This window comes from Drosophila sulfurigaster, chromosome 3, assembly GCF_023558435.1.
Source record: "Drosophila sulfurigaster albostrigata strain 15112-1811.04 chromosome 3, ASM2355843v2, whole genome shotgun sequence".
Classification (NCBI taxonomy): Eukaryota; Metazoa; Arthropoda; class Insecta; order Diptera; family Drosophilidae; genus Drosophila; species Drosophila sulfurigaster.
Window position 1 is genome coordinate 44,859,938 of NC_084883.1, and position 128,815 is coordinate 44,988,752.

General features: G+C 38.3%; 14 protein-coding genes, 3 long non-coding RNA genes and 3 other non-coding genes across 26 annotated transcripts; 9 read left to right on the forward strand and 11 right to left on the reverse strand.

Annotated features, from left to right (window-relative positions):
• Positions 1–7,921: 7,921 nt before the first annotated feature.
• LOC133846395 (transmembrane protein 184B) lies at positions 7,922–23,381 on the reverse strand. 3 transcript variants are annotated; one of them, XM_062281361.1, is made up of 9 exons: positions 23,226–23,381; positions 22,988–23,150; positions 20,315–20,585; positions 20,065–20,230; positions 19,743–20,001; positions 19,321–19,657; positions 18,800–18,874; positions 18,654–18,738; positions 7,922–9,195 (listed from the first exon to the last, which is right to left on the reverse strand). In XM_062281361.1, the coding sequence occupies exons 3-9, from the start codon at positions 20,582–20,584 to the stop codon at positions 8,918–8,920; spliced, it is 1,470 nt and encodes a 489-aa protein (XP_062137345.1). In that variant the 5' UTR covers position 20,585; positions 22,988–23,150; positions 23,226–23,381; the 3' UTR covers positions 7,922–8,917. The 3 variants fall into 3 exon arrangements, with proteins under 3 accessions (XP_062137345.1, XP_062137344.1, XP_062137346.1); XM_062281360.1 differs by having other exon boundaries at positions 22,988–23,336; XM_062281362.1 differs by lacking the exon at positions 7,922–9,195 and adding an exon at positions 18,053–18,443 and having other exon boundaries at positions 22,988–23,333.
• Positions 9,520–18,358, forward strand: LOC133846399 (uncharacterized). The gene is made up of 2 exons (XR_009894870.1): positions 9,520–9,895; positions 17,902–18,358. It is a non-coding gene; the product is annotated as an uncharacterized LOC133846399 (long non-coding RNA).
• A 561-nt stretch (positions 23,382–23,942) lies between the features above and the next one.
• On the forward strand, positions 23,943–25,187 carry LOC133846398 (peroxisome biogenesis factor 10). Its single transcript, XM_062281366.1, has 2 exons — positions 23,943–24,342; positions 24,399–25,187. The coding sequence occupies exons 1-2, from the start codon at positions 24,070–24,072 to the stop codon at positions 25,023–25,025; spliced, it is 900 nt and encodes a 299-aa protein (XP_062137350.1). The 5' UTR covers positions 23,943–24,069; the 3' UTR covers positions 25,026–25,187.
• Positions 25,188–25,607: 420 nt separating this feature from the next.
• LOC133846394 (putative uncharacterized protein DDB_G0277255) lies at positions 25,608–36,096 on the reverse strand. Of its 2 annotated transcripts, XM_062281359.1 has the most exons (4): positions 35,885–36,096; positions 32,659–32,825; positions 29,707–30,039; positions 25,608–28,887 (listed from the first exon to the last, which is right to left on the reverse strand). In XM_062281359.1, the coding sequence occupies exons 3-4, from the start codon at positions 29,847–29,849 to the stop codon at positions 25,785–25,787; spliced, it is 3,246 nt and encodes a 1,081-aa protein (XP_062137343.1). In that variant the 5' UTR covers positions 29,850–30,039; positions 32,659–32,825; positions 35,885–36,096; the 3' UTR covers positions 25,608–25,784. The 2 variants fall into 2 exon arrangements, with proteins under 2 accessions (XP_062137343.1, XP_062137342.1); XM_062281358.1 differs by lacking the exon at positions 32,659–32,825.
• LOC133846397 (atrophin-1) lies at positions 32,406–35,542 on the forward strand. Its single transcript, XM_062281363.1, has 2 exons — positions 32,406–32,537; positions 34,024–35,542. The coding sequence occupies exons 1-2, from the start codon at positions 32,523–32,525 to the stop codon at positions 35,407–35,409; spliced, it is 1,401 nt and encodes a 466-aa protein (XP_062137347.1). The 5' UTR covers positions 32,406–32,522; the 3' UTR covers positions 35,410–35,542.
• Positions 36,097–36,567: 471 nt separating the features above from the next.
• Positions 36,568–43,010, forward strand: LOC133844833 (transportin-1-like). Its single transcript, XM_062279101.1, has 10 exons — positions 36,568–36,728; positions 37,085–37,198; positions 37,260–37,931; positions 38,000–39,109; positions 39,174–39,344; positions 39,900–40,071; positions 40,156–40,251; positions 40,594–40,669; positions 40,958–41,132; positions 41,195–43,010. Exons 2-10 carry the CDS (start codon positions 37,100–37,102, stop codon positions 41,300–41,302), a joined length of 2,679 nt encoding a protein of 892 aa, XP_062135085.1. The 5' UTR covers positions 36,568–36,728; positions 37,085–37,099; the 3' UTR covers positions 41,303–43,010.
• A 1,205-nt stretch (positions 43,011–44,215) lies between these two features.
• Positions 44,216–60,690, reverse strand: LOC133844832 (laminin subunit alpha). The gene is made up of 17 exons (XM_062279100.1): positions 60,243–60,690; positions 59,897–60,043; positions 56,841–57,465; positions 56,562–56,771; positions 56,389–56,497; positions 55,942–56,243; positions 55,596–55,868; positions 55,354–55,414; positions 54,504–55,292; positions 53,667–54,324; positions 53,056–53,562; positions 52,663–52,996; positions 52,490–52,595; positions 50,386–52,142; positions 46,625–49,991; positions 46,076–46,293; positions 44,216–46,003 (listed from the first exon to the last, which is right to left on the reverse strand). The coding sequence occupies exons 1-17, from the start codon at positions 60,474–60,476 to the stop codon at positions 44,550–44,552; spliced, it is 11,151 nt and encodes a 3,716-aa protein (XP_062135084.1). The 5' UTR covers positions 60,477–60,690; the 3' UTR covers positions 44,216–44,549.
• A 3,303-nt stretch (positions 60,691–63,993) lies between these two features.
• On the forward strand, positions 63,994–64,414 carry LOC133845765 (uncharacterized). Its single transcript, XM_062280326.1, has 2 exons — positions 63,994–64,094; positions 64,180–64,414. Exons 1-2 carry the CDS (start codon positions 64,061–64,063, stop codon positions 64,266–64,268), a joined length of 123 nt encoding a protein of 40 aa, XP_062136310.1. The 5' UTR covers positions 63,994–64,060; the 3' UTR covers positions 64,269–64,414.
• A 1,169-nt stretch (positions 64,415–65,583) lies between these two features.
• Positions 65,584–66,122, reverse strand: LOC133845763 (uncharacterized). Its single transcript, XM_062280325.1, has 2 exons — positions 66,009–66,122; positions 65,584–65,939 (listed from the first exon to the last, which is right to left on the reverse strand). Exons 1-2 carry the CDS (start codon positions 66,091–66,093, stop codon positions 65,653–65,655), a joined length of 372 nt encoding a protein of 123 aa, XP_062136309.1. The 5' UTR covers positions 66,094–66,122; the 3' UTR covers positions 65,584–65,652.
• A 96-nt stretch (positions 66,123–66,218) lies between these two features.
• On the reverse strand, positions 66,219–67,259 carry LOC133845762 (uncharacterized). The gene is made up of 2 exons (XM_062280324.1): positions 66,583–67,259; positions 66,219–66,521 (listed from the first exon to the last, which is right to left on the reverse strand). Exons 1-2 carry the CDS (start codon positions 66,710–66,712, stop codon positions 66,277–66,279), a joined length of 375 nt encoding a protein of 124 aa, XP_062136308.1. The 5' UTR covers positions 66,713–67,259; the 3' UTR covers positions 66,219–66,276.
• Positions 67,260–67,806: 547 nt separating this feature from the next.
• Positions 67,807–83,250, reverse strand: LOC133845760 (multidrug resistance protein homolog 65). 2 transcript variants are annotated; one of them, XM_062280320.1, is made up of 11 exons: positions 82,627–83,244; positions 82,326–82,571; positions 81,649–81,820; positions 80,294–81,077; positions 80,140–80,240; positions 79,971–80,082; positions 77,675–78,395; positions 69,065–69,625; positions 68,632–69,010; positions 68,215–68,571; positions 67,807–68,158 (listed from the first exon to the last, which is right to left on the reverse strand). In XM_062280320.1, the coding sequence occupies exons 1-11, from the start codon at positions 82,947–82,949 to the stop codon at positions 67,958–67,960; spliced, it is 3,957 nt and encodes a 1,318-aa protein (XP_062136304.1). In that variant the 5' UTR covers positions 82,950–83,244; the 3' UTR covers positions 67,807–67,957. The 2 variants fall into 2 exon arrangements, 1 of the variants encoding a protein (XP_062136304.1); XR_009894812.1 differs by lacking the exons at positions 67,807–68,158; positions 68,215–68,571; positions 68,632–69,010; positions 69,065–69,625 and adding an exon at positions 75,871–75,995 and having other exon boundaries at positions 77,473–78,395; positions 82,627–83,250.
• On the reverse strand, positions 71,242–72,832 carry LOC133845768 (uncharacterized). The gene is made up of 2 exons (XR_009894814.1): positions 72,650–72,832; positions 71,242–71,331 (listed from the first exon to the last, which is right to left on the reverse strand). It is a non-coding gene; the product is annotated as an uncharacterized LOC133845768 (long non-coding RNA).
• LOC133845767 (uncharacterized) lies at positions 73,335–76,026 on the forward strand. The gene is made up of 2 exons (XR_009894813.1): positions 73,335–73,773; positions 75,613–76,026. It is a non-coding gene; the product is annotated as an uncharacterized LOC133845767 (long non-coding RNA).
• A 713-nt stretch (positions 83,251–83,963) lies between the features above and the next one.
• On the reverse strand, positions 83,964–90,437 carry LOC133845766 (multidrug resistance protein homolog 65). Its single transcript, XM_062280327.1, is given in 15 exon segments — positions 83,964–84,271; positions 84,356–84,712; positions 85,225–85,591; positions 85,648–85,944; positions 86,004–86,709; positions 86,769–87,044; positions 87,386–87,497; positions 87,557–87,657; positions 87,721–88,081; positions 88,083–88,178; positions 88,245–88,565; positions 88,623–88,794; positions 88,854–89,099; positions 89,701–90,012; positions 90,343–90,437. Coding segments are annotated over 14 exon segments (3,915 nt in total). The 5' UTR covers positions 90,006–90,012; positions 90,343–90,437; the 3' UTR covers positions 83,964–84,073.
• A 197-nt stretch (positions 90,438–90,634) lies between these two features.
• Positions 90,635–107,618, reverse strand: LOC133845761 (bestrophin homolog 1). Of its 3 annotated transcripts, none has more exons than XM_062280321.1 (12): positions 107,458–107,618; positions 103,122–103,510; positions 101,519–101,629; positions 101,276–101,462; positions 100,847–101,215; positions 99,991–100,119; positions 98,377–98,484; positions 95,383–95,622; positions 94,970–95,321; positions 92,255–92,347; positions 91,902–92,189; positions 90,635–91,837 (listed from the first exon to the last, which is right to left on the reverse strand). In XM_062280321.1, exons 2-12 carry the CDS (start codon positions 103,190–103,192, stop codon positions 91,206–91,208), a joined length of 2,580 nt encoding a protein of 859 aa, XP_062136305.1. In that variant the 5' UTR covers positions 103,193–103,510; positions 107,458–107,618; the 3' UTR covers positions 90,635–91,205. The 3 variants fall into 3 exon arrangements, with proteins under 3 accessions (XP_062136305.1, XP_062136306.1, XP_062136307.1); XM_062280322.1 differs by having other exon boundaries at positions 103,122–103,507; positions 107,458–107,610; XM_062280323.1 differs by lacking the exon at positions 107,458–107,618 and adding an exon at positions 107,101–107,398.
• Trnac-gca (transfer RNA cysteine (anticodon GCA)) lies at positions 98,080–98,151 on the forward strand. Its single transcript has one exon. It is a non-coding gene; the product is annotated as a tRNA-Cys (tRNA).
• On the forward strand, positions 100,387–100,457 carry Trnac-gca (transfer RNA cysteine (anticodon GCA)). Its single transcript has one exon. It is a non-coding gene; the product is annotated as a tRNA-Cys (tRNA).
• On the forward strand, positions 100,744–100,815 carry Trnac-gca (transfer RNA cysteine (anticodon GCA)). The gene has a single exon. It is a non-coding gene; the product is annotated as a tRNA-Cys (tRNA).
• Positions 107,619–108,879: 1,261 nt separating the features above from the next.
• Positions 108,880–110,559, reverse strand: LOC133842346 (phospholipase A1 member A). The gene is made up of 2 exons (XM_062275399.1): positions 110,040–110,559; positions 108,880–109,977 (listed from the first exon to the last, which is right to left on the reverse strand). The coding sequence occupies exons 1-2, from the start codon at positions 110,203–110,205 to the stop codon at positions 109,037–109,039; spliced, it is 1,107 nt and encodes a 368-aa protein (XP_062131383.1). The 5' UTR covers positions 110,206–110,559; the 3' UTR covers positions 108,880–109,036.
• Positions 110,560–111,715: 1,156 nt separating this feature from the next.
• On the reverse strand, positions 111,716–113,014 carry LOC133842347 (L-lactate dehydrogenase). Its single transcript, XM_062275400.1, has 3 exons — positions 112,635–113,014; positions 112,116–112,571; positions 111,716–112,041 (listed from the first exon to the last, which is right to left on the reverse strand). The coding sequence occupies exons 1-3, from the start codon at positions 113,010–113,012 to the stop codon at positions 111,877–111,879; spliced, it is 999 nt and encodes a 332-aa protein (XP_062131384.1). The 5' UTR covers positions 113,013–113,014; the 3' UTR covers positions 111,716–111,876.
• Between the last annotated feature and the right edge of the window lie 15,801 nt (positions 113,015–128,815).

Genomic DNA, 128,815 nt, shown 5'->3' on the forward strand with positions numbered 1-128,815 from the left:
AGCAAAAGCAAATTACTGTGTTGAGTTGAGTAGAACAGGCAACTTTGATTACACATTTAGCGAGTGTGTTATTTTAATTTATAGTACGTAATTTACAATAAACCAACAAGAACAACAACAACAACAGCAACAGACTGGCAGATGTCACAACTTTGGTTGGACGGAGAGGAAGGCAAAAACGAGGCATAAAACATTTACAATTTTGCAATATTTGAAACCGCAGCCAGTCGACTCTTGACCAAGCGATGAAATAGAGAAAGGGAAAGGGAAGTAGAACCTGGTCTGGCCCGGCTGCACATGTCATTACACTGCCCATTACCATGCACCACGGCCAAAGCGCAGAGTTCCAATCAACGCAGACCCAACAGCGACATTTTGGGAGGGTGTTGAGGCAGGCGTATGATATCCTTGTCATGCTTGCTCTCGTTGTTGTTGTTGTTGTTGTTGCGCATCAACTCCGATAACAATAAGAGCAACGGGGGCACAAACAGGAGCTCTAGCTGTAGCTATAGCCGTGGCATCATCATCGTCATCAGCAGCAGCAGCAGGAGAAGCGAGAGCCACACAGCATCCATCCACACAGCTGTATTCACAGATCTACCGACAGCGACACCGACACAGACTTATTATGTGAATTTATACGCTTGGGCAAACCATTTTCCACTCCACTAAGGGGGAAAGAGAGGGAGTCTCTATGCGTGCGTGTGTGTGTGTGTGTGGGTGCTGTGTCACATCCTACGTCGCTCATACGCCGTGTTGGCCCGGGCCAAATGTTATGCAAATTTGCATCGTGCGCGTGTGTAAATTGTTGTATGCATTGTTACCTTATAAAAACAGCGTAATTTTTAAATGGGTTTTTCGCAAAAAGTGATTTTCCATACAAATTAACAAAAAACAAAGAGTGCGAGCGGGCAAAAACAACCAGCGAAAGAGAGAGCGAGCAAATGCTCTCATGCATACACGTGTGTGTGTGTGTGCCATTTATTTATGCGACGCTTGTGAAAAGTGCAGCGTAAATGTTGCATTGTAATGCAAAATTTTAAATAGAGCACACTGCGAGTGATATGCTCTATTTAAAATATTTTACTGAACTAAAGTTGTATTTCATATCAACATGTTTAACAATTGTTTAAATCCATTAATGCATACTAAAAGCATTTTTATAATATTTTCTAAAAATATGTGACAAAATAAGAATATATCAAAGCACACAATTCTTTTTAGATTAATAAATTAAAACAGCGGTGGAGGCTAATCGATAAGCCCTATTGGTATCGGGATTAGCAAGTCGATAGGCACGAATACATCGGTATTATTAGTCAGTATTAATAGATCATCAGTCGCATGAAGTGAAACAGAAGCAGCAGCAGTCGTCAACCGTAACGAAATCAGTCGTTAAAAGGAAGTAGTATCTGCAAAAATTCTCAAACTTTCGGAACTTCTAAAATTCTGTCGATATCCCTTGTCCTTACAAAGCTTTGCATTGCATATTTATTTAAATATGACAAAATAAAAAAAAATTAATTTACACTAATTTATTTTTATATGTATGTGAAATTTAATATATACAAAAAATATAATAATAGCAAATTTCACAAAGTATATTTCGCCTTTTTCTTTTCATAAAGTATGAATTAATAATATACTATATCTAATGTATATTAAATTTATTGAAATTAGGCAGTTTATTTTGATGCGTTGTGATGAGTAATTTACTTAGCAAAATCTAAATTTTATACAACTCACATATAATGGAAGTTCCTTATTAGCTTAGGTTACACTATAAGAGTCATGTTTAAAACTAAATACCATGTTTTTATTTTCCTATATGTTTTCTTATTTAACCAGTTTTCCTCTTACGGTATGACAACTTAATCTAGTTACAAATTAATGGAATGTATATAACATAAATCATAGAATTGTTGTTACTATATATTCATAATATTCTTATTAATAACATATTAATTAATCTATCATCTATCATATTCTCTATTAAATTAACCTAATGCTTGTTTCAACTGACATTCAACTAGTAAAACATAAAATAAATATAAAAGTAATATGCCCACGAAACTATAATAGTTATGAAGTTGCACAACAAACTTAATAGAGTAGTTGTGTGGCCCTCAATTAGGTGCAAAAGAGTTATTCAAATTGTTGGCTTTTACCTTGCTGACCGCTAGAGTTGCAGCAGATTGCCCAGCATACATTTCAGCAAACACAGAAAAAAAAAGAGGATTTTCAACATACGTATGTATGTATATATGCATGGTATGTATACGAGAGTACATATTACATTACATATGTATACACGAGAGTTTTTTATATATTTAAATGCCATTATATTTTTTCCCCTTGTTTTTGTTTTTGTTCACGCGGCGCAAACGTTTATTTAAGCGAGTGTATTGTAATTATTTTGAAATTTATTATTAAATTAATTTTAATTGTAATAATGTGCATGTTAAAATGTCCACTAACACACACACACACACGCAGTCACACACACAGTTGTGCTTTTGTGGTCATCCCGCTTTTTTTTATTGATTTTAATTTATTTATTCAACAGTTACACACATACACTCAAACTCGAATTTAAGCCATATTTTACATGTGTAGCGCAGCGTTAATCATTTTTACTGGCCAAATGAAATGAAATTAAAAATGAATTTTATGCAAAAAGAGAATTTGCAATGTTTACGGTTAAGTCGCCGCACGGCAAACACATAATAAACACACACAAACACACACACACGCACAGAGCAGTTGACCACATTTTATGCCTCATCTAATTGCAACTTGTGCTGGAATCAGAATTCATTTTATGCGCGTGTGTATGTGTGTGTGTGTGTTTTAATTAACCCAAAAGCCAAACAAATGTCGCATAATGGGGCAGCTTGTGGGCGGTGTCAGTGTTGTGTGTGTGGGGGGCGTGTCTGTGTCAATTGTTATTACGTGTGATTTGTAAACTAATACAACTAAAGGCAACTCACTCTAACCTTTCTCTCTCGCTCTCTCGCCTGCAAAATTTTTCAACAGATTTCGTTGCCTACTTTCAGGCGAGACGAGATAGTAGAAGAAGACGCAGCAGCAGCAGCAGCGGCAGCCACACGAGAATGGAACGTGGCTCGTTAGACCAAAACGGACGTGCTTAAAATTTCACAAGCTCACACACAAACACACACACCGACACATACATGGGCATTTGTAATGAGTGTGTTTGTGTTTGTGCGTATCCTTTATGGATTAAATCCGCATGCCTGCGGTAGGCCACAAGATCAACTGTTGGCAGAAGTATGTCAACACGAGAGTACGACGTCGACGTCCTGGTCGACGATGAGCTCACAGCAAGTGGTCATAATGGTCGACTCGTTTGTGCGTGTATGTGTGTGTGCGAGTGTGTGTGTGTGTGTGTGTATGTTCACTGTTGTGCTAATAATGACGCTTTAAGTGAGCGTGTGTGAGTTTTGAGTGCTACAACAACAAGGATAAGCCACAGTGCGTCTGTCACACACACACACACACACACACAGCTCATTCCATTTAACATGCTCAACATTGTTTTCAGCTACAGTTTACAATTTACAGTTTACAGTTTACAGCTCACAGTCTCAGTCTCAGTCTCAGTTTCCCTCTCCAGTTACCCGGCTTCAGCTTCAGCTTCAGATTGTTGTGGCTCGTCACGCAGTGACGTGTTTTAGTTGCATGTGGTTGTTGTGTTGTAAACGTGTTTAAATGCACAATAACTCAATTAAAATGCAATGCCATTTAACAAATAACAATTTGTTGATTGTCTTGCAATGAGTTTGCAACAATAAATGCCAAAACATCAATGCCCAACATGACGTATGCGTAATTTCGTAATCGTGCTCATGTAAGCACATGTCACAAAGATTATACATTTAAGCTGATCCAATTAAACCGTTGGCTGCAAAGCTCCTTCGGAATTCACATCAAATATTTATGCAAAAGGAAACATAATCAAATGTGAAAATATATTTATTATTTAATTGAAAGATATGGGCAATATAAAGTAAATGTTATTGAAAATTACATTAAAAAAATATATATAAATGCACATTTTCAATAAAATTCATCTCATGCTTCCCTTTTATTTCAATTACAATAAAATATATGAGTATAATACAGAATATTATAATAAAACAATTCCTGACAAACAAAATAGCATTTAGTTCCTTTAGAGAATTAAGGCGTAATAAATTTTGATTAAGAAATCTTTTTGTATTTCAACAAACACATTTCACATGGGTGAAATTAAGTTAATAACAGAAATAATAAAGTAGAAGCTCAAAAATGTGAATACTTTGAAATTGGAATCTGATAGAAGTTAAGATTTAAGTTTTTGGAGTTTTGAGTTCATTAGGAAGTGGTTTACTTATTTATAGTAAGTAAATTACGAAATTATTTCTAAATGACTAACTGCAGGGCCCTCAACTTAAGAGACGAGGGCTTAAATTTTTAAATTTAAATAAATTATTTGAAAATATGAATTTTCAGAATAAATATAAAATTCTTAAAATATTAGAATGAATTAAATTTAGTATTATTGTCTTTCTTTTTAAAGTCGAAGTATAATTATTAGTTCTTCTAATTTGCTCGATACTATGTGTTTGTAAAAAAAATTTAATTAAATTACTTTAAAGCAATTATAAATGTTTCAATTCAAGTCTTTAAGAAATGAAAATAGTTTTTTTAATTTATATTCAAAATATAATCATCATATTGCCTGTAAAGGGAACTGTGAAAATGCCAGCGATGGTGGCAATAATAACCAATACAGCAGATAATTTGTGTACTTATTTCTATCATTACCTTTTCCGCCTTTCCGCATTGATTAATGTGTTCCATTTGAACAGTTGTATTTTGATTTATCGAAATCGATAAGTTTCAGTGACAAGTAAAACATGAAATTGTTTTTCTGCTGCGTGGAAATACAAAAGCCCATAAAGAAGGCCGCAGCACGTCGACAGAGTCGACAGAGACTCGACACAGCTCTTATTACCAATTACAGTGCGTATACGTATTATACATAAAGTATACTGTACAATATACAATATATGTATACGATGTATACACATATACATGTATTATCTCATTGAACCTTTAGTGTGTTAACGGACACATTGCTGAATGGTAGTCATAATTGAGGTTGTGGGAATGATGTGCATTTCATGAATTATACAAGGAAGTCCTGCGGCGAAAGAGGCTCACTCCAGTCCATGCTACACTCTATACTCTCTCTCTCTCTCTATATGATATGTGCGTTGTACGTGTATGCGTATATATTTATGTGGTTGTCGGAACGATAAACTCGCATTCAAAATGAATATGTGTGGCAGTCCTTGAGCAGGAAGCAAATACACCCACAGCCACCCCTCAACACACACTAACACACACACACTGAGTATCAATGCTGACTGAATTGATGGTCAATGCATTGAGGCAAGTAATAAACTTATTGGCCCAACGGCTTTCCGTTGATTGTCTGTATGTATGGCACAATATGGCGTCAGTCAGTCAGTCAGTCAGCCTGGCAGTCAGGCAGTCAATGCCTCCCCCTTTTTGAAATTGCCAGAGTGTATCCATGACCAGGCAGAAGTTGGAATCGTCGCGTCGCAGCGCGTCGTTAATGTGGAACTGTTAAACAGATAATGACCAAGCGTGGGCATTGAACATCGACATCGACATCGACATGGGCATGGATTGAGAGCGCTCTTTGTTGTGTCACAAACACACACACACACACCCCCACTCTATACCTGTCTCGCTTACGCATTCGCATAACTGGCAGGATGATGCTCGACGATGATGTGATTGTTGCTGCATGCGTATGCGGAAACCAGACAACTGTCATGCTGAAATTCTGATGCATTGAAATATAATTATTGGGAAATGTGCGATTGTCGTTCGGTTTCCGTTTACGTGCGCTGCCACACACATAAATAGGAAATGTATGTGTGTGTGAGTGTGTGTGTGCGTGTGTAATATCCTCAAACCAGTCAGCAGTCGCTATATCGATTATGTTTGGTGCTGCTGTTGCTGTGGCTGTGGCTGCCTCTGCTTCTGACTCTGCCCCACATCTGCACATCCGTTACCTTTGCCACACAACATCATAATTTATGCAAGCAAAATGACATAACAGTTGCAATATTATATGTGTACTTGTATATATACACCATATATCTGCTATGATGTGCTCTGCTGTTCTCTGCCATGCACCAAGCTCATCTACTGCTCTCTTTACATACATATGTGCCACATCTGCAGTTGGCTGCCAATTAAGATATTAAGTTAACAAAACAATTACGCAAAATTTCAAACAATTTGCCAAATATTCACACTAGTTGTCTCTGTAAATATCAAATATCAGCACGGATTTTTCTAATTTTTTTTAAATATACATTATGAAATAAAAAATATATTTAAAACAAGAAAGACACTGTGAGATACCCATTTCTAATGAAAGCAAAACAGTGCGGTATTCTAAAAATATACCAAATTATTATACCACAAAAATACAAAAATATACCGAAGGCTATAAAAAATCAAAGTTCACCAGATTGCCAGCTTAAGCAACTAAGATGCGTAGTAAGTATTTCGAATATAGCTTCTACAATTTTTGTCTCATTGGCCGGAACTGGAAGTGGTAAAAAATTGTAAGCAAACGTGATCTGCGTGTAAACATAATAAGTGCTGTTGATTATCATATATCTCTATATCTTATAGTCTCTGAGATCCAGGTGCTCAAACGAACAGACGGACATGGCTATATCGACTCGGCTGTTGATCAAGAATGTATAAACTTCGTAAGGTCGGAAGTATTTCCGTTTGCCTGAACCTATCCTGGAGGTACAAAGTTATACCCTATTTGTAGAGGGTATATATAAAGAGCTGTAGAATTCACTTGAATATTTTATATATAACACTTTTTATATTTATCTAAAATTAACTCCAATAAACTGAAGGAATTCCATAGTAAAAAGTAGTTGTACTTAGTGAACTCAGTTAGAAAAATTCTTTATAATATCTATAATGTCCATAATTATATTTAATGATTCTATATATCAATTGAGAAACTTTATTTATGAGCTTCACTGCCTTAACAAAAAGAGTATTAACAAATCATGTAGACATAAAAAAATAGAAAAATGTATAAGCACCACAATCAAAAAATAAATTTTGAAAATAAAACCAATATATCACTTAGTACAAATATGATACTACTACAAAAAGTCCTAAGCCCTAATAAATTATATTTATAAATATTACATTGAAAATAATATATTTGGTATGCAAATAAAGAATTACGCCATTTGCATTAACTGTACGGTTTTTTTTTACTTTAATTTAAAAAAAAATTGATTTAAAATAATATAACATATATAAGTTTAAATAATTCTAAATTAAACGTATATTTTGCTTTAAACAGCAGTTAACACCTTCAACAATTATTTTTATTACAATTACCAATTGTCTGATAGCTTCCATAGAACAGCTTGCCAATTCAAATAAAGCGCGCCACTTACATTTTCATCGACCTATCGTTATCGATAACACACCATCCGTTGACCTCGAGCAGTGTTGATAAACGAGCGAAAATTCAAAAAAATAAAATGCTTTGCTTTGTTGTATTTTATTTGACATTTATGTACTTTATTTTTGTTCTATAGAGTTTTAACAAATAAATGTACATAAAAACATTTGTTTGTCGTTGGTTCGCATTACACACAGTGAACCATAAAATTACATGTACATACATAATTTGACATTGCCAGTTGCCCATCATCATCGTTTCAGCGCACATTTCCAGTTTCAAACTTGTTCTCATTTTATTTGCTTAATTAATAATTAATCGTGTTTGAGAAGCCTTTCGAATACGCTAGACTGTAATGTGGAATTGGAATTTGTTTTGTGTGTGTTCTTTTTTTCATTCAATTTTGCTTAAATAAATATTGTGTATCAGTTTTATCGTACTATATCATACTCTGTACAGGTAAAAGATTTATACATTTCTGTTGCTTGGGAGTTTTTGTCTACAATTCCGTGTATCCATATCTGTTAATTTAATTATCATGTATTTCGGCTAGCATGTGAAAGTGCTTCTTCCACATATATTCCACAATATATTGTTCGTATTCACCTAGTTTATTTTCATCTTGTGTCTTGTTTGTTTATTCATTACCCGGTTCCGGCATATTTTTGCTTTCCTACTTGCAGTTATTTTTTAAAAATTTGCTTCTTACAGTTTTATAAATATATTCGGTTTGTATTTATGCGTTTCGTTTTGCTATTTGGTTTTCTTTTTTTAATTTGTAATTTTAGATACATATTTGTTCTTTGAAGTTTATTTAATTATTGTATAAGCAGCCTGTAGATTTGCTCAACGACGGTTTTTAGACGCTAGAGGTGAAGTATTTTTGTCTTCTTTTTGATTTATACAAAGTTTTTCAAACGATTTATAAAAAAGGTGAATTGAATTATTAAATTGATCGTATTGTATTACTCAACTAAACTGTCATCCGAGATAAACAACTTACAATACATTGTGTAAAAATACAAAGTAATCTCATATTGATTAGTCATACATTACATACACATTCCGACGCATATATAAAGTACTTTCCGTTTATTACATATATAGTAAGTACATATACATATAAATATATAATTAATTTCCTATCTTTTTTTCTTGTTTGTTATTTGCGGTTGCGCTACTTAAGATTATTGTACAAGCAAATCAAAACCTTTTGGAGGTTGTCAAACAAAACCAAATATCAAAAATCCAGAAAAAGACAACGAACAATTCGTTAAACAAAAACATGGAACTACACTCGTCTCTCAACTCTTGACCAGAATTTATCTGTTCCTTCCCCTTCATCCATCTACTTTCCATCCTCATCTACTGATACTCATCATCGCTGCTTAGCAGCATGGTCTTCTCATTGTAGTTTTGACTGATGGTCGCCACACGTTGTCCACCCGGCAGGAATTTCCGTTGATTGCCAAGTGTCTTGGGCGCCACACATCCATTGTTGCCACCGCCAGTTGCCACCGCATTGTATCCACCACCGTTTGCATTTGTGCCGCCCATGGATGCCGCTTGAGTTGCTCCGCCGCCGCTGCTTGGATCATCGGGATCGTAGCTCGACACGCGAATGCCACGCGAATTCTTGCCACCTGCACACGAATTTCGTTATTTACTAAATTATTGACACAAGTACTAAGTACAAATAGGGAGGAGATTGAAACTCATGCCTTTAAAAAAACATGCAGAATATTGGCAAGCAAAGGAAAGACGTCGCTGTTAAGCTTATTGTACATTTATTTAATACAGATAATTTATAAGATATATTTTATACAGTTTGTTTAAACATTTACAAAAGTTAATAAGAAAAAAAAACATAAGCACGAGCTTTCGATTTGAGTCTATCACAAAAGAAAATTAAAGAAGCAACCAGATTTTTATGTATTTCTTTTTCTTTTTTTTTTTTTGGTATCTTTGAGCTAAAGAATTTTGTAATCGAAATATATTTGTATACTCGTTAAATGCATAATAAGCTAAGTACATCAAGTGTGTGAAAAACTTCAAGAAGTTGAGCGCTCCTTGAAGATTCTGATATGGAAAATTCACCAAAATTGCCAAGTTAATTGTTATTGTTAATTGTTAGCCTATTGAGTCTGCGAAGTCTGCTAATCTGGGCTCATATTTTGGACATAAGCTAAGCTACGTTTTGAATCTGATCTGTTTGTATTGCCATTTTATACAAATAATTACATACAATACATATAGTAATAAAATCTTTGTTTACAAATACATAATATTTTACAATATTATCCATTAGGTATAATAGTTATATTAAACATATTAGAATGCGTTGTAATATGCACATATGTCATACATATCGGGTGTACACTGTGATTACCATTTGTATCGAGTGTACACTGTGTTTGGCACTTATGTGGCGGCAACACTTTGTGCAGCCACATACAAATCATAATAAACAATAACAAAATCAAGTGAGCGCGTAACATGATCCGCCGCTTGTGCGAATTCGGCTAAGTCAGCATATGCACGCTGACCGCCAGTGCCCTATGCATAAGTGCATAATACACTCTCTCACTCTAAAGAATTTATGTAAGACAAAAGCATGCTTGTCCATTGACATATAAGTATATACATATAAGTAATATATAATGCAGCCGCGCCGCTGCCGGCCGAACCGGCAGCGCAGTGCGCGCTGAACTTATGTACTTAGGGTAAGAGAATATTTTACTTAGAATAAATGAACATTATGAAAACCAAACCAAAACTGCACTGACGTGCATGTGTTAATTCAATTAAACTTAAAAAAGCTAAAGAATTCTTCCACCAACTATTGTCGAATATAACATGGCGACCGTGACGTGGGTCTAGGAAAGATCAGGACTCCAGGATCTCTATCTCAAATAACGAAGACAACATAAGCAAACAACGAAACGCAACCGGCGATGCGCTAACAACAACTGGAACAAAAATTAAAGAAAATCTGAGTGAGTAGAGTGTAGTGAGTGTTATGGGTCGCAGTGGCCGGGTTAAAAAATTGAATAAAGAAATTGCTCACATTAAATGGCAATTATATTCACCTGAGGCCGACACCGTGGAAGGCAACAGCAAGGCTACAGACCATGCTTGACCTTTATCAGCAATAGCTGAAACAGATAAAAGAAAACCCTACACCACATACTCACTCAGTGAATATCAAAAATATCAAAGTTGTTAACGACAAATCAATAACAAATCTCAACCACCGCCAGCAAAGAAGATACCAGCCCTGATGAAGACATGCCCAAACGACTGCGAGGGACCACTAAGCTCACCGCATTGTGAGTTCACCTGTGCAGCCAGCACCGGTGCCCCTACGAAGAAGTAGAAGAAATAGCAGCCTGTGCCAGCCCAGCACCGGCAACGCCACGCGCATCACGCTGGCCAACAACAATCAAAGAGAAGAAACAACAAGCGAATAGAGGAAGCAACAAGCCTGTGCCAACCCAGCACCGGCAACGCCACGCACGTCAAGCTGGCCGAGGAACCGACAGTGCCACAGAGGGCACAGAAGCTGGCAGCACTACAAAGAGTGCAGGAATCAACTAATGAATATAATATAACATAATATAATTAATTAAGATAAAACAAATTATATAATCGTGCGAAACACCTTTTTGCTCGATAGTAGTGCAGCCCGTATAGCTGTACGAAAAATTAGGTAGGAAATTGTTAAACATAACTAAATGAGAATTTTCAAATGTAACAATAGCATTCAGAAACAGAATTTTTATTAAAGACAAAATTCTTAAGAAAAATTAATGTCTATAGAGACAAATAGAATAAGTAAATATTCTGAAGAAGACCCATATAAAAACATAGTTGAATTAAAAGAAATTAATCCAACTAATATGGGGTTAGTAGACGTTAAGACAGTGGATTCCACTGCTAACGTAATAAATAAAGTCGAACCAAATAACATAGATTTGGAATTCGTCAATATAATGTTATTAATAATTGTCATAATAATGTGTGCCAATTGCTTTTACAAACTGTATAAACTTCATAATAAATGCTTAAAGAAAAGATACGCGAGCCAAGCAAACGACTTGGACAGAATTTAAAAAAAAGCAAGGCACATATTATAACTATAAATGAAGTTAAATATAATGAAATATAATTAAGCGAACGAACAAAAATGAAGAAAATCGTAGAATGATTAATGATTATTAATAAAGAAAAATGAATTGAAAAATTGAATTATATATATATATATCTGATCAAGAAAAATAATCTCACTAGAGCAAAACACACAATCTTAATAGGTAGTATTTTGAAATATGAGTCGGAGTTTTTAAGAGACTCTCGGCCATATGTACAGACACTCTCGTGTCAATTGATGAAGTAAAATAAAAATACTCCAAAAAAAAAGCTATGAGTAAATTAGCAAAGAGAAGTTTAAAGAAAGTCTTGTTAAGAGACCCAGACTTAATCAAAAGAGTTAATTTCATCGTGTCATATAGTCCCACGTATATATGTAATTTCGAAAGTATATATATAAGGACATATGACCTAGATTTCTCCCCATTTATTGGCCTATCTAATAAAGAAAAGGCTCAATTATTAAAGTTAATACCTGGCATCGAAATTATGACGGTATTTAACGAGAAATCTGAGGAAATTAACTACGAGGTATTCAAATACTAAACCTCGTATAGGAACCACTTACTAGCCCATATTATGGAATGGTCAGAACTTTCTGAACGAATCCATAATATAAAAATCAGATTTGAAAAAGCATACAAATGCTTAACTCAGAATAGACCAACTCACAGAGATACAGTAGATAGACACGCAATAACCCTAATCGACTGCTTTAATGAAGCACGAATATTAATCTATAATCATAAAGACGTATTAACCGATCAACATTGGTCAGAAACGTCAAGGTTATTGACAAGATTAAGAAATAATCTCCAAAGTATAAAGGAGAAACATAATCTTAATCTAACTGTGCCATCTATTCTGAATACCCCAGTAAAATTTGAGGCTAGTACAGAGGAGGATATACAAGTCCAAGAACAAGACTTGGCAAATCTTACCATCCCAGCCATTCTAATGTCAACTGTAGATTCTGATTCTGATACACATTCAAGTGTAATAGAAATCAAAACAGTCACAATGGCACAATCCAATATTGAATTCATTAATACAGCATCAAAGCTTATACCATTTTCGATGGTAAAGCGGAAAACTTAACAAGTTTTCTTGATGCGTTAAACATTGTCGATGCAATAAAAGGCGAACACGAACAATTAGCTGTGTCAATGATAAAGACCAAGCTAAAAGGTGTTGCCAGAAATTTAGTCGGAAATGAAACAACTATATCAGAAATCATTTCCGGACTACAGAGCAATGTCAAAGGCGAAACTGTAGAAGTATTATCAGCTAAACTGATGAATCTACAGCAACGCAACAAAACTGCTAACCAATACACAGCAGAGGTTGAGCAGATGACAAAAGCTTTAGAAAGTGCGTACATAACGGACGGCCTACCACTTGCGTTAGCCAGAAGTTATTCTACACAGTCTGCAGTTAAGGCAATGACAAAGAATTGCGCAATTGATAAGGTAAAACTTATCATGCAGGCTGGCACCTTCAACACCATGAATGAAGCTGTATCGAAATTTGTAAACAGTTGCACAGAAGCAACTGGACAGCAAAATACAGTCCTTTATTTTAGAAATTCTTCACAGCGTGGTGGAAACCGCGGACGTGGAGGTTTCAGAGGAAACTCGCGTAGTCGTAATTACAATTACAACAACTACAACGGTTCCAATTATAACAATAATGGACGAGGCCAAAATAGAGGAAACTCTAGAGGCCGTGGCAACTCGAATAGAGGCCACAATAACTATACAAACAATGTTAGAGTTGCCCAGAATAATTCGGGAAACTCTCAACCTTCAGATGTTCAGCAATAGGACATACGGTTCATACCATCAATCTTAATTTAAATATATTTGTAGATTTCTACAATGTAAAACTAATAAAAAGCTTGTGTTTTTAATAGATACTGGTGCAGACATATCACTGTTAAAAGAAAATTCTGATATCTTTCATGATATCCAAATGAACAAAAAAATCAATATCCAAGGCATAAGCCAAGATATAATACAGTCAAACGGACTGATTTCAATAGAGATACAGACAGGTAAATACATAATTCCACACGATTTTCACTTAGTAAATTTGCACTTCGCAATACCTTGTGATGGAATAATAGGCATTGACTTTATCAAAAAATTCAATTGCCAGTTAGACTTCAAACCAAATGAAGATTGGCTCATAATGAGACCAAATAATTTGAATTTCCCAATTTATGTTCCAATAACATACAGTTCTGGTAATAATTCCATTGTTCTACCAGCAAGATCCCAAGTTGTCCGAAAGATTCATCTGTCATCAGATGAAGAAGCTATATTAATACCCAATCAGGAAATTCAACATAGCATTTATGTTGCGAACACGGTCGCAACAACCAAAAATGCATTTGTCCGATTACTGAATACAACCAGTAATGATCAAATAGTAAATATTCATAGCCTAAAATATGAACCACTTTCGAACTATGACATAGTTCACGAAAATCAAGAAAATAGAGAAAAAACTGTCTTATCTCAATTAGCTAAAAATTTCCCACCACAATTCAAAAAGGAATTGACCAATTTATGCACCCAGTTTAGTGACGTATTCGGACTCGAAACCGAATCAATCACTACCAACAATTTCTACAAGCAAAAGTTAAGATTGAAAGATGATGAACCAGTATACATAAAGAATTATAGAAGTCCACATAGTCAGAAAGACGAAATCAATATACAGGTACAAAAATTAATAAATAATAAAATAGTAGAACCGTCTGTATCAGCATATAACAGCCCACTTTTATTAGTTCCGAAGAAATCACTTCCCGGATCTGATACGAAAAATGGCGATTAGTAATTGACTATCGTCAAATTAATAAAAAACTGTTGTCGGATAAATTCCCGCTACCTAGAATTGATGATATTTTGGATCAACTAGGAAGAGCGAAATATTTCTCATGTCTGGACTTAATGTCTGGCTTTCATCAAATTGAACTTGAAAAGGTTCAAGAGATATAACGTCATTTTCAACGAGCAATGGCTCGTATCGTTTCACACGATTACCTTTCGGTTTAAAAATAGCGCCTAATTCATTTCAGAGAATGATGACTATTGCATTCTCTGGATTAGAACCTTCACAAGCATTCCTTTATATGGATGACTTAATAGTTATAGGTTGTTCCGAAAACCATATGCTTAAAAACTTAACTGATGTTTTTGAGAAATGCAGGGAATACAACCTTAAGTTACATCCTGAAAAATGCTCATTTTTCATGCATGAAGTCACCTTTCTGGGACATAAATGCACAGATAAAGGAATCTTGCCAGACGACAAAAATACGACGTCATTAAAAATTACCCAGTCCCTCATGATGCGGACAGCGCTAGAAGATTTGTTGCATTTTGCAATTACTATAGACGCTTTATCAAAATTTTGCCGACTATGCTCGTCACATAACAAGATTATGTAAAAAAGATGTTAAATTCGAATGGTCAACTGATTGCCAGAATGCCTTCGAACATCTCAAATCGGCACTAGTAAATCCGAATTTATTACAATACCCAGACTTCAGCAAAGAATTTTGCATAATAACGGATGCAAGTAAGCAAGCGTGTGGAGCAGTTTTAACTCAAAACAAAAATGGCCTCCAACTTCCAGTAGCTTATGCATCAAAATCGTTTACTAAGGGTGAAAGTAATAAAAGTACAACAGAACAAGAATTGACAGCAATTCATTGGGCAATAACTTATTTCAGACCATATATTTATGGTAGACACTTCACTGTCAAGACTGATCATAGACCTCTAACTTACCTGTTTTCAATGACTAATCCAAGCTCCAAGCTAACGCGCATGCGACTTGAGCTGGAAGAATATAATTTCACTGTGGAATATCTGAAGGGAAAGGACAACTTTGTAGCCGATGCGTTATCAAGAATAACCATCCAAGAATTTAAAGACATACAAAATAAAATCCTGAAAGTCACTACCAGGTACCAAAGTAGACAGAATTTCTGCGCAGAAAATGAAAAAGTAGAATTGCCAAGGCAATCTACAGAAAAAGCTTCTCAGCCCAACGTATACAACGTCATAAACAATGACGAAATACGAAAAGTAGTGACCTTGCATATAAAAGATTCGCTATGTTTCTTTAAACATGGTAAGAAAATTATTGCAAGAATAGATATTGGTGACATATATACAAATGGAAATATTGATTTAGGTCAACTATTTCCAAGGCTCGAGAAAGAAGCCGGTATATTACAAATAAGCCAATTAAAAATAGCACCGTGGGAAAATATCTTTGAGAAAATTTCAATAGATAATTTCAAAATAATGGGCAATGAAAAATTGAATACATTAAGAGTAGCGCTACTCAACCCGGTGACTACAATAAATACAAATAAAGAGAAAGAAGCTATACTGTCTACACTACATGACGATCCAATACAAGGAGGTCACACAGGCATTACAAAAACCTTGGCCAAGGTCAAAAGACATTATTACTGGAAAGGTATGACTCGTGATATAACACAGCACATCCAGAAATGTCAAAAATGCCAAAAATCAAAAACAGTTAAACATAATAAGACCCCGCTAACAATTACTGAAACACCAGTACAAGCTTTTGACAGAGTTATAGTGGATACAATTGGTCCATTACCAAAGTCAGAGCATGGAAATGAATATGCAGTCACGCTTATATGTGACTTGACTAAATACTTAGTAGCTATACCAGTTGCAAACAAAAGTGCAACAACAATAGCAAAAGCAATATTTGAATCTTTTATTCTCAAGTACGGTCCAATGAAGACGTTCATTTCGGACATGGGAACGGAATATAAGAATTCAATTATAAATGACTTGTGCAAATACTTAAAGATTAATAACATAACATCTACTGCACACCACCACCAGACCGTTGGAACAGTCGAAAGAAGTCACAGAACTTTCAATGAATATATACGATCTTATATATCAGCTGATAAAACTGATTGGGACGTATGGATTCAATATTTCGTATACTGTTTCAACACGACCCTCTATGGCACATAACTATTGTCCATATGAGTTAGTTTTTGGAAAATTGCACAATTTACCAAATGATTTTAGTACTATAAATAGAATAGATCCTTTATATAACATAGATGATTACGCTAAAGAAGTTAAGTTTAGGTTAGAATCAGCCTATAAAAGAGCGAGAATAATGCTCGACAAATACAAAACTAAGAATAAAGAAATTTATGACAAAAAGGCTGTAGATTTCGAACTACAAATAGGAGATAAAGTTATATTAAAAAACGAAACTGGCCATAAATTGGACCCAGTATATTTAGGACCCTATACAGTAGTTAAAATAGAAGACAGAGATAACGTAGTAATTAAAGGCGAGAAAAATAAAACCCAAAAGGTCCATAAGGATAGGTTAAAAATTTTCAATTAAAAAAAATTTAAAAAAGAACTTGGCCTGATCAACCAAAACACAAAAAAAATATATATATAATTACTTTATTATTTACATTAAAAATATATAATCGCGTTTTAAACTAAAAAATCAAATTTTATATTTCAATTTCAATTAAAAAAAAAACGATAAAGTAAAATCCTTTTAAAATTTCAATTTTAAATTTGTAAACATTTTAAAACAATAAATTAAAATAACTTCATTATATTACGTTATTTTCAAAAGGAGGGAGATGTAATATGCACATATGTCATACATATCGGGTGTACACTGTGATTACCATTTGTATCGAGTGTACACTGTGTTTGGCACTTATGTGGCGGCAACACTTTGTGCAGCCACATACAAATCATAATAAACAATAACAAAATCAAGTGAGCGCGTAACATGATCCGCCGCTTGTGCGAATTCGGCTAAGTCAGCATATGCACGCTGACCGCCAGTGCCCTATGCATAAGTGCATAATACACTCTCTCACTCTAAAGAATTTATGTAAGACAAAAGCATGCTTGTCCATTGACATATAAGTATATACATATAAGTAATATATAATGCAGCCGCGCCGCTGCCGGCCGAACCGGCAGCGCAGTGCGCGCTGAACTTATGTACTTAGGGTAAGAGAATATTTTACTTAGAATAAATGAACATTATGAAAACCAAACCAAAACTGCACTGACGTGCATGTGTTAATTCAATTAAACTTAAAAAAGCTAAAGAATTCTTCCACCAACTATTGTCGAATATAACAGCGTCTTTTTTGTTTGTTACAACTAACATTTAAATAAGTTTGAATAAAATGCTTAAATCGTAAACGTAAATATAATGAAAAAGAATTACACACACACAATAATCAGCAAATCAGAGGGGACAAAAATATTGAGGAATATAAAAGAGTTGATAAAAGAATACACATATGTAGAAACATTCAATTTATGTCGAGTTCCATAATTGAACTCTAAAGTAACTAGGCAATTTTAGTTTTGGGTTTTGTTGAGTGCGCGCATTCTTTTGTTAAGTACGAGTAAACTAGGCCTAATACGTATTTTAGTTAATCTTCGTATTTTTTTTTTTGGTTTTAGTGTTCAAAGCGGCAACAAAAGGCAACTGTGGTGTCGTTTTGTAAGCTATAAGTACACTTGATTTGTCTTTCTTGTATTTTTTTTTCCTTTTTATGTTACTTTTTCATTGTTTCGTTCAATTTTTTTTTTAATAGTATTTTTATCGCGGCATCGCTAGTTTTATTTTATTATTTATGTTTACAGTTTTTCGTAACGCTGAGCTGAGGTTACTTCTGCAAAAGATAAGAAACAGAAATAGAAACAAAAATGTAAATCATAATGATAATGTAATTATGTGTGAATGAAAGCAAAGTAAGAAAAAAAAAGAAAGATAAGATTAACAATAGCTACAGAGCGCAGGCAACAAACATTCACGATAGAAAAGAGAGATCGAAAGAAGAAGAAAAACGCTCAAAGAAGAACGTGTGAAAGACGCAACTTACCTGAACTGTATTGTGTGTACTGTTGGTACTGTGGATGGAAATTGTGTATAGCATCTGTCATAATATCCTTGGGATTCATGGTTTCCTAAGAAAGTACAACAACATCTTAGTGAATGAAATTCGCAAAATATAGAAAAAGGACTTACCTTAAGACTGCTGGAAATCGATTGCATAGTCACAGAGCGTCCATGGCCATCACCAATGCAGCTGCGCGCATAAACCTAGAGAAAATACACAGAATAGATTATTTAAAAATAGTCTAGTTTAGTAATCTTATCAACAAGTACTTATTAAGCGTCATTACGATATCATAGTTAATCTGAACAGCAACCCTAACAATATTGTTATTAAATACACCGAACATGTAGTATTAAATAGCAATTTATCAATCTATTGAATGGCAATAATAAACTGGGAATCTACCACATGATTCATTTGGCAGGCATGACTGTATTTTCGCACGAGGCAGAAACAAAAAAAGATAGTTAAATTTCTTCACTCGCTGACACTGATTGTGAAACTTTACTTAAAAAAAAAACTTGCACTTGTTGATAAACAATAAAACGCGCGTATCTTATCTTACGACTCACATACTCTATATACTGGCTGACTGTAATATCGTTATGGCACATAAATACCTGTCAAATCTTGTCAGCAATTCACTCACCTGATAGGGGAAAGCATAACGCAACGCAATGGCAGCGAAAAGCATTTCAATGCATATGAAAAAGTTCTGATAGCCAGCGGAAACGGTACCAGCCGATGTGACAGTGCCAGCACTGTCAACGATGGGCGATATGACCTGAGCCTTCTCGAGAATGGCCAAGCCGACGCCCTGCCAGAAGGACAAGAAGATGACCGATTTGATGGTGCAGAATTTCAGTACGGGCTCAAAGGGTGTCAGCAGATCGCGTGTGGCAAAGTAAAACAGATAGAGACCGTACAGAGCCAGCGAGACGGAAATGTTATAAATGATGGTTATGTAAATATAACCGCCATCGGCGCTGTAAATACACAAAAAACAGTAGAAAGATGTATGAGTTGGGTGGAGGAGTTGATAGATTAGCATGCGATTGTGGGTGTACAGACCTCCAGTCGCCATCGTGATAGTGTCCGAATGCCTGCAGAAAGATGATGATGAAGGCGACCAGCGGCTTAACCAAACAGAACTGTAACGTTGCCTGCTTGCAGAAGCGCAGAAAGCCAATAGTGTAGGTCTTGCCCTTGAGACAGCAAGTGCCATACAAGCACGATGTCTTTATGGGCTTGCCACGTATCTCCGACATAATGTTGCCCTCGCCGCCCAAGTATTCGTAGCACAGCGACAGAAAGTTGTAAATGACAAAGGCTAAAAGCAAGAGGGGAAGATTAGTATTGAACTAAAATACATATATAATATGGGATAACGCACCTTCATAGCAATCGCGCACCGTAAAGAAGTAGATGTAAACATTGTCCGAGTTGAAGAACAGCAAACTAATCCACGAATAGGTGGCATAGATGGGCACAATGAACAATATGCGAACTATCCAACGTTGCTCCTGTGGATTGGTATACCAGCGCAAATGCTGATAGATCTGCAAATAGAAGCGAGAGAGAGACACACGATTAATATCAATTTCTATGAGGGAGGTACGAGAGAGAGAGAATGTCCAATTTACCTGTTGACATGTGACAAACAGCGCTGCCCAGACAAATACGCCGGCTAGCACCTGTGCGGTCTTCGTTTGCAGGAATATGCCATCGCCCACATGGAGGAGTGGATCCAATGGCTCCTGTGCAACAGCTGGAGTTTTCATTTGTACCACGTAATTCGTATTCGGTTTCACGGTTGTTGTTGTTGCAGCTGTTCCGTTGCCACTCACAACAGCAGCAGCGACGCTGCTCACAGTTATTGCCGCCTCAATGAGACTGGCCGGCGTTGTGCTCATGCTGTCCACACAAAAAGGAAAGCAAACGCAAATAACAAAGCGCACAAATTAGATGAAATTATATTAGATATTATTATTAGCTATGTATGTATACTAAGCATAAGTAAATTCTAGTTTGTAAACATGCCACACAACGAGGCACGCTAGATTCACAGAATTAAAAATTGTATCTTTTGTGTGTTGTGTGCGTAGCGAGTTGCAACTAAATTGGGTCAACAACGAAAATACAGCTAAATGGAGAGGCACGCATTAGATCATCATCATCATCGTCATCATTGCTATCGTCATGATGATAGTCAACATTGCGACAGAGAGACACGCAACGCAACATTACATTTATATATTATATATTAGGTAGACAGAAAACTCGGCAAAACTTTACTTTCAGGGGCATGGAAATTTACCAAACTCAGGGTCACTTCAAACTGCTCCATATCGATTATATATACTATAAGTATGTGTGCCAATAGAACAAATATATTGCATATTATACGACGCGACTAGGTAAACAACAACAACAACTAGGAAAGCGGGCAATCAATAAACAAGTGTGAAACAAGGTGCAGGCACGCGAACTCGCTGAACTGAGGGAAAAGCGTCGCTAAGAGCCAATTAAATATGCATTAAGACGTGCATTGATAATTATACGCACATTATTATTATATATTGCATATAAATTGCAGCGGACAATTGAATTAAGCAGCATCAGGTGCGTTCATTCAACCGAAATCAATTAGAGAATTGATAAGGAGAACGTGTTTACTATAATTTTATTATAAAAATTAAATGGTAATGACTTAATTTTGATTTGTAATACTCTTCTTCAAGGGTAATGTTTAATTGTGAGTAGAAACCCACTAATAATTCATTATTTTTAAGTTTTTAAGTGGATTTATAAATTTTAAGTGTTCGAACTAATTCTTATTTTTCAGTTTCTTTATAAATTATAATTTTAGATTATGGAGGAGCATCAAATGGTTTTATACACGAATTTTAAAAACATAATTAAAGGTGGTTATTTAAGCCCAGTGTTGTATAAGTATCACAAATTAGGAAATTGACCTCAATTGCTCTACAAATATGGTCACATCTCAAAATATTTGTAAACAGAACATAGCCTGGCGCCAGAAAGAGATGGAAGATGCATAACCCAATCAGCTGATATCGATAAAAATGAATGATGGAAGTGGAGAACAAACAATCCTTGAAACCAGCATTGGAGACTTTTTGTGACTTTTTTGGTATTGAATTATTTAGAAATTTTATTGCGGCAGTTCAGCGAATTTAGTTAGTGTTTAATGGACATGAGTATCAGGTTTGCTTAACAAGTAAGATGATGCCAGATAAATGCCAGAAATAACGCAAATGACTCAAAGCAATGCAAAACTGGAACTGAACTTGAAAGTTAAAGCGTACTGATTTCTCTCTTTCCCACTCTCTCTCATTGACGCTAACACAAATACAAATTGCACGTTAAACGAGCTGAAAACAATGCGTATATGAAGAGTATGAGAAATACTTAAAGTGTCTTGTGTGGCACTGAAACCCAAAAAGTGTGAAGGGTAAAGCGGCGAAACAAATCTGCAGAGCAATAAGTAGTTAAAATAGCTAAAATGGCCCGAAGACTGAATGAAGAAAGAGGAGAATAGAAACAAAAGAAGTCGAGTCAAAGAAGCAAGGCACAGACGCAAAGCAAAAGCAACAACAAGTTGCTGTTGGTGAAGATACACAAGAGTCTCATTTATATATTGGCACAAAGCACAAAAGTCTCCACATACACTTCAAGTCTCCAATGCGAGCCAATCGAAGTGGCGTACGAAGCGCGGAAGCGTTTTTGAGAGACAAGAAAAGCCATATACTGTATATGTATAAACATACATACGCATTAGTGTGTGTGTGTGTGTGGGAGTATGGGCTGAAATCAAAACCAACAACAGCAACAACAAAATTGGAGGGCAGTGCTAATTACATTTTTGGACACGACTCGTTTTGTGGGGTTTCAGTATTAGCAGTTGTTAAATTGATTTTCATGAAATTATTGGCCAAAAATTCACTGTAAATAAATACATGTACATGTATGCAGCTTAAATGCCAACAACATATGCGACCTTTATGAAGGGGGAAGCAGAGGGCGACTTCTCTTTGCTTATCACAGCACACACACTCATACCCTCATGCAATTTTATATGTGTTCATATTGCCCACTCACACCTGCTTATCAAATGCGAAAAATAACGACGTTGAAAATAAAAACACGCACACACACAAACACACTCAGCAAATTTCGTCATCGAAATGGGAATTTTTTTGTAGCTTGCAACTCGTCCATTTCAGGGAAAACAACTTTTACACACACAATCACAAACAGTTAGCTACGCAAACACGTTAATGCAAGTTAATTACCTTTTTATAAATGCAACTTTTCACGATTTTGCTATTGCGTTTCTTTATTTTTTCACAGCCCGAAATTCCGTTTAATTTGCCAGCTCCCAACAATTGCTACTCTAATTTTTCTTCTTCTTCTCTATGTCGCTGCGACGCGAACACACGACGTTCGTGTTGTCTGCTGCAAGACGGAGAAACGTAATCACTTTCGAATTTAATATAGCACGTACTTGCAGCACACGGTTTTTGTAATTACCAATTAATTATTTAAACGTATTGCTTAGCAAAATCGTTAGGAAGCGGACTTTATTTTTTTGTTTCTTCACTGTGACTTTTCTTCTTTCTGTTTTATTTAACACCTGTGTCGGAATGTGGCCACAAGCAAAATTTAAAAAATATACGTTTTAACACCAAAGGTAAATACCAAAATACCGAAACCCACATAATAAACTTTCGGCTACACTTCGTGTGGTGTATGGTTTTTCAAAACACAAGACAATTGAATATAACTTCAACTCGAGGTTTAAAAAAATAAAATATATGAACAGATTCCCGATTAAAAATATAGTTTCTCGAAAAAGTGTCATAACAATAAACTAGTAAAGGCATTTTATTCACAGAATGGCTAGGTAGACTTGGTGACAGCATTTGAAGTTCAAAAATACCGAAATACACTTCTGCTAAGTAGCCAAGTTGTAATTAATCATAATATACTAATTTTAAAGTTACCATAATAAAATAATATGTTTAACTGGGGGAAATTATGTAAAAATGTTAAATACTCCTTTCATTTAAAACTACAATATTTTAAGCAAATTACAAAACTAAAAATGAACCGAAATACAACGGCCACTTATTCTAAAATGCTGTATAAAGCTGGTTGCTATAACACCACGCAAGAACAGCTGTCCCAAGGCGAACAGCTGAAGTATTTGTCATATCGATAACATTATCGACACTCGCGCAAATGTTATTGCCATGAAATCAAAACAACCCATTTGTTTCTTTTCTTTTTCTTATCTAGTCGAACTTTGAACGCCCGTTGCGGGCGCTGCTCGAATAATGTAAATATAACTAAGGCGCTAAATTAAAAGTGTAGCATGGACTTTCGTAACGCCCGCGCCCGTCAACCGGAAATCGTGCGCTCCGTTCAAAAGGATGCACGTTACACCAACGAATTGGCCGAGGACTTGTCAGATATATTGCGAATAACCGGGCCACGCAACTGGATCAAGTATAATCAGTTATGCCAGCTGTTAGCTCAGTTAAGTTACCATGGCTTCGCCTCTGTCAATAACCTACAAACGTTGGGTGAGGAATACACAGGCATCATACAAGTGGATGGCAACTACAAGCAAATTCCCAGTCGACTGGTTAGCAAAGTCCTTGATACTAAATAAAATCGTAGCTAATCCATTGCCTTATCTAGCTTCAACTGATGGCCATTATACTAGAATTTGGTGGAGATGCGTTGTTCTTACGTCTGCTGCAAAAACTGGAACTCTACATAGCTGAGCACCAAGAGATTGTGCCGGATGCCAAGAAGAAGCTGCAACACCTCATTCAGCGCATGCGACAATCGCCCAGTTACATAAAGGCGTTGCACAAATCTCTATTCTATCTGGACGCCAGCAAATATCAGCTGTCCAAGCGCACCACAGGCATCAACTATGTGCTAATCCGGCACTGGTTGCAGCCTGAGTTTTCGCTGTATGGCTACAAAATATTGGGCATCATTACATTCCTGCAAGTGACCGTATCGCTGGCCATTGGTGGCTGGGAGGCGTGGAAAGAGCACAAGCGCCAGCAACTGGAGGCCATCAAGCAGGCCGGAAAACGTTTTCTACAGCGCGAGTCGAGTGTCAAGTCTTCAGCTGGAGATGCTCCTCAGTGTATTCTTTGCATGGAGCCGCGACAAAATAACAGTCTAACGCCGTGTGGTCATCTCTTCTGCTGGAGTTGCATACTCGAATGGCTGGAGGAACGTGACGAGTGTCCGTTGTGCCGTGAATCGCTGAAAAAGTCGCAGGTCATTCAACTGCAGAATTATGCCTAGGAAAATTACGATTTTAGGTATCTTTTGATGCCCACTTTCTGATTTAACATCATGGATTATCTACATCCCTTAGTATGCTTGAGAAGTGTGGGCATTTCGGGGGATCATCTTCATTCCTTAATAATCCTATAACAGGCAATTCTTGAATTCCTTTGAGCTCTTTTTAGTGTATTAAGGAACGCCAGAATTTCTGGGATTGAAACGGACCCTCTTTATGTTTAAGTATAAAGCGATTTTGGGTTATTTACTTTTTTTCTATGTCTAAGTATTAAAACCTTTTTGGGATTTTCTTGAACCCTTTTTATGTCTTAGAAATATTATCCTTTTTGGGCTTAAGATCAGTAACTCTTTTTATCCTTTCTTACCTTTAAATCGACAGCATTTGTTGAACCTTTTTTATGCCAAATAAAACAGGTATATTTAGGATTTGGTTTTATCATATGAAAGTAAGAATTTCAGAGATTGTGTTGAATATTTTTCTGGTATTCTGTTCCTGTATATGTCTAACTACTTCTGAGATAATCTTGAACCTGTTGGAATTTATGGAATGCTCTGAAATCTTTTAAGCACACAAAATTGTTATTCTTCCATTTTATATCGTGTTTATTGAATTTGTTCTGTACATACTAGACTTAACAGCTTTGGCTTAACATTGACGTCTGTGTTGTGTGGTGATGGTGTTTGGTGTCCCTAAAAAAAACCTTAAAACTACAAATTACAAGTTGTATTTACAATTAAAACTAAGTGTCGAACACCACTTTAAATAATATCCAAATAAATAGTGCGATTAAAAATTTGCTTTCGTCGTCGTGACTCGAAAGCGGAACGTGCCTCTGATTGCGATTCGAAGGCAACACGAGCATCGCCCGTGGGTTTGCCCTCGTCATTGAAACGCCGCAGAATATCGTCGGGACTCAGTTTGTAGTCGCTAAAAAAACGCAGAATGTCCTTCAGATCCGCCTTGAAGGGAACATTACGCATGGCGACGACGCAGCCAGGACGCGTAAATTTCTCGGGAATGCCATCATCATTGACATTGTTAGCAGGCGGACCATCGCCACCGTTCATAGGCGGCGCATTGACAGGAGGCGGCAGCAAATCATCGGGACCCGCACCACGTGCGGCAAAAGGATTAAAGTGCTGCTGCTTGGAGCTGTTGCTGTCGTCGCTGTCATGTGACGGCGGCAGCGATTGCTGAGGATTGTTGCCACTGTTGCTGTTGCTACGATTGTCGGCATCATCGAAGCGACTTGGACCACGACGACGCGACGATTGTTGCTGCTGCTGTTGTTGTTGCTGCTGCTGTTGCATGGGCGCCGGTGTCTTGTCCGTTTGTCGTGGCCCATTGCCGCCGGGCAGATAGTTCATAAACGGTTTATTCATGCGATCCGCAATCTCTTGCGGCGTGATGGGCGCCAAGCGCAGACCACGCCCACGAAAGCGACGATTGTGAAACTCACGTATGGCAATTTTGGCATTGTGCGGATCCCCGAACTCGACAATGAACTCGCCGGCGCTCTGATTGCGATCATTGAAGAGCATCTCAATGTGCTCGATGCGCAGATTTTCGGTCATAAAAAGCTCGCCGAGATCATTGATGCGTGTGGCATATTCACAGTTGTGAACACGCACAAAGACATCCTCTTGGCGAGGCGGTGGCTGGTTGTTGTTGTTCATGGCAAATGGACCTGGTCCCATATTGTTGTTGTTGTTGTTGTTCATGTGCATGCCATTGTTGTGCATGTTGTTGTTACCATTGTTATTTGGTAGCTGTTGTTGCTGCTGAAAGGCAAAAGGCATGTTGCCAAAGGGCGGCATATTGTTGTTGTTGTTATTGTTATGTTGCTGCTGTGGTTGCTGTTGCGGCTCGTTGTTGCGCCGCCTTGGATCGCTGCTGAATTTGGCCTGCAATGCCAACAACTGCTCCTGTTGCTGCTGTTGTTGCAGCAATTGTTGCTGCTGTTGTTGCTGTAGCTGTTGTTGTTGCAGCTGTTGTTGTTGTTGCAGCTGTTGTTGTTGCTGCGCCTGCTGTTGTTGCTCGCGCTCAGCATCCTCACGCTGCTGCTGCTCCTCCTTCTGCAGCTGCTCGTTGGCTCTCCGCATCTTCTCTTTGGCATTCTGCATCTCCAGCTGGTTGCTGCCACGCACACGCAACTTCCTAAAGCCAATATAATGCCGGGAAGTATCTTCCAAAGCAGAACGCGCTTCATTCTCGCGTGCAAACAACACAAAGGCGACAAACTCACGACGATTGTTCGGACTGGGTGCCAGCAATATGTCCACAATGGTGCATGTGGCTGAGAACATTTTCATGATGTCCTGTTCGGTGGTCAGCTGTGGCAAGTCTTCCACATAGAGCACCAAGAGCGTTGGCTGCGCTCCCGAAGCAGCTGCACCACCACGATTGCCAGCAACTGTTGCAGCTGCTCCGCCTTCCCTGTTGCTGCTGTTGTTGCCACCACGTTGAGCACGCTCATCCACCTGCTCGAACTCCTCATCACCGATGGGCACAATCTGCAGCAAACGATCCCGGAACATGGTGTTGTTGCGAGCCAACGCTTTCTGGGCACTCGAAACACGAGAAAACTCAATGTAGGCGACCCCGGTGCGTGCCCCATTGGCGCCGCTCACAATCTTGATGCCATTGTGGGGGATGTAGAGACCGGCAAAATACTTGCGCAGATCACTGTACGAGGTGCTCGTGCACATGCCGCTAATCTTAATGTAGCACGTCTCGGCGACAGGCGCACCCGAGTTGCTGTTGCCGCTGTTGTTACCTACCAGAGCATCCGTTGTGGTTGCTGCTGTGTTGCCGTTGTTGCTACTGTTTCCGCCTGGCGACAAGGCTGCGGCCACTTTGGTTGCCTGCTGTTGCAGCAACAGCTGCTGCTGCTGAAAGAGTTGCGGATACATTTGTGCATACGGATTGACATTGGCAAAGGCAATCGGTTGCTGCTGCTGTTGCTGCTGTTCAGCTGATAGTTCAGCCAACTGTTGCTGCTGCTGCGAAGGCGCAGCTACATTGAGATTGTAGTTGTTGGTGGTCGTGTTGCTGCTGTAGCTCTGCAGCCCTGGCGGCAGCACAGACATCAAACCCAACTGTGGCGCCACAGCAGCAACAGCTGCTGGTGCAATGGCCCACGGCGACAACACCGGCTTGGCTGGCGGCATTTTCAACTCGCGCTCGCTGCTGTCGCCACGCAGATCGCCGCGTCGCTTGCGTAGTCCACGTTGATCGCGATGATAATGCTGATCGCGAGCATCGCGATCGCGTATGTTGCGATTGTCACGACTGTCGCGACTGTCATCGCTGCTGCTCGAGCGGCTGCGGCTGCGACTGCGCGATCGACTTCTGCTGCGACTATGTCGGGCATTGCTGTTGCTGTGAATATGATTGCGAGAGCGTCGCGCATTGAAATGCGACGTGTCTGTGGGCGAGTGTCTGGAGACATCGGCCAGCGATACGCCCGCCTGCTGTTGGTAAGCCAAGAAAGAGGGAACTGTTGCTGTTGCTGCTGCAGCTGCTGCTGTGGCAACACTGGTTGCTGCTAAAACTGGCGCAGCGGCTGATTGCTGCTTGAGCTGCACTTGCTGCTGCAGCTGACTAATGAAACTGCCAATGATGGGCGGCTGTGGCACTGGGGGCATGGCTACGGCTGCCGCAGCCGCAGCCACTGTGGCAGCTACTGCGGTGGCTGGCACAGCGGCAACAGTTGCCGCCGCAGCAGTTGCCACGCTCACTTTGCGCGCCGTCTCGATCACCTTTTGCATTTCGGCGCGCGACGAGAGCAACAATCGCACCTGAATCTCCATTAGCTTCTCGCGATCCTTCAACATGGCACAGCGTGCGTCCTCATCGGTGCTGCAGATAATTGGAGAGAGAAGAGAAAAGCAACAAATAAGCGCAATGTTTAAAGAGCAACTCTATTAACTTTTGTAAAGAAGGCTAGTAGAAAATTAACATCAAATCGGAAATCGCTAAAATAATTATTATATAAATTCAGTGTCTTACTGTCTACCACAATTTCTAAAAAGCAAACGCCTGCGAAAAGACATTGCATTTACTGAAATTAATTAATTTGATATGAACTTCACTGATTTTTAAAGTGATCATTTAAATTGAGCAAAATAAAGTTCAATTGTTATTAAAAAAATGTTTCAAATTGTATATGAATGAGCGATACAATTGTGTTATATAAAAAAAATTCTGATTCTGACTACTGTTTTATTTCATTTGAGATAATTTTTATAATCAATGAAATTGTATAATAAAACTTTTTTAATAGTCTAATTCTAATTGTCAAATAAAGAAGACCCATTTATCAAATGCGCAAGTCTTGTTTCGGAAATTTCTCATATGTGGCAATATTATAGTATATTTAAATACTACTTGCCAAAGGTGTATTCCTGATAAACAAATAGTATAATTTGATTAAATACTGTTGAGAAATATTTAGTGTTTAACAAAAACATTGCTATATTTAATATAATATATATATTTATATATTTAAATACTATTTGTCTATTTCTAAACATATAACAATTAGATTAAATATTGATGAGTGCTTGGCAAAAAACATTACTAAAATAGAAAAATTATGGTGCTGGGCTACAATCAATATTAAGCAAGATTCGCGAAAATATATTTGTATAGAGAATATGAGAGAGAATTACTAGCTACCTGAAAGCAATGAAGGCATCGCCCATTTCGCCACCGATGATATGGACACCGCCCTCTGGTATCGAGAGGCCCGTGAAGAAATTGCGAATATCTCGCGCATTTGCCGTCCACGGCAAGTTTTGCAAACGAATAATGACACTCATCTTGATATTATAACACTCTGTTTTTTCAGTTATTTATTTCGATATATTATCTTTACTCTTTAATTCACTCCTCTCGATCACTGATCGAAAATCAGTCCACAATTAATACAATGCCTCCCAAGCAAACTGTTTCCTTCCTTTTGCTCATCGGATTATGTTATGCGTTTTTAGAACAGATCCAATCCAGCATCTGAAACGAGAATAACACAACTTATGGAGAATGCGCAACAAAAATCTTTAAAATTAAAATGTAAACTATAAAGATCACGCTTGTGAACGATATTTTATTGACAGAATTTACTTAATATGTAAATATTCAATATTTTTGCTCTTTTGAAATGATGGAAATAATTCTGACTAAATTTTTTTAATACTAAACTTACCAACCAAATCAAATTGAAAATCACTAAAACAAAATATGAATATTAAACAAGTGTGACCAAAGAAAAGACTGATCGACAGTTTTTTGAATTATTGCCAAATTTATTTTTATCGAAATCATCGTAAAAATATCGAGCTGAAGTTACGATCGCAACTCTTTTTTTTCGACTTTAAGGTTCGATAAAATGTGTTCTGAAATAATCATATATATATAATCATATATAATCATATACAATAGATTCGATGAATTAATGGCCGGGCAGACAAAGATAAGAATTGTATACTCGTATAATATTTGTATCTATTGTATTGTATGTCAAGTACGTCTTCTTTTTATGGCTTTCTCGGTTTACCTTGATCTTGAATTTTAAGAACATTATCAAGATGTAATAAAATAAGCCCTGCTTATTGCTAAGATATCATCAATTCATTATTAGTGTTATTTTTTATGCGCTATCCATAGGGTAAAAAATTTACATAACAGGCAGAAGGAAGCATCTGAAACCCTATAAAGTATATATATTCTTGATCAGCGTCAACAGACGAGACGATATAACCACGTCTTTCTGTCCGTCCGTCTGTATGAACACCTGGATCTCAGAGACCATAAATGATAGAGCTATAATTTTGATTCGACAAGTCTTGTTAGACTGCATATCCTTAGTGTATTATTATAATAGTGGCAGGACCTAAAAAACTATTTCGTAATTTAAAAATATCGTAATCAATAATTGAAGCGACGAATACACGACTTTATTTGAATAATTGGTAGAGTTGATGCACAACACTTTTAATTTGTATTACATTTATTATGTACAGATTATTTAATTTCTCCATTGCCATCTAATATCGTATGTTTAATGAAGTGAATCAAATTTAATTTGTATTACATTTATTATCTACAGCTTATTTAATTTCTCCATTGCCATTTAATTTATTATACATTTAATTTGTATTTAATTTATTATCTACACATATAATTTCTGCAATGCAATCTAAATCTCAAATCTTGTAATCTTGTTCAAAAGTTATTTATTACTGTCTCAATTAAAGCCGAAACATTACTTTAATAGCAATTAAATTAAATGTTTGCATTAAACATTTTCAATGCTTTATCAATTATTTCGCCTTAAGCTTTGTAGCTGGCACATTTGGCATACTAATAAACTAACATTTACTTATTTGTCATTATTTATTAGACGCACATATCCGAGCTTGCTTACCGATTTCCTGAGAAAATTGAAAAACCTGCCTGGACACCCAAAACTAAATAAGTGCACTCTGTCCAGGTTATCTGGTGAGGAAAATCTTAACAGAAAAAAATAAATAAATGTTTTTATTTTCATCCTGGGACATATGTATTCTCATAACAGTTTTAGGCTTTAAATGACGTTGAGCTATTGCATAATTGAAAACTAGTTTTTCCTTTGAGCAAAGTGAAAATTGTGCGATTGTGTGTAAGACTGGTTGAAATGGCTTTAGAAAGATTTCCACATGTTTCACTTACCCAAAAAAACAATGCGACCTTCCTGCTCCAAAATTGAAGGTCGCCTCCGAAGAGCGAGAGAGAAGAGAGAAAAGCTAGTTAAGTAAGCTACTGTGCTATATCCCTAGGCTAAAAGCTCAGTGAACATTTTGGCTGGACAGTGGCTGCCAACAGTTTGTCGCTATTGATTTAAACGTTTCAATTTCCTCATTAGTTGCACTCAATTACCTGTTAATGATGTCGCAGTGTGTGTGTGTGTGCAAAACGCTAACTGCTTTCCCAAAAAGAAATGCGCGTTATAACCAGTTGAGCTCAGATTGAACGTAATGGGAAAGCGATTATGTAGCTTTAATTCAATTGCTATTGCCGCCAGTCGGTCCCCAACATTTGCCACAACAAACACAACAACAATGACTATGATGACGACAACGAAGACAACAACAAACGACAGCCAAATGAAAATAAGCAGCGAACATTAAGTGACAGCCTGGAACTCATACAAGCCAAAGCTAAAGCGGAGCAACAACAGGAGGAGCTGGGAGTCTGTAGCAACGGCCTGTTTTCAGTTATCCACTTTGTTTGCTTTTGCTTTTTGGCAGTGCTGCTGCAGCTGATTAACGCCAAAACACACTACAGGAAACCCACAACAAAACTCTTCCAACTCCTTCCGCTTGGCTATATAAAAAGAGCCATTGTTGGCTCTTTGGGCAACAGTTATACAAAAGATTTGACCGCGTTACCGTCATCGCCATCATCGTCATCGTCAACGTCGGCGCGTGCGTTGAGTATTCATTCAATATATCGTTATGAAATTCGCAATTGTGAGTGTGATTATAAAACATTACAAATATGTAACACCCCAAGCTATGCGATCTATTGTGTGACTATATAGAACCATAATATATAAAGATCTCTTGAAAAAGCGCAAACATTATTACATACCCGATCTTAAGCCAGCTCACAATTTTTTCGGATTTCGGATATACACTTAGTTTCTATGGTTCTTCAGCTTATATCACAAGTTGTGCACTTCCGATCTTAAAAGTAATCTTATACGATAGACATTGGCAACCGCTCTGTAAGCTTCCGCAAGTACTGCAATCTTAAGGCTAAGTGAGCAAAGTTAGTGCATTAGACATAGCTTAGTGTTAAAAAAAAATATTATACATGCTGGTATAAACCACAAGCATTATTCATACGCTTCGAAATCGATCGTGTTGGATATTATCAGAATGTATTACTTAAAGGTTTCAGGAAGTAAATGCATAATTTATTTCTAAAAAATTCGGAAAAAAATAAGATAAGCGAAAACAAAGCAATTCTAATGAAATTGTGAGGTACAGAAAATATTTGAAAGATATAGTGAAAATAAAGATAGGAATCAGAAAAAAAAAACATTTTTGAATTCATTGAATTTAACAATAAATTAAAAAGACGAAGTACTTCACGGAGTTTGCTAAAAATTAGAGATGCTTTCTTCAAGACATTACCAATCAATAATATAGTAATTAAAAGTAAATAAAAATCATAGTTGAAAATGATTAAAATTCAGTATATTAAAAAATTCAAGAGCAAAATGTTGAGGCTATATATCAATGATAGGCAATGATAGAAATTAAGTATATTTAAAGAAACCACGTTTGATGCTATAGAGATTAGAGATCGATTTCCTTATGAACCTGTCATCTTTTCATGGCCTTACTAACCATGAGCACAATTTAAATTGAAGGTGAAAGTAAAGTAAGTAAAAAATAAGGCAATAGGATTCAAAAGTCTAGGGGGAAAAATTCTTCTCAGAGTCATTGTTCTCTACAAACAAATTAGTGATGCGCTTTCAATGATCCATCCTTAAATACTAATTTTAAGTTTGAGAAATAGTTAAATCATACTTGGAATTGATAGAAATCAAGTATATTTAAAGAAATAAATTTTGAGGCTAAAGAAATTAGAGATCGATTTTTGTTATGATCCTATCATTCCATGGCCTTACTAACCATGAGTACATTTGAAATTGAAGGTGAAAGTAAAGTAAGATAAAAAAAAGTGAGTCTAAGGGGAAGTATACTTCTCAGAGTCATTGTTCTATATAAGCAAATTAGTGATTCGCTTTCAATGATCCATCCTTAAATAGTAATTTAAAGTTTAAGAAATAGTTAAATCATACTCCAAGCATGATAGAAATCAAGTACATTAAAAGAAACCAATTTTGAGGCTATAGAAATTCGAGATCGATTTTTGTTATGATCCTATCTTTCCATGGCCTTACTAACCATGAGCACAAAACTAAACTGTCTCTTAAATTTAAAGGCAATGTCGGCACTCGGGCTGCTTCTGCTTGTCGGCGCCCAGGGCACCACTATAATCAGCATCAAGTATCCGCCGCAGGGCAACGATCGAACTGCGCTGGACCCACAGCCGGCACAGCAACCAGCGAAGCGGGATCTTAGTCTAAGCTATGCGGCCACCAATATTGATTCCAAGGAGGGCACACGTGTGAAGACGATCACAGTGATCAAGAATGTGGGTGGCGTGGGCGTGAGCGATGTGGGATCATCGAGTGCGGCAACAAGCAATAGGCAAGTGAAGCTGGCCATTAATCCCGAGCTGCATAAGAACGAGGAATGGGCGAATGCATTTCGCGATAACTTTGAATCCTATGGCGGGCTGCCCGATGTGCCCGATATAGACGATCTCTTTGACTTTGTCAATCGCAAGCCGAGCATAGAGCCCAAAAAGGAGACGGCCACTGCCAAGGACGCCAAGGAGAAGCCAACGGAAAGCACAACAAAGTCAGCGCCAGAACCAACAAAAAAGGCGACCAGCGAACATGCCGAGGATGCAGACGACAGTGACGAGGCCATCGTGGAGAAGATTAAGGGAGATGCCGAACTATTGCCGCACATCAAGCAGGCCAACATATTGCGACTGCAGGCGCAGGAGTTAAGGCAAAAGCAGCAGCAGTTGCAACAGTTGCAGCTACATCAACAACAGCAGCCAGAGCTGGAGCAGACAAAGCGTTCGCTGGTGAATGTCAACTATTCGACACCGATGCACACGGTGAGCCAATTCTTTGAGAACTATGTCCAAGTGCTGCCCAATGGTTATGACTACACAAAACCCGAACCGGAAGAGCCGCCGCAGCAGCAGCAGCAGCCGTGTGCTGTTCCCGTGCCGCCCAACAACAGCATACAGGTGACAACGCCATCGGGTCGCAGTTATGACATACCACAGAGCAACAGCAGCGGCAACAACGGCGGCATCAATCATCCCTATTTGGCTCCAGCGTTAGCGAAGCGCACACAGATTCAACAACCAGCTGCTCCACAGCAACCGCCGCCAAGCTATTCTACAGTCAACTCAATTGTGCCGCCCATTGTACAGGGTCAAATTCCGTCGCAGCCGCCGTTGCCGCCTCAGCCCTTGCCACCGCAACCATCACCTTCAATTTCTGCAGCAGGCGCTGGCGGCGTCTCCACCAGTCAGCGTCCGTATGTTGCGCCCAGCTTGCGCAACAATGGTCTGGGCATCAATCGTGGGCCGCTGTCGACGCCGCAGCCGTCGTCTCTGCCGCCGCAACCGTTGCCTGGCAATAATTTCAATAATAACAACGGTAATGCTTTGCCTAGTTATCGCTTAAATGGTTTCGGCGGCAATCGTCCGAATATATTTCGATCGCGCGGCTTAAAATATTGATTACGTTTTATATATGTATATTCTTACTTATGACTATTACCTAATTATTAAGAAAGTCGTTTATGTTATGTTTGTATTTAATGTGTGTGGCGCAAGCGTGTTTTTTTTCCTAAATATATAACAAACAATTCAAGTTCAAAGACTGCAGATAAATCGATAGCAGCGCAACCAACAGCAAAACAACAAACTATGCTATCGATTATTTCAGGGCAAAGCACTTTCTATGTATGAATGGCTTCGTAACCATTTGCGTTTTTTTTTTTTTTTTGTTTTATTTATTTAGCTCTTTAAAACTATACTAATTAGCACACAACGTTCGTTGATCGCTGTCATATGTGTGTTGCAGTGTTAATCCGCTGGGCGTTGATTTAATCGAATTTAACTCGTTCTTCGCACTATTGTTGTACTGTAGTACTGTACACACACATGTGTAATTTGCATGTACTTTGCATTTATTCAATGAACTTTTACTCACCAATGGCAAACCAATATCAAAACGCAACGCAAACGCAATTGAGGACCAATGCACAAAAGACAGAAGGGCTCGGTTATTTTTAGTTTGTGGTCAAACGCTATATTTATTTTGAGAATTTTTATTGTTTATTAATATGAAAATCGTAATTTTCTGGCAGCAACACAGCCTAGTCGTCGACTTCAACGTTGTAGTAACAAAAAATAAAATGGCGACTATGATTGCTATCGACATGGATGTTATCGATATAATTTTAGTATTTTTTAACAGCCCTGTTCTGTAACGGCCAGTGTCACCACATTTATAATATTATCATTTTGTTTATTATTTTTGGTTTTTAAGGTTTCTTACGTGAAGCTTTATTGCAAATAATTTTGTGCATAATTTTAATGTCGTTTTATGTTATCAGAAATACTTAATTATTAATTCAAGAAATTGTAATTTTTAGATTTGAAAATCTACTTTATTTAAGGAAGATTTTCTTAAAATTAAAAATCTTAAGTAGATTTTTGAGGATATTATGCGAATATCGAAAAAAATATTGTAGGTGGATTCTAAGTTTTTTTTATTTTATTTTTTTTTTATTATTATTATTATTATTTTTTAAACTAATTTTGAACAAAAAGGGTAGCCGTACAAGCATATTTGGCAGCTGGTATATTGTTTGTATGTTTTTTCGTTCAAACATCAGTTGAATTTACGACCACGCATCGGTCGGTCACACTTGAGCACCATATAAAAAATTTCGTCTGGCGAGCCAAAAGAAAGAGTGAAAAGAAGAAAATTAAGGGGTTTATCAAGTATACCCAGCATATTTAGCTTTAACGCACATTCGAAACTCTTGAAGGTAAATTGCTAATTATGTACACAATACTAGTGAATAAACCAGGTGGTAAATAGCTAATGAAAATTAATGCAAAGAACATGGCGGCAGTGCAGCAAGCCTCAAGTAGTTATTACACATTATGTGTGTGTTTTTTTCACGCTGTCTGTATAACTGAGTATGTGTGTGTGTGTGTGTGTTTGCGTGTGAGCGAGAGTGCCTGTGTATGAGTGAGATGGCCTCGGACAAAAGTGACTCGTTAGTTGTACTACCCTTTAAGAGGGCGTTCAACTCGCTTAGAATTTCGATTTCGATTTTTGTGGGTGGGGTTGGTTGGTTAATGTGGCTAATATACTTAATGAATTCACCATAAATCGCAGCATCTCAGCCTAACCATGACGTGGGAACCGCAGGCAGAAGGACTGCAGCAGATCATATCGATCTTGAAAGAATCTCAGTCACCCGACACAGCAACTCAAATGGCAGTGCAAATGGTAAGTTTCCAATTTCGATATCTCTACACGCAATTTTTTTTTAAACATAATTTTGCCATAGAAATTGGAGGAATTCAATCGCTATCCAGACTTCAACAATTATCTGATCTATGTGCTGACCAAATTGAAAACAGAAGACGAACCCACACGCTCCCTCAGCGGCCTGATCCTGAAGAACAACATACGTATGCACGGCAGTACCCTGCAGCCGGAGATTGTCGAGTACATTAAACACGAATGCCTGCAGGCTGTTGGCGATGCTTCACCCCTGATCCGTGCCACCGTTGGCATCCTGATCACAACCATAGCCAGCAATGGTGGGCTACAGAATTGGCCACAATTGCTGCCCTCGCTATGCGACATGCTCGACAATCAGGACTACAATGTGTGTGAGGGTGCGTTTAGTGCACTGCAAAAGATTTGCGAAGATTCCGCTGAGATTCTGGATTCGGCAGCCCTCAACAGGCCTCTGAATGTGATGATACCAAAGTTCTTGCAGTACTTTAAGCACAACAGCCCCAAGATTCGCTCGCATGCCATCGCGTGCATCAATCAATTCATTATCAATCGATCGCAGGCGTTGATGCTGCATATTGATGCATTCATTGAGAATCTGTTCAATCTGTCGTCTGACGAAGATCACGAGGTGCGCAAGAATGTCTGTCATGGTCTGGTCATGTTGCTTGAGGTGCGCATGGATCGTTTAATGCCGCACATGTCGCAGATTATCGAGGTGAGTCAGGACTTCATATTATATTCTTCTCAAATTTAAATTCATTCCTATTTCTTGTATGTTTTTAGTATATGCTACTGCGCACTCAGGATTCAGATGAGGGCGTCGCTCTCGAGGCTTCGGAGTTTTGGTTGTCACTTGCCGAGCAAAGTATTTGCAAGGATGTGCTTGCTCCTTACCTGCCACAATTGGCCCCAGTTTTGGTGCGTGGCATGCGCTACTCGGAAATTGATATTATACTGCTCAAGGGCAATGTGGAGGAGGATGACATGGTGCCGGATCGCGAGGAGGATATACGTCCGCGTTTCCACAAATCTCGCACACATACCATCAAAAGCGGCGAGGCAAATCAAGCGGCTGGCGGCGAAGATGATGACGATGAGTTCGACGATGGCCTCGACGACGATAGCTCGCTATCGGAATGGAATTTGCGCAAATGCAGCGCTGCTGCCCTTGATGTGTTGGCCAACGTTTTCCGCGAGGACTCGCTGCCCATTGTGCTGCCCATATTGAAGGACACACTGTTCCATCAGGAGTGGGTCATCAAGGAGAGTGGCGTTCTGGCATTGGGCGCCATTGCCGAGGGCTGCATGGAGGGCATGATTCCACATTTGCCCGAATTGATACCCTATCTGATTAGCTGTTTGTCGGACAAGAAAGCCCTGGTGCGCTCCATCACCTGTTGGACGCTGTCGCGTTATGCCAACTGGGTGGTCAATCAGCCACATGATCAATACCTCAAGCCACTGATGGAGGAACTGTTGAAGCGCATCTTGGACTCGAATAAGCGTGTCCAGGAGGCGGCGTGCTCAGCATTTGCCACACTCGAGGAGGAGGCATGCACCGAACTGGTGCCGTACTTGGAGTACATATTGAAAACACTGGTGTTTGCCTTCTCCAAGTATCAGCACAAAAATCTGTTGATTTTGTACGATGCCGTTGGCACATTGGCCGATTCGGTGGGTCATCATTTGAATAAGCCGCAATATATTGATATCTTGATGCCGCCGCTAATTGAAAAGTGGAATTTGCTGAAAGACGATGACAAGGATCTGTTTCCGCTGCTCGAATGCCTGTCCAGCATTGCCACAGCGCTGCAATCGGGTTTTCTGCCCTACTGCGATCCCGTCTACAGAAGATGCATATCGCTCATCGAGCAAACAATCAACCAGGAAATGGTAATGAATTGAAAAATTGAAACTTGTTGAATTTGTTAATAATATTTTGTAATTTGTACTTTAGCTCTGCAAGCAGAATCACACATTCGATCATCCCGATAAGGAGCGCATGATTGTTGCCCTGGATCTGTTGTCCGGCCTGGCTGAAGGTCTGGATCGACATATCGAGACCCTGGTGGCCAACAGCAACATTATGCATCTGCTTTATCAGTGCATGCAGGATGTGCTGCCCGAGGTGAGTGCTAGAGGAATATAGATATATTCAAATATTATGAATATGGATGCTAAGCTATACGATGCAGCTATAAAGTATTTACAGAATAGTTCGTTTAGGAGATAAGATAAGATAGACATTTTATTTTTGTTTGAGTAATAGTTGAACTTGAAGAGAGTTGCCTAATCATATAATCGAATTATACTGTCTAGTTTTGTCGGTCTGTTTGTCTCTATGTTCGTATAAACACGGAAATCTTAGAGACTATAAAGCAAGAGCTTCACACTTTGATGATTACACTTCTTGATGTTTCCATCCGATCAAGTTTATTGTGTATAATGACTGGGCCTTTTCCGCTATCACAATTCGTAAATAAAATAAACAATTTCCAAAGTAGAGGCTAGAATTTCTTTACACACAAAAGTAAACACATTTCAAATGGTTTCTGAGAGAATGTTTATACATGTTTTTATGGATTAAAAATAAACAACAGCTACATTCCACAAGTATATTTAAAGTTAGGTACACTTGAATGTTTCTCTTTCAATTGTTAATCATATTTTATTTACTCTATAGGTGCGTCAATCATCGTTTGCTTTGCTGGGCGATCTGACCAAGGCCTGTTTTCCGCATGTGCATCCGTTTATGGCTGAATTCTTTCCGATATTGGGCCAGAATTTGAATCCTGATTTCATTTCGGTGTGCAACAATGCAACTTGGGCCATTGGCGAGATTTGCATGAAATTGGGTAAGCAACGAGAGAAACTTGTAGTCTGCAAGAGTATCAATCTAATAATAGAACATTTGTTTTTGTTTATTGTTTATAAATTAGGTGAGGAAACCAAGCAGTACATACATCTTGTACTAACCGATCTCTTCATCATCATCAATCGCCCGAATACACCAAAAACGCTGCTGGAGAATACAGGTGAGTACTCTAATGCTTTTGATATCAGCCCCTCCCTCGCCTCAACTGCCCCGTCTAAAATGGTATATATACTAGATAGAGATAATTATGCTAATTATACTCACATCTGTATGTATGTATCTATGTACTAAAACATTTGTTTCGCATCTCATCTCAACGTTGCATGTAGAGCAACAACATCAACGACAACAACAATGACTTTGACAATTTCATTTACACTCACACATATGATTATTATATGCATTAAATGTAAATGTTGAGTGTGCAAATATCAAATACGATTACAAATAAATGTAATATAATTTATTCAGTTGATTTATTTATATTTTTCTGTTCTTTTAGCAATAACAATCGGTCGTCTAGGTTATGTGTGCCCAGTTGAAGTGGCTCCTTATTTGCCCGAATTTGTACGACAGTGGTGTGTAACACGATTTATTTATCATATCAATATATAGTTTATACGTTCTTTTACTTACTTACTCTTTGCCTCCTAACTCTTTAATTTGTGTGTTTAATTGCTTATCTTTCGAAAACTACTAGCAACTGTATACAATACTAAATTTGTGTTTCTTTACTTTGTACTATTTATCACGATTTTATTTATACTTTTACTTTTTGTTGAGTGTTTGCCTGAGGCATGCTCAATGTTCATTAATCATTGGTGTTTAATCCAATTTAAATATTTTCCTATTTATTTGCAAAACAGGTGCACATCGCTGCGTCACATACGAGATAATGACGAAAAGGATTCGGCCTTTAGGGGAATGTGTCACATGATCACTGTAAATCCGGCTGGCGTTGTGCCCGATTTCATATTCTTCTGCGATGCGATTGCCTCATGGGTTAGTCCGCCCCAGGATCTGCATCAGATGATACAAAAGGTGTGTTAAACTCTCTGAAAACAGTATGAATTGTTGTACAAATAGTTAAATATCTATGATAGATACTCCACGGCTTCAAGACACAAGTGGGAGAAGAGAATTGGCGTCGATTTGTGGAACAATTCCCGTCATCTCTGGCCGAGCGTCTGGTTACCATGTATCAAATCTAAGAGGTGGAAATATAAACCAACAACAACAACAAGAATAAGAGCAAGAACAACAACAACAACTACAACATCCACATCCACACATAAGCAAACTTATTAACTAGACAATTATGTTCAAGTATGCGAGTAAGCGTGTCGTCGTCTTTAAACTTTAGAGTAAGCACAGTAGCAGACCGATGTTAGACATATATATATATATATTAGCTGATTCGATGCACATTCGAATGTTTCTTAAACTTTACATTTACAAACAATTTGAAAATTCAACTTATAAAGTCAAACTATACACATATACACACACTAAAACACAAACACATATACACCACACACACATTTACATATATATATATATAGATACATTTAACCGATGCAAACTATAGATATATAACGCTGAACTATTAGGGTTCGTTCTGTTGAATCTGGATTTGAAGCATTGTCTGTCCGTTTCTATAGAATCGTAAAGTAGAATCCAAGTAAAAATAATAATAATTTACATGTGTGTTCCGGCCGTACTTAACCGGATCCAGTGCTATATATGAATAGATAACACAAGCCAAAACAAAACCATAATACTACAACATATATTACATACTATATCTACACACCAATATCCACACACACACACAAAACACACACACTGAATACCAATCCAACACACACCAGTTGAATATGCTGATATATACTGTGTTTACTTACGGCTAATTATTGGTAATTATAATTTCTAATTTATAACTGATATTGCGGTTCGTCTCGCGTTAACTTTAGTCTGATATAATATAATGAAAGTAATTCAAAACAAACAAATCGGTAATCAAAACAAACAAATAAAAGTCGTTGGGTTTCTCATTGTGAAATTTGAAAATAAAAATCGTATCAGAAGCAACTAAAACAAATATTTTATATCAAAAAAGACTGATAAATCAAATGAAAAACTCTCCGTTCAATTCCATGCAATGAATGAATCATTATTAAGCGAATCAAAGCAAATTTCACAAGAACAAAAATGCAAAAACCCAACACTTTCTATAATAAACGAATAAAAATCGCGTCTCGGGTTCTAACGGTTTCGCGTTCGCGTATTATCGTCGCTCGTTCGTTCGTATCGTATATCGTAATTCGTAAATCGTCGGGTAATAAAACAAACAAAAAACGTATAAACAATAATAATAGTGCAACTGTTACTGATACAAATTTACTTATAATGTATACGAGACATGATATTTATATGCTATACAGATTAGATTGTTTTTTTTTTAAATACTTTTGTTTTTATAGGTTTTGTTTACGATCAAACAAATTTAAATTGAGATTAGAATTCCGTTGAAATATGCTATTATGCTAAATAATGTAATCATATTTATTTTGTGTAAAATTATAAAAATGAAACACAACAATAACAACAACAAAGCAACCCATTGACTGATCACTTTTTAAAGTATTATATAATTTTGTATAGGAGCATGTTTAATTTTTTTTCCTGACTTTTTGTATACTTAGTTGTTACCTTTCATATTATTTATCTTGTTGTTTGTACAGAACAAATTTTTAACGATTAGGTGTAAAGGAAAACAAAAGTCTTTGAAATTGTCGCGGATCAAACAAAAGAAAAAAACAAACTAAACTAATATATAAAACGTATAACAAAAAGAAATGCTGAAAAGCAGAAAAAACTACTACTCAACAAGAAAAGAAAAAAAAAACCAAAACAAAAGAAAGCAAAAGTAAATCTAAGTAATAGTATTAATTATATTTCGGAGAAAACTACAAGAAAACCAACCAAGGGGGAACGTGTGATAATAATGTAAATTCGGGTCGTTCGTTCGCGTCGCGGTAAATACAAATAACATAAATATATATATAAATAATTGTATATATATTTACTACTAACAATACGGGACTTTCGCCCCCGAGTCCCCAATAAAAGAAGCAATCAAGCATAATTATATATATAACTGAAAGCAAAAGCAAAACTAAAAGAACTAAATGAAAAATAAATCGTGATTTCGTTGTACCTTAAACCGAATTCATCGCGGAATTTCGGTCGCGTTCGCGTGCGTTTGTATCTCTCTCGGGTGATCTTAGTGATTAGCGTTTAAGCAGAAAAAGATTATGAAATATATAAATTAAATAAAAAGCAACAACAACAATTATACACACACACACACACACATACATACACAAGAACACAGACAAAAACACATAGAAAAATATATAAATATATATTATTAAGATTAAACAAAACTAGGTTCTCATTCGATATGCTCGTTTAAACAAATTTAGTAAATTTTAATTTCCATTAATTTACAACTAACACACACTCACACTTGTATACTTACACCCACATACACAGTCATAAGCAGCAGACCGGCAAAGCACACACACACACACACTCACAGTCAGAAAATATGGAACTCTTCGTTAGGCACATTACACTATCCAAACTTTTCCTTTTAACAACAACAATAACAAGAACTTCTACACACTAACTCCAACTCTATCAGTACGACACACAAATTTACTACAAAATATCTATTTGAATATATGTATACATTAATATAACAACAAAGATCCTTTACACACAATTTGAATATGTTAAAGCAGCGATTTCGGGAGTAACACAATTTTTGCTCTCGCAAGTGCTGAAGCTTGTGCATTCAATTCTCCTATAGAGATTTTTGTGTAAACTAATCTGGAAAACTAAAATAAATATGTATGTAAAACATAATAATCATCCAAAATCGTAAAAAAAAGTGTTTTGAAATTATTTAAATTTAGACTTTAGTTTAGAAAAGTAAGGAATGAATATAACTAGCAACTTTTCCAGGGCATTCATTAAATTTTTGATGATAGAACAAAGCGTTGTAATCCGATTTCAACTTTACTTCAGATAGTAAAGATAATAGAGACATTTAAATATGTACTTTACTTTACTTTCACATTTATTCAAGACAAGTTTTCAAAAAATTATATTTGATATGATTACAAATCTGTAGATTTTATAAATTGGCACAAGTTTTGGACTTAGATATAGTATATAATTGTACGACGAGCAGCTTTACCGAAAGCTCAAACAATTGATAGAACTTTCAGTTTAGAGGACAGTTCGTCGAGTTAATTGTTCGTAGTGGGATTTGTTCGTTTCTCGTTGTCCTTCAATCGTAATCGAATGTTGTCATCGCTCCACGTTTTGTTAACTTTCCATATGGGGTAATCGTTGTCTCGTTTGTCCGTGGGAATCATCTTCGGTAACTTAGTTTATGGGGCAACTTCCGTGCCAGATGTCGCCAAAGATGAGATTGGGCGTAATGACAACAGGCTTCTTGTTGATTTGGACATTGGCAATGCAGCCCTTGAATGTCTTCTTAGTCTTAATGCCTGGCGCCTTCTGGAACGCATGATGACCGCCCATGAACAGTGGACGATTCGTCTTGGTCACCGCGGATCCCTCGTTGCCAACACCTGGCTGCGAGCTGACGTAGTCAACGGCAATCGTGATGACAAACTTGGACTTGATGGCCTGAACATTACGCCACTTGCCATCACAGAAGCTGGCGTTGTCATTCAGTGTGTAGTTGGCCACCACCACATTCTTGGTATCCGACTTGACTGTAAAGAACAACGTGTTGTCCACCAGCTCCAGAATCAAATACGAATTCTTGCCGTGCACCGAGAAGAGCAAACCGTCTGGTTCACGTGGTCGGAAGTCAAAGTTGATCAGTATCTCGGAGCCAACGGAGAAGCGCTCAAAGAGCTTCACAAAACCCGTGGGCTTGTGGAAGAACACACCGCTCTCCACTTGATCCGTGCAGGGCACAACATCATGCACCATGGGCTCCGTTTCCAAAGCCTTGCCATTGAACTTGATGTCTCGCAGGCAGCCATTGTAATAGGATGTGGATCCGGATAGCGTTGTAATCGATTTGATATCGCGCTCCACATATTTGGTATAACCGCCCACATAGATGGGGAAGACCACATTGAAGGTTGGCGGCTGACGATCGCCGTTCAGCTCAACAGCACCTGCCTGCTCCTTGCCATCGATGGACAAACTTATTCTGTGATTGGTGCGCATAAACTCAACCGTATGCCAGTTGCCATCAATGATGTCCTCCTCGCTGACGATCTTGGCGTCAATGGTGGCGCCCACATGCACATGATGATACACATAACCATCGAGCAGATAGACGACAATAAAGTCACCAGCCTCCTGGCCAGGAGCATAGAAGAGCACACCATTCGGATAGTTGGTGCGCACCGAGATGCTAATGTCGTAGTGCTTGCGCACCTTGACGGGCAGCGAATTGAATTCGAGACGCTGATCCTGCAGTGTATAGAAGCGATAGCCAGCCTCGACAAAGTCCACATCATAGTTGGGATTCACCGGCAGTTTGCAGCGCTGATCCGTTGGCAAATTGGGCTCTGGACGTGGCTTTGTCACCAGCGTACGCTGTGTTGTCGGTGGTCCCAGCGGTGGCAGTGGTTTCTCCTCGGGAATCACAACTGGCGGTGCGGCTGTTGTGGTTGTTGTGGTGGTGGTGGTAGTTGTGGTTGACGTTGTTGTGGTTGTTGTGGGTGCTGCAGTGGTTGTTGTTGTCGTTGTTGTGGGTGCCACAAAAACGTTGGTGGGAACCTTAGCTGGCGATGGCGGCTCCAATTCATTGGCACCCGAGGGATAGTAGGTGGGCAGCAAGCTAGTCTCGTAGGCTGCATATAAAAAGAGAGAGAGAGAGCATTAGTTAGTTTGTGCGAACACGGTAACTCGACGAGCTGACGCACCTAGAATGTCCTGTGGACAACCGTTGATGTTGCCGTTCTTGCGCTCCGCGCTGTCCGCAAAGTTAATGATCTCGCCGTTGACGGTAACATCGTTGATGCAACCCACATAGTAGGCCAGCGTTGAGATAGCGCTCTTAGGTGGTATATAGTTGTCGGGCAGACCGCCAAAGAAGATGTCACCTCCTCGGATCTCCAGGGGTGCTGGAATTTCAGGCAGCCTAGGAAAACGTTAGGGAATGGAAAAAGCATTAGACAAGATTGCGAAAGGGTAAAACAGGGAACCTTGGTAAACGACTTCCGTTAAAAGGAGAACCGAAGCGATATAATTATTTGGTGAGACTCTAACTTACGCTAATATATAAGTTTCAACCCATCCCTCAAATTTCCTCTTTACTTGGAGTAATTAATTCATACTCAATCGGCACATTATTAAAGTAAATCAAAATCTACGATTCAGGATTACTAAAAAGTATTTCACGAACCAAGTCTATCTTTTGCATTGAAGTCTAAATTCAACCTTAAACTAAAAAATCAAGGGAGCTAACTTACCGCGCGTCCTGTGCATCGTCAACAGACAATCGCAGCTGTTGGGCATCGTGATGCACAGTGACCACATGATCCTCGCCGTCATCGAACTGCCGCTCGGTCACAACCAACTCGCTGCCCATGCTGTTCAACGTGAGATAGCCATCATTCAGTGTTAAGCCAATTGTGGAGCTTTGATCATGATTGGCGGCATAGAAGAGCACACCATTTGGCTGTTTGGTCTTGAAGCGCAACACCACATCGAACTTGTTCTCCGATGACACATTTGCGATGCGCAGGAAGCCATAATCATGCGGGGCATAAGACAACGAGGTGGAGTACTTGTCGGGACAACCCTCAACGAAACCGGTGCCATTGACATACTGAGTAAGATCCACGCGATAACCAGTGATGGATACTTCATCGATGCAACCGTCAAAGTTTTGCTCAACAATATCCGAATGATTGCGACGTCCAGGATAACCACCGAAGTACATGCGCTGCAGCTTGGGCATCTCGGCATCAGCATCCGCTGGCGCCTTGTCGTGGAAGAGTAACACATTATCGACCTTGAGTAGACCTTGGCGACCATCACGCTCGGCGACAACATGATGCCATTTATTGTCATTATAACGATCCTGGCTGCCCGAAGAGACCATGCCATTGCCCAGCTTGAAGCGGAAGAAGATGGCACCATCGACCATCTCAATGGACATGAAATGTTTATTGCGACCATAGAAGAACAACAGACCATTGCTTGCATCCTTGGCCGCCTTGAACTTGAACTGAATGCTCGAACGTGACTTCAAATTATAGGGCGTTGCCTTCAATTGCACGAAACCATTGCCCTTGAAGCGCAAACCGGTGACGGGTGCTTTTTCCTCGACCAACACTGCACGTTCATCGGCGCCCTGTTTATTCTCCTCGCCATACACAAAGTTCCAAAGACCAATACTCTCGTCACCAATGCGCAAATCCTCAATATCACCCTGGAACGAACTGGCGCGTATGTCATCGGGTGCGGTAAAGTCCGAAGGTCCCGGATAACCGCCGACAAACAGGCGACTATTGCGATCAACATGCAGCACATTGTTGGCACCCTCCAAAACGTTGGCGTTCTTGTGATCGACAATCTCGCCATTGGGCAACTGTTCGCGTATGGTGAGCTTGGCATTAGAACCGACGCGATCGAAGATGGCCTGATACCATTGACCATTGGCGACATGTTTATCACTTGTGATGCGCTCGGGACCATTGCCCAAATCAATGGTAGCAATTGGATATCCATTGACAATCTCCAGAGCAACGAAATCATTGTTCTTCTGGCTGGTCTTGTTGTCATTGCCCAGATACAAGAGGAAACCGTTGGGCTCGTTCGTCCTGAAATATGTCGAGAGCTTTGTCTTTGTAGCCAGCAGCGGAGCCTTCTCGGGGGTCTTCAACTCAAGCACTGTGCTAGGCGTAAACCTGACACCCACATTGATGTTGTTGGCAATGCGTCGTGCGGTTTCAATCTGTCGCTTCAGATGCTCAATATCTTGACCAAGCCGTTGGCTCTGCTCGCTGACATGTTGCTGTTGCTCCTCAATATCGTTGGCCAGTTCGGTAAGCTTGGGCACAGCCACCTCAACGCTATCCAGCTGATTATTGGCCTGCGAAACGTCCTTGTTGGTAATGTCCACATCGCGACTAATGTTGCGTGCCTTGTCGAGTTCCTTGGGTGTTTGTCCGCTCACAGGTTTCAGCGTCTCGAGCACATTTTGCAGTATCTCCAGCGCATCGCCAGCATTCGTATCTGAAGTCTTCCACATGTCACGTTGTGTCTCGTTGGACAGCTTGCGTAGCAAAATGTTAATGTCCTTCACCTGCTCTTCGGTGGCGGCATTTAACTGCGAAATCTCCTGCACCTTGCCCGCTGAGCCATTAAGGCGTGGCTCCAGATAATCCTGTACCTTGCGCAGCGATTGACGTGCCTTCTGCAATAACTCGGCGGATTCCTTGTCCGATGTACCTGCTCGCTCCTCAATGCCATTCTGAATCTTTACAGCATTCTCAGCGGCGTTGGCCGCATTCAGGCTCAACTCCTTGGCAGCCTCGACGGCTTCCTCAATGTCTGAGTACGCGGTAGATGCCTGGATCGCTGGCTCCGCATGGGCGGTCATATCCGTGTATTGATTGGCCAAGTTGGCGGCACTTGCACTCAATTCGGCGGCGCGTAGTTCCGCCTGCATGGTGAGTTCGTCGGCCTCATTGTGCTGATTATCGACTGCGGGCAAATACTCGTCCACACCCTTGTTGACTTCCTTGAGTTCCTGGAGAGCGCCGCGTAAATCCTCCAGCTTGCTGGCAATCTGATTGAGCGTCAGTTCGCCATTGATCAAATAGTTTCCGGCTTCCAAAATGTTTTTGCCAGCCTCCTGTTGCTGCTCCGACACCGTATCGAACTTGGAGTTGTCGTAGGCCTTGCGATTGGCCACATTCAGACGTTCCACATCGCTCGACTGCTTTTGCGCTTCTTCGCTCCAGCTGAAGAGATCCTCCAGTTTATCACTGAACTCACCAATGTCGTCCTTCAGCGCATTCAGGCTGCGATTCTGTAGCTTAATGGGTTCGACCAGTTTGTCAACCTCATCGTACAATTCACGCGCTTTGTCGAGCACAAGCTCATTGGATTGCAGCTCAATTTGTGTGCCATTGATCTTGTCAAGTATGTGCTGTGCTTCCTCCAAGGCAGCTCCGCTCTTTGTGGTTGCCGTCGCCTCCAGATTTTGAGATAGTGCATCCACAGCAGCAATGGCTTCTCGTGCTTGATTCACGCTATCCAAGGCATCCAAATGCACGGTTGAAACATTGGTCAGGAGCACTCCTGATCGTTGTCGTATATCCAACGCATTGCTGAGCGTTTGATTCACCTGCTTGGCGTAAGCCTTGCTGGCTGCTTCCAGTTCGCTGTTCAATTCACGCGATGGCGCCAGATTCACACTGTTGGGATCCAGATTCGTCACCTTGGGTGCCAACTCATCGGCCAGCACATCGTAATAGTTGAGCTTCTGTGTGGTAAAGAATGCCATTGTCACGGTCTCGAAGTCCTGGAGTACGCCATCGATTTGATCGCGCAGACGATCGGTCACATCGAGCAGCGCATGATGGCAATTGTTGCACTCCATGCAACCGTCCTCGGTGAGCACCCAGCGATTGGGACACGCCTCACAGCGATCGCCAATGACACCGGGCAGACAGACACATTGTCCCGTCTGCGGATTACAGCCGGTGCCGGCGCGGGAGTAGCCCTGGTTGCAGTTACAAGGCGAGCAGCCTTCCTTCTCGTATTTCCAGTGATCGACGGCACAGCGATCGCATTGGCGACCCGTGACGCCAGGTTTGCACAGACCTGAAAAGCAAGGAGGGTGTAATTAAAGTTAAATTTGAATAAGCTAAATATATTCCAATGAAGTGGAAAAGCAAAAATGTAATATACATAAATTATATAACAGTGATCGCACTGAAAATATAACAAGTAACAGTATCTAAGCATATACCAAATTCGAGCATATTTGGTATAAGGATATGCCATTACTGGGCTTGATTGTAAATATATACTAAAAACATATTTAAATAAAGTATATATGGTATGAGAAAATACCATTATATTCGACACGTTCACAGTATAAACCATTGCATCTGATTTATGTGCTAAGTAAATATTTCTTGCATAAAATGTTTAAAATTTACATAAACGAACAGATGACGTCCTCACCCTTTGATATTAAAATTGCTTTACTTACAGTGTCCGGTGTGTTGGTCGCACTGCGTCGAATTGGAGGCAGCACCGCAGTCACAAGAGCGGCACCCAACGCCAGAATCAAAGCCATAATGATCGGGTTTGCACTGATCACAACGCTCTCCAATGACATTCTCGTGGCACCTGCATTTGCCCTCATAGGGATCGCACTCTAGGGTGCCCATCTCATCGCAATCACAAGATTGGCAATTCTTCAGCTTGATGGCATCGCCATAGAAGCCAGGAGCACACAGATTGCAAGCCATGCCAAAGGTGTTGTTCAAGCAGCGCAGACATTCGCCAGTGCGTGTATCGCAAGATCCTTGCTCCGCAGGATTAATGTTGCCCGAGCATTCGCACGGTTTACAGACATCGCCAGCAGTCTCGGGAGAACCGTAGAAACCATTCGCACACGACTCACAGCGCGGTCCCGTGTAACCCGGCAAGCACTCGCAATGGATTTCATTGCCCGACTCGGAGATCTCGCAACTGGTGGCAAAGTTATTCGAGTCGATGGGCAGCGGACAGGCGCAGATCATACAATCGTGTCGTGTACCGTGAGTGGCATTACCATAATACCCAACATTGCATTGTTCACAGTGATCGCCGCGTGTATTGTCCGTGCAATTGGTGCAGATTCCAGTGGCACAATCGCAGGTCTCGGCATGACCGTTACACTCGCAGGGCACACAGTAACCGCCATAGGGTCCGTTGTCCACGCGATGATAGCCGGGGGCACAGTCCTCGCACGAGTGTCCTCTGTACCCGGGCGGGCAGTGACAATGCTCTACGGGTAGCAAACTATACGCGCCCTCGCCATCGGTGTCCTCATCGGCCAGCGTCAGATAGACATCGGAGAGCCGTGTGTTCAGCGTTTGTTCCCAGTAATTGGCACGTATCAAAATCGCTTCTAGGTCGCGTAGAGCCATCATAAAATCGGCACGACTCACAGGCTTACCGGTCTGGGTCATGAAATTGCTCTCAATCATTTCCAGGCGATTCTTAAATACCAAATTGCTGCTGGGCTGCTCGTAACTCTGATGCACGAGCACTTGATTTTTGCTCAACAGAATAACATCGGGAGCCACAATTGCTTTGCCCACAAAGCCGGAGGTAAAGTATAGTGTGTAAGCAAGATCGCCGCCATAGGCAGAGATATGACTGTTCTGATTGAGCAGATAGTCTAGCATGCCAAAGTAGGCGACACGTTGATCGTTCACCTCGCGACTCGTGAAGTCCGCTTGCAGCGTCGTCTCATTCAACATCAAATCCTCGGGCTTTACATCCCACACTTCGAAATCAATCGTGTTTTCTTGGAAGTCTGCCGAATTGATGGAAACCCGTTTCATCAGGCTGACATTGTAGACACGCAAATAAGCATTGTCACAACGTGAGGTCTTGCCAAAGCAGAAGCAAGTGGTACAACCCTCGGGATTGCTGTCCTGCAAATTGTAAGTACCCTCGACGCACTGGTCACAGTCTCTGCCAACCACATTCTTCTTGCAGAAACATCTGCCGTCGATCTTGTCGCACACCTCCAGTTCGGTACCGGGTTGATGGCAGCTGCACATGCTACATCTGGGAAACTCGTAGAAACCATTGGCACAACCATCGCAAGCGCGGCCAACGATGTTGTCACGGCACGAACAGGATCCGTTGAACATGTCGCACTGCTGATTGCCGTTGGCAATACCCATGTAGTTGCAGTTACACTCCTCGCAACCAATCACCTGATGGAAGCCGTAAGTGTTGGGCGCACATCTGCAATTAAGGAATTATGATTAGCAGAGTAACTTTGCTTGGGATGAATTTGGAGAACACCGGTCGTGCTGGAATAACAAATGAGGTGGGAAAAAAGGGAGGATAGGCTGAGTTGGAAAACAAGAAATCGAAACAGTGGTAATGAGGATCTTCTGCTTGATGAAATAAATTACTTTTTAAGTTAATGAAAAGTTTGTGTATTGATAAAAAAAAGTGAGAAGCTGAAGAAAGCATGGAAATGTAGAAAGCAAATACAGAAGGAAAGTTACAGTGCTAAAAGGGAAAAAAGGGAAAGCTTGATTGGAGAGTAAAAGTGAGAAAGGGTTTATGTTACGTAAAATTCTTACTTGTCGCATAGAGCGCCTATGACATTGGTGGGACACTGACATTCTCCAGTGTTGGGCTCGCACATGGCAATGCTCGGGCAATCACACATTTTGCAATCAGGGAAGCCTATAAACAAATAAAGATAAAATATTAAATCATGTCATAGTCCACTCTCCGGCCAAAGATAACTTACCGAAAAAGCCAGGACGACAAGCCGTGCACTGGCGTCCAATGACATTCTTGCGGCACTGGCACTGACCACCAAATGGATGACACTCGAAACTGGTGGATCCCTCGTAGTCACAGTTGCAAGGCAAGGCACCGCTGTTGTAATCCGCTGTCAGCGAGAAGACAGCATTCTGACAGAATTGGCTGGCATTGTGCGTGATGTGGAAATGATCCTGCCCACAGTTCTTGATAAACTCCTTGGTCTGATCAAAGGTCTCCTCCACCAGCAGATCGTCGTTGTACTGCTCCAATGGCACCACCACCAAGTAGTCCAGCCAAACACCAAGAGGGCGTGGGTTCTGCAAAATAATTGGTATATGAGTCCAATATTTATTTCAACATTTATTCTCCCACTCACCGTCAGTGTAAACTTAAAGTCATCCTCAATATCGAACCACATGTCATCGCCAGTGGGACGAATGACACCACGACAACCAGAGCTGGAGGGGCAATGTTTGATATCGAACTTGCCATCGTATTGATTCTTGCCAGCAGTCAGAGTGTAGAGCACCTGATACTTGGGATGATAGGGCTGATAGTACTTCACCAGGATGACATAACGTCCCGGGTCAGCAACCTTGGATTCAACGACAATTGAACCATTCTGGCGGCTATCCAAAAATATGAGTTTCACACGCTCATCCATGACGGCATAGTGTGGTTTATTGGTGGCAATCAGATCCTCGTGATCGGTTTCGAATTCAATCTTTTTGGAATCGGGCACCGAACGGAATTTGGGTGCGGCGCATTGATTGTTGTGAATCACGCAGACAGGACTGGGATTTATAAAGTCAATCGACCACTCTTCTACTGGAATAGCAGTCACTGAAATGATGGGCGCACGGAATTCGTCGTCGTCCTCCGTCTATTAAAAAGAAAATGTGTAAAGATAATATTTGGTTTTCGATTTAGCAAGAAATACTCCTACTTCAACAATATACTAAATTCATACTAAATTTAATAACTTACGAAGAGCGTCACTGGCATCAAATCATCCTTGTTAATGTAGAATGATTTTTCGCGTCCATCGTCATTAATGGGCGTACGGCAGACGGTCGAATAGAGACAGGGATAAAGATACACTGAGGACAGCGAGTTCTCATCCTTGCCCACGCGCAACTCGATATCGTAGGGCACCGCGAAATTGCGATGACTAATGTAATCGATCACCAAGATGTAGCGACCACTACGTGGCACATCCACAATATAGTTGAGTTCCTTCTGCTTGTGGCTCAACACTGGAATGTCTCCCGTATGTGCAGTGATCTGCAGATGCTCGGAGTCGGTATAGAACTCTGTGGGCTTGCTCGGTTTACCATCGCTATCCACAACGAAAGGCACGGTGGCCGGTTCAAAGACATCAACGGAAGCGTACTTGTAGTGGCGACACAACTCCATGTTGCCCAGCTCACAGGGATTGGCAATCTGGCGTGTGAGGATCGATGCCTCGTAGTAGGCACCTGGCAACAGCACAAAATAGTCGAGCATCACATTCTGGTTGGCCCTGGTGATGAAGGTGTAGGGTGAAGGCGAAGGATCCAGCACAACAGCTGAGGGTTTGTTGCCCTGGGGTCCGGCGACGGTGACAAATTCGGGTTCCGTTGTGGGACGCAACAGCACCTTGACGCTAAGAGAGACGGACAAAGATGTGGAATGAATATTAGGTAAATTAATTAATGAACTCCAATAATTTGTAAACTAACAAGTTTAAAAATTCGAACCTCCTAGCTCTTTCCAAACGGCAAGAACTATGAGGCCGAAATGTCTACACATTCTTTATCATTTTGTCATTTTCTAGGTTCTTACTTCTGATCCACCTCGAGGGGATTCTCAGACTGAATCAGAATGCTGGCCGTGACGTTCACATCATTGGGATTCATGTAGCGAATGACAATTCGGTACAGCGAGGACTTGAAGACTGTCAACTCATTGCGTACTTCGTTCTGAATGTCATTGAACACGGCATAACCCTTGCTGCTAAAGTCCGGAAAGACCTTATCGTCATACTGATAACGCACTTGAGCGCCCGATGGCTGCAAACCATCCTCGTACTCGTATTGGAACTGATGCAATGTAGGGAAGTAATGAGTGGTCAAGGGTTGTGTGCAGGCACGTCCATTGATGCGTGGATGGCACTTGCACTGACCGGTGACCTTGTCGCATTCGCTATTCCACGAGCCGCCCACATCGCAAGCGCAATCCTTGCAGCCAAACAGCGAGGCGGCATCCAAATCGAAGGTGCCATCGCGACACTCATTGCAGCTGCGTCCGGTTGTGTGAGGTTTGCAGTGACATTTGCCAGATTTGGAGGCGCAGGTGTCCAAGCTGGAGATGGTGCCATCAATGAAGCAATCACATTCCTGGCAACCCTCGGCATTGCTAATGGTCAAATTCCAATAGAGCGGTTTGCATTCATTGCAAATTCTGCCCGTCACACGCTCCTTGCACTTGCAGAGTTCACCCACTGGCACAGAACCGCAACCGGCAAACTGATCGATGACGCCAGCGGGATCGCAGTTACAGTCCTCGCAGGCGGGGAAGTTGTAGAATGATTCCTTGCAGCGCTCGCACTGACGACCATCAAAGTTGGGTTTGCTGGAGGCGATAGGATAGATAAGTAAGATGAAGATTTGATCGAGGTATCAGAGGAATTTACCAGAAGCAACCGTTCTCATTGCAGGTAACGCCCTCGGAGCCATGTTCGTCGCAGTTGCAGGCTGTAAGGCATTAAACAAATGGATTATTTACTTATCATTCATAAGTTAGTAAATAAAATAAATAAGGAAGAAAACTGCAGTCAAGTCTAAACTGTAGTAGACCCTTTGCAAAAAAGCAATAGTTGAATTTATATTGTAGATAAAATACTAAAAAAAATAAATAACAATTTAAGACACTCACGTAAGCAATCGGGATAGTTGTAATATCCTGCGCTGCACATGTTACACAGCTTGCCAGAATAGTTAAGCAGACAGCTGCACTTGCCAGAGTTGTCACAGGTGTTGGCAGAGCTGCCTGTGGTGGAGCAATTGCAAGGCTTGCAATACGGATAATTGTAATATCCTGGTAAGCAGCGATCACAACGCGGTCCACCAAATCCTTCACGACAGATGCACTGACCCGACTGCTTGTCGCAAATCTCTGGCTCGGTACCTTCATGATCGCAGTCGCAATCTAAATGAGAAATGGAAAGGAAATGGAAACTGTTAGAGCTGTTAAAGATTGGTTTAGCAATCAGACGACTTACATGTGCAGGTTGGTTCGTTGTAGTAACCATCCTTGCAACGTTCGCAACGAGCGCCGCCCCAGTTGCTGAGACACGTGCAATTGCCAGAGACGATATCGCAATCGTTGTTGATCGATCCCTGCTGATTGCACTGACAAGCCTTGCACTCGGGGAAGCCATAGTACGATTCGGCGCACTTCTTGCACAGGGCACCAGCAAAGTTCTTCTTACATGGACAGATGCCATTGATGGCCTCGCAGTTGTAGCCGTTCGTGCCATTCAAATAGCACTCGCATTCGCGGCACTGCGGATAGTTGTAGTAACTGCAAGGAAGTAGAGATTTAGAGTTAGAGGAGTAGCAGAACGTGTTAGGAGTAAATTTACGCAGACGAAGGCAAAGCCTAACCAATATTTGAAAAATGTCACGACCATTGAAAACTGAGAGACAACCTTTTAGTCTTGACTTACCCATAGGCACAGGAGTCGCAATTGGGTGGCTGGAAGGCGGCACGGCACTCGCACTTGCCCGTCTCCTCCTCGCAGTGTCCCGTCGAATATGACAGATCGCAATTGCAAGCTGAAAGAAGGCAAAGTTATTAGTAATGCTAAAGAGAACCAAATAACATTCTTTTGTAACTTACGACTGCAGACATCGGTTTCATTCCAGTATTTGCCACGTGGGCGATAGAACTTGGGCTTGCACTTGTTGCAGTTTGTGCCCTCGGTGTTGTGCTGACAATTCTGGCAGACGCCGCCACCATCGTAGTGTCCATGGATGTCCAGGGACAAACCCTTGCGGTTGACCTCCTCATCGTAAGTGCATTCGTTGCTGTGGCCATGGCAATTGCAGGCTAAGAATGGAACAATAGAGAAGCATTAGAACCATAGTAGATAAAGAGATAGTAATCGACTCTACTTACGTTCGCAGTTGAAGGGACGCGCATTGGTGTTCTGACGCCATTTCTTCTGCTCGAAGCCAGGACAACATTGGTTGCACTGAATCCCACACGTGTGATGCTGGCAACGACAGGCGAGAATACGCACTGGGCTGCTAGGATCCTTGACGTCGCAGGTGTCCGCATGACCGTTGCACATGCAACGACCACCGATCGAAATGTCCTTGATCGAGTAGAAGTAACGACGTGTGACCGTCGGATCTTGCCGTGCCACCGACATCAAGTGACCCAACAGATTCTTGGTACGCAACAAACGAATGCGCACATTTGTGGCACGAGTCCATTCCTGCAGCACCGTCGAGTTGAAGTAGTTCGTTGCCGAGGGACGTCCATTGAGCAGCATCACAGGGATTTCACCATTCTCCAGCGGTACAATTTTCGAGTATTCTGTGGTGCAAATGACATCGTTGTCCTTCGTAATTGGCTTGTAGGTGTCCTTGCCAAAGTAGGTCTCACAATCAGCGGGCGTATCGGAAAAGTGCTGCCACGGCATCCAGGTCTTGCCATAATCCATCGACTTCTCCAGCGTCCAGAGACCCGGACGTGGCGAGTTGCCCATGCGAATGAACAAGTAGGCGACATGGAATTCCTGCGTAGCGTAGAAATCAAGTTAAATGTTAATTTGGAAAATTTAGAGATTTAGAGTCTTTTTTACTCGGAGAGTAGAACTTCCTTTAAATGACTAAAGATAAATTGTTCTTGGATTTAAAACAAACGCTCACTTATCGGAGGGTTCAAATATCTTAAGAAATTTATGCCCGAATATATTTTCTGCTACTAAATACTTTTCTTCTTGTATTTAACTATCCTATCTCTTTAGAATAATTCCTTATTATGTCAAAAATAAAGCTGTTTCTAGTTTTTCCAATAATATCTAATAGCATCCCCAATTGTTATGAATTAAAGATTAATATTTATTTAAATCATATTTTTATTAATTATATCATATTTCTTGCTGTGTTGATAATATATAAATACTATACAAAGATTACTTTAAAATGTTCTTTTTACGACAATATCTACTCTACCATCATCTTTATCTTATATATCTCTTATTTTAATCGTAATTTACTATTTCGCTGTACTTTTAAAACCTCCCTCTTCGTCTAAGTCTTTTTCTTCACGCTTGTCATAGATCTTCTCTTAGGGGACGCGAAATTAGTCTACTCAAAAGCACAAATTCATTAAAATTTATTAACGTCGTGTACACAAACTATTTGTATGACTGTGTGTGCGTGTGTTTGTGTTTATGTACATAGTTATGTAAATACGTATGTGTATCTACTGAGGTTGCATGAGATCACTCTAAAGAGAATTAACTCCATGCTCTCCTCCAGTGTACTAAATTTATCTGCGTCCGTCGTGTGTTTGTTTATTTTGGATTTTTTTTTTTGGTTTTCTGTTTGCTTTTCAATTTGAATTCAATTGAAAACGAACCAAACATCGTGGGTACATATGTATATAAAGTCTTTACATATGTGTGTATATATATATAGATATACTGAGTTTGCGATTGTATGCTTGAGATACTGTTTGTGATTTTGAATTTTTTGCGTAAACATGTGTAGTTTGTTAGTTCACTTTAAAAGACTTTGGGAATTCATTTTGTTAAGAACTTATAATTGGAGAACATTTTAGAATTATATAAGGTTCGATGAATGAATGAAGCATGAAGAAATTCTGAATTTTTTGTAATGACTAAAACTATATATAAAGAGGATTTTCAATTAAAGAAAAATAAAGCAAATTTTTTATTTAATTCTTGAATTTTTTATTATCTCAGGTTTACGCTCTTCTCTTTAAATTATCTTGAATGTCTTGTAAATATCTTCTACACTAATCTTTTTGGCTGTCGTAAGCAGTCTATTAATACTGCAGCTCGTTTCTGCCGTAAGAATTATGCACATTTGAGCAGGCGTTGCATATTCATATGTTAGATGATCTCATTTCATTCCCCAGCCACGAGGCAAAAAAAGTAATCGTAACTCAAGTAGAAATATGCTCAAATAAATGTTTTAATTTGATAGTTTCTAAAGACTTGTGCGATCCGAGTGTTTCCGTTGCAAGCGCGATAAGACGGGTGTGACCCCAAAAGTGTTTTTTATAGAACAATTCAAGACTTTTTTGTAGTGATAAGTATGTGCGAGCATAGTTTCAATTGTCTGCTATCAGCTTCGAGAATGTATATACATATATGTATGTATTATGGTTTCATTTGGATGCTGGAGCACTAAGAAGAATTATTCGACTGCTTATCGCGGCTACAGAAACAAGTCAAAAAGGCACAGCCTACAATGCTCGACTGTAATATACCGAGTAACTATTTTCTTAAGATAAGATATTTTTCATAAAATCTTTCGGATTTCTAGCAACGCTTCGGGAAACTCACGGAAATTAAAAATCTTTTTAATTTCTAATTTAATTTACTGAAATTATATAGTAGTATTTCTTTGATGATGATGTAAACTTACATCAGTTCTAGATTGCATTGCAAAAAGCATTATAGTCCCTGGCCATAGTAACATTAAACATTTAAACAAAGGTATCATATTATGTGAGCTAAATATCATACCCTTCTAACCCTTTCATTGCAGGGTATAGAAATAAAACGAAGAAAAGTCAATGCTCTGCGACGGTTTCTAAGCGAGCTTGTAAACCGAGACAACCCATACACACACACACACTCTCACAGATACATATGTCAGAGCTGATAACCCCAACTCCAAAGGGAACAAGTCACAACATAAAGAAGAAGAAGCACAATTCAACAGCTCAGCAAGATTTTTCGCTGTGTTGTCGTCGTCCACGTCGAAAATGAAATGGAAACGCATTAAAAACGTTAATTTAACGAGCCTGTCTCTCTCTCACAGAAGAGCTGTCTACAAACGTGTCTGCGCCTGTCTCAGCTTGTTTCAGATTGTTCGAACATTGCATTGACTTCTCCCCAGACTCTTTTGTATGTATCTTTTTTTTTTCGATTTTTTGGGCTACACCTTTCTTCTTTCGCCTGCTGTGTTTACCTGTTCGAAATTGATGGTTAAATTGACTTCGTTGAATTTCATGCCTCGGGACAAGGGAGGACTCTGCCACCAGGCTTCGGTGCCGTCAATTGCGTTCTCTGGCGGATGATTCTTATCCGGTATTTTGGGATCACAATGATCGCAGACCTATGGAACACATGCCGAAAAAAACGAAAAGAAACTTCAGTTTAAAAATAGAATTTCAAATTTGAATGTGCCCCACATGTGTTGCACATATGAATGTATGTACATGTACATGTATATGTATGCATTTGAAAATTAGAATGAAAAGCATGGAAATTTTCCATTTGAGATTAGCATATAGTATATTCCTATTGGATCCTACCTGTCCTTGGATAACCGAGTATTTGTTGTATTCATTTTCCGTATTTGCGCCGACCAATTTACAATAGAGTTCGGGTCCATCGGTGTCCTCGCCACATGTGGCAGTTGCATGTATCTTGCGGCCAGTAGCCAAATTGAAATATGGCGGCGTCAATTCAGCATTACAAAGCGCAACAATCAAACACAATGCAAGGGCCACGCCCATTGCACTGCATGGGGCCACAAGCCGCCCCATTGTGCACTCTCACTCTCTCTTTCGCACGCACGCTCACGCACTGACAATGAAAGTCCTTTTATTGTGTGCACTTCCGGTTCGCACAGTTCTTATGTATTCCACTTTCTTATCTTTGCCACTGTTCTTATTTTTCACTTTTGTATTCTTTTTTCTTCGTATTCCTTTTCAAGAGCCCATCCAACCGCACTGGATGGCTCGTCGCGAGCAACTGAACTTCATGCAGCGAGAAGTTTTCCTCGGTACCCCCAAAAAACTAAAAACAATGTGTCTGCACTTTAATCTCTCATGTCTGATGGATTCGTCGTCGAAGCCGAACACGAAGATTGCTTCGTGTCGTCCGTCGGCTGCCGGCGATCCCGGCCCATTTTATTACTTCATCGCACAGCTGAGAGTCGAGACCGAGACTGCGATAATGCTTTTGATCGCGTTTGTTTTGCTTGCACTGTTCGTTGATATTTCGTCTTCCCATTTCAAGTTTCTTGCTTGCGCTCTCTCTCTCTCTCTCTTCATTAACGCTATGTGGCGCTCTCTACATTAAAATGCCGGCCGGCTTTGTTTTGTTTTGCAATCTCATGTTGAGCATCAAAACAGTAGCTGGCTGCCACAAAGAGCGCACGAGAGCGAACTAGCTGCGCTGCTCTTGGCAAATAACTGTTAACTGATTGTCTATTGTGAACTAAAGTCGTTGTGCTTGTAGTTCTTATTGGAGTTGCTAATACGTTTTTACAGGCGTCAATACTTGTGCAAAATATTGTTATTGGGTAAGTGTTGTGTTCCATGCGTTGTGTGACACAAATAGCAATTAATTTTATAAGCCAATTAAGCCGAACACCTTTCTAACTCCGCCTTCTATGCGTGAATGCCAATTAGCAGCGTGGCTGAGCTTATTGAATTTATGTTAATAACAACATGTCAATAGGAAAATGTAATAACAGCATCGATTTATTTTGGGGCATATCGATATTCCGAAGCGCTTACAAGCTATGGAATTAGTTAAATGCGCTCGCTTTTTTTCTGGCACTTCGCAAAGTGAAAATTGAAACGGAAATTAAACGTAGTTATTCGAAATTAAAATATATTTAATGCTATTTACTAGGCATTAGTAGGCTGCTCGTAACGTGCGCTTACTAAACCGAAAGCTGTCGAAATTAATTGGATATTGTGCATGGTGTCTGTGCGAAATAACTTCATGCGAAGGTGAATATCGGCTTAAATAGTCAATTCTCGTTGAGGCTTGACCAACAAAAAAAAAAACGAAACTAAACTCAACCTACAATCACTGTAGAGCCAAAAAAAAAACTAAAAAAAAACTTGAAGTTTATTGCTAGTGCTATTAAATAACCTAAGCAACTGGCGTCGTAGCTGAAAATCACGATCAAAACACCAACTGTAAAATTCATGACCAATGCACATCGACGGCAAAGTTGATTTGGCGTCACAGTGTTGACAACGTTGTCGTTGTGTCTTAAAGAGGAAACTGGTTGTCAGCGCAGCCAATGGAACCTCTTTGCAATGACAAAAATAATCGCACTGATAAAGACGAATTTTGGCCTCAATTTGGCCACACTGTGCAGTCGCTGCACGCCGTTGTTGCTGCTACTGTTGTTGTTGTTGTTGGTCCATAGATGCAAACGAGTTCTCATGACGTAATAAGCATCGTTTTCGTTTATTGCTTGATGCAAACGACGAACGTTTTAAGTGCCTGCAGAAAAAATGCAAATCAAATAAAATATGTCTATTAACCATACATACAATGTATTTTGGAGTTATTCGCGCGCATATGTGTGTTCGTGTGTAGACTGCTCGCATACGGTAGACACTTCGATTGCAACATCAACGTGAAGTTCTTGATTTATCATGTCCGCTTAGCTGTTACAGTGGGCTGAGAAGACACGAAAATGATAAGTGCGCTTTGAAATTCAACTTTGAATATTAACGGTCAATTTAACATATTCGAACCATAGCGTTGACTACTTATCAAATTAATTTATCGTTCAGATTACAAGCATCGTTTTTATTATAATTAAATATTTAGTTTTATTTAATTATTTATTGCGAACCATAAATGATAATATTCTTTTTTGATAATAACATTTTTAGTTTGGTTGTTGATTCGTAATTATTTTGGTAAATGTCGAAAAGATTTTTTCAAATTGTGTTTTTTTAAATAATTATGGTTTATTTGCAATTTCAAAGTTTACAAATTTTATTTTTATTTATTTTTTTTTTTTCTTTATTTAAGTATCGAACCAGTACAGCAAGAACAAAGTAGTACTATAACAACACAGGTACAAGAAATGTTTATGTTTGGGCCAAACCTCATATTAGTTTAAGGTGTTTCTGAGAAGTTCACTATTGGGTGAACGTTTTGGCGAACCCTTGACGCTTCAATCGCCTCAACGGTCTAGTCTCCTAGCGAGTCTGTTTTTATCAGTTAGCAACCTATCGCTATATCGGCTTGTGTGTCTGCCAATCTGCTCCTCTACAGAATGTATTTTCAGATCGCGGTGTAGGGTGGATCCTCTCACGTACCAAGGGCAGTTTGTAATTCGCCGTAACACCCTATTCTGCAGTACTTGGATGCGTTTGTAGTTTGATTAGGCAGCAATCCCCCAAATCTGCATTCCATATATCCAGATTGGCACTATGCAATGTACGTATACTGCTCTTTTTGCTCGAAGAGACATTTTGCTTCTTTTGTTGAGCAGTCAGCGCAATTTCTGTAGCCTTTGGCCACAGTTCTTGGTGACAGCTTTTAAATGTGGCACAAAAGTGAGTCTCTTGTCTAGAACGATACCAAGATATTTTGCAGAGGTAGGTTGTTCCAGTGTCACGCCTTCGAAGTGAATAGCTGGAGTGGTGGAGATTAATCTTTTCAGCGTAAAACACGGGTTAACTGTTTTTGTGGAATTAACCTTCAGATTCCACCTTCTGCACCAAGCTGCCAAGCTATCCAGGTATCCTTGGAGTCCGTTTGCAGCTTCTACGCTGCTTGGAGAGTTGTATAATACCGCAATGTCGAATTTCAAAGTTTACAAATTGGTTTACTAATTAGAAAATGTCATTTAATAAATGGGTTATAGCGTATTTATATTTATTTAATTGATTTTACAGGCTTTTACTTATTTGTATTAAACTTCCACAATCAAAAAAATTGATATATGATTTTTATTATCTAATTTTAAACTCCTATACAACTCCTATATTAAGTTGTTACTTTAATAAATATAAAAACTGTTGTGCTCATCTTATCTTAGCGCTTGAAAATTTTGTTTTAGGAAAACATATTCCTATTAGTGTTTTTATAAAATATTTCATTTTTGCATTGTACAAGGTTTATTTATTGCTTGACATACATATAGCAAACAGCTATTTGCAAACAGTTTGTTTGTTTAGTTTTATTGCTTGACTGCATTCAATTACTGTACCACTGTGCAGCGCAGCTGGCGTTGGAGTCGCCGTCGCCGTTGTCGTCGCTCACCTGGTTGCGAGGCGTTTCATTTATTTATTCGCAGTTGTGCTTTTGATTTGGCGTTCAATTTGGTTCTAAGTCTCGTCGCGTGTGCATCGACGCAGTTCTCGTCATGGTGCTGTTAAAAGTGATCAAATATCTAGTGGGTTAGTGTGGCATACAATATAGTTTCTCTATCCGTATCTGTATCTGTATTATAATTCTCTATTTCCATGTGTAATAAAAACAAAGGCTGCGTTGTGCGTGTCTGCAATGAGCTGTCCCAGAACATGAATTCACTTAACAAGATGTTTAAATATCATTTACTCGAGGCGAATTAGTTAAGAACCTAGAAATATATTCGTAGTATTTACCTTATGTACCTGTGCACATCAACAACCCCCTCCATTTGCATAACATAAAACTTTTATGTACAATCAACATAAAATCCATTTTAGCAAGATGTTAATTAAATCTTTTGTTTGTATTTTCAAAGTGTTGCTCGAATTTTATTGATAACTTCGTTTGAAAACCGCTTTTAAAGGAAACTAAACTAAGTGTGAACACGTTTGCCGCTTGCCGCGCTCTCTGTTGCAAGCCTAACCTTGTTCATCGGGTGGCTGCCACAAAACGGCTAAATGAGTACTGTTGCACCGTTGCACAATCCACAGTTACTGCCACTATTAATGGCTTTCGATTTCTGTTTTCGAGAATTTGGCAATTTTTCTTTGGACATGTAATCTTATGTTAATGTCCGAAATAACTATAATTAAGAATGAAATTAATATCTGGCTTGTTACGATCAGTGTTCGTTTTTATCGTTTTTAAGCTTTAAAGTTTTTAAAACAAAACAAACAAAATAAAGAACTTATTTTTGTTTTTTCAAATCGTGTTTATTAGCTGTAACACTTTTAGTTTGCTTACCTTGCGCTTCCCTCTTATAACATTTAACAACATATAACAAATTGGGAAAACTTTGTCCAAGTTTCTATCTAATTGCTTCACAATGTCAATTGTCGCTAGTTTGTAAATTGAATGAAACGATTATTAAATTATTGAAATATAGGGAAAATATCGATCTTTTATTTTAAATAATCTAGCAGACTAACGATAATCTATTTTTAATATGCTTTTTTTCTTTGATCAATTATAAATCTTCAATATTTTGTTGAGAGCTGGTAATTTGAATGAAACTTAATAATTATTCAGAAAATTAAAAATTTTAATTCTCGGAAAAAGACCGATCTTCTGCACGTGCATCATTAAATAATGTCTAGACTGTTATTTTTTTTTTTAATTTTGATACATCAATCATAAATATCCAATATTTCATCAGTTGTCGATAATTAGAATAGAATTGATTATGAAATGAATAATTATTTTCAATGTTTAATAATAGCAATATCTTCTAGACGTTAAAAATTATTAATAGAACAAAGAGAGACAATCTTGAGCTTTTTAACGTCGAAGTAATTGAAGTTCTTCTTCTGAAAGCCACAAAACTTGTTAACAATTTAACTCTCAAAAAATATTCAAAAAACTTACAGAAATGAGCATTATATAACTCTTCAATAACTTTCGATAATTTTACAATTATTAAAAATAAATGATTTACAAATATACAATAACAACTGAAAAACACAAAACCTTCCTAAAAATGAATAAATACATCATATAATTAACGTAATTAACAACATTTAATTGTACATTCTTAAAATAACTTTATTATTCATTACGTATAATTGTCTTGCCAAAATTAAGTACACTGCTAACGAAGCTGAGCATTGATGTGATCATGCCATGAGCATGCTTCGAACTCTTCGTGGTCTCTATTTCTCTCTTTCTATTGATGTTATTCGATGGGGACTCGCGTTGTTTTGTTGACTCCCGATCCTCGGCACTGCTGAAAAGACGATCAACGTTGGGCAAGATCAGTTTACGGCCGAGTTCGGCGCTGATTTCATTAATGCGATCATCTTCACTGCTAAAATCATCCAGTGGCAAAGCTTGTGCTGCAAAAGGAGTTTAACGTAATAAGCCAATTTATAGCACTGACAAACATAAACATTTGACACACATACCCAGGGCACAAGCGATAAGCAAAACTGATAAGAACTTGGCTAGAAACATTGTCAATACTTGGAGCGTAAAGTAAACTGAATGCATCTCAGAGTGCGACAACGAACTTTATATGACAATCTACGTGATTTTTGACGGAATTTAATAGGAACCAGCGAATTGCACGTTTCACCAAAATAGTTGTTGTTTTATTTTCCAATTTTTTGTATTTATTTTTTTCTCTAAACAACTTATTTAATACTAAAGTACGTAAGCAGCACAAAATAAGCGTTAGGCATTATTGAGCTTGACTTGTAATTCATTAGTCATTGCACGATTTATTGACCCCATATCGACTTTAGAATTCTTTGCACTTGTTGATCGTTCGGTTTGCCACTTGAACAACTCGTAGGCGTTATCCACTTCAGCATCGGCCAAGCGTTCATCGGGTACACCAGGCCAATCGGGATGGCGTCCTTGTGATGGTTGTTCCGTTGAGGTCAAAGGTCGAGCGCCGATCATGCCCACGCATAGAGCTACAAATAAAAGTTGTCAATCGTAGCTTTAGACGTCAAATTTGACCTCTCAGAGACTAACCAAGCAAAAGTAGCAGGCACATCGTTGAACGGGTGAAACGAAAAAGCAGACGAACGAAATACGAAAAAAAAATCCCCGTTTGTCTCAGTTGCTTTAATCGGATAAACTGCGAAAGTTTGAGCAGAATCATAAGATTTTATATACTAGTGAGTGCCCTGCCTACGCGAGAGCTATCAGCCCCCATTGAGAAGACCAGAAGACCAGACCAGACCAGACCCGAACCGAGCAGATCACAGCTCGTGGCTATTGGCTCACAACCCATGCGAAACTAAATGCTAAAGAGTAATGAGGAAAAGGGGCTCGAGGCGTCATTTTGTCTCACGCTGAATCTGATTATTTGGGCAAATACGTTTGACGTCACGGACAAACACACCAATTCACTTAATTGATCGCCGTCTGCAGCGCTTTATTTAATACTTTTTGGATTTTGGGGGGTGTTTTATCATCGTATTATATTATAATTGTCGTCTGGTGGGCGATTCCTCTCACACCTATTTCACCATCCAACGTCATAGGTGTTATCGATCTTTCTCGTGGCCAAAGAAAATTGTCCAACGTTCGTATTCGGGAGATTCCTCGCATAAATATGTCTCCATCAAGCAATAGGTTTCACTATAGTCGTCGATCTCTATACGAAGAAGTCACTTTTTATAAGAGCAGTTGATATCGAGGGATTTTAATACCTATATTCTGAAGACAACTGGCAATTTTCAAGTGGCAAATTGAAGCGTATTTCCGAATACAGCGTTTTTCCTCATCGTACGCACAGACAGGACTTCTTTCAGTCACATTAAGGCAAGAGCTCTCCAAGGGGCAAACTTTGACTATTGTGGCAGCTTCCGCTTTTACTACAGTGAATAAATTACTTGATTTAACTGTTTAATTGATAATATTAAGTTTACCCACAGCAGCAGAGGCTTAAAATTAAAGCACCTATTAAATGAATATTCATTCTGCAAAGACAAGCGAACTGTATAGAGCGCAATGCGGCACTAAAGTGTCTGCATAATAATGTTCAAGCAGAAAAATTAATTGCTCTCAAGTAAATAATAATGGGTGATAAGATAAAACCATTAGCGGAACTTCATTGATCAAATAGACTGAGGCATTTCTAGCAAAGCTCACAAATTTTACATAAACAACAGAATTACAAAGAAATTTTGTTAGAATTTTTAATTTTACGTGCACGAATTTCTTTTTATTAATAATTTAATTTAAGCGATCTTCACTGTAGTTAGGGCAGTTTCTATGACGTCTTTATTATACATTGTTCTTTACAAATATATTGTACCTAAAATTGTAGTATACTTTTATGCGCGTAGGTTTTTGTCTGGGCTATGACATTTGTGAAAATACTGTTGCATACTTATGAGCGTTATTTGGTTTTCGATTGACTGCGATACAATTTGGCATAAATGCCATTCTTGGCCAGCAGCTGAGAATGTGTGCCTTGCTCTACAATGCGACCGGATTGAATCACACAAATAATGTTCGCATTCTGCACAGTCGAGAGTCGATGAGCAATCACAATGCAGGTGCGACCAGAGCAAGCGGAATCAAGCGCTTGTTGAACCACCTAGAAAACACAACGGAATAGAGATAATAGATTTATTTTAGCTAAACTTTACTTACTCTTTCGCTTTGTAAGTCCAGCGCCGAGGTGGCTTCGTCCAGCAGAAGTATCTTGGGATTCCGCACCATGGCTCGTGCAATGGCAATGCGTTGCTTTTGTCCGCCCGAGAGCTGTGTGCCCTTGGCGCCCAACATGGTTTCATATTGCGCAGGCAGTGACATGATAAAGTCATGGGCATTGGCCATTTTGGCCGCCTCAATAATCTGCTGCATGGGCACATCGCGTGAGGTGTCACCATAGCCAATATTCTCTGCAATGGTTTTCTCAAAGAGCGAAGGCTCTTGTGAAACAATGCCCAAGCGTCGACGCAGCGTCTTTAGCTCCATGTCCTGGTGTATGCTCTCCTGATCAATGAGCTAAAGATACGAAATGTAATCAACGATTGTGAAATGTACTTATCGAGTAGCGAAACTTACTATCTTGCCCTCGTCGGGATCGTAGTAACGCATCAGCAGCTGAACACACGTGGATTTGCCCGAACCTGAGGCGCCAACAAGCGCCACTGTTTGTCCCTGCAGCACATCCAAATTAAAGTCCTGCAGCACTGAGTAATCGGGTCGCGAGGGATACGCAAAGTTAAGTCCGCGATAACTGACTCCTTGTTGCAGCGCATTTGTCTTAAAGACTCCATTACGATTGCCATTTAGTTCCACAATATTTGGTGATTGAATCAGTGGCTGGCGATCTATCATTTCATACATGCGTGTGGCTGAAAGCAGAGCTGCATTAAAGGCAGGTGTGAAGGCCAAGGATTGAGCCAATATGAACAATCCATACAGCATCGTATTGGCAATTCTAAAAGCAATAACATTTATTAAAAAGTCAACATTAGTTTATCTTCGTACGCACTTCATGATCACTGGGAATATGATGCGACCTTCGGCGCACATAAAACCGCCATAAGTCAAGGTGACCGCATAGCCGAAAAACATCAAAGTCGTGCCCATTGAGTTGACCAATCCACGCCACCTTAAGCGCTTCTTGATCTGCTGCTGATAGCGATCAACTTCCTCATCGTAGACCTTGATCAGCTCCTCCTCCCTACGCAATGCGGCCACTGTTCTAATTTGGGCTATCGTCTCGGTTGCAATGCGACTCGTTTCCTCTAGCACATTCTTCTCTTTCATGGCGGACTTTTCGCTAAACTTCGCCTCGAACACAATCGATCCGATCATAAAGGGTGCTGTGCTCAAACAGACCAATGCCAGCTCCCATGAGTAGGAAAATGCTATGGAAAAGCTGCATATAAAGTTGGTCAGCGCCTGTATAATATTGCTGAGGGGGAATCCGATGGCGCCTTGGACACTGGCTGCATCGCCAGAGAGTCGAGCCGAGAGCGCTCCCACGCTGTTCTCCTTCTCGTCAAACCATCCCATTTCCTGTTTCATAATTGAGGTAAAGGTCGTCGACCTAAAAGGCAGAAAAACAAAGTCAAAAAAAGTGTATACAAATTATAATCCTAATAAAATTATAATAACAAGAAGCAGTTTATTTGCTATATATATTTGAAAATTTCATATTAATGAATATATCGAATAATGAATGAATAAGCAAAAACAGTAAATTAAAAAATATATGTGTCACAATTGCACATTTCATACTTTTGCCTATCGAATGCCATAAGTCGTAAACAAACAAGTAACTGTTTCGATTGTGCTCGACTGTGAGATACCCGTTACACATTTTCAATAAAAGCAAAACAGTACGGTTTTAAATAAAATATATATATAAAATATATATACTGGGTATGGAATATGTAAACCATCACAACTCAAATAAAAAAGTTAATGTATAGTCTAATCAATTGAAATTTCTGTGATATGCCTGATAAATAATTGGTGTATCTAATTCATTAATGAATTTGTTATACGAAAGTCATATTACGTAATTTTGTTGACTATAAAAGTCTCGATATATGTAGCACAAAAGTGTTTCACAGTAAAGATGCAGTTGAAGTCGTTAGCTCTTCTTGCCGCCCTAGCCGTGTTGGCGTTTGGCTTACCATCAGCAGAATGTTGGAGTACCAGACCAATGCCTCCCCAATATCCACAGACTTATCACCCTACTTGGAGGGGCTAAACCTTAAATCTATAATTTTGAATAAATAAAATATGTAAGGTGAGATCGTGTTTAGTTTCTGAATAAGAGCTTCTCGCGATTTGAGTACTTGCAAAAGTAAATAAATGAATAAAATGTATTTGGCGTTTAAGGATTCAAAAATATTTTCTTAGGGTTGCCAAGAGGACAAGCCAATGATGGATATGGGTTAAATGCGAACAGTTATCGCATTAGGAAAATAAGTTTTCTGTTGACTGACATTTTGTTTAAATTCTTGCGGTGCCACGTAATCTAAATAAGACATGCAGCAAATGTTTTTACAAATATGAAAATAATAGCTATTGAAATACACTTTTTCTACTTATTTTGAAAAATCAAATACTTTCTGTATAGAGCAGTGAAGACAACAATCGATTCAAAATACACGATGTCTCAACAGAAATTGTTTCTGTACTTAAAGTACAAACATGTTACCCTTTTTCAAAACAAAGACAAAACAGTGCGTTATCATTCTAAAAATTTACCAACTTAATGTACTGATAAATACTACAATATACCAAAATCCTATATTCGGTATATCGTTATACTATTACGTTAAAAATATACCAGACAGATCTACTCATATTTCTGGGAATTTGATTATTTGCAAACTCAAATTTATAATTGATAAAAACAGATTAATCGTATATCCTAATAGTTTGATTTGGTATTCGTGTTAACAGCAGCTAATGCCTAATCGTAATTGGGAATATAAACTAAAATTACAAATAATAATAAAATTTTACAGGTGTTCATAATGAAATGTACGAATTAAAGTGTTCTATTTGGCATATCTAATTCACTTATGAATCTGTTTCACCAAAGCCTTCTTATGTTATTTCGTTGGCCATAAAAGCCAACTTTGTTGAAGTATAGAATCATTTCAATTCCGAAAAGATGCTGTTGAAATCGTTAGTATTTCTTGCCGGTTTAGCGTTTTTGGCGTTTGGCTTACCAACAACTGAATGTGTAATTTACAAACGAAGAGCAACCCCCTTTCCAATTTACACAAACCTTGTCTAAACGTTAATACAAAAACATTTAATAAATAAAATATGGAATGTAAAATATTGTATTCACATTTTTAGATTGCAAAATAAACAATTTTAATTGTCACAGAATCAGAATAATCATAAAAATTGCATATCCTTATACTGTTTGTTTGATATTCTTATTGGCTTTAATTGCTTAATCATTATTTGGGAAAAAGTGGAAAAAACAAACAAAAACACAAACAATCTTGTGTAAAAAATAATAATACATTTTTACAGAAGGTTTACATAATAAAATAAAATCACTTTAATTGTGTTAATTGGCATATTTAATATACTTATGAATTTGTTCCGCGAATGCCCTTTTATGTAATTTTGTTGACTATAAAAGTCAGCTATTTTAAAGCACTATAGTTAATTTATTTCCGACAAGATGCAGTTCAAAACGTTTGTTCTTCTTGCGGTTTTATCCTTTTTGTCGAGTGGCTTACCAACAGTTGAATCTGCTATGTTCCCTCTACCTACCCTCTATCCAATCTATCCAAGTAGAGTATCTAATAATTAAAATGTAGAACTTGGAATTTTGGACAAATCTATTCATGTTTCTAGTAATTTGAATACTTGCAAAATAAAATATTTTTTTTTTTGGCTTTTATTACTTATTCATATTAGGGGGAGAAAGGATAAAGTTACTAATAATAAAAAATGTGTACATAATGAGAACTGCAAATCAAAGTATGTTATTTGGCATATGGGTAATTCTCTGGTAAATGTCGCGTGCGAACAGCTTTTCAGTGACAAAAAAAAACATAAAATAAAACAATTTTAAAATTAAGTGAAGGTTATTCTTAAAGCTTTGGATTAGCACTATTTTTAGAGCTAAGATTGATTTTAGGAACTTATTCTGTTTTACGATAAGATATATCAATTCGTTCATTTTTTGGTTTTGCGTACGAATTTGTTAATTTTTGCAATTATCAGAACAGAAAACAAAACAGAAAAAAAATTCCAAAACCTTTCTTAGCTCTAATAAAAGTACTAATCTAGAGCTATAAAAATAACCTTTACTTATTTTTAAAATTGTTTCAGAATATGTTTTTTTTTGTAACTGAGAAGCTGGTCGCACGCGACATCCCTCAGAGAATTACCCATATCTAATCCGTTTATGAATTTGTTCCGCGAATGTCTTCTTAAAAAATGTTGTTGACTATAAAGCCAGCTTTTTTAAAGCACTATAGTTAATTTAATTCCGAAAAGATGCAGTTCAGATCGTTTGTTCTTCTTGGAGCTTTAGCCATTTTGGTCCCTCTGCCTAACGCCTTTCCAATCTATGTAAAACGTTAACACAAAATCATTTAATAAATAAAATATGGAATGTGAAATGTCATTTGAAAAAAATCTATTCATATTTCTGATGATTTCAATAATTTAAATGTTTTTTTTTTACACAAAATCGTAATAATCATATCTCTTAATAGTTTGATTTACGATTTAGATTGAGTTTTATTACTTATTCTTTGTTATGGAAAAAAAAACATTTTTTTTAAGTTTACATAATGAAATCTGCGAATTAATATATGCTATTTGGTATATCTAATTTACTTTTGAATTTGTTCCGCGAACGCCTTCTTATGTAATTTTGTTGACTATAAAAACCAGCTTTTTTAAAGCACTATAGTTAATTTAATTCCGAGAAGATGCAGTTCAAATCGTTTGTTCTTTTTGGCGCTTTAGCCTTTTTGGCCCCTCTGCCTACCCCATCTCCAATCATTGTAAAACGTTAACACTAAATCATTTAATAAATAAAATATAGAATGTGAAATGTCTTCTTCTTCACATTTCTGATGATTTGAATAATTGCAAAATTACAAAAAAACGTTTTTTTTACACAAAATCGTAATAGTCATATCTCTTAATAGTTTGATATAAGATTTAGATTGAGTTTTATTACTTATTCTTTGTTATGGAAAAAAACAAATTTTTTTTAAGTTTACATAATGAAATCTGCGAATTAATATATGCTATTTGGTATATCTAATTTACTTCTGAATTTGTTCCGCGACCGCTTTATGTAATTTTGTTGACTATAAAAGACAGCTTCGTTAAAGCACAAGAGTCATTTTATTTCCGAAAAGATGCAGTTCAAGTCTATAAGTCTTCTTGCCGTTTTGGCTGTTCTTGCGAATGGATTACTAACAGCAGAATGTTCCAATCAAGTTCCCAGCTATTCACCGACTCTTCGTCCTAATTGGTTCCGTAGAGATTAAAACTAAAGCATTTAATAAATAATATATGATATGTGGAATCTCGTTTAACTTCTGGAAAAATCTATACACATTTCTGACGATTTGAGTAGTTGAAAAATAAAAAATTTTATTTGGCACATCCTTATAGTTTAATATGATATTCGTATTGCTTAATCTTTATTTGGGAAAAAATAAAGTAAAATGACTATAGTCTTGGGTTCAAGTCGGTTCGTATATAAGAAATTGTAAACTAATATTAAAAAAAGAAAAACAACATACATAAATAGATAAAAAAGAAATTTAAGATTATTTGATCTTGATTTAAGATTTTGGCTTTTTGGTTCATTATTCAGATTTTTCTATTCTTGAAACAAGATTATAATCTTGAATTAAGTTTTTTTCATTTGAGTCATAATTAATCATATACCATGTATATCAAATATAGAATTAATCTATATCATTTGATCTTGATTTAAAATTTTGCAATCTTGATTACATTTTTCTATTTTTCTATTCTTGAAACACGATTATCAAGATTGGGCAATCTAGATTTTCGATCTTGATTTATGAATAAACCTTCTTGTTTAAATTTTGAAATACAAACAAAATAGATTCAAGATTTTATTCTTGATTCTAGCACGTTTATTGTTTAAAGAATGTGTACATAATGAAATCTAAAGCATGTTAATTGGCATATCTAATTGACTTATGAATTGGCTCTGCTCTTGTTTTCTTATGTAAATTCTTTGACTATAAGAGCCAGTTAAACTAAAGCACAAGAGTCACTTCAATTCAGTAAAAATGCAGTTAAAATCATCAATTATTCTTGCCGCTATAGCCTTTTTAGTGTGTGGTTTACCAACAACTGTATGCGGCGTCACCTTACCATTTATCCATCCTACTCAGTATGGTCGTCGTTAACGGAAACAAATAAATTAATGAGAAAGTCTTTAAGTACTTCAAAATAAATAAAAAATAGTAAAAACAATGCAGAAACTTGTTTAAGTTCTAAAAGAGTCAGATTATTTGCATATCCTAATAGTTTGATTTTATATACGTATTGCTCAATCGTTATGTGAGAAAAATAAAGTAAAAACACTATAGCCTTGGGTTGAAGTCGGTTCGTATAAAAGAAATGGGTCTTATAATTGTAAGCTAATATTAAAAAAAGAAAAACAACATACATAAATGGATAAAAAAGCACGCAATAATTTTTTTTTGTTTATTTTAAACAATCTAAATTTAAGATTATTTGATCTTGATTTTAGATCTTGGCTTTTTGGTTCATTATTAAGATTTTTTTATTTTTGAAACAAGAATATAATCTTGAATTAAGATTATTTCGTTTTCGCATTTGAGTCATAATCAAGATGGATATACCAAGTATATTCAATCTAGAATTAATCTATAGCATTTGATTTTAATTTAAGATTTTCCAATCTTAATTAAACTTTTAGATTTTTCCATTCTTGAGACAAGAATATAATCTTGAATTTCAAGATTGTGCAATTTAATGTTCTTGTAGATTTTCGATCTTGATTTATGAATAAACCTTATTGGTTAAATTTTGAAATACAAACAATATAGATTCAAGATTTTATTCTTGACCTTAGAACGATTATTCTTTATAGAAGGTATACATAATGAAATCTAAAGCATGTTAATTGGCATATCTAATTGACTTATGAATTGGCTCTGCTCTTGTCTTCTTATGTAAATTCTTTGACTATAAAAGCCAGTTACACTAAAGCACAAGAGTCACTTCAATTCAGTAAAGATGCAGTTAAAATCATCAATTCTTCTTGCCGCTTTAGCCTTTTTGGCGTGTGGCTTACCAACAATTGAATGCGGCTTCCCCAAACCAGGATGGATAACACCTCGTCGTCCTTCTCGTGAACCATTATATTAATGAGAGTCTTTAAACATTTCAAAATAAATAAAAAAAAACAATAGCAACAATGTGTAATCTTGTTTAAGTTCTAAAAGAGTCAGATTATTTGCATATCCTAATAGTTCGATTTGATATTCGTATAAAGTAAAATGACTATAGCCTTGGGTTAAGGTCGGTTCGTATATAAGAAATGGGTGTTATAATTGTAAGCTAATATTAAAACAAGAAAAACAACATACATAAAAAGATAAAAAGGTGTACATAATGAAATCTAAAGCATGTTAATTGGCATATCTAATTGACTTATGAATTGGCTCTGCTCTTGTCTTCTTATGTAAATTCTTTGACTATAAAAGCCAGCTACACTAAAGCACAAGAGTCACTTCAATTCAGTAAAGATGCAGTTAAAATCATCAATTCTTCTTGCCGTTATAGCCTTATTGCCGTGTGGCTTAGCAACAGCTGTACGCGGCTTCACCAGACCATTTATCAAACCTACTCAGTATGGTCGTCGTTAACGGAAACAAATAAATTAATGAGAAAGTCTTTAAGTACTTCAGAATAAATAAAAAATAGTAAAAACAATGCAGAAACTTGTTTAAGTTTTAAAAGAGTCAGAATATTTGCATATCCTAATAGTTTGATTTTATATACGTATTGCTCAATCGTTATGTGAGAAAAATAAAGTAAAACAAGTAAGAAAGTTACAGTCGAGTGTGCTCGACTGTGAGATACCCGCTACCCAAATTTAATAAAGCCAAAATATTGCGGTATCATTTTCAAAATATACTGAAAATACTAAAAAAAAAATACTAAAAATATACCGAATGATATGTTTGGTATATCGATATGGTACACCATTCAAAATATACCATAGACGGCACAATGTACCAGATTGTCGGCCAAAGCAACTCAGACCCCTAGTAAGTAGGCGTTTTTGTCCATACAAAAGTATTTCTTTAATAACTTCCACAATTTTTATCTGATCGCAACCAAATTTTCAGGAATCATAACTACTATAGTAATTATTGTACAAACCAAAATTCGCAACTCTAGCTTTAAAATTACGCTTGTTATTCGATTTTTTTGATTTGCAGGGGCGGAAGTGGGCGTGGCAAAAATTTGAAACAAACTTGATCTGCGTGCAAACATAACAAATGCTGTCGAACAAAAATTATAGCTCTATCTCTTATAGTCTCTGAGATCTAGGTGTTCATACGGACGGACGGACAGACACACAGACGGACAGACGGACAGACAGACATGGCTATATCGTCTCGGCTGTTGACGCTGATCAAGAATATATATACTTTATAGGGTCGGAGATGCCTCCTTCTACCTGTTACATACATTTCCTGCCGGCACAAAGTTATAATACCCTTCTACCCTATGGGTAGCGGGTATAAACACTATAGCCTTGGGTTGAAGTCGGTTCGTATAAAAGAAATGGGTCTTATAATTGTAGGCTAATATTAAAAAAAGAAAAACAACATACATAAATAGATACAAAAAAAAAACACGTAATAATTTGTTTTGTTTATTTTAAACAATCTAAATTTAAGATTATTTGATCTTGATTTTAGATCTTGGCTTTTTGGTTCATTATTAAGATTTTTTTATTTTTGAGACAAGAATATAATCTTGAATATCAAGATTGAGCAATTTAATGTTCTTGTAGATTTTCGATCTTGATTTATGAATAAACCTTCTTGGTTAAATTTTGAAATACAAACAAAATAGATTCAAGATTTTATTCTTGATTCTAGGACGTTTATTGTTTAAAGAATGTGTACATACTGAAATCTAAAGCATGTTAATTGGCATATCTAATTGACTTATGAATTGGCTCTGCTCATACCTTCTTATGTAAATTCTTTGACTATAAGAGCCAGTTACACTAAAGCACGAGAGTCACTTCAATTCAGTAAAGATGCATTTAACATCACCAATTCTTCTTGCCGTTATAGCCTTATTGGCGTGTGCCTTACCAACAATTGTATGCGGGCGCACCTTAACACGTCCCCGTCCTACTTCAAAATAAATAAAAAACAATAGCAACAATGTGTAATCTTGTTTAAGTTCTTAAATTCGGGACTAGAACATATACTAATTGAAATAAAATAATAAACTATTTGGTCAATCGCTAAACAGTTAATAAAGAACATTCATAAATCTCCGAATAAATGATAAAAGCTTAAATTGAAATTGAAGTTAATTAATTGGGATAACTTACCGCATGCGAGATGTAAGCCACACTCCGGCTAGATTATAGAAGAAGGTCTGCACGAAGCAAAAGATGCCGGCACAGATGCCAATCACTACACTGACTATGGACATGGATGAGCTGTGAGCCAGCACAGCTTCGTCTGAGGTCTCCGCCAGCGAGGCATAAAGCTCGGCGAGCACAACGGAAAAGGCGGGCATGGTGCAGCCAAAGAGTCCGGCACAAATGGTGCCAATGATGAGGAAACTCCATTCGGGTCGAGCCCAGCCCAGGATGCGCAGGAATGTACGTGGGTAGCTTGCGCTCTTTGTGTGCTTTTCAGTATCAGTCTCAAGTTGTTTCGACGGATTGACGTCGCCATTCAAGCGCTTCATTTGAAACTCCACATTTTTATCGATTGCAGTCAACATTGGGTTGGGCAGGTCTTCAGCATCATGGGACTTTTTGCGCTCTTTGGGCTGGTGCACGTCGCTCTCATTGAGCAGCTCATCGGCCTTGTCATCGTATTCATGCGCTGTCACCATTTTGTGATAGTATCCCGAGAGCTTCATGAGCTCCTCGTGTGTGCCCTGCTCCACTGCTTTGCCGTTCTCAATGTAAACAATCTGATCCGCATGGCGAATGGCGGATAAACGATGTGACACCACCAGTGTGGTGCGTCCCTTGCACGCCTTGTCCAGGGCAGCTTGCACCAGCTTCTCGGAGTGATAGTCCAGAGCGGAGGTGGCCTCTGTAAATAGTCAGTACTGTAGTGTGCGTAAAGTGTAACTTACATTATACAAGTCTCTTCAGCTATTACTTTAGTAACTAGACTTCTAAGTTTCAACTTTTCCTTCTAAATCTTTATGTATAATTCACTTCTTGTTTGCCAGTATCAAAGCGCAGCAATTTTATTTTTGTGTGATTAGGATTTCTGTCAACTTCTTTTATAAACAAAATTTCCAAAAATTTTACATACAAACATACATCCATATATTCATGTAGTATACTATATATTATTTAAATGAAATTAACATCCATTTCGCTTGATTATTTCTATTTAGGGATGCGGTATTATTCTTAAAATGTACCAAATACATATACTGAAAAAATACTCAAATATACCAAAGCCTGTTTTTGATATATTGACATTTAAAGTATACCATTGACTTAATAATTGCAGCGGGGTAGCGGGCTAATTGATACTATAGTTTTAATATAATATTAATTATTATACTGAAAAATTCTGAAACATATCGAAGGCTATATGTTATGGTGCTATGCAAATTTGAATAAATCATCTATAAATGATTTAATATAGGAAAAAATATGGTATGTCGATATACAAAATAAACCAGATTGTCAACCAAAGCATACCAAATACAATATTTTCTAAAGTAACTAAAATTTTTATCTAATCGCAACCAAATTATAACAATTAATAAAGATTGTTGTTAAGCTATTATATTTACATACTAGCTTTAAAATAATTCTTGATATTCGATTTTTTTTAACTTTCCGAGATGGATGGCAAAAGTTTAAAAGAAACTAAACAAATTTAAAACAACTTGATTTTATCTTGTTTAAGAATTATTCGAGGATGCGTTAATGTTTATGAACAATTTAAGTATATATTTATTTTTCTTACTTTAAGCTTTGAGTTTGGTAAGTTTTTGAAATCTCTTGACTACTCACCATTTAATAAAAGTATATATCTTTGGCTCTATTCATATTTCTGGTGATTTGAATAAATAATAAACTACGTTATTTGACACAATATCATAATAATCTTGTCTCTTAATAGTTTGATTTGAAATTTAGATTGAGTTGTATTAGTTATTCATTATTAGGGGAAGAAAAAATGTCTGAAGTTTACATAATGAAATCTGCGAATTAAAATACGCTATTTGGTATATCTAATTCACTTTTGAATTTGTTCCGCGAATACGTAATTTCGTTGACTATAAAAGTCAGCGTTGTTGAAGTCACAAGAGTTACTTCAATTCCGAAAAGATGCAGTTTAAATCGTTAATATTTTTTGCCGTTTTAGCCTTTTTGGCGTGTGGCTTACCAACAGCTGAATGTTTCATGACCGTAACATATCCTCACTCAACACGGACTACTCGTGACATGTGGGTATTGCTTCGTAAATGAATAGCGAAATCGAATGAGAAAGTCTTTAAGCACTTTAAAATAAATTAAAAACGAAAGCAATAGTGTTTTATCTTGTATAAGTTATGTGCTTCGGGACTAGAATATGTACTAAACGAAATAAAATAATACACTATTTGGCGATTGAAGCCAAAGCATCTAAAAGAGTACTCACCATCTAATAAAAGTATTGTTGGCTTTTGTATCAGAGCTCTGGCAATGGCAATGCGCTGACGTTGTCCGCCGGAGAGCTGCACGCCCTTCTCACTAATATGCGTATCATAGCCCTTAATGAAAATGATTTTATTGCATGTCAGTATTCATAGTAAATCAATGAAACTTACATTATCCAAAGCAATGATGAAGTTGTGAGCATTCGCTGCTTTTGCAGCTTCCTCGACTTCCCTTTGCGTAGCCTGCGGATTGCCATGACGTATGTTTTCACCTAGAAGGGAATATCTATCAATTCGAGCCGTTAACAAATTCATTGACACTCACCAATTGTGCCCTGGAAGAGGACTGGCTCCTGACCCACAACAGCGATGTTGGAGCGAAGCCAGTTGAGATTGAATTTGCGCACATCCTCGTTGTCAACAAAGACTTGGCCAAAGACCGGATCGTAGAAACGTTGCAACAACTGAAGGCAAGTGGACTTGCCACAGCCCGAGGAGCCCACCAAAGCAACAGTTTGTCCCTGCTTAACCGTGACATTGAGTCCTCTCAGAACAATAATATCCTTACGTGCAGGATACTGAAAGAATACATCGCGAAATTCGATGTTCCCTTTCAGGCCGTTGTTGAGGATTTTGCCTGCTTTAGACAGCGGATCGATGGCCGAGACACGATCGATAACATCGTAAATAGCGCTCGCCGAACCGCGAGCCATGGCAAAGGTCTCGAGGAAGGGCGATGTGCGTGAGAGTTGATTGGCGCCCACAATAATGCCAGCGATGACAATCATGACAACTGCAGGAGTGTATTCCCGATCCGGAATGGGCACCTCAGGTCTGCGATCGTACAAAATGAGATTGGCGCCGTACCAAAAGGCGCCAGCACCCACAATAAACATCATGGCCTTCATCACCGTATCACTGAGGCCCGAGAAGGCGCCCTTCCACTTGCCCGCCTTGAGTGCAGGCTTCAGCAGATTATCGTAGCGCATTGACTCGGAACGCTCCCCACCAAAGGCAACCACAGTGCGTATGGCACCCACAACTTCCTCGACCACAGAACTGGCTTTTACATAGGAGTTCTGTTCCCTCGCCGTTAGCTTGCTCTGGTACTGTGAAAGGGAATTGAGAATATTAGCAAGGAATTGTTGGATTGTTTTTGGGAGGTAACGGTTATGACAATTATTATTTAAAGGAAGTGTGCTAAACACATTATTATCGACATTATCGACACGACCGGTTACTTGATTTTAATTGCATAAATTTCATTGTGGTGATTTGCAACTTGAACTATATTTAATTTGAAGAGTTGCTCTTTAATTTAATAAGAGAACAGAGAAGAATTTCTAAATTAAATTGTATAAATGATTTGGCCTTTCCAATTATAAATTACACAGTGAAGATATGCGAATTTAATGTCATCAATTTAAAATAGTTGCAGTTAATAGAGAAAGATTCCTTATCTTGCCAATTATGTTAAAATTTTACTATATGTCGTTCGCCTGCTAAAATAAAATAAATTGGTTTTACTTAACGGAATTTTTGAGCTATAAATACTTATTTTCGAGTAAGAATAATTGATTGATTGCAATAAGTGATTTATTGCTAAAATGTAAATATTTGGACTGTGCAAAAATGGTTGTGCTTTATAAGACATTGTGCAAGTAAAAACTATAAACTCACATGAGCAACCACAGCATTGACCACCATTGTGAGTGGTATGTAGAAGAACATGGACAACGCCAACTTCCAGCCATAGGCAAACGAGATGATCACACTGATGGCCACATCGAACATTATGGTCAAAAAGTGTCCCAGATTCTCGGCCATGCCAGTTCGTATTTTCTCCATGTTGCTGATGTACAGAATGAATTAATTAATACGATTCAAATTGAATGTTAACGAAATTATATCAATTGTTAAGTGATATGAACACTAATAAAAATATTTTTATTTGACTTACACTATTCAAGTTCAGATGGATTCTGGTACTTAGAGTGAATTATTAATATTCGACCATATTTATATTTTCCTAATTGATATTATAACATAATTAATTATATATTTTGAAGACTGGAATTATCAATGAATTGAGCGGACGTTCATTAAGGAATATATTTCATAAGTCTATGTTGTGTCAATTGATTTTATTTTGCTATTTACTACAAAAAAAGTGTATATAATAATTTAAGAAAATCATCTTTCATTCATAATTTTTAATTTAGTTAGTTTATTACAACCCCGTTCAACCCTATTCACAATTTATTCCGATTTTTTTTGTCTTGACCTTAGTTGCCATTTAAATTTTTTTAAGGGATCAAACTCATTGATGAACTCTTAATTGTTTGCTGCCTACTTACTCAGTGATACGCACTGCAAAGTTCTGATCCTTGGCCATATCATGCCAGCCAATTTCCTGTCTGATGGTTGCTTTGAAAAACTCGCGCCGCATGCGCACTGTCAACTTGAGAGCGAGATGGTTGAAAATGTTGACAAAAGTCATGCCAGAGAAAAGCATGAGTAGCGAATCCAATGTCATGAGTATGCCAAAGGCGACGCTATCCTTGCGCAGCTCCTGCATATTCTCCTCATGAGTTGCATTGGTACTAGAGAAAGGGAATATTTAGAGTCTTTTTCCTGTGAGTATTTCAACTGCCTTACAGTTGTGTGCCGCCACCGAACCAGGGCAGACCATGTGTCGTGGAGCTGGTGCCATTGCCCATATTTCTGTCGATGAACATGGCCACCAGTTCGCTGTAGATGATGATGGCAATGGGGAACACTAAGGCATGCAGCATGGCAGCAATGAGGCCGCAAAAGAGGAGCAGATAATCGATGCCATCCACATAGCGAAAGAGATGCGTGTAGCTGACTGTGTTGATTGAGGGTTCCTTCTCCTTGGCTTTTTTGGGCTCCACGTAGTTATATGTTTCATTGGCCACCGTCTCAGCCTCAGCTACGGCGCTGATGTTGGGCTCTGTCATTGCAATGACGTGAGTTGCAAGTTTCGCCTATAAGCATTTACCCTAGGGGTCAATTGATAGTTATCGCATTCGTCTGACGCAAAAACGAATCTCAACACGCGATCTTCACTGGGAGTTATGTCAAGATTGTAAGAAAGTTGATGGGTTCAGTTTTAAGTAACTACAACTTTTTTGTTGGTTCTTGATTTTTTTTATTTTTCGATGCAAGTGCACTGAAAAATTACGAACTGACGCTTTTGCACTGCACGAGAAGATTTTTTGGCTACCGCACCGTTTGAAATATCGTTACGAACTGTTCAGACAGCCGCCGAGAGGTTCGTCTTTTATCAATTCTGGGCTTCTATTAATGTTCAAATCGCCCAAAAGAGTCGAGAGCATGAAGTGTTCTTCGACGCTCCCAGAGCATTTGCAGTTCTCTCATTTTTTCGTCTTTTTTGGTTTTAGTTTATTAATATCAATTGAATTGATTTTTCTCAAGGTTCACGATGACTTGAGGAAATGTGTGCGTCCATCGGCAAGGTGTTCAAACGAGTAGTTTTCAATATATTCGAAATATTTACTAGCCAATAATGGGTCAACAGAGGTTGTCTGCGCAAATTTGCATGAAAATTCCTATCACAGATTATATACAAGTTCTATATAGTATTTGTATAACGGTCTTTCTCTATCTCTCTCTCGTTCTCTTTGGGATAGACCTTTATGGTTGCAATTTACATAAGTTGCCCATAATAAGTACGATAACGTTGGTAAAGAACTCAGACATAACTTGAACGCTTATCAAGGGTCATAATCAGTATTATCGCGCCATTGACATCTACCTTCATTTCTATCTAGTGTTGACACAAAGATACTTTATCTACGAAATAGTTTCAGATGCAGTTTCGTAGCTTCGCACGATTTTGTAACTCAAATGCGCAAAAAACTAGCGCAAAACATGGCAATATAAATTGTTGATTTAAATCTGATAAAGATTTAAGGCAATCGCAAATATTTCCCAATCAAATGCAGTCAATCTTCGAATCAATGTGAGATACTTTATTGTACAAAATTGCATTGCTATAAATGTGTATTGTTAGAGAAAGTGACATTGGATAAAACTGTAGTAAAAGAACGTCGATAAATGCTCAATGATTCTTCTGGGTCTTGTGAAGCTTGGCATAGATGCCACCCTGGGAGATGAGTTGCAAGTGCGTGCCCTGCTCCACAACACGTCCGCCTTGCACCACACAAATGACATCCGCATTCTGCACCGTGGACAGACGATGGGCAATCACAATGCAGGTGCGTCCCGAGCACGCCGAGTCCAGAGCTTGTTGAACCAACTAAAAAAGAAAGAGAGAGAGAGAGAGAGAGAGAGAGTTTATTGAAGTGAATCATTGATCAATTGTAATTCAAGGGACTTTTACCCTTTCGCTCTGCAAGTCCAGCGCTGAAGTTGCCTCATCGAGCAGCAGTATCTTGGGATTCCTAACCAGAGCACGTGCAATGGCCACACGTTGCTTTTGTCCTCCAGATAACTGAGTGCCACGTGCCCCCATGCGAGTATCATAGCCATTGGGCAGCGAAATGATGAAGCTGTGCGCATTGGCGCTCTTTGCAGCAGCAATCACCTCAGCCATGGGCACCGAGCGTCGATTGTCGCCATACGCAATGTTCTCGGCAATGGTGCGCTCAAAGAGCGATGGCTCTTGGGAAACAATTCCCAACTTGCGACGCACACCATCCAGCGTCAAGTCCTGCTGTATATCGTCCTGATCAATGTGCTGTAAGAAAAATAAACGTATTAGTAATGAGCATGAACTTTCGTACTATAGTCAATTATAAGAATAACATTTACAAATTAGAATTTCGCAGGATAGAAAAAGAGACTAAAACAAAAGTTAACAGTTTGAGAACTTTACGATCTTAAATGAAATTTCTTAAATAAATAACATCCTAAAAACTTCTTGAAAGAAGATTTAATTTTAAATCATTATTTTGAGATTTATAAATCTAGATTTCAGTTTGAATTCATGGTTTTACATATTTTTAAAGATTGAAAAATTTGTTAAAATGTCACTCATGATATCGGAGTAAATATTTGAATACAAGAATTTTCCATCTGATATTCTCTAAAATAAGCTTTTTTAACCAAACAATCTTAACTTAAGAAAGTACAATTAAAGAGTATAAGTTTTAATTTAACTTGCTTTACAAATTCAAGGAAACTATAGTGACTAGAGTAATACCTAATAGGTTTAAGTTTCCAAATGAATAATGCTAGGTAGACACTTACAATGGTGCCCTCATCGGGATCGTAGTAACGTTGCAACAGCTGCACGCATGTGGACTTGCCACAGCCAGAGTGACCCACCAGAGCTACCGTTTGACCCTGGAGCACCTCCAGATCAAGACCATTCAGAATCTTGGCATCTGGACGCGTAGGATAGCGGAACTTAATGTCACGATAGCGCACGCCCTCGAAGAGATTCAGCTGTTTGCCAAGCGTATTCTTAATGGTGCCCATGGGCGAATGAATACGTGGCTTGCGATCGAGGATCTGGAAGAGACGATGAGCGGCCACCAGAGCGGCAGTGAAAGCTGGAGTAAAGGCCAACGATTGGGCCAACATCATGGAGCCATAGAGTAGTGTCTCCGAGACTCTAAAGAAAAATTAAGTGAGAAGGTACAAGAGAAAGGGAAATAATAGGAAACGCACTTGATGATATCCTGGAAGGGCACTTCTCCCCATGAGACCAAAACACCGCCGTAGCAGAGAGCAACGGCATAGGCAAAGAAGGCCGAAGCCTGCATTGTAGAATTAAGCACACCGCGCCAACGTAGCTTTTGTCTGATAAGAATCTCCACACGCTGAATCTCCTCAGTGTATTGCTTGATAACATCAGCTTCACGACGCAGTCCAGCAATGGTGCGCACATTGGTCACAGACTCGGTGGCAATGCGACAGGCTTCCTCCAGGACTTGTTTCTCGCGTATCAAGGCATTCGACATCATTCTGCAAAGTGTGAATAAAGTAAGTCCCAACTCTTTCAGATAATCATCTATCTCACTCACTTGGCTTCCACTATGACAGAGCCCACAATGATGGGGCAATTGGCGAGACAGAGCAGCGACAGCTTCCAGTTGTAGTACATGGCCACCGAGACACCAGAGACAAAGTTGGCCAAGGCCTGAATCATGCCACTCAAAGGGTAACCAATGGCACCCTGAACACCTGCGGCTTCCCCGGACAAGCGAGCAGACAAAGCACCTACCGAATTCTGTTCCTGATCGAAGAATCCAATCTCTTGGCTTACAATCGACTTGAAGGTCAAGGCACGCATGCGTGTCGTTAGCCAAACTCCGGCATAATTGAAAAGATACGTCTGCAGGAAACACACTAAAGCTGTGAGAGCAGCAATGCCGAGACAAGCCCAGGATAACACGGCAGTGCGACTGAGTGCGACTTCTTCATCGAGTTCAGCCAATGCGCCGTAGAATTCACCAAATATAATAGAGAAAGCGGGATACAAGCAACCGACGGCAATGGATGAAATAACACCTAGAATGAGATAACACCACTCGGGACGTGCCAAGTGCACAATTCTTGCAAAGGTGCTGAAGAATTTGGGTTTATCGGCAGCGATTGCTTCCTGTTGCTTGTTGCTTTCCTTGAGGGATCTAACGAGCGGTTCATCGAATTGCACGCTGTTCTTCTGGTTCTTCTCAAAGTTCAGTGGACTTGTCTCAAAGGATTTCTCATAGAGTGCGAGGCTTTTGCCTGCAAAATTTGTTGAGGAATTAAGATTCGTATATTACATAAAGAGTCCTTCGACTTACGTTTTGCTTCGTCTATATTTTCATCTTTTTCCACGTCATCTGGCATATTAATGTCACCAGCGCGCACCATATTGTAGTAGGCACCTTCCAGTGCCATCAGATCATCGTGTGAGCCTTCCTCCAGTACTTTGCCATCGTGTATAAACACAATTTTATCAGCGCCACGAATGGCCGAAAGACGATGGGAGACCACAATTGTGGTGCGTCCTTTGCTGGCCAAGTCCAAAGCCTGTTGCACCAACTTCTCCGAATTGTAATCCAAAGCAGAGGTGGCCTCTGCAAAATAAGTTAAAGGAATAGGCTAGAGTCTGATCGTCAGTGGAACACCGTGTACCCTGTACACATTATTAGCTGTACAGCCAGGAAATTGCCTAGAAGCATTCTGAATATGCTTCATATCATGTGTGACGAAGTTTACATTAAAATTATTATGCTTATGTCTTTAAATTCATTTCTATAGTATTCAATCCTGCTATCACAAAATGTAATGCCCCTAACTCTTATATTTTCTGAGATAGATGTGCTTAAATAATGATAAATATTTACTAAAATTTTATTGAAAAGAGTGATCTAATCTATCTTTAAATTCTTCAACCTAATCGGGTATTTTTACTCACCATCAAGCAGCAATATCTTGGGGTTCTGTATGAGAGCCCGGGCAATGGCAATGCGTTGCTTTTGTCCTCCGGAAAGCTGTGAACCATGCTCTCCAATCATGGTCCGATAGCTCTGAAAGGAATAAATCAAAAACTTTAATTGAAATTTTCTTTTCCAATTGCCTCACTTGCCTCCGGTAAATGGCTGATGAACTCATGTGCCCCGGCTTGTGTGGCAGCTGCCTCAATTTCCTTTTGTGTGGCATTCGGTTTACCATAGCTAATGTTTTGAGCTATAGAAAATATTATAGTAATGTGAAATTTTATTGTATACTTTAGAGATATCTTTATAGTACCTATAGTGCCCATAAATAGCACCGGCTCCTGTCCCACCACAGCGATATTGGAGCGCAACCATTGTATGTTGTATTTCCGGATGTCCAAGTCATCCAACATCACAGAGCCAAAGACGGGATCATAGAAGCGTTGCAACAACTGTATGCAAGTGGACTTGCCGCAGCCTGAGGAGCCAACCAGAGCCACAGTTTGTCCCGCTCTGATTTTGATATTTAGACCGCGATGCACAATGATTTCGGGACGTGAAGGATATCGAAAGAAAACGTCCTGGAACTCGACATCGCCACGCAGACCGTAGTTCAAAAGCTTGCCATCTGTGGAAAGCGGATCAATCTTGGATTGCAAATCGATCACTTTAAAAAAGATTCGCAGCACAGCCACGTGCAGTGGCAAAAGATTCCAGGAACGGAGCAGTACGAGCTATGTTATCAGCGCCTACAATAATGCCAAAGAAAGCCTGAAAATATATAAAAAAGAGTTGGGAAAAGTATTGAAGAAATATATCTTTAACTTTTCAACATACAATCATTAGAATGGCTGGCGTGTATTCCTGGTATGCCGCAGGCACCGATCGATCATCTATAATGAGATTGGCGCCATACCAAAAGGCACCTCCACAGGACAAAAACAACATGGACTTGAGCACAGCATCACTTAGGCCGGAGAAGGCTCCCTTCCACTGGCTGGCTTTGCGAGCGGGTACCAAAAAGTTCTCATAACGTTCTACCTCCTGTTTTTCGCCACCAAACGAAACAACTGTGCGTATGGCGCCAAGGATTTCTTCTACTAAATTGCCAGCGCCGGCATAAGACTCCTGCTCTCGTGCAGTCAATGTACCTTGAATCTAAGAGGAGTTTGTATTAATATACTGGAACAACAACAAACTAAATTGCAATCCCACCTTAGCCACATAGTAGTTGACCACAATCACTAGCGGTATATAGCAGCTGACAGCCAGCGTTAGTTTCCAACCATAGCCAAAGGATATGCCAACTGTGATGATGAAACCCACAATCAAGTACACAAAATGTCCAACTTTCTCCGAGATGCCATCGCGTATTTTTTCAATGTCACTAGATGAAGTAAGAGTAATCTTTATACATAACTTAATATAAATAGGACTTATACTTACTCTGTCATACTTTGGGCAAAGTTCTGCTTGGTGGCCAGATCATGCCAGCCAATGTCCTGACGCATCACGGACTCAAAGAGTTTGATGCGCATGCGAGTAACTTGACGCAGAGCAATAAAATTAAATATGTCTACCGAAAATATGCCGGAGATGAACATGATTACCGAAACGATCGTTAATAGAATGCCGTAAGAGACGGAATCATCATAGAGCGCATCATTGTTCTCTTCGCGTGTGGCATTTGTGCTGAACAGAGCAAAAGAAAAGTTTGAAGTGGTAAATATAGATATATTATGTAGTCATAGACATTTTCAATTGGTATTAATTATAGTCTATATATATAAAGTTGTGAGTAAAAGCTGACAGACAGATTCACTGAAAGAACTATCATCGGGCAGTCTAAGCGGTAAGACCTAGGAGTCTGCAATTCTTACAACATTGGTAACAGTATTTCATAGCAAAATGAGGCTGGGTTTTTGCAAATCATTCCTCAATGCTATAGTGATATAGTAATATGTATTGGCCGCCTTGACAAACAAGCTGCTGAATAGCTTTCTATTGATTGAATGATTATCAGAATAATATCAAAGCCTATAAGGTATGACCTAGGAGGCTGCAATCACAAAATTTTTTCGTTTTGCAAATCTTCACTCTAGCTAGTTTAAATCGTAAATAAAAGTACATATTTTTTTTTTATAATTTACATAATCCTATTCTATTCTGATATAAGTGAAATTCAAAATTTAAAATCACATAAATTCACTGTTCTGTAAGCTATGGTAGTTATTTTGAAGTACGTGTTCACAACCTCTTAGAGTATACATATGTACATATAACCTCAACTTACAGGATCTTGCCACCTCCTAGAAGAGGCAGAGCATGAACCGTGGAGCTGGTGCCAAATTGCTTGGCACGATCTACGAGCATTGCGGTAAATTCACTGTAAACGATGACGACGGCTGGCAATGTTACCGCCTTAATGCAGCACATAATAAATCCGATGAAGAGCCAAAATATTTCGAGGTACGTGGAGAAACGAAACAGTTGCAAGAAGCTGATGGGAGCCGTTGGCTCCAAGCCCGCAGCAATGGGCGCCTCCTCCTCGTGAGATTTTTCATCGCTGGTTGTGATGGATGCCCCGTCGAGATCCATGATTTAACTAAGAATAGATATTAGCATTTAATAGGCCATCGATCTTAGCACACACACACACAAGACACACTCTCAACACTCGAGTACTCAGCATTTCATTGGAGCGCAGCGCCAGAGACGCCAAAAAGGTTAATTCAATTAGATTCAACGCTGCGAGAATCATTGCAAGATTGTTTGCCTTGCCTTTAGGTTTTCTCTATTGACCTCAGGGTTAACAAGTTAGGTGCCATCGCACTCAAGCACACAGATAACTTTTTTAGTATCACAAATCATTCAAGTACATATCGGAATATGCAGGACATTGTCAGCGTTGATTGATTCACAATATTATATTCACCTCTAGCGCACTTTTGCACTTTGAATATTTTATCCTTTAGAGTTCTTATCACAAATTTGATATCCAAGTTGGGTTTTATTCCTCGACCGTTGCAGACGATCGCTTCAGCGCTACTGACTGCCGATCGCTGACAAACGGTCCATTTAAGTTTATGATCAACATGTTTTAATTGAGCTTCCAATTGAATGGGCAAAGAATTCTAGCTGCTCTTATATTCGATAGTGTGGCTCTCTTCTACGCATACCTCTGTGACCCATATTAATTGGAATCTTCGTGTTTCGTAGCCATGACCTTAATGATTAATTTCTCTTTATTGCTACTCGATATTTATAAACAATGCTTAGGCAATAGTAGTATGTATGTATGTAAAATAGCAATAATGTTGATATCAGAATTATACACGGCTTACATTTATCGAGACTTAATCGTTACAAATCGCATATCACATATTGTGTTGGTTTTCTATTTACACGATAGGGATTTTTGATATAAAATTGCTCATATATATTTCGCTTACAAAGCTAGCTTATTATGGCAAGTGCCACGAAAATAAAACAAGTTTCAAATTTCAGTTAGCATTAGGCAACACAAATAGCAACTAGTATAAGTAGATATATATTATATACATGGATCGTTAGAATAGGAATCCATTAACAACTAAAGACTGACATGTGATTAAATTTAAAAATATATCTCGGACTTAGGTCGAGTAATGTGTTTTTTTTTTTTTTTCAAACTCGACTCTTCTCTAATTTAATATCTTTTAAATGGTTCCGGGTGGCTTTAAATATTCGCCAAATTGCTTAATTCCTAACTACAAGCTCTGTTCAATTAGAAAGCTATCGACATTGTAATCATCATCGTTACACATAGACTTCGCCATGCTTCGGCTCTGGCTTCTGTTTGGCCAGTGTTGAGGGCGCCGAGGTGGCTGTGGCTGTTGCTGTGGATGCTGTCTGTGCTGCCGAATCCTTGTTGTTGCCACCACGTTGCATGGGTATCGTTGCTGAGCTGGCGGTGGCATCCACCGAATCCATGGGTCCTGCCGAGCGCACAGAGGAGCGCAAGAAATTCGCATCCTGCAGATTGAGGCTAACATTGAAGCTATTGTTGCGCGATATGTTGTTAGCAGGGCCATTCAATGGCTTCACCGACAACAAGGCGGTGGTGGTGATGCCACCTCCACTGCCATTGCTCGAGCCGCTGCTATGATGATGATGATGGCCGCCATCGCCAACATCTCCGCCAACGCCCGTCAGCTCCACGATCGAGAGACTCGAGGGAGAACGTTGGATGGACAACGAGACGGGTATCGTGGTGATGACATCGTTGGGATCATAGCCACTTGCTGTTGTCGTAATTGTCGGCAGCTGAGCATTGGCTGTGAGTGGCAGAATGCTCAGGGTGCCAGTGGGCATGGTCTCGCCTCCAGGGCCACTGGTGGCCACCGTGAAGGGGAAGGAGAGTGTGGTGATGTTGCTCTCCGCGGGCAAAGCTAAAAGTAAGAGAATTCTTTAGTTAGTTGAGTTCTTGAATTAGGATTTCCAATTGTCACTTACTGGTCGCTGTGAAGCCATCCTTCAAGCGTGTGGGCATGACAGCCTGGGCGAGCGCCGCTGTTGCCGGATGCCCTGGAATCAGAGTGTTATTCGATGATGAGCTATCCATCTCTTTGATGGGTGACAGCAGCAGTGTGCCCAGCACCTGGCCGCTGTCCTGGTGCAGATTATTGGTGCCATCGTTGCCCAGTTGACCTGCTGTGCTCGTGGTGCTGTGATACGACGGATACATGCCGCCAGTGCTTTGCGTGCTCAGCTGCTGTGGAGCCATAATGACGGCACTGCTTGCTACGGGGTGCGATTCATAATTGCATTTGCTGTGTGTGCGATTTAGGTTTAGATACAACACTTACCTGTGTTAGTGCTGCCATCCTTGGTTACCTCGGGCGTGGGAATTCGCGGTCGCGTCTTGGCCACATTGATGCTCAGCCCATTAAGCTTGGAATCTGTGAGAGGTGGAAAGGCGTTTTACTTATGAGAAAAGTACTCGCAAACAACTGCGTTTTACTTATGAGAAAAGTACTCGCAAACAACTTTATCTACAGAATAACAAGACTACTACCATAGGAAAGAAAAAAATAAAGGAAAGACTAACAAAACAATATTATAACCGAATAAAATGAATTTTTTACGCAAATGCCATCTTATATAACTTGTTGACTATAAAACCAACAAGCACAAGAACAATATAAATTCAGAAACAATGCAATACAAATATTTACTTTTCCTTGCGGCCTTTTTGGAGGGTAACTTCCAATTCGTCGAATGTCTTGATAAACACAACGGACATCCGCTTTCTCAGTACATTATCAAAACATGAATGAATGAAAACATGATCATTAATAAACATTACAAAATTACCATTTTGTTAAATTTATTTTATAAAAAACACTGAGTTCCTATTGAAACTTGTAGTGATCGATACAGTTCTTATTATGAGTCTAGAGTTGTTTATGGACTTTTGCAAACTAGGTTTTAGAATATGCTCTTTCGACCAAAATAAAAAATAATACAAATTAAAACGATACTTCTATAAAAATATATTGGTCTATCTTTGTAGTGATTCAACAGCACTATAATTAAGTTTCCATTTTGTGGAAATCGACCGAGTTGATTACGTGACGAAAAGCAAAAGTGAGTTTTGAGGCTGTCTCTTTGTATTATGTTATTTGTACATATAAGCTAATGGATCGTAGTCGCTTTTGACATTTATTTAATTCCACAATACTTACTATTTATTTTCTGTTTTTTTTTTTGCATTTTGCCATACATTAGTCGAATTACTTTGCGAAAATTCCGAGTAAATATTAAATATTAACATTTTGAATGAAATAAAATAATGTTATCTATGTTATAAGATAAAATACTAGATTCTATATCGATAATGAATAGAATGAATTTTAATTCTAACTATATTTTTATAGTAGAAATGAATATGTTTGAAATGAATTTACTGCAACTGCTTTGGATTGGTGGACTCTTTTATAGAAATATCCATATAATCAAATTTGATATACCAATAAGGAGTTTATGTAATTAACTCGCCAATTCGTTACACAAATGTCAGCTTTTACATTTTGCTAAACTATAAAAGCCTCAAAACAATGATGTGGAGTAACAATTTCAATTCAGAAAAGATGCAGTTAACATCGTTTGGCTATTTCCTGGCTGTTGCCATTTTAGCTTTTGGCTTGCAGCCAGCTGAATGTGGGAGAAAACTGACTACTATGAAACCCATCAAAAAACCCACATTGAGGCCTGACTTTTGGGATTAGTCCTGACAACTTGACAACGCATCAAAAAACCGTAAAAAAAAAATTTTGTGAACCTTCGAATTTGTTTGCATATTATAAAATTAAACAAAAATTGCTTTAGTAATTCGTTGCAGTTCTAAATCACAGTTTATCTGCTCTATAAGCGTATATAATACAATTTGCCAATAAATTGTTGATTTATGTTGCTATTTCGTTGCGGAAATATGTGGATTTGTTTTTACATTTAGGAAAATGTTAATCTGTAATACGAAACAATATCAAATCAGAGAAGATGAAGTTCACATCGTTTGTTTATCTCGCAGCAGCAGTAATTTTTGCCATCGGCTTAAAACCAGCCGAGTGTCAAGAAATAATGTCTGACATAAATCCACGTTCCAGAGGATCAAATTATGAATATGATATCTAAGAATAAATAATGCAAATGTGCTAATCTTTGAACATTATGATTATGTTGTTTATATATTTAACAAGTAAGAAAGCAACAGTCGAATGCGCCCAAAAAATACTAAAATATACCAAATGTTATATATGGTATATCCATATACGATATACTGTTAACGCTGATCAAGAATATGTATACTTTGTGTGGTCGGAGATGCCTCCTTCTGTCTGTCTGTTTGAACATAAAATAAAATTACGTTTGTAATTTGATTTTTTCGTCGATGTGAGTAATTTGAGTACTTGGAAATTTATAAAAGAAAGAAAACATCATATGTGAAAGAAGTTTTTCAGGTTCTTAGAATACATCGAGAGACTTAGTAGGTTGATTAGCACTACTTCTAGAAGATATTTGCATTAATATCAACAATTATGCAAAATGTTCAGTGTAACTTATTAACAAATGCATTTGTTTCGTGTGTGCTTGATCTTATGTAATTGATAGTGGCTATAAAAACCAGCTACTTTAAAGTACAACAAAAAATTTAATTCTGAAGAGATGTGCACCTTTTTGCTTAAAACACAATCGATTGTTAAAGTGATTTCCGCAGTCGCTCTTAAGAGCCTCACACTTCGTCCTACATAAGAAAATTTCCATGACTTTCGAATTACTTAATAAACAAGTGGGAGAAGCCAGTAAATTATAGCCATAGAAATGTCAATTTAAAGCAGTTAAAGTATGTTGAATTGTAACTAACGAATTCGCAACACTAAAAAGTTATCTTACGTAACTTATTTTTGCGTTGCTGAAGGAAATTCAATGTAGAACTCAGCCTAAGCAAATATATTCACTGTCCTACGAACTGATTTTATAACTGAAGTTGTAATCTATAGTCACTATCGATCTCTACTTACTCTGCTTAATCAGTTGCCGCTGTGCACGCAGCGATTTGCGATGCACAAACTTCTCATAGAGACTCGGCTTGCTCTGTTGCTGCTGCTGCTGTTGTTGTTGCTGTGAGCCAGGCTGCTGTTGTTGCTGCTGCTGTTGCAGTTGGTGTTGTTGCTGCAGTTGCTGCTGCTGCAGTATGGACAGCGGCATGCCCGACTCGGGACTAGAGTAAACTGAGTTCAGGCGATTGCGATTGAAGGGTAAACCACCCGATGAATAAGCCGTCGACTGGCTGCGCATGGATCCCATGCGTGATAGCTGCCGCACCAGCCAATTGTTCTTGCGTCGCTCCACCATGGGCGTGTCCACGCTCTCCTGCAATGAGGGAAGAGTCAGTGATTAGTTGGGAATTCAATTTTGAATAGTTTCCACTCACATAATCCGCATAGACATCATCGCTGAGCATGCGTTTGCCGCCTCCTGGTATAATGTTGGCATACATGGCATCCTCCTTCTTCACCTTGTACTTCTCCGCGGATCCTTTGGGCTCGTCGCGTCGATAGTGCTCGGAGGCCAGCGTGTAGGGCAATTCTTTGGGCACCACGCATTCCCAGTATTGATCGCGCAGCAGCTCGGGGTGCTCCTCGTGCATCTCGTCCACAATCATGTAGGCGGCCTGTGATCGAAATTGAAATCAAAATGGAAATGGAAATTAGCGCGTGCCACAAAATCGTAAAGATCGAAAGTGGATCGATCGTTGAGTGGAGAACGTGTTTGCCATTTCTGATGACGGGGATGGCACTCGACAAACCCACAAAACACACTGCGGACATAAAAAAGCGAAAAACCTAATTACATCACAGACACGAGCGGCGATCGAACCACACACACACACACACACATACACCCTCCCCCACACACACGCGCTCCAGAAAGTGAAATTGTTCATGTCTTTTAATTGTTTCATAATGCCATAATGCAAATTAAGCGCAACCCACGACCAAACAAAATGAAAAACAATCATTTTTGCTCTATTTTATGATCTTTTCACTCATTGTCAAGTGTCACGTTTCAACGTCAGATCATAAAAAACTAAACAACTCTTCTTTTGTTTTCGTCGCCTCTCTTCATTCTGAACCGTGCCTAAAATTCTCGAGACAAAACTCTCTGCTTCCAACTTGATCATTACAAAAAGGAAAAAACCAAAAACAAAATCACAACACAGCTACAGAAAAAAAAAAAAAAAATAACAAAATACATTCAATGATAAAAAAGCTCTACAAAAGAGGTTTCAATGTTTTTTAACAGAAAACCTGTTTTCAATTTACTTTTGCCAATGTGTTGTAGTTGTTGTTGCTGCTGCCGTTGGCTTTGTAAATAATTGCAAGCAACCAGCAACAGCAAACGGCAACAGCAGCAGACCCCAAAACTCTGAGATACACAGAGACACAGACACACACATTGTACAACACATGCAAAAAACCTCCTCGCACAGCAGCAAGTTCAGAGCCCAATGCGAAAAGCTGCACAACAAAAAATAAAATAAACTGCAAAACAAACCTCAAAATCCCCCCAACAAAGCGCTGCAACTGATTGAAGTAGGTAGACTAGTCTATTCCCTACACTAAAATGGCCAGAATTTCATATAATCTAATCAGAAATGAAATGTAAGCTGAGCAGGCGATCGCTAATTCCCATCTCAGCTGTTATATGGTCAAGATCGTAAATATTTTAAGCGCAACTTTGGTTTAGTACACTGCATCCATAAAAGTATTTTTATGGAAATCAAAAGCTGCAATCATGGAATTGATTGTCAAGGTTTAAATTTAGCTTCATTTAATAGCCACTTTATTAGGTAACATTTGAGTTTTGAGTTTAATAATAAGATAAGTTGGCAGCTTCAATGTGATAAGTGGGAAGTCATCAGCCAAGAAGTGACCAATTTGTTCTAAACTTTAAAATTCACATTAAGCTTCATGTTTTAGTTAACAAACTTTGTTCAGGATAATTTTTCCTAAGGATGCAATTGAGTTGATAGCACTCTAGTAATATGTTGACACTTATCCAAGTTAACCCTACTATTTTACACTTTTTATTTCAGACTAATTCTAATTTTCTTTTCTGTACATAAAGTTATATTTCACTGTTCAGTTTACTTTTCTGCAATTGAGTTTGCAACACTCTACTGACAAGTTGGCAGCGCTTGGGCACAAGGTGACCATACTATTTTAAAATTTACATTAAGTTGGCAGCCCTTTGTCAACAAGTTGGCGGCTCTAAGAGAACTGTTAGAATGTATATCTTTTGTTTCATCTTTTCGCACTTCTAAGCTTCTTTTAAGCGCGCAATCAAAGTCGTTGTAGCCGAAACCTGTCACAATTTACCTCCACTGTCATTGAGTATTAAACGCCTGTTATATTTAGCGCGTGGCAACATTGTTTTCTTCCTTTCATCACAAGAAGTTTCGCTGAGTCACACACGTAACAACTGCGAAGAATATGTCAAGCAACCCAATTTGATATAGTGTCCAGGCCGCAAAACTAACTAACAACAAAAACATTTAAATACTTGTGTGTTATGTTAGTTGATAATAAATTTGCAACGAATGTTGACAGTATTATGACTGCCAACTAACTGCTGTTATCTATTGGCTTTTGTCTACGGAGTAATTACAGCTTTGGATATTTTAACTTGAGGCGAGGCGGGGCGGGGGTAACCCCCTAGTCATCTATTTTCGTTGTTTACTTAACGCATTTGCGAACATTTTTAATTAAAATATTTTTTGTTAATGCATATGCCAATTCACATTGAATATCAAATTGACTGAAGTTTGACATTCATTTAAAACAATTCCGGTTTCTACTTTTGGGCTTTTTCTTTTTTGCTGCCTTCCAGACTGATTAAGTGAAGCTGCTAAGATGATAATGCTAATAGCTTTTTTTTTGTTTTAATATAATCGCAATAAATTCCCTAGTTTCGATCTGCTGGCAAATTATGATGAAATTCGCACTTGTTTTAATTGATAGACCACATCTAAATTTATAATTGTATGCTGCTCTTATTATATTGAGTCACAGAAGCAGAGAGCGAGTTTGTGATTCAAAAGCGCAATTCGGAGGGTTTAATTCATCTCGGGGGCATAGCTCAGAGGTAGAGTATTCGATTGCAGTTCGACTTGTCCCTGGTTCGATTCCGGGTGCCCCCTTGGTGGTAATACTTTTTGGACTCGTTCATTGCCATATTTGAGCACAGCATGTGAGTATTTGCCAAGTATATTAACGATTGACTAACAAGTAAACTCTACTGCAATTGGTTATACTATTCTCTTGTTCGTTCAGACAAAAGAACAATTCTTAAGTTCCGGGTTAAGTTGAATAACTTTCGTAGTTCACTAAGCGATTCCCTGGAAAAAAACGTGTTATCAACTCACCTTAATGTGGCGATCAATGAGCCAGTTCAATTCGATATCGTCATCATCTTCGCCAAAGGGATTAATTAGCACCTCGGCGACTTTCAGCCAGCCCACATAGAAAACGAACTGTGAATTCAATGATAAGATCATAAGATGATCATGGGAGAGGAGAGAAAATAAAATTGTAATTAAATGGAATTAATTAAACGCAAATAGATTGCACAATCGTGAGTGATGTGAGTGCGAGCAAACTCGCTGGTAGTGAGTATTCATATGAGTTGCACATCGAATGATTTTCCATTCACTTTTTTTTTCTCTGTTTTGTAGTTTGGTCTTTTGTGATATTTGCTTTTGTGGCTGTTACTGTCTCACATCGTAGGTAGCAAAATGAAATTAACAGTTATTAATGACAGCTCCTAAACATGGTTGAAAAACACTTGTCGCTGATTTTTATCTGAGGCGAAAAAATGCCATCGTCAAAAACACAAAAGCGAAAATGCCAATTTATTATTTCGAACGTGAACGTGACTCTTTCCGAGTCGTTTACATAACGCAAAACACTTGAAATCTGCCTTCGACTCGGGGCAAAAACCGCAAAAAGCCAACCGACTGCAGTGAGTGAGGTATATCTCGGTCTCTCGATATGCCCAGATATCTTTTACTATATATATATTATGCATATCGCTATTACGCGTTTAGCGGTAGCGACCCATTGTTAACCCTCCCCTACCACCTTCCCTCTAACTCATTTGGCGTTTCAATTTCTGTTTTAGTTTCAATTTCAGTTGCGTTAATGATCCAAAAACCACAATTTTTATACCCACTACCCATAGGGTAGAAGGGTATTATAAATTTGTGCCGGCAGGAAATGTATGTAACAGGTAGAAGGAGGTATCTCCAACCCTATAAAGTATATATTATATTCTTGATCAACGTCAACAGCTGAGACGATCTAGCCATTTCTGTCTGTCTGTCTGTCCGTCTGTCCGTATAAAACACTGGATCTCAGAGACTATAAGAGATAGAACTATAATTTTTTTTGACAGCATTTTTTATGTTTGCACGCAGATCAAGTTGGTTTCAAATTGTTGCCACGCCCACTTCCGCCCTCGTAAATCAGCAAAAATCGTATAACAAGCGTAATTTCAAAGATGCGAATTTTGGTACATACAATAATAACTATAGTAACTGTGATTTCTAAAAAGTTTGTTGGGATCAGATAAAAATTGTTGAAGGTATTGCAGAAATACTTTTGTATCGGCAAAAACGCCTACTTACTAGGGCTCTTAGTTGCTTGGGCTGACAATCTGGTATATTGTGCCGTATATGGTATATTTTGAATGTGGTACTATATCGATATACCATATATTATGTTTGGTATATTTTTAGTATTTTTGGTATACTTTGAAAATAAAAGCGCAATATTTTGCTTTTACTCAAAATGTGTAGCGGGTATCTCACAGTCGAACACACTCGACTGTAGCTTTCTTACTTGTTTGTAATGTTTTTGCAAAACGGCGAGACGTGAAAATGTCTATGATTTATGACGAATAATGCGAAACGTGCAAATTATTCATATGCATATTTGCATTTTTTATTTTTATTATTATTAATATTGTTCGACTAGCTCACCTGTAATATGGTAAATAATGGAAAATACAAATCGGGATCCTCGCGTCCCTTGCTATCCAAAACATTGGGCAACATCTGACGACCCATCAGAGCGGCCACGAAATACGTATAGAGAACGAGGGTAACCACCTGAAAAAGTAATTCAAAGAAATTTAATAAAAGCGCCAGAAACAAAAACAAACAACAACTGAAAGAGTGATTCATGCAACGGGTCGATTAACTGCTAGCAAATTATGATGAAATTCGGACTTGATTTAAGTGATAGACCATTGAGAAAAAAGTGTCTGCTTATCAGCTAAATACATAATTGTGCTACACAGCTGTGCAGCAGAGAAGAAAGAAGCAGAGAGCAAATGTGTGATTCAAAAGCACAATTCGGAGGCTTTAATTCATCTCGGGGGCATAGCTCAGAGGTAGAGTATTCGATTGCAGATCGACTTGTCCTGGTTCGATTCCGGGTGCCCCCTAAGTTATATATGTTATTTTGCGACATTTCCTCTACAAAGCCTCCACAAAGGGTTTTATAACTCTATAACTCGACTCTAGTGAACAAATTGAAAGTAGTAGTAGAGCGATATACCAAGTAAAGCATTCGCAATATCTTAATATTTTTTGGAAGCAGCTTTTGCTGCTGTTGAATTCGTATATCTGAATTTATTATTATTTTGAGTCACACAATTATGGCAGGGGAGAAAGAAGCAGAGAGGCAGTTTGTGACTAAAAATCGCAATTCGTCGTGATGAATTCATCTCGGGGGGCATAGCTCAGCGGTAGAGCATTCGAGTGCAGATCGACTGGTCCCTGGTTCGATTCCGGGTGCCCCCTAGGTTATATTTTTTTCCATACTTGAACTCACCTGAGTGTAGACCAATGGCACACAGACCGTGTCATAGCCAATAAGACCGCCCAAGCGACGTCGGATGTCCGATAGCTCAACTAGAATCGTTTGCACAATATGATCGGAGGCAATGAGGCCATCCTTGCGGGCACGATTGATAATGTTGGTGGCCCAGACGAGCGGCATCCAATACTTGGACATGGGACTCTTCTGGTTCATGGCTTCAAAGATTTTCATCTCGGACTCGTGCATCAAACCCGCATCCACGAGATGCTGTGTGGTGGGGAAGCGACGCTTGACACGCAGCGAAATTCGTTGCAGGGTGATGACATAAGCCAGGACCATGTAACGCATTATGTTACGCCTCATTAGGCGACCCGTTTCGTTCTGTATGAGAGAGACAGAGATGAATTAGTGGAACGTTGCAATCAAAGTGGAACAACTTACATTAACACCACCTGTGGAGTTGGGAATGGCGGCGCTGATAAACAGGGCCAACGTGTCGGGCCAGGGCAAAAGACGATATTGCTCCCACCAACGTTTGACCACGAGATTCACATAGAAGCCCAGCACAAAGGACATGGGTATGCTCTCCATTTGTAGGCCAAAATAAGTTCTTACTTTAAGAAATAGACTGCAAAGCAAATAGTTCATATATCTATCATATAGTATAGTCTAGTTAATACTTACGATTGCTGACTGGGAGTCAGCGCAAATCTGTAGACGACATTAATGGTTAAATATAAACACAGATAGGCGACTAATTCACGCCAAACTAATTTGTAAACGCTGCCGCGCCATCTGCGAAACGAAACATAAACAGAAAATAGAGATGCACGATTAAGAGATTATTAAATATAATTTATAGCTTGGGGACTTGTAATTTCCCAGCTGACAGATAGACAACAGGTATCTATTTCCTTAAATCAAATCAGTCGCATATCGCTTATTCAAATTCTTTTCAAAATATTTCAAAGTTTAATGGGTCGCTAGTTCTGCGACTTTATTTGTTTATTCTTTTTTTTCGTGACAGCTCCAATGTATTTGGTGGGGTTTTTCGTTTGTTTTTGCTTTTGTGTGATATGATACTAGCTCAACATCTAATGATCTGTATAACCTCCAAGCTGCGTGTTTTGATTGAGAGAATGAAACAGGAATTGCGGCTTATTGGGGTCTTTGTCTCATCTCTCATCCAAGGTCTTTATGTTAATAATATTTGGGTTGCACGATGCGTGATTAGTATTGTATAATATGGGGTATTATCATTATTATTAATAATAATATCATATGTTCTATGCCAACCTGAGTTCCTAATGAATTTAAGTGGCTTTTAAGCATACCTCAACTAAAGTACTACACGTGAAGTTAATTAAAGTGTAGTCATATTTTTTCGTTTTGTTCTAAAGAAAATTTATAATTCTACGATCAGCATTGTATATATTTTTTTTATGTAACTTTTAAGCTGAAAAACAGGTTAATAATACACAAAATGTACAAAAGTATAAAAGTGAAATCGTTAAACGTCCGACAGTGAATAATTAAAAATTAAAATTTCTCTGTTTACAGTCAGCTAAAAATATAACAGAAAAAAATGGTTACTCGGAACTAGTTGAATCCGAATTCGATTCCCCATTTAAGTAGTAAACAAAAAATTTGTTGAAAATGTAATTTATAGAAATTTTTAATGAGCTTTTGTTGATGGATTTATTAGATAACTCCCTATTGCAAAATGTAATTATCAGATTTTGTACGCGTTGCAAATATTGTTTAAGCACAATGTTTACACAAATGGTAGTAATAAAATAAGATCGAAACAACTGTGAAGTAAATTGTTTACATTTTGTCGATTTGTTTACTAAGTATATAGGTAGAATAGTATAGTTATACTATTTATAGATCGCAGATTTCTTTTTGTCTTTTACTCGCTACTCGCTGTAGTTGAAAACAAACGAGAGTTGACCGCTCGCTGTTTGGTTACGAGTGACTGCACTTTAGAAACAATTAATGCGAGCTTAAAAAAATGTAACTAGTAGAAAACAAAACAACAAACTACTGGCAATGGGCACTTGACTGGGATAGTCGCTGGCTACTGGAAACTAAAAAATATCTGAGTGTGTGTGTGTGTGTGTGTGCACTGTGGACTGTAACTGTGTATTGTAGCCAGAGTTGTACTCATATGTGATGTTAATTACTCGGACAAACACTCATGACTAATGCGAAAATTGCCCAGACAGACGTTGGCGTTTCTATGCAGATCTTTTCTACTTTATACATAAGTATACTATATACTCACTTCCAGAGGATTTTCCAGAAGCAGCCAAAGCTGCTGCCATTTGGCACTTCGCCAGCATATGAGACGGTCATTGTTGTTGTTGTTGTTGTCTACTATACTTTAGTTAGATTTTACTAGTTGCTGTAGTTGTTTTATGTAGTTCAGTTTGTTTTCATTTTGTTTTTTGGCGAGGCTAAGTTGGGCGTCATTCATTGAGCGCGAATTTAGTTCGGCTTCGCGACATTGACAGCGCGGCATCGAAGTCGACGTCGTCGTCGCCGCATTGACGACAGCGCTCTCTGCTCCCCTCTCTCTTTCTCTCCCTCCCCCGTTGCAGTCACTCGTAGTAGTTGTTGTTGTAGTTCTGCTAACGCAGGTGAATTCGTCGACTTCTCCTTCTCCTTCTTCTTCTGAAATGAACAATAAGTGAGAGCGCGACGATCGCGACACACGTTCAGATAACTGTAAAATTATTCACCAACACAAGTGCAACTCATGCAAATACACTGCAAACAACAATCGACAGCAACAAAGTACAACAACAACTCTGCGACATCAGAAAAAAAATAGCTAAACTTAAATTCCAACACGTTTCCCAAGTGTTCGTTGGCGTTGGATTTTATTTTATTGTTATTGTTGTTCTTGTTGTTGTAAATTGTTGTTATTGCTTTTGCTGTTGTTTTTGTTTTTGTCTTTCATTTGAATTATTTTTACATGCGATTTAATTTAATGCACTTTTGGTGAAATTTATGTAAGTTGTTTTTCCTTTTTGTAACAATTTAATTTATTAGCAATCACTTTATATTTATTACAGAATTTATCTTTCGTTGTTTAAGCAATTGTAAACAATTATTATAATTGTCTGCTATATAAATAGAGTTAGCAAATGTTTTAAAATTTTTAGCCATTTTCGTTTTGTACACTTTTCTATATTTTATTTTGTTTTATTATATTTTTTTTGTTTTGCTTATTCATTCTTATGTTTTGTTTTCCAATTTATAAAATTAAATTACGAGATTATCTAAATATTATTTCAGTTTTTCTTTCTTTATATTCAATTTGGTTATTTATTTATTTTTATTTTGTTTGCTATTTTACTTTATTCACTATCAATTTTATTTTGTAGAAATATATATTAAATTATTTAAATGATATTTTAAGGCTTTCATATCTTTCTTTTGCTTTATTAATTTTTAAGTTTTATTTTTCAGTTTATATTATCGAATTTACAAAAATTGTATTTGGCTACTTTTTGTATTTTATTTTATTATATTGATTTTCATATATTTCTATTGTGTTTTATTTTTTGGATTATTCATTATTATATAAATTTTTATATATTTTATTTTTTTGGCTTATTCATTTTGAAGTTTTTTGTTTCGGCAATGTTGTAATTCGACCGCAAAATCGAATTACTTTTTGATGCTGGGGATTTTTTGTTTGTTGTTCACTTGTAGCCCTTGAGGGTCTTTTTGTTTTTATCTGCGCACTTTAAGATCAACCAGGATTTCCCCAACAACACAAAAGCACAACCGCACACACACACACACCGAGGTAATCACTGTAGACTGGCTTTAATATGGGACACACGTGTTTGTTGTTGTATTCTCTTTAAGTGTTTACGGCGAAAAAACCTTGAGATTGCCAAAAATTGCTTGTTGCTTTTATTTCTTACTATATTTATGTTATTTTTTTTGCCAAGTCAGCATTGTTGCCGTTTCGCATGGCTTTTTGCTTGATTGAAGATATTTTAGTTTGATTAATTGAGCGAATTCGCTTGGGATGGAATGATTGAATGGTTTATTTATTTTTTTCTTCTTTTCGTTTTATTTTTTCGCTGATATCTTTAGAATATCTGTCTGGGGTGGGATGCAAAACCAGTTGCCCTACAGTTACGACTATATCCACACTCGAGTCGAGTCCCAAGTATTTGCATAAAATATTTATAAACTGTCGATCGGACCAAGTATTCTGTATATATGGGGAGTAAAGATTGCTGAGAAACAGGTTCCCTACATGCGAAGAGGGCGCTAAATTTTCACTTAAGCGCGTTAATTTCGTTTATAAACAACAAACGTTGACAGAATCGCAACAACGACTTCGACTTCGACTACGATATACTAAATGTTAAATCGGTGGAAAAATGTATGCGAGAAGATTTGAATAACTCGTACTAACTAACCGGTTAGTTGGCTCTCCATCCATGCCCATGATGATGCCCATGAATTGCATCTTGAATGGCTTTTTCTAAGTACCCTCTCTCGCATAGTCACGCTGTAGGTTAATTGCACTTCTCCGGACTTCGGGAGTGTTTTAATCATTAGCTTAAGCTCCAAGCCACCCGCTTATTCCGACAGCATTTTGCCCCCTTGACACACTTCCATAGAATTATTATAATAATAAGCAATATTTGCTGGTAGTTGAGCCAAGATCGGAGAATACATTTTTTACGACTTTATTTTTAGGGGCCAAGCACGTGCCGAGTACACAATTCACAACTAAGAGATTAGTTTGCCAGCAGTTTTACAGCTTATCTGTTTGCGTAGAAATAAAACAAAAAGTGTAACCAATGATGACCCCACGATGCGGCCAAAAGATAACCCAAGCCAAGAACTGTCCCAAGAAGATATGTTAGATATAAACACACACACGTATCTAAGACAGCATCGCAATCTTGTGACAGATCAACAATACTCGTAGGTTGAGATAAAAATACCAAGCGCACTGAAATTGCAATTGTATATACGTAGTATATATAAAGGAAATTGCGTATACGACTTGTCGCCCCCATCAACATCATCATCAAGTGAAGATATATTGGTCATGGTCTTCAGCGTTGACAACGTTGTTTGTTGTTCATTTTTATACAAATCCATTACGCGCTTTTCACTTTCTTTGACGCAAGCGCTTTTAACATGTTGACAATTCGTTTATTCAATGAGTCAATTTCAATTTAACCTATATTTGATATTAAATATTATGATGCATTGCACAAGAATTTAGCATTGAATTAAAGAGGATATTTAGTTGACAATGCTTTCGATATTTAGCAAGTTATGGCTGATGAATATTTCATGTTAATTGTCTAGCAAATATTAAGAGGTATTTCCTAATCGAGCATTCTTGCCATGTCTTCGGGGCTTCTTCTTCTTTTTCCCCCCACTCGAATCGACGAAGCAAACCTGCACACTTGCACTTTTCTTAAGCCCGTTCTGGGCTTCAAATTGAGCTTCGGACAGTGGGAGTTTTCAACTTCATTAGCACACAATAAAAAAGATTGTAGATACTTGTTTATGATAGTCGTTGTTGTTTGTTTGCATTGTTTGTTACTCGTATTTTCCATAACATCGTTAATGCTATTTAAACGCATTTTTTTCGAGGTATTAATTTGCCTTAATTATTGAAAATTAACGTGATCATTATATTATTGAAATCTAAACATGTAAATAGTCGATTAATTTGTGGTTGCTTATTTTTTTTATATAATATTTTATAATTAATTGCTTAATTGGGAACTATTTTGAAATATTTTCTTGTTACAAAGATTTGAATTTGATATGATAAATGATGCTAATCAGACGAGTGAATAAAATCGTAATTAATGATTGCCAAATGCATTTTGTTTATTGTTTTGTAATTTGTTTTAATGATTTCCATTTATAAAATTTCATGTATTATTTACGTGCACTTTTCCGCAAATTTATGGATTATTTTTATTGTTTACTCGATCGATTGTGTAATTGCGTAATTGATTGCTTTATCTCGAGTCTCTCTCTGATGTCACTTGTCGAGAACTCATTTAACATTTTTCAATTGAAAAATTGCAACCAAATTTGGAGAAGTTGCACATTTCTCAGTGTGTGTGTGTGTGTGTGTGCCAAGCGACACCTAAGAGACGAAGAGCTAAACAGACGAGAGCTGTAGACACGCGCTAACAGATACAGATGCAGATACACGTACATAGATACAAGCTGAAGCTCAAACTGAAACTCGCACTCACCAAGCCAATAGATACACGTATCTATCCGATGCGTGTATCTGATGAACTGACTTTAAGCGAGATCTTCTTTGCAGTTAAATTTGATGTTTGTATTTCTGAATTCAGTTTAGTCACTAAATGCACTTGTGTTTCACATTATTTATAAACATTTGTTGCATGATGTACATAACACACTTGTGCTTAGACATTTTATTTGTTGATTATACACGTCTGTGTCTTGTTGTTGTATTTTTCGGAGCTGGGTTGATTGTTCCGCACGATCAACGCGGTGGCGAGTGAACAACGAGAGTTTTTTTTTTTTGTTGTTGTAGTTTTTGGAGCTGCCAAAGCGGCGTTAGGTTTAGCTTTGTAACATACCGACGGGGCACCCGACGGGTTTATCGCTGCCTCAGCTCGTTCCGATGCCGATGCCGATGGCGATGGCGATATCAATTCCGATTCCGATGCCGTTGCCGTTGCTTTTGCCGGACACAACCAGACAGCACGCTAAACTCAACTAAACTGCGCTCCAAGACTGAGCGCCGTCTGCTCTTAACTCACATTTTTTCAGCGTCGAAACTCGGTAAAAAAAAGCAAAAGACAACAAAAAACTGTGTTGGCAACAGGTAGAGGCAAAGGTAGAGGCAGCATAGTGGCTGTCAGCTCTCATAGCTTGCAGTGTGCGTGTACAGAGAGCAATAGTTACCAAGAGAGAGAGAGAGAGAGCGTAATTGTCGAATGTGCTTTATGCTTTTGGCTTGGGGCTTCTGGCTTGGACATCAGCTGATTTGTAAGTCAGAGATCGGCCGAGAGAGAGAGAACGTTTCAACTTGGTCAGCAGACAAAGGCCAAGTTTCAAAAAGAGCGCGAGAGTGGAAAGCAGACAAAGAGAGAGAGAGCGATAGAGAGATAAATGCATTGAGCGAGGGAGCGCTGGAGAAGCCAAAGCGTGGCAAAGTTGCGCTTTAAGCCAGGGCTGCAGAGTGTGATAAATGTCCGATGAACTATACTTTAGATGACGCAGCTAAATTGGAACTTATTTTATATTTTATTGTATTCTTTTCCGCTTATTGTAAATGAATAAGTTGAACAATTTTTCCTATTAAAATTTGTTTAAAATTTTTTAAAAACTTCTCTTTTTCTGTCGTTGTTAAAAATGTCATTTTAATTAAAAATAGAAATAAATACTCAGCAAACTATTTTAGTGAAATTTTTATAATTATAGAAATACAATTTAATTTTAACAGTTTTACGTTTGTTTCAGATTAATTGTTTCGCATTATTTATTCTTATCCAAACACTGCATTTCAATTAACTAAAATTTTATATATTACTTGCTTATGCTTCATACAAAGTAAATTTCAAAAAAATGTTACTAATTATTAAAACAAATTTCTTATTTCTTATTCATTTTATTTTAGATATTAATTAGTTTGTCCGGAGAGTGATAATATTTAATAGTATAGCAAATAGTTTTAAAAATGTATAAATAAAATGTATGCTCTTCATGGTATACTTATAATGTCATTGCAAATATTATGATAAGTATATAAATATGTATCTACATGCCGTAGTATGTGGCTTTGTCGTTATAAAACTTGGCAGCACTGTTCATTGCGTCTGTGCACTAAAATGTTGCATACTTTCAGGCTGTGACTTTTTTGTATGGAAATGATGCCGCTTGAAATTGATATTGAATTTAAATTGATACATTTCATGGACACTTGTAAGGAATAACATACCTTAAGCAATGTTTGTACAAATAATCCTTAGATTATTATCTCTTTTTGGTAGTTCAAACGAAATAATAAGCCCAAAATGCTCATAAATAAGTACTTTAATAATGTTTAGCTAAGCTGCATTAGCTCACTCGTTACACCTTTCGCTTATACTAAAACTATGCATATAAAAACAAACTGTTAATCCTAAGCCTCAGCTAATCCGCTGTTCGATGGCTCTAAGCCTGAACGTTGGCTGCTTCTGGCTGTCGCGTCTTGTACCTGAGTCCATGTTCCATGTACGTAAATGGAGGATTCGGCTGAGTCATGCAGAAGTAGAGACCCTTGGCATTCGGTGGATAGATGAGACCAATATTCAAAGTGTTCTCAAAACTGCAATCGCCCTGCCTGAACTTGGCCCAATTCTCGCATTTGGTGGCCGGAATCATGACGCCCTCGATGAGCGCCTCCATGAACAAGACAAATGGATACATGTGACTGCAGATCTTGGTCTCGCAGCCCGGCTGAAGTTTCTTGCGCGGAAAATAGCCAATGCCATTGGGATAGATGTCCACATGACCCAACGGCACTCGCACGCCAAACACATCGCCCTCGCCGTGCAACACAACCACACGACTTGCAACACCTTGACGCACCAAGATGTCGGTGGTGTGACACATTGTGGCCGGATCGATGGCAATCAATTGTCCCACTTGACGCTTATTACTCTTGGCATAGAGATCAGCACCCAAAGCAGCAATATTCGCACCCACCGAATGTCCTGCGAGTGTGATATCCTCCGCAGAAATTCCGGCATCTGTGAGAGCGCTGAGCAGCTTGTAGATGGAATAGCCATGAACGGAGAGATGATGCCGCACCGTGTAATACAATTGTGCCACATTGGTGGCAAAGTCCACAACAATCACATTGAGATCTCGTCGAGTTGTCTGCAACAGCATCAAATGCTCCTGCACACTGAAATAACTGTCTGCGGTGTGAAAGGCATTCACATAAATTAAAGTTCTTCTCTCTGGGTTGATGTCAAAGTCACGAATTTCCGGTATGGATTTGATGGGCAGTTGAATGCTTTGATTGGTGATCGTCATCACATGCAGACGCGCATCGCTGGGATTGATGCCATCGAACAAGGCCATGACGCCCTCATCAACAGGTGCATCGCCTGCAAATCGATTGATTACCATTAAAGAGTAAGGAATTAGTTCCAGAGATGCTTCGACTTACAGAAAGCATGCCAGCCGCGATTTAGTTGCTCTGAAAGCAGTTCCAGATTGTGCTTCTGTATGCGATTGATGCTGGCTGAGGCAGAGTTTCCTATGATCAGCCCAAGGAACAGTACAGAGCCTATAACAAATGCCAATCGCTGACTAATTCTTTGAACTTCTCTCATGGCTGGACAGGTCTGGACTTGGCCAGCTCTGCGCACTTGCAGCGTCTTTTATAGCCACGTTAAGACTGAGCTTGAGCTTCGCTTATCTTCTAGCTTATCGCTCAGTTAAGTTCAGTTTGGTTTTTGGGGTAGTTGCTTTATTCGGCATTTTGCACGTTCGACTCAATTGGAGTCGAATCTTGGAATTGAAAAAGTGTCTGGCTTACGTCTCGCCCCGCAATTGTCACATAGATAAGCGCTTTCTGTCGCTTAAGATAACACTCGTTGGGCTATCTATCTACAAGTCGATTGATTATCGTGTCGAATCGTGCCTCAACAAGCAAACGCTTGGCTTGCGCTACTTGTAGGCACATCATTTGGCTATCAAATGTGAAATACACTATGAAAATCCGGCTGTCTGTCTGTCTGTTAACTTCTTGACAAACTACAGTCTTGGTTTTCAAGATATTTAGTTCATTCATTGAAAAGCTGCCGTTCATTTTTTGACAAGCTTAGTCTTTAAGATATCTAGTTGAAACATGTTGTAGAAAAGACCTTTATAGACAGCACATATATTGAAGCTGACAAGATTGGATGAATTTGTCATATAGTTGACATAACAATGATAAGAATGAAGCTTCAGTTTTACTAATATATAATTTGTGATTTCTTTCAAGGTATTTAAGAAGCCTGCTGCAAGTGTCTTTAAGCCAATCTGTGACAGATCGTAGAAGATCATAACATATATCATATCATAGATCACATACATATATCAAGTAACTTCTGGTTCATGTAGGAAAAAGTTAGATATTTCTTCAAGAAGAAAATGTTGCAAGTATGAGTATTTGATTATCTCTTCTCCTAAATTTGTTATAAACTTGAATTTAGTTTCAACTTTGCTATGCCATGCTCTCAAATGATTTGGTAGACATATGGTGATTATATTATTATCTACTTTATGAATGAAGCCAAGACTAACGATAAGTAAAAGCTACTACTTCTTGTTCTATGTCTCTATCTCTCACTCTCTCCCTCTATCTCTCAATGTTTCTTCGAGACTCAATCATCTTCATTCATATGTAAGTTACCACAAGAGTTGATTCATAAGAGTATTCAATATCCGACTTGCCTTTGCCTAGCTTCACTCTCATTTCTTTTTCATTGAAGTTTTCGAACACTTAAGTTTGTGGAGTTGATAGCATAGTTATCGATATATTTCATTGTGAATTCATTTTGTATCCATATCATTTTAATTTTTGTTTTTAATTGTGTGCGAGAAGACAACTAGGTGCTCAACATACAATTATAATAAATTTGACTATATGATTTAATCATTTAAATATGCGATAAATATGACTAATGCCCGTCGTGGTGCAAAGCCATTCAAGATTTACGCTAGTTTCTGAGGTAGCGATGGTTGTTTAGCATACTAACTAGAATTTCTAGAAGTACTTTGCAAGATTTTAACAAATTTCAACTGCAATAACAGTTTTATAGTTAACAATTGATAAATGATTGTAAATCGTTGATGTTTTCTTTAAGAATAAAACTTAAGTTTTTAAAATTTATTTGTAACGAACCCAAAAGAAATACTTTAAATAATAAATAATGTGTCTGAGAAATGGACTAAAAATAAACATTGGTGGAGACAAAGAATACTTTGCTTGTTCTTTCTGCTGTTGCTGACTTAAATTAGAACTTTAGGCCAGCTTGGACATCGGCCATAATGTTGGCCGACTTCTGCAGCTGCTCCACCTCGGTGTCGGTGAGAATCTGCTTGACAACGGAGGTGACGCCATTGGCGTTGATCACACAGGGCAGCGACAAGAAGACATCCTTGTCAATGCCATGTTCACCCTGAATAAAAGAGAGAGAGAGAGAGAGGAATGTAATTAGTATAAGGAAAATACTGAAATAAGCTCGTAACATACCAAGACGGAGGTGGAGATGGCGGCAATGCTGCTGGTGTTGCGCAAAATGGCCGAGGCCAAGGAGGCAGTGGAGAGACCAATGGCCCAGGAGGTGTAACCCTTTAGCTTGATGACCTCGTAAGCAGAGTCAACGACTTGCTTGTGCAATTCATTCCACTTCTCTGGATCCTCACCGGTGCCCAAAGTCGGGTTCAATTCACGCAAGCGAACGCCAGCGATGTTGACGCCAGACCAAACTGGAACCGAGCTGTCACCGTGCTCGCCAATAATCCAGCCGTGGCAGGAGGTGGGTGCCACGCCCAGACGCTGCGACATGAGGAAACGGAAGCGGGAGGAGTCCAAGTTGGTGCCGCTGCCAATGACACGGTTCTTGGGCAGACCCGATAACTTCCAGGCCACATAGGTCATGATATCGACGGGGTTGGAAACCATCAGCAAGATGGTGTCAGGGCTGTACTGTAGAGGGGGAAATAAAGACAACATTAGTAGTGTATAAAGAAGGGAAAGAGCACCACCTACTTCGACCAGCTTGGGGATGATGTTCTTGAGGATGTCAGTGTTGCGCTGCACCAGCGACAGACGAGATTCGCCCTCCTTTTGACGCACTCCGGCGGTGACAATGCACAGACGCGAGTTGGCCGAAATGGCAAAATCGGTGCTGGCGGTGATCTGTGGGTTCTTGAGGAAGTTCGAGCCATGCTGCAGATCCATGAGCTCACCCTGCAGCTTGTCGGCGCAGACATCGATGAGGCAGACCTCCTTGGAGACGCCCTGGGCGAGAATGCTGAAGGCGCTGGCCATGCCCACCATGCCGATGCCCACAACGGTGACCTTGTGTCCCGAGCTGGGCAACACTTCAGCCACTTGGGCCAACAGACTGTCCTTGACGGCGGCCATTGCTAAGTAAACAAGAGAGAAAGAGAGAATGATTATTTAGCATGGAAATGAATTATGATTATAACTTAAGTAAGTAAGGTTAATGTCTAGGCTAAGCACAGGGATCACAGAATTCCCTGGCCACAAAATTCCTTGGCCACAAAATTCCCTGGTGACAGAATTCCCTGACAAGGTAAATAAATTTAGTTGTTTGGTGTTTGGTGATTTCTTCAATCACAAGCGAATGAATTGCGGGAATTTATTATTGGTGATATCGCAAATCATTTGGGATTTCAGTGTGATTCCATTTGTGTTTGTCACATGCCCAAGTTCTCTATTTTTTTGTATAGTATCCAAATTAGCGAGAATTGGTTAATGCCAAGCGAAAGTAAAAGTGGAATATAAAAATCAGCGGCACTCACACGCGCATTCATTCATCAATCATTCACAGAGACAGTGACAGTGACAGAGACGGAAACGGAGATGGAGACGGAGACAGACCTATGTGTCGGCGTTGTTTAACCTTCATGAAGGTCATATCTATCGCAGACACGCAACAGCAGCCGGAGCAATAGCTGATGGTAGTGAAACCTCTACGCAACATTTTTGCCGAAAACCGCCACAAACAAATTATTATTAATAATTTCTATTTTGCTCGTGGCTGTCCGCTTTATATGCGATCGACTCTAGGATGAATTGCAGGGGGGAGGAAGAAGCGGGGGGCGGAAAACCATCGTCACATGCCACACACACACGAATTCAATTTGGCATTCGAGCTAATAAAACCTCATTAACCCCCGTCGTAATGGGTGTTGTGTTTTATCAGAAAGACCTTCTAAGAAATTTCGCAGAAGTACTCGACACTTGATATGATATGACAACCTCATCATGATGTTCAACTAATCATCATTCGAATCGGAAATAAAGTTTACCTTATCAATCGATAAGTCATTCCATTAATTACCGCACTGAACAATCGATTGCTAATCCAACGCTCACTTAATTACGATACCAGAAATGAATAATATTTGCGTTATTTCTGTATTTTTAAACTTCATGACGTATGTAGTGAGTACACTCCTCCATAATCGCAATTTCCAATTGCTGGGTTCAGTAGGTCGGACGCCAATGTTTGCATTAGATTCCCAGATAAGATTGCAAAACAATTGGCAGCTGCTTATCAGTTATCAGGCAAGTATGCAAATATATATGTATGCTTTAAAGGGGTAAACTATTTCAGCGATTATATATGTTATTGTAGCACTGAGCTGAGCACGTTTCTAATTAAGAAATTGCACTCAGCTTCGTTTCGTTGTATTGCCCTTACCCTGAACTTGAGAGTTTTTCTAATTAAGTGTGCGGTTTTGACCAGAATAACAACTCGTAACCAGCAACTCGAAATACAGCTGCAATTGAGTTGTAAAAAGCGTGATTATCGCTTGTTTTGCAAGACTATTTACCGATTTATGATTCAATATAATGAGGAACTAATTTTCAAGAAAGCTGGTCATAGAAATGTGATTAGTATGAGAAATTTAATGACTAGAGTTAATCGATTTTTTTTCCAAAATTAACTTCTCTATCAGCTACAAGAAGAATCAAGTTGATTTGAGTTTGTACTAGAACTTTTTAGCAGATCTTTAAGTAGAAATAGAAAAAAATAGTATACATGTTTGAAATTAACTTAATATTCTTCTCTAGATAACTTTTATCAATGAAATATTAATTTGCCGATATCTTTTCTAATTTAATACAACTTCGGAAAACAACAAGATGTTTTGAGTTTCAACTGGAACTGTTTAGCAGCTCTTCAAAAGTAGTCTAAAAATTTAAAATGAACTTGAAATTCATCTTTAGGTAACACTTTTGTCTTAGCTGCTGCTTAATGAAATATCAGTGGATATATCAATAAAAAGTTATGTCAGAAAAAATTACGAATTCAAACAGAGAAAATTTAATTCTTGTGATCTTTCAGTAATATAATGTTGAAATTTAAAGTAAAAGTTCAAATTGTATAATAGCTAAATGAAATACATCACCTACATCACTAAAGATGTCTATCGCAATTCAAATTAACAAAATTAACGGGTTTCAGCAAGTTGTCCTAATATAGAAATTATAAAAAATCAAAGGAAACAATGACAATATCTCAATTACAAGAAAATTCCTCAGCTATAACACTAAGAAGTTATTCAGTGAAGTTTCAGCAATATCTACCTAGAGAATGCTGAGTTCCAATGGAACAGTCAGTTCAATATTAAACGCCTGAAAACGCCCCTGCGGACATTGCTATACGTTTTCATAGACAAATTAACTTTTTCATACTCTTTTCAGTAAATCAGCGTACTGTTTTTTTTTAGAGATTGTATTCTGTGGAACTGCTTGAAACATTCGTAGTTAAAATAACTGATATGAGGTCATTCTGGTGACAGTTTCATGCGATTTATCGAGGTTTCGTCATGGAACACTGGACAAGTTCACTTGTTGCAAGCAACTAGGCCAGGCCAGAACAGGCAATATCAAATGACCTTCTGTGAAAGTCAAACAGCACAGCAAACGGAAAATGAAAAGAAAATTTCAGCACAGCTGTTTTTCGTTTTTTGGGTTGGAAAATTCGACGCATGCGTTGCGAAAGGAAAACGAAAGTGAAAGTGCCTCTCATATAGTACAACAAATGTAAAAAGGGGGCAAGCAGACAGGAAGTGCCCTAGCACAAGGCCAAGGGCGTTTTTGGCCAGAAAGTTGAATGCACTTTTTGCAACACAGGTGTGAACACAAACTTAGGTGTGAACACTTGTGAACTTTTTTTTTTTTCGATGATATGCTTGATTATGATTGTATTTGTTATTGCGTTTGCTTACTTTTGGTTTTTTCGGTTTTATTTGGAATTCACTTGAGTTGAATGTGTTGGATGGATTTTGCGGTGGCGCCTCTGGATTGCTATTATGTTAGCTTAGAGGTCGTCGACGTTCCGTTCAGTTTGCGCGCTCGTTGCGAACTGTTTGTGCTACACGCGAGACTCGTTGGAATTTTGCTGCCGCCGCTGGATTTTGTAGCCGTTGCCGCTCTCTACAACAGCAGCAGCTGTCGACGTCAACGGCGACGTCGACGTCGCTGCCAACAGCTGCCGGTCAGGATGAATGACGAAATGGCCTAAACGGCATTGTGAAAGCAAAGCGAGTCTCTCCCAAATCGCTCTCGCTCTCTTCCTCTCTCTCTCTCTCTCGCTCAGTTTCTTCCGCTCCAGAGTTATTCATTTATTTTTTTTTTTTTGGGTTCCCAGCTAAACTTGCGCCTTATTCAAGGTGACCTTTGCGCTGCCTCTTTTGCTTCTTGTTGTTGTTGGCTATTTTTAGGCTTTATTTGATTTGTAGTTGTGCCTGGAGTTGTGGGTGAGTTTTGTGCCTCGTGCCGTGCATTACATTAGCATTTACATTTACATTTACAGCTACTCAGTTTATGCCTGCTGCTTACAAATTGTATCCAGCGGATACTTTTCGATCTGCAATTGTTATGCGGTGGTTGCAGCCGCGTGACTGCAACAGCTGCCTATCTATCTGTATATCTGGCTGGTATCTATGTAAGGAGTGTGTGCGTATTTGGAGGCACAGCTATTTGGACCTCTGCGTGGCACACGTGCCACCGATCACACTTGCCAATGCGCTTGGGGAGGGAGCAGGAAGAGAGAGAGAGAGAGAGAGACATCACGAGTCTGTAGATACACTCACTATAAAGTTGGCCAGCTGCCAAAGCAGCAGCATCAACAATGCAGCAAGTTGCAAGTAATTCTTTATTTCAAATAATAAATTATATAGAGAACACATTCCAGAACAGTTCTTATAACTAGACCTCGAAATTTCCCAAACTGAACTCTTCTCTTTTATACACTCTTAATATCTTAAACTATTGAAAGCACATTAATGCTATACAAATCATATGATTCGAACACTCAGCAATTATGTGGAATTATATGTGGATATGTATTTGTGGTTTTCAAATTTATTTATTTTGTTTGTTTAACATATAAACAGCTATTTTACTACAGAAAGATTATAAGCTTTTGCAGCTGTATATATCAAGTTTTTTTAAAAATACAAAATTTGAGTTTGTTTTTCGATAATCACTTAGCTGTCATATTTAAAGTATTGAAAATATGTTAAGTATTGGAAATAAAATTGTTGTACATAAAAGAGAAAAATCATATTAAGAATATTAAAAATATTTAAAAGTAAAGTTAGTAACTAGCAGCATAAAGTTTAGGTAGTAGAGCTGCAAAACAAAATATAAATATAATTTGTTTCTGCCATTCACTATTTATGATTTATTCTGAATTTTTTAATTATCTTTTTATTCAATATTTGAAAATATTGAAAATTGTTTTTGATTTCTCATTCAATTACTTTTTATTAAATTTGTCTCCAATACCATTTATTATTTATGCATTATTTTGAGTTCTTGAAGATTGCGTGAATACTTTTCTCCATATTTGAAAATATTTCAAATTTTGTTATCGATTGTTCTTTCCATTATTTGGTGTGATTTTATGAAACTTGTCTTCAATACTAATTATTATATATGATTTATTCTGAATTTTTAAATATTGTTCTTTATATTTGAAAATATAATATTATTTCAAATTACTTTATACGATTTTATTTAAATTTTTATTCAATATCATTTATTATTTATTAATTGTCTGAATTCAGAAATATTTTTCTCCATATTTGAAAATATTAATATTTGTGTTTCTTTGTTTATTCAATCATAGTGTGTGATTTTATTAAATTTGTCCCCCCATTTTTATAATAATTGAAAATTATTTGTAATACTTATTGAATTACTCGATTTTTGATACAAGACAATGCAAATATTAGGTTGGCCAAAAAGTCTTGCGGTATTTCCGATAGGTGTCTTTGCAAGCGCGTAGTTCTAGTTCTATTTATCGAATCGGTTCATGCGATACCTTTTTGGAAAGCTCTTTTCCCGCGCTAACACGTGTTTGATTTATTGTTGTTTGTCTTGAGTCGTTCGTGAGTTATAGCGTCACAAACATGGAGCAAAATAAAGAGAAAATACGGCATATTTTACAGTACTACTACGATAAAGGCAAAAAATGCAACTCATGCTGCCAATAAAATTTGTGCAGTTTATGGACCCGATACAGTTTCCATTTCCACCGCACAACGATGGTTTCAACGTTTTCGTTCTGGTGCGGAGGTGGTCGAAGATGCGCCACGGTCCGGAAGGCCTGTCGTCGAAAATTGCGATAAAATCGCCGAATTGATCGAAAGAGATCGGCATAGTAGCACCCGTAGCATCGGCCAAGAGCTTGACATGAGTCATCAAACCGTTTTAAACCATTTGAAGAAGCTTGGATTAAAAAAAAGCTAGATGTATGGGTGCCACACGACTTGACGCAAAAAAACATTTTTGGCCGTATGGATGCATGCGAATCGCTTCTGAATCGCAACAAAATCGACCCGTTTTTGAAGCGGATGGTGACTGGCGATGAAAAGTGGATCACTTACGATAACGTGAAGCGCAAACGGTCGTGGTCGAAAAGCGGTGAAGCTGCCCAGACGGTGGCCAAGCTTGGATTGACGGCCAGGAAGGTTCTTCTGTGTGTTTGGTGGGATTGGCGGGGAATCATCCACTATGAGCTGCTCTCCTATGGCCAAACGCTCAATTCGGACCTGTACTGCCAACAACTGGACCGCTTGAATGCAGCACTCAAGCAGAAGAGGCCATCTTTGGTCAACAGAGGCCGAATTGTCTTCCATCAGGACAACGCCAGGCCACACACATCTTTGGTGACGCGCCAGAAGCTCCGGGAGTTCGGATGGGAGGTTCTATTGCATCCACCGTATAGTCCGGATCTCGCACCAAGTGATTACCACCTATTTCTGTCCATGGCGAACGAGCTTGGTAGTCGGAAATTGGCCACAAGAGAGTCCTGTGAAAATTGGCTCTCCGAGTTTTTTGCCAATAGAAAAGCGAGCTTCTATAAGAGGGGCATTATGAAGTTGGCATCTCGTTGGGAACTCGTCATCGAACAAAACGGCGCATATTTGACTTAAATCGCATTATTCTAACCAATTTTATGAACAATTGAAAATTCAATAAAAATACCGCAAGACTTTTTGGCCAACCTAATATATAGTTAATATAGTTAATATAATCAATGTTAGCCAAACTAGATAATAAATTCCACATACCCGTTTGATATGTAGAGTCAAGTTTGCAATTTTCACAGTGAATGAATGCTATTGAATAATTCGATTAACATAAATTAACCAATTCCAAACGCGCCTGTGACGTCACAACGTCGATGCTTACCTGAGCTTTGTACTGCAAAGAGAGAGAGAGATAGAGAGAGAGAGAAATGAAGAGAGAGCGGTCACTAGAGAACCGGGTGAAGAGGCGCCAAACAACTTTTAGCGGCGTTCGTGACAGACAACACACGCTCAGTGTTTTTTTTTGCTAATGATTCATGCTCATGCTGCAATGTCTCTCTCTCTCTTTCGCTCTCGCAGACCCCCCATAGACAACGCACATTGCACAACTGCAAGTGTGGATTGAATCAACGTCTGTGGAGAGTGCAAAGGGGGGATGGGAGACTTCCGCCGGCAAATGCAATTGGCGCGGATTTTGTGAAAGTGTTTGACCCACATTTGCGTCTTCTTCTTCTCCCACCTCTGCGAGGTTATTGTGACGACGTCATTGGCCTACCTTGTGAAATCTGGGCAACAACAGCAAGTACTTCTTCCTCTTCTTCTTCTTGCTGCTGCTGCTGCTGCACTCGTCGAAACGTGTTTTGCTTGGGTTAATGAACTTGACGTCGCGTTCTGTTTGTTTGATCTGCTCTTCGCCCCCGGCCCCAACAACAACCATTCATTGCGAGTTTCTGCTTAACTATGATTCAGTTAGCGTCGCGACACTGCATTGTTTCTGGTGAAATCTATATTCGACTAGCAGCAGCGTATTTGATATCATTTTTTGCTTTGTATCAGCAAAGTATACAAATAGTGTTTGTTTATCAAGCATGTTTAACGGGTAAACATTTAATTGAAATGTGCAGCAATTTGTTTACTTTTCATTTAGCTTAAAATTCTGCACTGCTGTGTAGGTTTTGGTCTTGACTACAAGTGTGAGCCACCTAGCGGTCATTGAGAGTAATTAACATTGAAGCCAAGAACATGCTTACTTAGTTGTACTACTGCACAATAGATGGCGCCAGCAATTTTAGATAATTTTTAGATAAGATTGCGAATGCTTTGGCAACAGCTTATCAATGTTATGCAAATAAATAAGTATGTATTTCAGCTCACTATATCAGTGATTGCATATTTGTACTCTGAACACATTTCTAATTAAAAAAACTATCAATTATCATTGTTTCCTCTTACGCTGAGAATGTTTTTATACTAGTCTTCATAATTTAGTAAAGCAACACGATCTATCTATAAGTCCTTCAAATAGAAAAGAGTAGGATAACTACTATAACTAAATGGTAAATGTACATATGTATGTATGTGTGTCAAATTCATCAAGATCTTGAAATGAAATTCTAAATTTATGCCGTCAAAAAGTTATTTCCTAGATTCCTCAAATATTATTTGTATTTTTTTGAAATAATAAATATTTAATTATTGTTGAGTTGAAGTCCTTGTACTCAATTGAAATTAGTTTCTTCTATATTATTATTCTCCTACATATTATGTGAGTACATAATATTGCATACTTTTGGGGTTTTGTTTTTAATTGAATTGCACTGCTTTGTCTGTGTTATGTGCACTGCTTAAAATACTGCTTGGACTCTATTCAAATTTGAAATGAAATCTGATTTAAAGATATGAAACATTTTTTGAAGTATTTATTTTCTTAATTTAATTTCATGAAGCTTATTTAGTTTGATTACTATCGAAATCATTTGGTTTATATATTTTGACAATTGACAGTAGCATTTAACAGTTGCTTGCGACTTGTTTCAGTCGATGAAATGCATTAGCCAAAGATTATAGGGAAAGATTGAGAGAAACAGCTAAAGAGAGAGAAGGAAAGAGAGAGAGGGAGAGAGAGAGTCAGGCGTTGAGGTAAACGAGTGGGAAGTTGTGCGTTTTGTAGATTACAGCAGAAAAACATGACACAAACATTTCTCAAGCTGTGCAACAGTCCAATAATAACTAATCCTTAATCTAGAGTTTCCAGGGGAGGGAGGGGAAAGGGGAGAGCAAATGCGTGCCAAACAGAAAAGTGAAAGATGCAAAAAGGCAGAATGCAACTTATGCGATAGCGCCAAAAACCACAGCAAGTGTTGTGTTTGTTATCAATGCGAGGGGATCTGATTACCGAGTTGCGACTTCGAGTTGGCAAAACGAGTAAGCCAAGTGGCAACGTCTGCTGCTTCTTCTTATTGGCCTTGCACGCAATGCGCCTCCCAGACGGTGGCGATGATGTTGCCGCAGCTCAGCAGCAACAGTTGCATTTAATGTTGCAGGCAACCGCCAAACGACCAACGAACCAAACTGCACATTAATATTCAAAAATTGCGTTTTTATGCTAATTTTCACACACAGTTCAGCGCTCAGAATGTGTATGTATGTGTATGTGTGTCTGTGTGTGTGACTAAATGGCCAAGCTGTCGATAGATTACTCAATGACAAGCGAATGTTTCGTTTCGTTCCGTTCCTTGCACAATCCCTGCCACATGCCTCTGCCTCTTCCTCCTCCTCTCAAAGTGCAGCCAATTGGCTCAGGTTGCCTCCAGTTGTTGTTGTTGTTGTTGTTTTAGCTGTTGATGATCATCTTTGTGTATATCGCGCATTGCAATCTTTTTGGCAGGCTCCTTATTATTATTATTTCAGCCTCGCCACGACTTTGCCGCCACGAATATTACTCATACGCACCGTTGTTTATTTATGTCTATATGTTGTTGTCTTTCACGTTCGCTGCTTCGCTTGCTGCTGCTGCTGTCGTTGTGGATGTTGTTGTTGCTGACGTAGTTTAGCAATAATTAAGTTGTTAAATTGTTGCACGTAAGTCAAGTTGCTTGAGTTTCCCTCCCCTCTCTCTCTCCACCACTTTACAGCGACTGCTCTTGGTGGTGGCTCCGCTTAATAATAATGTTCAGCTTGACTTACGATGCACGTCCTTGGGTTACTGATATATGTGATACTTAAGGTATTTATTACAAGCGATTGTAATCTCATGCCTGAATTTCTTTATACTCTACACTATACTCTTCTCTTTTCTCCCCCCCTTCTCATCCATCTCGATGCCAGCCACAAAATATTTATAGACAAGCTTCCATAGTTTGTTGTCGTTGTTGTTCTTCTTGTTGTTGCTGCTGTTGTGAGTTAGTTTTTTGGCCTGCAAGCGAATCAAGCGAGATGCTACTACAAAAAAATAATCAAACTAGTGGCAACTTTGCTGCATTATTCACTTGCTTCAAATACTTGTGATACTTTTAGACTCCTAGATATGCTGTAATGAGGAGTTTTGTGTGTAGCCCGAGTCTTTAAAAAGTTTTCTAAAATCCTTACTGTAAGTCAAGACAAATTTCATATTTTTAAAAGAAATTTGCATGAGCAAGATATTTTTGTCCTGATGAAAGACAATTTTAGAGAACATGGTCGATTCCTCTATCCAAAACTTAATAATATTTCTTATAACATTACTTAATCTTACATTGTTACTATTGTAATTGAATTATAATAATTGCAATTTGTTTCTCATTTCTTCTCTTTTAAATGTTGTTTCTGTATGAATTTGTCGAGAATCTTTCTTTGCTTTGTCGTTAATACATATATTGTATCATCAGAATTACCAATTAAACAAAAAAAGCTTTAGAAGTATATCAATTGTTAGTTTAACGTATAGTAACTTATGTCTTCTGGCATTTGTGGTAATGAAACTTAACCAAAGTTGACTAATATTTGGCATTTATAATATCTTTTTATTTTTTATGTTATATATATTGCGACTTCGAAGATAATTGTTGGAAATTTACATAAGAGCTTTAAAAGTCATCAATCTATGAATGCAATAAGTGAGCTCTTTAATTTCAATAAACAACTTTATTAAATGTGACACTTACTTCAATATGCAAAAATCCCCATTAGATGATTATCATAAGATTTTTAAGAAAATTATGAATCGAAAAATTGGAAGCTGCTAAAAAAAGAATGAATTGTAATAAAACAATTTAAGCAACTTTAATAAGGTTTTATTTTATTTATTTATTTAAAAAGGTTAGATATTATATTATTAAAATTAAAGTTAATACATAATTAGGTTTTATTTTAATGCTGGAAATAATGATAAGTAATTAAGCAACTTTTACAGATTGCACTCTCCACTTATTTTTCTTAATACACTTTCTTTTAATTGCAGTTTTGCCAACACTCTAGTCTAGTCTACCCTGTGCTTAAGATTTGTTTCGTTGCAATCTCTCGTGTTTGTTGTTGTTGTTGCTGTTGTTGTAGTCTGTCGCTGCCGCCTGCTGCTCATTAATGCAACACTGCAGTTTGTGCATGATGGTGGCATCTCTCAGGGTTTGCCCAAGGCAAATTATATAAAACATAAACTAACTACACGCATACACTCACATGTGGCTCTAACTACGCTTCTATATAGAAGATATATACACAGACATATTCTAGGTATAGATAGAGCTACATAAATGGGTTCTAGTGTGTGCTCTGGGATGCATCTCCAGCTCAGATCAGACCAGTTTCTCAAGCAGCAAAAGCAGCAGCAGCCATGAGCACTCTGCACTCTGGCTCTGCACTTGTTACCTTTTTTTCTCTTCAACAGTTTTTCCTCTTGCATGCCAAATATGCAAAAAGCTTTGGCGCTTGTAAATTTCTACGCCAGTATCTGTGTGTGTGTGTGTTTGAATATAATGATTATTGTAGGTACAAGTGCGAGAAATCGTGTTAGATCGCGGGTAATAAATTCAGACACTCAACTATGTAAAAGGAGTCCTGCCACAGCAACGTCTGCTGCAAGTTGCAAGTTGCAAGCTCCCAGTTTCCAAGTACCAAGCACCAAGTACCAAACACCAAGCTTCCCAGTGCCCAGCGCAAACTTGCTGCTGTTGTTGTTGTTGCTGTTGTTGTTGGTAGTTTTAAGCACTTCCTTTTATTATATTTTATGGCCACTTGTTTTTCCTCGTCGACTCTGCGGTACGCTTAGCCTTAACTGCAACTGCAACAGCAACTGCAACTTGCCACAGCAATAGTCGAGTGTCGAGTGCGGCGAATGTTGCACTGTTGGTGTTACCTTCAGTTTTGTTTTATTGCCAACTCGCAGCATTTAGCACAGTGTTTTGGACTCACTCCTCGGATGGCTAACAATACTCAAATTAATTGCCTCGGCTACCATAGTAAATTATCAAAGCATCAACTTGATATTCAAATGTTGCAAAGAAAATCATTTGCTCAACGTTCAATTTAGTTGATTGCTCACTTTCTCAAAGCGCAAAGAAATTCAATACTCTCTATTACTCTTAGAGAAGCACTTTACAAAAGTTAAATTGCTGGACTATTAAAAAATGCTAGAGGATTAAATATTGAGCAACTCAATTTGAAACCTTGAATTTTTACAATCGCTCAGCAATTATTGAGGTAAAGATAAAGTGAAAGATATTTTGAAAATATGCTTTAAGAATTTAAATATTGTATATTCTATATAAAGTATTTAGTATGACAGAAATAATATACAATGCAACCAATTTTAAATTTACTTTTCTTAGATATAAACTAAATTTGACTATGTAGAATATCGATTTGAGGTTTGACATTTTAAATTCAATTCAGACATATTTGCACTCTTAAATAAAGAATATTTTTATTTTTTAATGAATAGCCAATCTAAAATCATTGTAGAAATTTATTCTTTACTAAAGAAGTTATATTCTAATTTCAATAAATTGTTGTTGTAACTTGTTTTTGAAGTTGTATTCCCTACAGAAAAAATTTAGCCTTTCAAAAATTTATTTTGAGTTTAATATTGAGCTTATTTATTAATTTTTTATATATTTTTTTGATCAATTTAGTTAAATGCGTGCTCCAGTATTAATAAATGATATCTAGCATCTCCACTGAAGTTTTCATTGCCTAAAATTACTTTAATTAAATCTAACTACAATCAGAAAAAAGATCAATAAATATAGTAGTAAATTTCTAATAGCATATAAGTTTAGTATTTATATTGAACGGAGGAATAAAAAGTTAAATAAAAATTAATTTAGATTATTTATTGACCTTTTAAAATTAATAAATTAAATTAAATAATGGCTTCTAAAAATTCGACAGAAGCTTGCATTTTTTTCAACCATTTTGTTTTTATTGATTTTGTTCTTGCCTTTAGGGACTTCAACAATTTGACTGTAAACTGCAAATTGTCACCTTTTTAAATTTTTTTTTTAAATTTAAATGTATTCTTGCTTTTGGTGAAAGTGACCAGTTTAATGATATCGCATTTCTATCTACTATCTAGTAGATTAAACATATCTTTCTATTTTAGCTGTCTCTCGGCAAATACGTTCATGAGAAAACTAACCCAAAAACAGCAACCAAAAGATACTTAAGCCAATCTTATTGTCGTTTTGCTAGCAGCTAAATGGTTTCGCTTGAGATTTTTCCATGCCATTAACAACAGCTTGAACCCAAAAAAAAAGCAAAAATATATAAAACAAACCATATTTTGGCTTTGACTCTGGCTCTTATGACTTTTCACCGTTGCACTCGACTCGACTCGATTCGACTCGAGTTGACTTCGCGGGGGAGTCTTTGGCTTGATTCCATAAGTGAACGGAGCTTGGAACTTCGAGTTGGCTCTGAGCCCGCCCAGCGTCGAGTGCCCTTACAAAGCGGTTAGAGACTGTGTTATTAGTGGATGTCATAGTCGTATTAGAGGCAATGAGAAATAAGTAAGAAAGTTACAGTTGAGTTTGCTCGACTGTGAGATACCTGCTACCCATTTTTAAGAAAAGCAAAAGAGTGCGATAATAAATTAAAATATACCAAATTAATATACCTCAAAACTACTAAAAATATACCAAATGTTATTTATTGGGTATTGAGGTGTGTTGGGTACTCCAACAAAATATACCATACAGTGTAAAATATACCAGATTGCCAGCCAAAGCATACCAAATTACTTCATATATAACTTCTGATCGCAACCAAATTTCCATTTCATTATTGTCTGTACAAGACAATGGCTTCGAAATTACGTTTTCTAATTGATTTTCATCGATTTAAGGGGGCGGAATTGGGCGTGGCAAAAATTTGAAACAAACTTGATCTGCTTGCAAACATAATAAGTGCTGCTGAAAAAAAAATATATGTCACTATCTCTTATAGTTTCTGAGATCTAGGGGTTAATACGGACAGACAGACAGACAGACGGATATGGCTAGATCGTGTTGGCTGTCGGCGCTGATCGGGAACTTTCTAGGGTTGGAGAAGCCTTCCTCTGCCTGTTCCGTACATTTGATGGAGTCACAAAGATATAATACCCTTCTACCCTTTGTGTACCGGGTATAGAAAAGGAATAACAGCTTTAGGTTTCGTTGCGAACTTCACTTTCAGGCACGATATTCAATTTGAGCGCCACAGGGGGCGGCAACAACAACAAGCATAATTTTTTTTTATTTTGGCAATTGCCAATTGAATTGAAACTTGAATTTCGATAACATTTCGACATTTCTGCGGATTACTTTCAATTGCAATTGGCAAGTGGCAGGTGCAAATTGTTTGGAAACTGGAAAACTGAAAGTGAATTACGTGTTTGAGGCGCGAGTATTTATTAGTTTTGCATTTTAATTGGAACAAACGCAATGCAAGTGGCAAGGTCGTCAAATTAGTAGCAATAATGTTGTGCGTGTGTGCGAGAGTGTGTGTGTGTGTGAGTTTGTGTGTGACACGCACACACATCAAAACCCACTTTGGCAGGCTTTTAGCTCTGCCATAACTCAATTCGATAAGCGATCTTAACTATCTACACGATCTGGACAGAGGCCGACGAGTCTTCTACGTTGTTGTTGTCGTCGTTTGCGACGTTCTTGTTGTCGTTCTTGTTGCCAGGTTTCGTGTGGCAGGTTTTTTATTTTTTTGGGTTCTCTTTGCGACAATATTTGCATGGCAGGTTGCACCGAGTCGAGAGTGGACTTTAGACCGTTATCGTTGGCAACTGGCGCGATATCAGCGCCATCATCTCATCATCAATGTGGCATCATCAACGCGAAATGATCGCAAATTATCTGCGTTAAGAGCTGCGGACTTCGTTTAATGGTTTTGTGACGTTTTTAACATTCGATTCAATTCCGATCGGCATAGATTAAACGATTGCCGGATTCGATAACAATTTCGATTTTTTTTTTTAATGCGTTTCTCTCTTAATGGAAACTCTAGTGATAGAGATTTACAAGTTTTGACGCTTGTAAGGAAAAGGTCGAACCAACTTAATTACAAGCCAGATAATTACCATGTTTTGAATTTCGATGATAATTGCAATTCGATTGCGATTGCTCAGACTGACAACAAATGACTTTTAGTCTCTGTTGTGCTGTTGTTGCTGCCACAAATGTTATGCCAAATTGCGGCTACCGTTTGGCAGCCTCAGCAGCAGCAGTGGCAGCAACAGCTGCCAGGAAGAGATTAAATGCGATACCAAAGTCGGAGTCGCTGCTACTCGTGTTGCCAAAAATCGCTTTGGCAACGCTTATTGTGAGCTCTCTCTCTCTGATCTCATCATCGTCATCGAAAACTTCATCATCATCGTCATTATCATGCGCAGTATCTGTGGCAGCAGCAGCAGCGGCAGCAGCCGGAGGCACCTCCATTCCCTTTGCCGCAACAGCAGCAATTCATTCTGCAAAGGACATCAAACAGATGCGGCGGCGATCGCTTCTAATTTGCATAAACATTCCTTTTAACATTTATCCCAAAAACGTTTTCGTTGTCGTTTTTGCAACTTTGTCTCCGTCCGTCTCTCTGTCTCTCAGTCTGACTGTCTGTTTGTCTTTGGCGCTGTGACTCAAAAAGTCGTCATAATCGTCGACATTTTTGGCGGAGGCCAAACAGCAATTTTTTATCCCTGCCGATTTCATTTCATTTCTTGATTCCAAACCATTTAAGCCCAAAATAACCGCTTTTGACAACACCAACAGCAAACAGCAACCTCTACTGTTGTTGCAACAACAACGGCAACCACAACAACAACAACAACAACTGCCTCAACAAGAGTCGCTACAACAGTAGCCAGAAATCGATGCTAATCTTAGCTGGGCAGAAGCAAAAAAATGTGGTCGCCATTTCCAGTTTACTTTTTTGTATACCCTGTAAACCAATCACATAATCAGCAGGCGGTATATTAGTCGATATGAGGTGTTAATTGACGTGCTATAAAATATAGTAGTCGAACACTCTCAGCTGCTTTGAAGAATTCTCATCCGTCTAAACGCTTTAGTTGGAAACTTTTGTTGTTTTTATGAGACCTATTGCTAAAGAAATGGCATTTGTTCAACTATGATATGTTATAATACTATATTTCTATAGAACTCAATCAACAACTTTGTAAATGAATCGGAATTTTGTATGAAAACTTTATTGCTGAAACTTACTTAAGGAATTTCATTTGTTAAACTATCGTATACAACATAAACGATAGCTTTTGAAAAAAAACAGAATTTTGTATTAAAACTTACATAGTTGCTGAAATTTATCACAGATTTATCCTATTGTTAATGGAATTCCAATTTTCACACTATGAAATATTTAAATACTAAATTTTGTAGAAATCAAAGTATGAGTTTT

Bases quoted from the DNA above. Each gene is read 5' to 3' on its own strand.
- LOC133846395 (XM_062281361.1), bottom strand. From the start codon at position 20,584: ATGAGCACAACGCCGGCCAGTCTCATTGAGGCGGCAATAACTGTGAGC. The intron at 19,658-19,742 runs GTCTGTACACCC...GTGTATTTACAG, and splicing joins TATCACGATGGCGACTGGAG to CGCCGATGGCGGTTATATTT. The intron at 18,875-19,320 runs GTGAGTGAATTG...TATTTTCTCTAG, and splicing joins GTTATGCTTTCCCCTATCAG to GTTTATGCGCGCAGCTGCAT.
- LOC133846398 (XM_062281366.1), top strand. From the start codon at position 24,070: ATGGACTTTCGTAACGCCCGCGCCCGTCAACCGGAAATCGTGCGCTCC. The intron at 24,343-24,398 runs GTTAGCAAAGTC...TGCCTTATCTAG, and splicing joins AGCAAATTCCCAGTCGACTG to CTTCAACTGATGGCCATTAT.
- LOC133846394 (XM_062281358.1), bottom strand. From the start codon at position 29,849: ATGAGTGTCATTATTCGTTTGCAAAACTTGCCGTGGACGGCAAATGCG. The intron at 28,888-29,706 runs GTAGCTAGTAAT...AATTATCTGCAG, and splicing joins GATGCCTTCATTGCTTTCAG to CACCGATGAGGACGCACGCT.
- LOC133844833 (XM_062279101.1), top strand. From the start codon at position 37,100: ATGACGTGGGAACCGCAGGCAGAAGGACTGCAGCAGATCATATCGATC. The intron at 37,199-37,259 runs GTAAGTTTCCAA...ATTTTGCCATAG, and splicing joins CTCAAATGGCAGTGCAAATG to AAATTGGAGGAATTCAATCG. The intron at 37,932-37,999 runs GTGAGTCAGGAC...GTATGTTTTTAG, and splicing joins ACATGTCGCAGATTATCGAG to TATATGCTACTGCGCACTCA.
- LOC133844832 (XM_062279100.1), bottom strand. From the start codon at position 60,476: ATGGGGCGGCTTGTGGCCCCATGCAGTGCAATGGGCGTGGCCCTTGCA. The intron at 55,293-55,353 runs GTAAATTCCTCT...TATCGCCTCCAG, and splicing joins AATGAGAACGGTTGCTTCTG to CAAACCCAACTTTGATGGTC. The intron at 52,143-52,489 runs GTAAGAATTTTA...CCTTAATTGCAG, and splicing joins ATAGGCGCTCTATGCGACAA to ATGTGCGCCCAACACTTACG.
- LOC133845765 (XM_062280326.1), top strand. From the start codon at position 64,061: ATGGTGCTGTTAAAAGTGATCAAATATCTAGTGG. The intron at 64,095-64,179 runs GTTAGTGTGGCA...ATAAAAACAAAG, and splicing joins AGTGATCAAATATCTAGTGG to GCTGCGTTGTGCGTGTCTGC.
- LOC133845763 (XM_062280325.1), bottom strand. From the start codon at position 66,093: ATGCATTCAGTTTACTTTACGCTCCAAGTATTGACAATGTTTCTAGCC. The intron at 65,940-66,008 runs GTATGTGTGTCA...CTCCTTTTGCAG, and splicing joins GCTTATCGCTTGTGCCCTGG to CACAAGCTTTGCCACTGGAT.
- LOC133845762 (XM_062280324.1), bottom strand. From the start codon at position 66,712: ATGATTCTGCTCAAACTTTCGCAGTTTATCCGATTAAAGCAACTGAGA. The intron at 66,522-66,582 runs GTTAGTCTCTGA...TTTTATTTGTAG, and splicing joins GTGCCTGCTACTTTTGCTTG to CTCTATGCGTGGGCATGATC.
- LOC133845760 (XM_062280320.1), bottom strand. From the start codon at position 82,949: ATGACAGAGCCCAACATCAGCGCCGTAGCTGAGGCTGAGACGGTGGCC. The intron at 82,572-82,626 runs GTAAGGCAGTTG...CCCTTTCTCTAG, and splicing joins TTCGGTGGCGGCACACAACT to TACCAATGCAACTCATGAGG. The intron at 68,572-68,631 runs GTAAGTTTCGCT...TCGTATCTTTAG, and splicing joins ATCCCGACGAGGGCAAGATA to CTCATTGATCAGGAGAGCAT.
- LOC133845761 (XM_062280321.1), bottom strand. From the start codon at position 103,192: ATGACCGTCTCATATGCTGGCGAAGTGCCAAATGGCAGCAGCTTTGGC. The intron at 98,485-99,990 runs GTGAGCTAGTCG...TTGAATTCACAG, and splicing joins CATTATTTACCATATTACAG to TTCGTTTTCTATGTGGGCTG. The intron at 91,838-91,901 runs GTAAGTGACAAT...TCTTACTTTTAG, and splicing joins GGATGGCTTCACAGCGACCA to CTTTGCCCGCGGAGAGCAAC.
- LOC133842346 (XM_062275399.1), bottom strand. From the start codon at position 110,205: ATGAGAGAAGTTCAAAGAATTAGTCAGCGATTGGCATTTGTTATAGGC. The intron at 109,978-110,039 runs GTAAGTCGAAGC...ATCGATTTGCAG, and splicing joins TCGCGGCTGGCATGCTTTCT to GCGATGCACCTGTTGATGAG.
- LOC133842347 (XM_062275400.1), bottom strand. From the start codon at position 113,012: ATGGCCGCCGTCAAGGACAGTCTGTTGGCCCAAGTGGCTGAAGTGTTG. The intron at 112,572-112,634 runs GTAGGTGGTGCT...CCCCCTCTACAG, and splicing joins TCATCCCCAAGCTGGTCGAA to TACAGCCCTGACACCATCTT. The intron at 112,042-112,115 runs GTATGTTACGAG...TCTTTTATTCAG, and splicing joins CCATCTCCACCTCCGTCTTG to GGTGAACATGGCATTGACAA.